The sequence below is a fragment of the Nothobranchius furzeri genome, chromosome 11 (assembly GCF_043380555.1).
Source record: "Nothobranchius furzeri strain GRZ-AD chromosome 11, NfurGRZ-RIMD1, whole genome shotgun sequence".
Classification (NCBI taxonomy): domain Eukaryota; kingdom Metazoa; phylum Chordata; class Actinopteri; order Cyprinodontiformes; family Nothobranchiidae; genus Nothobranchius; species Nothobranchius furzeri.
Genome location: NC_091751.1, coordinates 38,673,872 through 38,818,050, shown reverse-complemented (window position 1 = coordinate 38,818,050; position 144,179 = coordinate 38,673,872). Strand labels below are relative to the sequence as shown.

The following is a 144,179-nucleotide window of genomic DNA, read 5'->3' as shown; positions in this document are numbered from 1 at the left end:
ATAACAAACTAAGTCAAACATTTCATTTGGTGTTATTTCTGACACCCTTCAACTGTGGCATAAATATCTGACTCTAAAGCTGCTCAGAAACATTAAACACTCATATATGAACCCATTATGGATTTAATTATTACATTATGTGTCCTGTAGGGTTTCAGTACTTTTTCAGATTTTGAGTTTTTGCAAAGCGTGTTTATTTTATATGTGTACTTATTTCAGTCTATTTGTGTTTCTTATGCAGAAAAAAAAACCAAGCAACGATGGACGTCACCTTATCGTGGTGGAGGAGTTTGAGTGCCCTAATGATCCTAGGAGCTATGTTATCTGGGGCACTTAGTGCCCCTGGTAGGGTCTCCCATGACAAATTGGTCTTAGGTGAAGGGTGAGACAAAGAACGGTTCGAAGGATCTTTCATGGCGGTTAAAACGAAGAGTCGGAGTACCCGGCCCGGAGGGTTACCGGGGTCCCACCCTGGAGCCAGGCCTGGGGTTGGGGCCCGTGAGCGAGCGCCTGGTGGCCGGGCTTTTGCCCATGGGGCCCGGCCGGGCCCAGCCCGAACCGGATACATGGGCTCGTCCAACTGTGGACCCACCACCCGCAGGAGGAACATGAAGGGTCCGGTGCAATGCGAATCGGGTGGCAGACCAAGGCGGGAGCCTTGGCGGTCCAATCCCCGGACAAGAAAACTAGTTTTTGGGACATGGAACGTCACCTCGCTGGCGGGGAAGGAGCCAGAGCTTGTGGCAGAGGTTGAGCGGTACCGGCTAGATATAGTCGGACTCACCTCGACACATTGCATTGGCTCTGGAACCCGAGACCTGGAGAGGGGTTGGACACTCTACTTTGCTGGAGTTGCTCCGGGTGAGAGGCGGAGGGCTGGGGTTGGCTTTTTGTTAGCCCCGAGACTCTCTGCCTGTGTGTTGGAGTTTACCCCGGGGGACAAGAGGGTAGCTTCCCTGCGCCTTCGGGTCGGGGAACGGGTCCTGACTGTTGTTTGTGCTTATGGGCCAAATAGCAGTTCAGAGTACCCACCCTTTTTGGAGTCCCTGGGACGAGTGCTAGATAGTGCTCCATCAGGGGACTCCATTGTCCTGCTGGGGGACTTCAATGCTCACGTGGGCAATGACAGCTTGACCTGGAGGGGTGTGATTGGGAGGAACGGCCCACCTAATCTGAACTCGAGCGGTGTTTTGTTATTGGACTTCTGTGCAAGCCGCAGTTTGGCCATAACGAACACCATGTTCGAACATAAGGATGCCCACCGGTACACTTGGTACCAGGGCAGCCTAGGTCACAGGTCGATGATAGATTTTGTAGTCGTATCATCTGACCTGCGGCCGTATGTTTTGGACACCCGAGTGAAGAGAGGGGCGGAGCTGTCAACTGATCACCACCTGGTGGTGAGTTGGATCAGATGGCAAGGGAACATGCCGCGTAGACCTGGCAGACCCAAACGCATAGTGAGGGTCTGCTGGGAACGCCTGGCAGAAGAACCTGTCAAGACGGTCTTCAACTCCCACCTCCGGCAGAGCTTTGACCACGTCCCGAGAGCAGTGGGGGACATTGAGTCCGAGTGGGCCTTGTTCCACTCTGCGATTGTCGAGGCGGCTGTTGCTAGCTGTGGTCGTAAGGTGGCCGGTGCCAGTCGTGGTGGCAACCCCCGTACCCGCTGGTGGACACCAGAGGTTCGGGGAGCTGTCAGGCTGAAGGAGGAGGCCTACAGGGCGTGGCTGGTCTGTGGGTCTCCGGAGGCAGCAGACAGGTACCGGATAGCCAAGCGGGGTGCAGCAGTGGCAGTTGCCAAGGCAAAATCTCGGGCGTGGGAGGAGTTTGGTGAGGCCATGGAGAAAGACTATCGATCGGCTCCAAAGAGGTTCTGGCAAACTGTCCAGCGCCTCAGGAGAGGAAGGCAGCAACTCGCTCACACTGTTTACAGTGGGGATGGGGAGCTGCTGACGTCAACTGAGGCTATAGTCGGACGGTGGAAGGAATACTTTGAGGAGCTCCTCAATCCCACCAATGCGCATTCCGAGGAGGAACCAGAGCTGGGAGACCTGGGGATGGACTGTCCGATCTCGGGGGCAGAAGTTGCTGAGGTAGTCAAACAACTACACAGCGGCGGAGCCCCGGGGGCGGATGAGGTTCGTCCTGGGTATCTCAAGGCTATGGATGTTGTAGGGCTGTCATGGTTGACACGTCTCTACAACATTGCGTGGTCATCGGGGGCAGTTCCTAGGGAGTGGCAGACCGGGGTGGTGGTCCCCATCTTTAAGAAGGGTGACCTGAGGGTGTGTTCCAACTATAGGGGGATCACACTCCTCAGCCTCCCTGGTAGGGCTGTAGCGAAGCCTCGACGAAGTCGACGGCTCGATTCTAAAAAATTTTCGACGTCAGATCCGGAAGTCGACGCACCGCGCCCACTTGTTGCATCCCCAGGAGTTTGTAAATAGAGGAGGAATCTGCCTGTTTTTCCTGTAGTTCGTCCTCTTCTCCGCCTTCACTAACCTCTCCGCCAAATACAGAAGACCCGGAACAACGTCCGTCCACTACTAGAATATTTTCCTGTTTTGCCCCTTCGTCTCCCGGCAACGGACAACAACTTCCGGGGTCAGATGCGCTGCTTCGTGTCTATCGCAGATGTAGAAAATCACCGGGAGCGCTTCTCCCTTAATAAAGGAGCTTCTTTCAGACATTAGGAGAGCTGTTTTGGTGGTAGCAGTCTCTCCTCCGTGCTGGTCTGTTTGCTGCTGGGTGTTTTTGGTTTATTTAAACTTGGTAACTTGAACTTAATGTTGGTAAAGCTACTGTTAGCATCTTCGCTAACAGCTTCTTGCGTTGGGATAAGCTGTTACGTTTTGGTTTAGAGTTCATCTTTTTTGTGGTGTAGATCTCCCTTTTATTACATTTAGAGTGTTGTGGGTTTTCGGTTTAGTGTAAAATATCACCTGAGTTTGGTTTAACCCGTAAGACCACTCGCCTCACGCACATAAGTGACCAAAACAAAGCAGCATGGAGACACTCCATCTTCTACCACCTCTCAGGCAGCAGCCTGCACTCCCAAGTTCTACACGTCATCAGAACATAACCAACCAACACAATAAACGCAATGTTATACAAAATGGAAGGCCTGTAGTGTTTATTCTCTTACAGTAAGAATTTATCAATTTTTTTCTGAGGAATTTATTTGAGATTTTCTGGTTTTTGTTAATTGTGCAATAGAAAAATAATCATTAGATTAATTTTCTAAATAGTCATTAGAATAGTCGACTATTCGATAAAATAATCGTCAGAATAATCGTTTTAAAAATAATCGTTTACCCCCAGCCCTATCTGTACACTTGTGAACTTCAGTGGCAGGGGTGAGGAGTGAGCACCGCTTCACCCCTGCCACATGGACCTCAAGGGATAAACCATCAATACTGCTCAATGGTCAACTTTCCTCGTGAGGTCACCCATAAAGACGATGGGTACCTGACAACAACAACTGGGTTCATATTAGGGCTGGGCGATATGACGATTTTAGACCGTTTTACGATCTACACATCTGACGGTCTGTCATTTTTGAGAGACCGTTTTATCACGATTCACAGCTCTGCTGTTGAATTTCTGCCTCTGAATGAAAATGGAACTTACCTCAGGCGAATGACACGCCTTTGTTTGACCCTTAACCAATCAGAGTGAGTCATAGTAATATATTAGTGCCCCGCTTGTTTTCACCTGTGAGTGAACAAACATGGCTTCGGCCGCGGCTGAGCGACAACGAGGTTTTCGTTCCGAAGAGGAACGCAGGGTTTCCTTAGCGCGCGGTGCTAACAACTTAGCGACATGACATGTCTCGGAGAAAGCGTAAAAACACATTGGACGCTTCTTCTGAAGCAGGAAAATAACACCGCTTCTTAAGCAGAGCACGACGTCGCCTCGGCTCGTTCACCCTCTGCCGAGCCGGTGTCGGTACCGGACTGAGCTCGGTCGCTGGAGCTGCCCCGTGACTGCCTGATGGAAAACCAGCGGGTTTCATCAGACTCGTAGTTTCTTGTTTTTTCTGGGACCCCCTGTATTTTAGCGCTCCCTCCTGCAGTCTTCCGCTATTAAAATTTAAAATGATTCTGTAAACTCCGTGTATCAATAGAAACAATCTCTGCCTCTGCCAGCTGCAGTAAATGTAGTCTCCAAATAATAACAGGTGCATTCATCTGTGTATCTCCTTTGATCCGCATTAGTGATATTTTCAGCACCAGAACAGTGAAGCAAAGAAAGATTCCTGAGTTTGTTAGTAATTTTATTTATTAGGTGCATCTAACCTGTTCTATTTTTCTCTGAAATGAGATCAAATCAGTGCTTCTATGGGTTGTCTCCAATCTGCACTGGAAAATTTAACTTTATTTAGAGACTTGTTGCAGAAAATATTCAGAATGCGCAGTTTTTTGCTACCACAAGCGATCTCTGGTCCAGCCGCACATCAGAGCCTTATTTGAGCTTAACTATCCACTACATGAGCAACTGGGAGCTACATAGTATTTTGAACAAGTTAATGTTTGCACAATACGTTTGCAATTGACATGTTTGCACTTTAAATATGTTTACGATTTTAATTTATGTTAAGTTACTTGAAAAACGAGAAACTGATTTTTGTAATTGTTTCTCTCAGGGCTTTTATCATCTCTGGTGTGAGTTTAAAATATAAGTGTGTTAGCACTGTGCTGATTATCCCTAATAGGGTTGTCACGGTAACCGGTATAGCGGTAAACCCCGGTAAAAAAGTTGACAATAAAAATAACCGTCCAGTTTTTAAAAAACTATATTATCTCGGTGGGTTTACCGTGGCCGCGGTTTCGGCGCGGTGACCCTTACCAGCCACCGTCGCTTCAGCTGAAGTTCCCGCGGTGCGCACATGCACTTTTTAATTTGCAACGGCACCAAAACTTTGAAGCTGAAATAATGGCCGAAGGAGGAGACGGCAGCGCCCAGGACATCCAACAGCCCTCAAAGAAGACTAAATCGGAAGTATGGGCATATTTTGGATTTCTGAAAAATGCTGAGGGACAGTTAATAGAAGACTGCTATCCCGTTTGCAGAACGTGCAGGAAACAAGTGTCTGCAAAAGGCAGCAACACTTCGAATCGAATGGCACATCTGCGTGACCATCACCCACGTCTCTAGAGCCAGTGCAAGGTAAGTTAACATTAGCATTTTAGCTTAAATGCATGACGCGAGGACTTTTGGTTGAGGGAGAATGCAACGAGTCACTATATACTGCAGCCGCAGCGTCCTCTGCCAGCATTTAAACCGTGTCACGGACACCCTGTTGCTGGATGAAGCATCTTATTTGTTGATGATGAAGAGAAATATACAATTAGTTCCTTGTCATTGATTTGTTTACTTATTCAATGCCATTTATACTTGAACATTTGGATTTGATTACATAGTGTAGTAGTTATTTTAGTAATTTGTTTAAAGTGGCTATTTGTTTTAAATACATATTTTTTAAGGTTGACTTGTACAGTGCTCAAGTCAAGTGTGGACTGGAGTTTTAGATTTTCATTTTGATAATGAAGAAAACAAGTATATGAGAAAACAAGTGGTGTTTCTTTGATTTGTTTACATATTGTTTATGTTTTGAATGTTTGGATTTGTATAATTTAAACCTGCACTGACTACTGTAACATGTTCCAGAAAAATAAGCTATTTGTTCCTTTACTTGTGAAAAGTTGCACTTTTGCTAAGGCTTTGTGTTATTTTAGATTTAATAAACACTGTTAAACCTTTTCAGAACTATTTCAGTTTGTGTAGAACAGGACTATCAATGCTTTCTGAACATATGCAACACCGTTTAAAAAATACCGCGATAATACCGAAAACCGTGATAATTTTGGTCACAATAACCGTGAGGTTAAATTTTCATACCGTGACAACCCTAATCCCTAATATGTATAAATGTTTATTTATTCAATGTTTCTCTTCTTTAATACGCAATTGAAGTTATGCTATTCATGGAAAAAAAATCGTGATAAAATCGAAATCGTGATAAAATATTGGAAAAATCGTGAATTCTATTTTTGCCATATCGCCCAGCCCTAGTTCATATCAAACTGCTGTACTATTTTTCCTTAATCATCTAAATCAGGGCTACTCAATCTCCCATTATCTGAAGGACTGAGTTTACTTTTCTTCTCCACTCATTGGCATTTCTTTAAAAGAGACAGGAAAAAAATCTGGTTCTGAATAGATGCAACACATTTGATGTTCAAAATAAACGCCATGCTAACTGACAGGTTGTAGTTATAACTACATAAAATCCCATTTAAAACCACAGGACTAACAAACCACAACCTGTGAGAGGATTACAATCAATACCTAGCCTCCTTTAACTTTAATAACCTGTTAATGCAAAATACATTTTATGCAGCGTGGTTCTGTGGTCGGTTTAGACAACATTCCCAGTGGTGTTTCCCCAAGGAGTGTGCAGAAAAGAGCCCACTCACATAGATGTTAACAAATCTGCAGCATATGTTGTGATGACGTCTGTGCTGTTGTGCACCTTCCCCAAATCACCCACTCACATAATGAAAACCAAAACCATCAGCTTTCTGGGGGCATCCAAAACATCAAATATTCATGGAGCTGTAGAGCCTCAAGCAAAAACGCATCAGCTGTCAAACAAAATCAAACAATATGTGTTCATCTGATGTAAACACGCTCAGGATGGTTGTTGACCTCAAGACATTCTGGTTTTCTCACTAAAACACACAAACGTACAGAAATAGAAACATTTATTTTAAAATCGCCCAAATCAATCACTGCCAAGACTGCTGAGCAAACCTCCCCTGCTCCCGAGTCTCCCCTTTAACAGCAACTGTAAATGCTGCTCAGATAAGAGACAGCTGCATAGGCAAGACTGGAGGGTGCACAGCCACTGCACAAAAGCAATTTAATGCACTGCGTGGGCAAAGGGACAATAATTTACCCCGAGTGGAAGGATCACTCAGTTTTGGCAGCAGGTAGGGCTGCTCGATTATGGCAAAAATAATAATCACGATTAGGGCTGCACGATATTAGGAAAACCTGCGATATTCGATAACAGTGCTTAATATTGCAATATCGATATTACTTGCGATAAATGAACAAATACTTAATTATGCAGTGTTGATGTCGTCTGGCGTGTGACGTCTGCTCTGGGTTCAAAGCAAACAAAAACGAATGCATGAATTCCATTACAACATAACATTTTTATTGCAAAAATATGCAGCTGCACCTGCTATTTTATTAGCAGCAAAACAACAAACTGCATGCATGCAGTTTCTCAGTGACTTTAAAGTATCAACTCCACCATAAAACTTTTTCTGATGCTCCAAATACAGAAAAACATCCCTTACCAGGGTTTTTGAAGAAAAAAAAAATCTGAAAATAAGTTTAAATGTTAAATAATAGTTAACATCACTTAAATGCAACAGCACATTCTCTCATTGCTACTGAACATTTTCTCCACTTATGTGGTTATGACAGGGGTGGACATTAACTTCAAAACCAACCGGCCAGCCGGGCCGGTAACTCTGAATATTTACCGGCCCCGCCAAGAATCTACCGGCCCCGCTGGTCAGCTGCCAAAACGAGTCAAAATAACAACTGAACCGTTTTAAATGTAATAAACCTTTATTTTGTACACATTCACAAACATAATAACGTATTCAAGTTTGAATTTGTTTGTTCCCTCAACAAAACACAATTTTGTCGTCGCATACTTCCGGCATACAACGCAGTACATCACCAACGCCGCTTTGCTGTACTCGAGCCATTGGCTGTGTTCGAGATGAGCCAGTTCTGCGCAGATTAGACCAGCGGTGATCGGCGAGCAGTGCATGCCGGTTAGATTTGTGTCCAAATTGACGCCGACTTGCTCTGACGTCATGCATACGTAGGCAACGATAACCTCGTGAGATCAAGGCGGCCGCAGATTTTGGAGCAAGGCGCTGCAGTTGCTCTCCCTCAGCTGCAAAACATAGAGGATGATGGGAAACGCCTGGCTCTCACCTGATCTAAGATCTGATTGGTTCACATTTTGATCCAAACATCCGGTGGTAGAAAATGAAATGTTAGTTGGTCACATGTATTCTGTAAATCATGTTATGTTGATGATGACAACTATATAGGCCATAAGGAGAAATGTGTTTTGTGTTCTTTTGTCACGTTTCCTATGAGCACACTGAAGCTACAGCTGCTAACCTTTACTTATTATTACAGTCATGTTATCATATACAATATATGATATCCACAAGCACGTGAGGATGTGTTTCAGCTGCTAACAGGCACCAGAATTAAAATTGAAAATTGAACAAGTGTGAATGCTTACGCGATATCTTCATCCATCATGCAGGGAAAAACTAGTTCTCTCTCTCTCTCTCTCTCTCTCTCTCTCTCTCTCTCTCTCTCTCTCTCTCTCTCTCTCTCTCTCTCTCTCTCTCTCTCTCTCTCTCTCTCTCTCTCTCTCTCTCTCTCTCTCTCTCTCTCTCTCTCTCTCTCTCTCTCTCTCTCTCTCTCTCTCTCTCTCTCTCTCTCTCTCTCTCTCTCTCTCTCTCTCTCTCTCTCTCTCTCTCTCTCTCTCTCTCTCTCTCTCTCTCTCTCTCTCTCGTAGAGGAAGAGAGCTGAGGAAATAGAGGACACCAAGTAATTAAAAGAAAAAGCTGAGCCGAGGCGCGCCTCGAATGGGGAGCGTCTGATCTGAACTGAGGAGTGGCGAGCAGCGGCCGGACTTCGTGAGCCATTCGCTTCTCGGCGCTTCCGCGGCCGGTGTGTCCCCGGCGTTAAACGCCGGCTTTCAGCCACTCCCCCTGCTGCTTCCGTCTGTTTTCCAGGCGAGCCGCTACTCAACTCAAATACGGCCATTCTCCGCACCTCCCGTCTTCTTTAAACCTCCAAGAATCATTCCACCTACGCACACGCTTCTCTGCTTCATACCGTTTCGAACTGTCTCGCTTCTCCTCACCAGTTTTAAAGCGTTTTGCCGGAGATTTCATCAAGAAATCCAATCCCTGTGGTGGCGCGATCTTCCTGCGTGCTTGTGTGTTTCTAGCGTGGTTCCACTTCGTCTTTAATAGTGAACTTATAGTTCACGTGAACTAGAATCGTGCGGTACGTGGCTAGAGGCGCGCAGGTTCACGCGCGCGAAACGAAAACGGCAGCTTCCGACAGGGCGGGGCCATGATGTAGGTGAAAGCCGGTGTGTAAATGACAAATAATGCTTGGGCGCCACCCGGGCGGTAAGTCGTCAAGTATTTACCGCCCGGCGAGAAAATTTAGCGCCATTGGCGCTCGGGCGCTTTAAAGGTCCACCCCTGTTATGATATAAGGCTGTTGCTGCAATTGGGAAGTGATCTGTGCTGGGCCAAACTAGGAGAATATTAAGATTTTTTGAGGGAAAGAGAAAAACAATTGTCTACCTTTCAGAAGAGGAACTGGCAAAAAACTACATGGAAAATATGTGAAAACGTTTGTTTTTAACCCCAAATTGAACAAGTTTACCTAGATCTTAAAAAGCAGCTCAGATGATGAAACTGCAACTATGATTCTGATAACAAGCTAACAAATTGAACTAGCTCCTCTTAAGATAACCGGCTAGCAGAGCTTCTGACTGACGATTTGCTGCTGCACATAAACTAACTATCCTGATTAAGAAGGTTATAAAAGCTCATAAATGAAAAATCACTTTGTGTGGGGGAACTTTTCCAGGCCCTCTTTAGCAGGGTGGGACTGGGAGGAGAGTGCTGTAGCCTTTTAGCTGGAAGCTAACCGGAGCCTGGGGCTAACATCACCACCCGGTGGAACACTAGCGACATGGAGGTAGGTGGGTTCACCGGCACGTGTCGGAGTCAGCCCGGTAAAAATGATTAACGACACAGAGCGGACTCGCATTCACATTTGAAAGCAGCGCTGAATCCAGAAACCTCAGCACAAAGTGTGTTCGTTGCTCTGAGCCAGCATGAAGAACAAGGGAACGGCGCCGCTAACTTTCCATCCTAAGGGTCTACGTAGGGGGCAGGCGTATTACGTGAACCGACCCATCTGATTGGCCGCATATCAGAAGGGCTACATTTGATTGGCCAAATAATACTTCCGCGTAAATAACAGAGCTGGTTTACAAAAAGTTGATGTATGACACAGATGGAAATGTTGAACCAAACATTTATCGCCGTTTGACGTGCTTTGCGATGGGCCTATCGCACGTCCTGTTATCGCAATGACGATAGTTTTTTGATATATTGTGCAGCCCTAATTAAGACGATTTTTCAATTTATGTTGATTTTGTTTTCTCAGGGCTAGGGTTGTCACGGTAACCGGTATAGCGGTAAACACCGGTAAAAAAGTTGACAATAAAAATAACCGTCCAGTTTTTAAAAAACTATATTATCTCGGTGGGTTTACCGTGGCCGCGGTTTCGGCGCGATGACCCTTACCAGCCACCGTCGCTTCAGCTGAAGTTCCCGCGGCGCGCACACGCACTTTTTAGTTTGCAACGGCACCAAAACTTTGAAGCTGAAATAATGGCCGAAGGAGGAGACGGCAGCGCCCAGGACATCCATCCGCCCTCAAAGAAGACTAAATCGGAAGCATGGGCATATTTGGGATTTCTGAAAAATGCTGAGGGACAGCTAATAGAAGACTGCTATCCCGTTTGCAGAACGTGCAGGAAACAAGTGTCTGCAAAAGGTAACACTTCGAATCTAATGGCACATCTGCGTGACGATCACCCACGTCTCTACAGCCAGTGCAAGGTAAGTTAACATTAGCATTTTAGCTTAAATGCATGACGTGAGGACTTTTGGTTGAGGGAGAATGCAACGAGTCACTATATACTGCAGCCGCAGCGTCCTCTGCCAGCATTTAAACCGTGTCACGGACACCCTGTTGCTGGATGAAGCATCTTATTTGTTGATGATGAAGAGAAATATACAATTAGTTCCTTGTCATTGATTTGTTTACTTATTCAATGCCATTTATACTTGAACATTTGGATTTGATTACATAGTGTAGTAGTTATTTTAGTAATTTGTTTAAAGTGGCTATTTGTTTTAAATACATATTTTTTAAGGTTGACTTGTACAGTGCTCAAGTCAAGTGTGGACTGGAGTTTTAGATTTTCATTTTGATAATGAAGAAAACAAGTATATGAGAAAACAAGTGGTGTTTCTTTGATTTGTTTACATATTGTTTATGTTTTGAATGTTTGGATTTGTATAATTTAAACCTGCACTGACTACTGTAACATGTTCCAGAAAAATAAGCTATTTGTTCCTTTACTTGTGAAAAGTTGCACTTTTGCTAAGGCTTTGTGTTATTTTAGGTTTAATAAACACTGTTAAACATTTTCAAAACTATTTCAGTTTGTGTAGAACAGGACTATCAATGCTTTCTGAACATATGCAACACCGTTTAAAAAATACCGCGATAATACCGAAAACCGTGATAATTTTGGTCACAATAACCGTGAGGTTAAATTTTCATACCGTGACAACCCTACTCAGGGCACAATCAAGACAAAAATAAATAAACAAGATGATCACTAAAATAACTCCTGATTCCCAGTATAAAAAGACCAATATACTTATAGCTCATAGTTATGACCCAAGGGCTATAGACCTTGGTTTAACTCATTTAAGTCTAACCAGTACAGACCCAAATACCAATATCTTGCAAACACTGACAGCAAGAATTATACAGTGGCATTTATAACAAATAAATTAATGTTCACAAAATGTTGCATAACATTTATTTAGTCATGTCAAAATGCTGTAGGAGCGTGCACTAGCACCGTGTCCTCAGAGATTAGTTATTATTTATTAGCGTGAGGAACTTATTTCTACCTTATTTATAAACTATTTATTTACAAGTCCATCAGTTAATGTAATAACTGTCCCAACCACAGCGACACCCCCCACCCAGTCTCACAGCAATCAGTGGCAAGCTGCACGTGTGTTTAGCACGCCGCACGCGCACATTTAGCCGTTTTTTAGCAGCTCAGGAGTCCGCAGGTGCGGTGTGTGTGTCACTCACTCTGGTTAATCCAACAGGGAGCCGGCTCTGAGAGCCGTTTCTTTAGCGACTGACACATCACTACATCATTCCCTTTCCTAATGTCCTAAAGAACGGCCGGGAGCGCAGGCGGAGTGTTTAGCTAACCTGCAGGAAATGTTGACGACAGTTATCCAGAAAGTAGCTAAGGGTTACCAGAGATGTTTCTGAGGTGTTCGCTAGGTACTTTTAAGATTTAAAAAGTCAAGAAGGGGGCCTGAAAAGCTGTTAGAAATGGCGTCAAAGTCGCTAAGCTGGCAACACTGTGGGAGGAGCGCTTCATTTGCAACTCAGGGCAGCGCAAGTGGGAGGAGCAAATAATCGGCTTGTTTTGTTTTAATAATCGTTTAAAATTCAGATTATTGGGATTGAAATTCCATTAAATGAGCAGCCCTAGCAGCAGGGGGAAGAATCTAATTATGAAGTTTGTAGAGCAGAACTACAGAACATTGGGCAACATGCAGAAGTTCAAATCTGTGGTTAAACAAAAAGTATGAAGTTCAAAACCAGAACAAATCTCTCTAAATCATTTATTATTTCAGTTGCTGCTCCATTTTGCCTACCACTGAGAAGTTCCCACACTAAACCTATACCTAAAAATAAAACTGTCAACACTGGAAGTCCAAAGAGCAAAATACTTTTAAATGGCCCAGCAGGAAGCCGGCATAGACTTTGAGCAGGTGACACGCTCCACATTCCCACCCAGCAAGGTCACACAGTGAGAAACTGGACGTTAGCCAGTATGTTTATGCGCGTGAGAGAGTGAGTGAATGTAAGAACTGTGTCTGGCAACGAGGCAAAGACAACAGATGCCTGTGAGTTCCCATCAGGGCTGCAGACACTGACCTCGCTTTCAACCAAACAAATACAAAGTCTCTGACCCAAAACAAACAAGCTGCACGTGCTGCAGGAATTTCAGTGATCCCAGTCACGCTACACATGGCCTGTCTGAAACTTACAAAGCCACATGTTCAGGCTGATAGCAGAACTTCAGCCTCATTCAGACTCCACGGTTCAACAAGCAGCACTTCAGACAGAGCACAAAACCAGCTGAAAACCACAAGTATCAGAGCAGCTGACTGATAACAGCTTTCTATTAAACCACCAGGAAGTGTGGGGACACCACATTCAGCCTGCAGACCACTTAACACCAATGGATGTCAATGTGGTTGAGCTGCATCAGGACCAGAAGGGTTTTATTGCCATTTGTGCGAGAAATCACAACATTAGGAGACTGCTGCGGTACAAAGAGAGAAATGAGATGAGCCAATATAGGGAATAATATAATTGCAAAAAAATATGAAGTTGCAATAATTCGAGCTACTGCTACTATTTTCAAGACAGTGTGGAAGCCTTCCTCTGGACAATATTAATACTGTAAAAATGCTTCTATGTTGGGTGCATCTCTTCAAGCCTTATCACATAATTTGGACTTCGAAAATAAATCAAAGCGAATATTTTGACTATTATGAGAGGAGTGAAACAAACCTCGGGCCTGGGATTTATTTACCAGACAAATCTGCCGAGTGTTTTGGCAGAATCTTTAAAAACTTATCTAACCTGAAAATGATAGAATCTGTGCAGAAACATTCAAATTAGGGATGCAACGATACCACTTTTTTCCAAACTGATACGATACTGATACTTGGATCAGAGTACTCGTTGGCACAGATTACCAATACTGATACTTCTACCACACAAAAAAATGCAACGATTTGGAATACAGATTTTATTTTCTGCTCTGCTTTCAACAGGAAAAGACAGTGAGGCAGATAAGAAAAATATATGAATGGAAATAAAAACTAAAATATTAGGTGAACAGAAATGACAAGTTACAGTGAAGCCATTTTCAAGCAACTGCATTATTATCGGTTCCTGATATCGGTTAACTTTTACCGATGCCAGTTTCGTATTGGTGCATCCCTAATTAAAATGTCTTAATGGGAAGATCTGAAGCAGCCCTCAATGCAGTTTATGATAAATAATCAATGTGAGGACCGGCGGTCAATAAGGTGCCCTGCATGTGTAGCACTAGATCTAAATGTGAAATAACTCAGAGCTTTTCTAAACACAACCTGACACAGAAACGGCTCCACACACCAAACGTGTGGCTCACAGCCGGTCTCACAATAAATTGGTTACATAATTGGGCACTCAGGCTGAGCAGAGCCTGGACTTTGAAGTGACAGCACCCCCTCCTCTAGAGGGCCACGTGCTCTGGTCTGCCAGCCTGCTGTTCCATCTGACACACTGAACCTGTGACATAGAGCCTCTGCAGGACTGCCTGGGACAATGACAGAAGTACAACACAGGAGTGTAGCGTAGTGACATGTCCTAGCGCACGTGCCCTCATAGGTAAAGGTAAACGAACACTTAACTCAGCATTGAAACAACAATCACAAGAAAGGGAAAACACTGATTCTGACACACACATCTACAGTCATTTCCCCCACTTGCCTTAGGTACAAACCCTTCATGTTACTATGATGAAGCAGAGAGGCAGCGCGGGAGTAAAAAAGCTTCATCTCAAACGAGGATGCTAAACCAGCCAAACAGCTTAAAATCGGTCCTGTAAAACCACCTCAGTAACCCGCACACAGAAAACCATTCTGGTTAAAGATGTAAAAATGACATCAACATAAGTCTGGTGATAACACCTGAGTATTTACGGTTTAAACAACACATTTGCCTGTATATGAAAAAAAACTGTTTACATTAATCACAAATTCCAAACATATCAAACACAAGACACCTGAAGTTATTTAACTGTAGAAGCGTACATGAGAAAACAGCTCCGAGTATAAACACGTGAACTAAACGCTCATTTGCTCTAACGTGTCCTCTTCCTCCACGCAATGCTCCACTGTTGACATTTCTAATGGCACAGATGCCACCTGAACTGAGATCACCAGCGCCACCCTGTGCCTTGTCCTCTGCAACTACGCCAACACAGGCCCCATCCTGACAAGACTATACAAAATGTCGGAGTCGCTCATGTCACGTGACTCCTTTGTACTCTGAAAACCTTTTTACACACAAACAACCCGGAAAAACCTGGAAATTTCATCCAAAATAGATTAAGTGAGACCTGCTTTTCCAAAAAGATGGTTAAAGTCCAACATATTAACAGTTTGCAACGGAAATCTGTCGTGTTTCTCCCGAGAAAATAGGCCGCCATTTTGTGAAAGCTTGCGCAGGAAAAAAAGAGGCGCCACAGAGCTTATAAAAATAAAACGAAGCTTAAAATGTCAAAAATTGAAACTATAAAAGCATACCGATTCTTCTTCTTTCTCCATCCCCGTAGGCATCTGCGGCACTGCCCGGTTAATTGATGCATATTCGTGTAAGTCGGGTAAATCCTCACAACGGAAGACGGGTAGTGGCTTGGAAGCGTCCAGCGCCCGTGCCCGAAACGACAATTTACTCATTTTTTTCACAATTCGAGATGAAATATAAACCTATCCGATCTCCTAATATTCACAACGGTACCGACTGGAGCTTTCATGGATGGTTTCTGTGCGGGTAGTCTCTAACGTTCGAATGGTTGTAGCTCGTATTTAGGGCGTCGCCAGCGGAGCCGGGGGAAGGCCCGGATCTTGGTCGCTCGCTCTCGGACTGTTTTTTTCAAACGCTCCGCTCCCTATCGGTGGTTCAGTGCGCCATGGACAACATGGCGGACATTTAAAACTCTTTTGCTGTGTTTCGCTCGGAGCTGTCCAACCCCCAGTCCGTGGTCCAACCATTCCCACTCGGTCCCGAGCGCTTGCGCGGTGCCGGGGATGGGGGAAGGGGGCATTTGTAGCAAACTAACTCCTCTCCACACATAAATTATTGAAATAAACGCCGGGAACGGCCAAAACTACCGGAATGGATAAAAAAATAAAATAAAATTCCAGATCCGACCAAAATTTCAACTAAAATAAAAGAGACGTAATCACAAAATATTTAAAAAATAAAAATAAAATAAAAATCCAAAAGGAACATTTACGATATTAAAGCAAAAACCGAAACATAAGAAAAAAATGCATACAATGTTTTTAAATTTACTAAATATAGAATATAAAAATAGAAATAGAATTGTTAAAATAACAAACATAATATAAAACGATTTATTTTAAGATACTTAAATTCTGTAAAATTTAAACAAATGCTTGAAAATCACATTAAACTTAGAAACTATATCAACTCTTTTCAGATAAATTTATGACATTTTACACATTTAAATAAAACGTAATAGTTTAATGAATAAATGTATTTAAAATCCCATAATTTACTCATTTGAACTAAAGTAGATTTCTCTGCATCTAATCTATGAACCTTTATTTAAAAGTTCAGCTATGCACACATCATACTAAATATATTCTAGTTAGAATGTTCAGCTAGATTTTAGTGCTTTAATGAAAATCTGAAAGAACAAATAAGTAGAAATCTACATGTTAAAACCCAGAGAGGTAAAACTGTTCCTGCCCATTGAACCATAACTGACCAGTAAATAATAAAGATGCTGAAACCAGGTAAAAGGTGTACAATGCTGCCTCCTTCTGGATCTACATACAAATGAACCAAAGTGTTTGCATGAATGTCAAACATCCAACACACTCAATCACACTTAAACCAGCTCTGAAGGATTTCAGTGCACTCTGGGATCATGTTATCTTAGAGACACAAATATCTAAATGCTTAATCAGAGTTTCCTTTGAATTTGACATTAAAAATCACCATACCCATTTCTGCTGAGGCTACTGAGGTCATCCAGGGTCCAAGCAGATGCAATATTTTTTTCTTTCCATTGTTAAATCCACAAAATGTGCAGTTACCTGTAAAAAAAAAGAGGGGACAAAGAAACAATTTAAAATATATATATGATGCATTTACACAAATAAAAATACTAGGGCTTTTCAGGACATAAAACTAATGAGGTATGGAGGAGTAAGCTTGAGTGGAGAAACAAAACTACTGTACGCCACCTGGGCTAACTGGAAAAAGAGAAACAACAAAAACCACAGCTGTTGATGGGTAGTAAAGCAACATGTTCGGTTACAAAAACAAATATCCAGGGTAAATTCTCTACAAACAATTAGACTGTACATCACCTGCTCCATCGGATAGGGGAGTTTTAGTTAGTTGACAGAAACTGGGTCCCACTCTGGCTAGCTGTTAGCTTGACTTCTAAATGTGAAATCCTCCAAATTAGGATCACTGACAGTCTACTTTATTACTTTTCATTCTGAAAGGAATATTTAACAGATGCTTGGGGCTGCATGGCGACTCAGATGATAATACCGCTAACCTCAGTAAAAAGGTCACAGGTTCAAATCCCAGCAGTGGCCTTTCTGCATTTCTAGCATGTTCTCCTCATGCAGTTTCCTCCCACAGACAAAAGCATGCATGCTGGGGACAATCCAAGCAACCCAAGCTGTTTTTACAGGATCATAGCGTTTGCAAAACGGGATTTGCCGCGGCTCCCTGGGGAGGAGTTTGGCATTTATATTAGCAAAGCTGAAGCTAGAATAAACTGCCATCAGGCACCTCTCAAACCAAGACGGGATAAAGGGAGGTCGCTAGGCGGCCCCCCCGCATGTGACGTACAGGGTCGTGCATTCAGCGTCAGACAGAAGACACGTCAGACTGGTTACATTTCTTTTTCAGGACCTTTAGCGTTGATGTGACCCGCTTTTTGTCCCGCTTGACGCCCCGCTCAGTCAGTGTTTTCACCACTCTGTTGAACAGCTGGCTGTCTCTCACAGTCCCCGTAAAATGGTGACTAATCTCTTCGTCCGCTCGCACAGCTGACACGTGTTTAGCCGTCAAAGATGATGGGCTCATGCGGCAATATTACTACGAAGCTAAGCGCATCAGAATCACGTTTTATCACCTTTCACCTTTGCTCCTTGCCACATTTACGAGACCCACAAATTCGGATTCATTACTCTGTAATGACGCAATGGTCTATCTTATAAAAGAGGCTCTAGAAGTGAGCATGAATGATTGTCTCTGAAGGACCTTCAGGGTGTCCCTAGCCTCCTTCCCAGTGACTGTATAGATATAGTTGTCCATACTGTGTGTCACACAGGCCTCCAGGTCAATTTATATTTTAGCTGAGTAGTTGTGTTTGTTGGCGTCTAGTATCCATCAAATCACTTTCTACACCAAACACTTGATTTCACCTGGAAGTTTCTCATGACGACGATTGCCAGAAGTGAAACTTGACTTTAAAATGTGTCACTTAAAGGATTTTTAAGACTTATTTTTAGGTAATACAGTTGTATATGCACGCTGAAGGGGAAAACGGTCTTTAACCCTCATTGCTTGCATTTGCCACAAAAAGAAAATAGACAAGGAAATGCTCTGGTTTAGAGCTGAAACAACTAATCGATTTAATCGATTATAATCGATTATTAAAATAGTTAACAACTTTTTTAGTCATCGATTAGTTGTTTAATAATCATATTTTACCGCATGAAGTCTATTTTTACCACAATCTGACATCGGTTACAAGCTGTTAAATTTGCCGCCAGTGTGTGGCAGTAATGAGCCACTGATCTACCAGTGGAGCCGTAGAAGAAGAAATGAGCCAATGAGTGCCCTCGGTTTTCATGACGTATCACGTTACTGACGCTCATCTTGCTGTGAGAGATGGCGGAACAAGAGGAAATACGGAAGAAAAATAGAAGTGACAAAACTGAAGAGAAACCCCGGACAAAAACCTCACGAGTATGGGAGCACTTCACTCTAGATGCCTTGAAAAGACGGGTGACCTGCAAAATATACAAAAACCATCTAGCATGGCACGGAAGCACGACGTCCCTAAGTGAACATTTGAGACGAAAACATGTGGGGGCTGATGCAGCAGAGGAAGAGCACCGCGGTCAAGTGAGCCATCATTTGGAAGAGCCAGCCCGGTAAGTAACAGAAAATAAACAAGGTGGACTTAGTGTTTTAGCTTAGTTTGTTATAGTGGATGTTAAACATGTTTTTTGCCGCGTCAGTCTACGATGTTCTACTTCTGATTGACTAGATGCCATCGTGAATCTCCTCCGTGTTGTGTATCATGCGCTTGCCAAATTCAGCACGTCTGTTTATAAGAATGTTCTCGTTAAGAGAAAAACGGCACAAACCCATAACTATGTTCCTCATTCAAAAAAGGACAACTCCGCGGAGAAAAATATACAGACGAGCTGTGTCCAGGTGAATATAACGCGGCATAGTTGTACGCTTTCAATTTTTAAATATAGGAGAAATTCAGAAAGTCATTTTTTACTATTAAAAGGCTGTTTTACTATCTAACGCTGTAAAACGCCTCACAACACATTTTTATCATGTTTCTTAAACAGTATTACACAAAATAAACATTTTTCACATTTTTCTAGCTAATTTAAACACTCCCGACTCAAAGTAAAAACCTCATGAGCTTCTTACTTAGAGCTTTTTAATAGTAAAAAAATTAGACTTTTCTGAATATCTCCTGTTGCGGGCTATTTTGTAGAACGTAACCCTCAAAATAAATGATCACTGTATATTGTTGATTAATTCAAATAATATATCGATTTAGTGTTGTAGTGTGTGTGCTGCTTTATTTTATATGTGTACTTATTTCAGTCTATTTGTGTTTCTTATGCAGAAAAAAAAAACAAGCAACGATGGACAACTACATGGGGAACAAGACACTCACCCCCCAGCAATTCATACCACTTACAAACTCTATTCTAAACATGCTGGTAAAAGACATGAGGCCACTATCCATGGTGGAAGGAGCAGGCTTCCAGCTAATGCTAAAAAATTATTCTGGACTGATATTTTGCACTGTTTAGCTCATTTTATACTGCTGACTGTGTTCATGTGCAATAAAATAGATTGCAGTCAACTGCACAATTCTCTTATGTTTTTTTTTCTTAACTGAAATGCATCCATCACTTGTATAGGTTAAATAGCTAAACAATAACAAACCGATTAATCGATTAATGAAAAATAATCGACAGATTAATCGATTATGAAAATAATCGTTAGTTGCAGCCCTACTCTGGTTGGAAAAAGCCAGTCACTTTTGTCATTTTCCGCCCCATTGAGAGGAGAGCTCTGTCCGTGGGAGACGTAGGAGAGTAAAGATAGATTTATGGTCCTCCGTCTGCTTGAGGGCAGAGTAATGCACACGCATTGACCAACATGCTTTCCTTTCAGACTTTTCTGTCACCCGGGGAGCTTTGCAAAGCCAGGACAACAGAGGGCGTAGTGCTTTTCTGGGGGTATCCTGCTACCATTGCAGTCACATCTCTGGTCCAAGATGGTGCATATACTATTGGATGTTGTGTTAATCCTGCACCCACACACTGCAATGAAGGGTTGTACACAGCCAAGCCAATGGGACAGAATGGCTCAACATATGTGACGTGGTGACCAATCACAGGCATACGGTCTCCATCGCTTTGACAGACATTTAAAAAATTGGGCACGTCTCCAGCCAATTCCCAACACTCACACTTCCACCTTTCAATTGCATGTTCCAGTCAAGGGGTGCAAGTGCATAGGTGCCCCCATCCTCAAATGCAGAAGTTGACCATGCCCCTTTTGCACTCTTGATACACACTGCACCCAAGTTTTTTTTTAAGTATCACAAACAGTGCATGCTTTGTAGTTGATGACGCAATGCTGTGGGATTGGGCCACCAATACTCACACTGCACCCTAAGGTTCTCTGTTAAGTGCACTTGGAGTAAGTGCACAGTAAGGCTTTGAGTGTGTAGTACACAAGGGTGCAAATAATTGTCAAATTGGCACAGCGATCGTTGAGTCATTGACCACAATTCATGCTGGGAAGCTGGTCACTCACTGTGCTACTTAAGATAAAATAAAAAAAACTAACAAATTTTCAAACAAACAACCAATTATTTGAAATAAATGTACATTTACTGCTGCTTTGTCTACAACAGTCAGAGGATCAATTAACCATCCTAAAATGAACTACTTTCATTAGAAAATATAAATTCAGAAAAGGCACTTAAGCCTTTTCTCCCACAGCAATGGATTGTGGGTAATGCACTTTGCCCAAGTCCACATCAACACAGACTTGGATGAAGTGCGAATCAAGGGTGCAAAAGGGGCATGATCAACTTCCGCACGTGAGAATTGGGACACCCTACACAGTCACACCCCTGGTCTGGATCATGCAATTGAAGGGAACAAGTGTGAAAATGTGAGTAATGGGACTCGGCCTCTGTCACCCTTTGCGGGCCTGCCGCAGATCCCTAGCATTCATCCATCATGGCATTGCGTCCCTCCATACCCACGCAAATGGAGAAGAATATCAGGCTTAAGGGGCTCGACACAATGGAGGCGACAAACAATGGCGATCAGCGAAATTCGTCGCTGTCACTTTTATTACCTGACACACGGGAGGCGACCCACGGCAACAGCCAGCGACAAAGCCGTCTATACGTTCTGTTCCATGGCGAAATTGAAACTTCCGTTGTTGTTTGGCTGTGTCAGGTTGGAGGGAATTAAGGTTATTTAAGCGGTTCAGAGTTAAAATAGTGGTAGATAAGATGTTTCACAAGGTGCTGCTAGAGTTATGTGAAATCTTACTTCTGATTTTACTATATAAAACATAATAATAATCAACTTCTCCATATTTGCTCGGAGATGTACGGAGCATCTTGCCCGCTCATTGGTCAGTGAATGAAACCTCTATTGATTGGTTCTCGTTTGAGCGACAGCGATGAAAAGTTGAAAATACCGTATTTTCACGACCATAGGGTGCACAGTGTTATAGGGCGCAGCTTCAGTTACGGGTGTCTTTTTGGTATTTAACACATACAAAAGGCGCACCGGGTTATAGGGCACGGTAAAACGTACCGGTAAAACATCTGTGCGGGCTCGGGACTCGGAACATATCAGTGCAAACCAGACATTGTGAAAATTATAAACAGCCAAAAGTATGCTTCACTTTACTGGTCTAGTCCTGGTTCAGACCTGGTTTAGAGTGCACGTGCACTTCCTCATTGCGTGCGCTGACGGCTCGTGCTCTTCTAATGGGCTCGACACACGGGAGGCAACTTCGCCTCTCCTCCATTCATTTTCAATGAGACATGCGCGACAAAGCGATAATCGCGGGTCTCCCTCCTACTAAAGCCGGTGTCGGTACAGTATCTGCTCGGGTGCAAGATCGGCTCGGGGTCCTTCGACTGCCGATGACGTCAAAGTACGGCAAACCCACTCGGACAAAATACACTACACATCTATACTGTTGGAAAGAATTTAGCAGTTTCGTTATTAAAATAATGTTTCTTAAGACGTAAGTTTGTGTTTATAATAGTATTTGTAAAATAAAACACTATATTTGATTCATGTTGAACTCCTCTTTGAGCACATCCCTTGAAGGACCATAGGTATTAGCAACACCTGTGAAATTGTATTTGCAGGAAAGAAGTGTGTCCCGTTTATTGAAGTATTTGTGTTTAGAGTTTTTGACGTCTTGTCCATGCGTAGTTCAGTTACGCTCATAGCTGCTAGCCAAAGCTATGGAGTTAAAAGTTTTCTGGCTTTACTAAAATACCTGTCTGTACTTATTTGATTGATGGTAGTTTTACTTTCTATTAGACTCCAAATGTAATCATTTGGCACGTTTCTAATTCATAATTTGTAATAATGTAATCGGCGATATTAGCATTAGCATTCCTATGGGTTTTTCCATGTATATTAGCATTGCGCTAACCACTCGCTGCCAAATTGCAGCCTTTGCCATTAGAAAATCTCCTTTTGTCACATCGCAATTTAATTGCACATGCAGTTAATCGTTCAGCCCTAATATACTTGCAGCTCTATGCTAAAAGTGTATTTTCAAAGAGGTAATGATGGATTTCTTTGTAAAAGTTGTCCATCTTTCCAATAGAAAAAAATTTGCCTGGACCAACGTCACGTGATAACAACGTTACGTGATTACGTAATTCCGTAAGGTTCATATTCAGCCAATCAACTACTCAGACGTCATCGGCAGTCGACGGACCCGAGCCAATTTTGCACCCGAGCAGATCTTGTACAGACACCGGGCGTACACCGGGAGTGCTGCAGGAGGACACACAGGGATTTATGGGGGTTGGATGAGGAAAACGAAATAAAGAAAGTAAATCTGTGTTTTGTGATCAGTTTAATTTGACATGAACATGACAAGCACACTTTCTTGACAATCTTTGTGAGTAAAAAAACGTGTAGAAAAAAATGAACAGCATGGCGAGCAGTGCTGATGCATGATTGCGCATGCACCCTGAGCGGTTCTGGTACTTTTTGGGTCGCAGCTGCTCGCAGCGCCGAGTTGAAGTTCAGAATGTGTTTACCGGTAGTTGGTGGATTTAACCACATAAACTTTCAACATGAACAAAATCTTACGTGTGTTATCAATAGGCATAAGAAAATAGTGTGATTTGAATTGTGTTTTATTAACCCTCTGGGGTCCATGGACGCGTATACGCGTCTTTTGAACAGGTCTGATTTGGGACGCTGTAGCAGCAAGACTCCGCCTCCCTGAGTTTCGGTTTCAATTCAGCTTTAAAAAGGAGATTACAAATTACACCTCAGTTTTTAAATTTTGTTAATAGGCAACGTAAAAGCGGAGTTGTGGGCTCGACACACGGGAGGCGACAAATGACCGCGATCAGCAAAATTTGTCGCTGTCGCTTTTATTACCTGACACACGGCAGCGCGCATGTCTCATTGAAAATGAATGGAGGAGAGGCGATTTCGCCTCCCGTGCGTCGAGCCCATTATGCTAAACTAAAAAAAATGACCTATTTTTAGACAATCTTGTCAAAGCAGCAGTTTAGTAATCCGTGAGAGGGAATGTGCTTGTGAACATAAAAAACCCACAAAAACATGAGATCCTTTTGCTGTTGGTGGAAGTCTCACATATTCAATTGATGAAAAGTATCATTATGTAGCTGAGAGAGAGAGGAAGGCTGCACGAGTAACGAGATGTGCGTAAAAAGTAGCCGCTTCGCGTGGAAAGGAGTGGCGCGAACGGAGTAACAACAAACAATTAGACAGATATGGACGGTAAACTTCATATTTTGGAGCGATCCGGACAGATATATTGTCTCTGCAGTTTAGTAGGCTTTTATTAGTCTTTAATAAAGGATGATGAGAAGGATAAATGTCCACCAGGCAGTTCAGATAGTACGGCTGTTTTTTGAACTGGAAGCAGAGGAAGTGGACGGAGACTCACAGCCGGAGGATGATGATGACGATGTGGCAAATCCACAGGTCTGTCTTCGCTCATGTTCGCACTTTCACGCCACGCCCCTTGTCTTCTACTACGTTCGCGTCTCACAACAACACAATAGGCGCACCGCACCACAGGGTGCAGCGTACATTTTGGAGAAAATTTAAGACTTTTAGGTGCGCCTTATGGTCGTGAAAATATGGTATTTCAACTTTTTGGGATTGCGTCGCTGGGTCGCCTGTGCACGACCCGTGCACGAGCGCAGAATTTCACACGCACGTTTTTCGCGTTTCGTTTAGTAGGAGGGAGACCCGTGATTATCGCTCTTCTTTTATTATTCATTATTGCTTTTATTACGCATGTCTCATTGAAAATGAATGGAGGAGAGGCGATATCGCCTCCCGTGTGTCAAGCCCATAAGGCTGGTAACACCTAGACCCCCCAGTCCACCCCTGACCTGGTGGGTATTGTATTGTGTAAAGTATTACTATTGGGGCTGTCAGTCGATTAAAAAAATAAAACTAATAATCGCACAACTTTCTGTAATCAATCGCAATTTATCTGATCATTAGCATGGCTGCTCTTACTTTTTTCCAACTTTATATTTCTCAATGAAAAAAAAAGTTGTTACACACTCCATGGAAACTTTCAGAGAATCCACAAATAGTGGCTTTCAAATGGTTTTATTACTTTTTGCAAGTTTAGAAAAGAAGTAGATGAGACAGCATGTCTGATTAGTTTTTCATCTGATAATATTAGAACATGTCAGATATGTCTGAGGGGCTTTTACAAACACTGTATAACTAATACTCCTGGACAGGGTTTGGATTACACAGAGGCTTCTGGGGAGCCCAGTTATAGGGGTGGGGGGTGTTCCGTTTAGCCTTGGCCCCCAGAATGCCTTGAAACAGCCCAGTGTGTGACTGAGTTTTGAAGGTTAACTGAATTGTATCAGATGTATAAATATTACATGTGTATACCTTATCGTTTTATACAGGTAAAAATGTGTAGTGGAGATAAATCTACCTACATTTAACTTTTCCAACACTGTTTTGTTTTCTTGTTTTTATTTAACCATTTCCTGTCCTGTCTGTCTCTCATCTTCCTGCATCTCCTCTAAACTCTCCAGAAAAACTGCTGCCTGGATTCTTACTTTTTCACCTCATCAGTTACTTCTGAGCAGATCAAAGGGATCTCCTGACCGCAAAGCGAGAGCGCGTTTCAATGCTGCGTCAGTGAGGTGAAATCACGGCAGCACAGGTGATGAGCTCTGCAGTAGCAGAGCGCTTCAGGCACAAATAAGACAGAAAGTAGAGAACATGTGTGGACATGAACGATCGTGTTAATAGTTTTTGGTTGTGCCACTTTGAGAATGGACCGTGCACTGGACGCGCAGAACCGGACATTTTCATCAATACGTGCCCCCCACCCCCAAAGAGAGTGAAAAGTGAATATGTCCGAGGAAAAGAGGACGTATGGTCACCCTAGTTTACATTATCTGAGGACAAAGAAGCACGTTTTTTTTAACGATGTGACCTGAGAGTGAGAATATTCTCTCACAAGGCACTGTGGTTGCAGCCGGGGTTGACAGGTACTTGCATGCAACAGGTGCCAGTCTGAATGTGCTTCTTCTCTCTTCAACCACCATGCTAATGGACAGTCTCCAAAATCCATTTTGGGCTCTGCTTTGTACCAATCTAGACAGCGCTCCATGGACAGCATTGTCCATGCTAGCAAGATAGCATGCTAGCAGGCTTTTCCTCTCCTCCCTTTCTGCTGCGGTTGCTTCTAATCATTTCCAGCAGGTCAGACACCAGCATAGCGCAATGCTGACCCCTCCTTCAGAGACGCTCACGAGTTTGAGGTGTCGGATTACGTAAAATTTAAAAAACTGCATTAATCACGTTTTTTAATGCATTAAACATTTCACATTAACTAAATTAACACTTTATTTTTCACAGCACTAATTACTATAAACAGATAAATAAGAATTCAATAAAAATAAACATTTAAAGTCTAAAGGAACATTTGTTCTCAATTTTCTTGTATGATAGCCATTTTTTTACATGCAAGTGCTGTCAGAGATGTTTCTAGTGGAGCGTATTCGACAAAAGACCCAACACCTCTGAAATCAATGTTAATGTCCAATAAAGCTTCAAATTTTGTGATTTGACATTTAAGATTGAAGAAAACTGTCAATAATTTAGGCACAAAAAAAGTTTTCTTTTGGATCACATTTCCCATGTCAAACATAAAGAAAGGTCGTGTAGGCGAGGTAAAAAGTTGCATACCTCATGGTTTTCAGCCAACATACAAGAGTTTGTTTGTCAGTCCAGATAATCACAGGAAAGACCTGGAAGCCTCAGCCACAGCTCACCTGGACGGACATCACGGTTTTTAATATTAGAAGCTGTGATGATGCTAAACCGGATCGGATCCGGCCAGATTCACAAACCGTTTTAGGAAGTGATCTAGTTCTGGCTTAGATAATAATGTGATACATGCAGGGTCTGATCCAGAACAGGCCGAGCAGTTCCAGGACAGACCACAGGGACAGCCTGGCACTGTTCAGTCACACACCCAAAGCCAATCAAACACCAAATTCTTAACATTTCCAACGAACATGCTGAAAACTCGTCCAAAGGATTCCGGTCTAAACAACTTCAAGCTTACAGCGGGCTCCGCCTCTGCCTTCTGCTGATGTTTCCCACCGAAAATTAACCAGATCAGATTTCCGACATTTTATTTATTTTTTAAACCTGACAACTTGACATTTAAATCCCTCTTTTACGGCCTGATAAATCGTTTTACGGGATAACATCCGTCTTATCGGGGCGTCGAACACCAAGTAAGTGTGGGAGAACTTGTGGTTTTAGTGCTGAATTGCATCCAGCTGACCAGCCAGGAATTTGATTGCGTGTATGAAATCATCTGATGCCAGAAAACACTAATCACGATGGGCCTTTTTTACTCAGGGGCAGCGATTCAAGTTGAAAACATGACAGGAAGATACTCACCGGCTGAATGTGTCCGAATATGTCGAGGCTTTTGGGACAAACGGGCAACGTTTTCTGCAAGTCAGAAGTTTAAAAAAAAGAAGAAACACGACGACGCAGCGCGAGCCACAGAAAAGGAGCCAACTAGAACATTAACGGTGGCCACGGCTAGTTATTCCAGTTAGTTTCATAATGAAACACGATGGATGACAAAAACCGGTGTCTGGTTGGTGTCCAGCCCGTCAAACGGCGCTTCCAGTCGGTAAAAACTCTGTATTTTTCTGTCGTTGTCCTGAAACTAGAGGTGGAAACCAAAGTGCTACTGTTGGGGGTTAACAACTTTGCTGTGAAAGACGCGATCTGATTGGTCAGCCACGGCCACCAATCACCTGTGGCGAGTCCTGGGATCGTGACGTCGCGTGCCACAAGGGATGGGACGAGACGTGATTGGTTGACACTGTTAGCAAGGTTAGCTTTAGCTGACAGCTAATTTTACATATTAGTTTAACTACCTCGATTTGTAACACGAGTTGTTTGTTTCACAGCGCTGTAGTTGAACCTGCCAGCACCTCTGGCCAGTTTCGTTTCAGTTCCTCATATTTATGCATTTTAAACTAGTTTAATCTTCAAAAAATGTCAGCTATATCGATTTACTTTGCATTTCTTCGCTTATTTTTCAAAATAAACAAATTGTTACACATTTGAGATTAGCCACATGAAAAGGAGCAAAATGTACTTTGTTTAAATCAGATTTCACAGCGAGGAAAAAGGGAATACAAGGGAATGTCACCTCTGTAAGCAGGAATAAACAAAGACCAATAAAACCAACTTCTGTGTTGTTAAAAAAATTGAAACTTGACCTGCTTACATTAACTGTTTAATATCATTTTAACGTTGAATACAAAACTTTAACATAAACATTTACTACATGTGAGCAAAAACTACAAATTCTAACAATTTTATTCCTTTAAATTTAGTTTCTTGAGCTTCATTGGTTTAATGATTAAATAGTTGCCTGACTAATAATCTGAAAATCCCAAAGTATTTGTTTACCTCTCAGGAACAAAGTCCCAAATTCATCAGTAAATTAAGACACATATACAAAAGAATAACAGCACCACCACCTCATAATGGGGTCAAATGTTTTGAAGGTTTATTCAATAAATAATTACAGAAAAGATTGCCTGAACATGTGGCAAAAATGAACAAAAGGCACTTTGAAACAGTTTTTTTCTTTTAAACTATGACAAAAAAATTAGGATGCAGGCATTTTTCTCTTTATCACTAATCATGATTGTTTAGTATAAAACGTTTGATCGAGAAAACATAAAAAGACAGATGGTGGAATTACTGACAGAGAGAGGAAAGTTGATGCTCTTCCAGTTTGTAATCCACAGGTAAAACAAAAATCTAGCTACAGAAAAAGGAATATTTGGTACGGCTGATTAGAAATGAAGAACCTGAGTTTGTTTTTAAATTAAGGAAATAAAACCTGGAACTGAAGCAGTAATTCTCCTGTAAATGGGTGTCCTTTCACTTTAAAAGGCAGTTCTGGAAACCTAAGTCACTCAGGAGAAACTAAAGACCTACCACCACCAATTCCTCCTGTCTGGCTAATTCATGTATGGCTTTATAGAAAACCTTGAACAACCTGAACACATTTCACAGCTGCCAGCTTAGCAACAACACACTACGCTCCAAAAGAGGCGTTTAAAAAGAGCGATCACTAATCCTCCCATGTGAGAAAAACACAGCGAGATCTTTGGTCAGAAGGCAGATCAATAGGAAGGACTTTGATCGCCCGTTTCCTTTTTTCTTCCCCAAATGTCGACTGACTGCCTCTAACTGAACCGAGAAAACCATAAACTCCTCATTAACGTCTGATTCAGCCCTCCACACAACACTGTTAGCTTTTATGTAAAACAATAAAAAGGCACAGCTGGGTTCTCATGATCAGGCAGGGTCAAATTACAAAAGCACATTCTTTCACTTTCCACTCAAAACTTTACACAGATGATGCATAGGAGATCAGAACACATTAGTAAAACAAACAGTGGCAAAATGCATCGGCGACTAAAACATCAACGTGAGCATAAAAAAATACACCACCCTCCAATCCCATTTTCTTCTCCATACAGTGTTGTCACAGCAAGAGCAAAGCTCCGTCATTTGCCCTCGTACTTTGGGTTGACGACAGTCGTTACGGCGCTTTTGTAGATCGGATTCTCGCCCTGAAACACACAGAAGAGCAGCGACAGTGAGTTAATCAGACAAAAAAAGCAGGAGGAGCCTCCAGGAGCCAGTGGCCTTCAGCTGGAGGAGAAACACGGGTCTAACACGTTTGACGGGCTGGACCTCCGCTCTGAAAGCTTCAGTGCTTTGTCCTCTGGAGATCGTTGATTCCAAAGGACAGAAAAACTGGTGTTAAAGTTCAAATCCTTGGAAATAAACCTCCTCTGTGCAGCACTGTGTGCGTGTGGGCAGGTCCTGCTGAACAGCTTCTTCTGAGAGAACGTGTATAAAATCTACTCTTTAGTTTTAGAGATATTATTCACTTTTGTTGGATTTTAAAACAAACGTAGACTTTCAGTCGTTTGTAGATCACTGCTTTGGTTTTAATGTTTACGGTCAAAGGGCATAGTGTCATCAGAGCCAGGAGCTGTCTGCGATGGCTGGTATGGCTGTGTAGTAGTTGTGTAGTTTTAACATGTGGACAGCGAGCGGCAGCATAACAGCTGGGGGACTGGCCACTCCCACAATCAAACGGAGAATAAAGAAAGCCACACTAGGCTCCTTTCTGCTCAAACCGCTTCGTCCTCCGGACGAACTACATGTTAGAGCTACACACGGTCAGAATCATTTAAACAGACAAGATGGGTCAAACTTAGCTGTTTAGACCAGCAGCTTTGGGTTATACACCATCAACAATAAGTGAAGGAGAAAGCACGACACTCGCTCACATTAAACTTTAAAAACCATGTTTAGCTTCTCTGGTAGCTTGTACCTGAGCTGTGAAGCTCGTTTCATTTGTAGAAACATCATTTCATCCAGATATCAGGACTTAGGGGCTTTTTTACTTCTGGAGTTGAAATGTTTGTAGCATACGTAGCTCAGTTAAAAGTTATTGTTGATTAAAAGCTACATTTCCAACATTTTTGAGACACATTTTTGGTGTGTTTGTATCAAAAAACGTTGATCTAGAAGCAGACAAAGAGGTATTTTGGACTCTAATCTGAGCTTTCATCCAGATTTCTGGCTGTAGGGTTTTCCAGGTTTTGTTTACACCTGGAGATTCCAGGCATCAGCTGGCCGGGTCTAAACTACAGCTTTACTCACCGTGTCCCAGATGGCGTTCATCTTCTCCTTCTCAAACTTGGCGAATTCTCTGCGGTCGTGGATGATCATGAGCAGCTTCCAGATGAGCAGCAGGGCGAGTCCGATCATCACAATTCCCGCTACGACTCCGGCCACGATGGGGATGATGTCAGGTCCCGCCGGGCACTCTGGGACACACAAACATCCATTACAACCATTTCCTTAACCCCTCGGAAACAACCAGTCCTCTTCTCGTGTTTCATGAAGAATTTTGTTTGTAAAGAAGTTGAAGAAACATTTGAAATCTTCCTCAGACTCTAACCATTTATAAAAACTGGACCGATCAGTTAACCGTACCCGGCTTCTCCAGCACATGGACCTGCTTCGTATCATCCTCCTGGACTGCCAGGGTGAAATAGAACCAGCAGTCGTTTTCGTCTCGCTCCTTGCAGATGGCTCGAGGGATGGGCTCATCGGTGGGCTGGGGCAGGCGTTCCCGTTCAGTCACTTTTTCCAGCTTGTACTTTGTGCATTCTTGCTGACACGTGTCCTTCTTCTCACCGGTCTTGAAGGCTAAACACTGAACACAATCCCTGAGGAGAAGAGTGTGAAGGCTCAGTTCAGACTGGACAATATATAGAGTTTTTAAAAATGATCGATATGTTTCCAAACAAGACACAGGAAGACCCAGTAAAGTTAACCGATATAAACCTGTAGTGACATTTGTAAAGGACGCGTCGTCTCTAGACGTAGACAGCTTCACATTTGTGCTGGGTGCTTCTGGTACACGAGCAAATCCATAAACAGCAACCATTTAATCCCCGACCGGAACTAACTAAAGTTAAAATTGTGTTTACTTCCTGCACACTCTTCTTCTGCTGCTGTTTATGTGATTGTTATTTTCTCTGTGGTGACACCTGCTGTTCGTTTCAGGTACTGCAGGATCAATCAAGCGTTAACATTAACATGGTTCCAATAGCAGAAAAAGAAAACTGCCATTAATGACCTCATTTTTATACACAAACTCCAAAACTACATGCATGTTACTGCTTTTATTACACACAACTGCTGTGATAGAGACAGCAGGGCAAATTTCAAGGCTGTCGTCCAAAAGTGCTGCTGGCAGAATAAAACCCCTTTGGAGTCCAGCTGAAGTTAAACCATTAACCCTCTCAGGCTCAAAATAAGTTTTGATAAAAGGACGAACAACTAAGTCCTTCAGGGTACTTCTGAGTTAAAAAATGCTCATGAAATACGTATGTGGAGTAACCAGTCGGTCGGTTTTAACGTTGCATCTGCAACGCCTGCCTCCAGAGGGTTATAGTGGTTTAATTTGCTGTTTAAGTCCTTTTGTTTCCTGATGTAAGACATATTAACACAACTGCTGCATCTTTAATTAAATGTTAACATATATTAGAAATGGCCTGAATCACATGCAGACTCACTTGTGCTCAGTGCAAACACCTGGACAGGTGGGGCAGAGTTCGCAGGTCGGCCCTTGAAACTTTGAGTCTGAGCATTTGCAGACTCCACACTCACATTTTCCCCGGCCGTTACATTCCTGCCCGTTCTTAGCGAGGCAGGTGGAGCTGTCCATGGAGCACTCACAAGCGTTGCCCGTGTAGTTGGCATCACAGATGCACTTCCTGCACTCGCAGCGACCATGTCCTGATAAAACCGACAAAGATGGGATTATTATTTAGTTCAGAGCCGTTTAGCGGTGGGGGTGTCCGTCTTCGTGCCTCACCTCCACAGAGCTTGTTGTTGGAGCGGTCACAGTTGAAGTTGTCACAATCACAGTACTTTCCGCTGTAAACCTCTGCAGGGTTTTCACGCTTCTTGCAGATGCAGGTACCACAGACGCATTCCCCGTTGTTGCTGCAGATGTCTGTGCCGTTGTCTTTTCGACAGTTTGCGTCCATGTCGTTGGTCTGTACTTCATCTTGGCTGCATTCACAGAACTGACCGATTTGTCCCTCGTTGCACCTGAAGCAGAAGGTAAAGAAGGTTGGCCAGTTTCGTCACCGGCTTCTTTAAATCCAACATTCTTCCCTTTTCCAAACAGGAAGCCCACAGACGGTCCTGATTTAATGTCTCGGGATGAAAACTCACTTGCAGGCTCCACACTCCAAGGTCCCGCTGCCCTTGTTGCATTCAGGACTGTTGGGCACTCCCGTCGCCGCACAGTCACAGTCGCAGATAAAATTCAGAACCACCTCCACAAACTCACTGAATCCCGGAAGTTTTATGTTGATGGTTTCAGGTTTCCCGTTTGATGGACACTTCTGGGATGTAACGGAAATTTCAAACTCGACCTGAATACCCAGAGAGTTCACAAGATCAGTTACAAGTTTTGAGACGCCAAACGAGCCGAGTGACACAATTAATGAAGAAATCCTTGTTACCTCGTCTCCGATGGAGATGTTGGAGCACTTCCTGCCGTTGTCGCCCGTTCCCACCACATTGTTCTTACAGAAGGATTTATAGGACAGAAAAACTCCTTCTGGCAGCTTGGTGTTCTCCAGAATGACCTCCGACGACAGAGACTACCCAAACACAAACCACAGGTTAGCCTTGTTCCTTAAAGGGTAGAAATCTCACCCTTCTCAGCTTTTAAAAACACAAGTTACAATAAAGTATGTGTGAATATAGATTACAGCAAAAAATAAGGTGTCATCCTAATTTAGGCAGATTTTTCTTCTTCCTATATTTTATTTTGGGGGATTATAGATCTCTAGTTTAGATTAACAACCATGTCATATTTAGAAATAATAGAACAAAACTGCAGTTAGTTGATATAATTATAACTTTTGCATCATCATTGTTTGTGTCACCATCAGGTTTTTCTTTACAGTAAAAGGCTAAATTAAATCATCTATAACTTTCTAAACAATCCATCCATCCATTTTCAGCTGCTTATCCGCAGTTTGGTCGCGGGGGCAGCAGCCTAAGCGGGGAGGCCCAGACGTCCCTCTCTCCAGCCACTTGGACCAGCTCGTCCGGGGGAATCCCAAGGCGTACCTGACCATCCGAGAGACATAGTCCCTCCACCGTGTCCTGGATCTCCCTTGGGTCTCCTCCTGGTTGGACGCACCCAGAAAACCTCACCAGGGAGGCGACCAGGAGGCATCCTGACCAGATGCCCGAGCCACCTCACCTGGCTCCTCTAGACGTGGAGGAGCAGCGAATCTACTCCGATCCCCTCCCGGATGACTGAACTTCTCACCCTATCTCTAAGTGACAGCCCAGCCACCCTGCGGAGAAAACTCATTTCGGCCGCTTGTATCTGTGATCTCGTTCTTTCGGTCACTACCCAAAGCTCATGACCATAAGTGAGGGTAGGAACGTAGATCGACCGGTAAATCGAGAGCTTCGCCTTCTGACTCAGCTCTCTCTTCACCATGACAGACCGGTACAACGCACGCATCACTGCAGATGCAGCACCAATCCACCTATCGATCTCACGCTCCAGTTTTCCCTCACTTGTGAACAAGACCCCGAGATACTTAAACTCCTCCACTTGGGGCAGGACCTCATCCCTGACTCAGAGAAGGCTTAAAATGGTAAAACCAACTTAAACCAGTGATTTTCTGTCTGCAAGACGAGGTTTTTTGTTTTTTAGTACAGTAGCTCTGAACAAATCAATAAAACTTTTTTACCGTCCCATAGCGGAGAAATTCAGGGGCACCAGCAGTATGTTAGACTAACGTAATAATAATAAAATCTAGAAAGCCCCTGATGAATTTAGCTACTTTCAGAATTATTTCTCCCAGTCTTATCCAATCAGAGAGCTGGATTTTCCAGCCTTGCGTTGACGGCAGCTGAATCTGAAGTAGATATTAGCAGAGATACGAACGTCTTGACAACAGATGAAAACGTGAGGTAAATGTGAAAACGGTCATACTCGGTGATAAGATTGTGCAGCTCTATTAGATTAATAAAGATCGGTCCTGATTAACTGTACAGATGAAATACGAAGATGTTTTCTTACATTGTAGGCATCAATAATCAGTTTGATCACGTTGCTGGAGTTGGACGACAAAGTGCCAACAGCTGACTTGGGAATAAGATTCTTGAGCTCCTGAAACAGCAGAAGGAGAACTGAACACATCTGATCCATTCATTGTTACACAAAGTAGCCTGAGCAGAGTGGTTTACCTTGTAAACGGGCTGGAACTCCTCGGTCACAGCAAAGATGGTCTGGATGTTGTGATCGCCCAGTTTCTGAACCAGATGAGCGATGGAAGGATAATCCTAAAGAACAATTCGACTCATAAGAACACGAGTGTGGGAGGAGACCAGTCAACTGAACCTTTACAAATAGTCTGCGTTTTCAGTTTTAGCTCCAAACAACCATAAAAACAAAGATTAATCCAATTATTTTATAAACACGCTTTTATTTTGCTTTCTGAGTAACGTGCACTTCCACAGGAGAACACACGTTTATAACACCCATACACTCTGCAGTGCACGTTCCAGACCGTTTTATCCTTCTGAAGCTTCTGAAAAACACATTATTGTGACTTCCTGTTTGAACATCTGGGCTTCCTGGTCACATGACCCTGTGTTATGTTTGTACCTGAACTGAACTGATCTGCTCTGCTCTGGTTACTACCTACACCAACTTGTATATAGCAGCCGTTTCTCTATGTATTGCTACTTTATATTATCATGTTATCATGATTATTTTCTTACTTCCTATTTTTTCTTATCTCTTTCTTTTATCTTCCTTTTTGCACCAAGTACTGCAGCCATTTCCAAATTCAATACAAGTTTATAAATAAAGCGCCAAATCACGACAAGTCATCTCAAGGCACTTCACATAGTGAACAGGTCAGTTCATTAAGCCAATCAGTAAAAAGTTTCCTACACAAGGAACCCAGCAGGTTGCATCGCGTCACTGACTAGTGTTAAGAGTCTTTACAGCAATCCTCATACTAAGCAAGCATTTAACACACACACACACACACACACACACACACACACACACACACACACACACACACACACACACACACACACACACACACACACACACACACACACACACACACACACACACACACACACACACACACACACACACACGATTCCGTAGCAGCTTTTCTCTGCTTTCACAGCAGCACAGCTGATTCATGGTTTATTTACATGATTAATTAAGAGGAACTAGTTGGAGTGTGAACATGTCTCTGTTGATTCCGATGTGATAAAAGTCATGTTGGTCTCTTAACGTTTTCTCGGATTAGTTTCGATCACCTTCAGCAGCACAACTCTGCTGTGTGCCGGGGGAAATGGGTCTGCCGTCTCTTTAACATGTCAACTTTGTATTGTGCTTCCCAATCTTCGGGTTTTGACTAAAATAATCTTCTTGATTGTGTTTTTTTTCTTCGTCATTGATAAGAAATAAGTTTCAATAGATAAGAAAAGGACTCACATAATAGTGGCTCATGGTGTAAAAGTTGTTCTCCAGATGGCACTTCCCATCGTTGGGCAGCACGATGCCTCCCAGTTTGCCGTCCCCAGCAAAGTGGAAACCAGCATCAGTGGAAAACACGAGCAGACGAGTCACGTTCCTCCAGCCGATTTGTTCCTGTGATTAAAATTCTCGTTTAGAGAGAAACAGGACCGCACTGGTGGGACACTGGAGGACATGACTCACCTCGCACACCGCCACCTGCATGATGGCGTCGAACCCCCCCTCTGGAGAATCCAGATTCCCGGAGATCTGCTGCTGGCTGACCAGATTGTTGAACTTGTCTCCGTCGTCTGTCAGGTTCAGGACGTTCTTGTAGCTGAAGGGGCTAGTGCAGTTCTGGTTCCCCGAGCAGGGGTTGAGCAGCTTGGCTGGCGTGGTGCTGATGTAAGGCATCACCGTCTTCTCGACAAAGGAGCCGAAACCTCAAGGGACCAAAAGAGAGGACGTGATGTCAGGATGACAGGTGTATTCCATCCACGGAACATTTTAGGTTATCAGGTCAAGTTTTTCCTCACCGATTCGGAAGTCTGACGTGATTTTCTTCATTTCCTTCATCAGGTCAGTGCCAAGGTTCTTGACGTTTTCCAAATCATCTTTCATGGAGAAGGAGAGGTCCATCAGGTAGTAAAGATCGATGGGATAGTCCTCCGCTCGCTTAAATTTCAGCTTAAAGGTCTGCGGCTCACCTGAGACAGAAGTGACAACCCATTTAAAGTGTTGTCTGTAAAAGGTTAAGTTTGGAAGTTGAAGTGAAAAATTCTCTAAAAACAAAAGAAAAAACATATTTTTAATAAGAAATGTTTTAAAATGAATAATAATAAACGAGTATTTAAAAGTAATTAATTAAATAAATGAACCCATGACTGATTTATGATCAAAATACCTGAAATAAAACAACAACCAGTAAACTAAAACGACTTCACTAGCCGTAGAGAGCAGCTCGAAGCAGATTTAGTGGATCAGAAAACAAAATGCTCACCAGATCGGAGCTTCAGGGAGAGTTTCTGAGGTTGGATCTGAGTGATCTCATTGAGCTTGGGTTTGACGTTGCCCACGCGAACGGTAACCGGTTTGTTCTTGAGGATTGTGACCTCACCACGGGGGTTCTCAATCTTCACCTCGTCACATTTCCTTTCCTTCAGGCTCTTCAAATCATCGCAGCGAGCAGACTTGGACTCGCCCACTTGGAGGAACTTCTGGATGAGAAAGAAAACAAGAGGCTGTGAGAAAGCAGGATTATAATCTAATCCATATTCGTAACATTTCAAGGATTTTAGAACAAATCAAACAAAGATTTGTTTCTCTTTAGCCTCCGGAGATAAATAGCTTGTGATTTTATGCATTTGGTTTATTTAATATTTTACTTTCATCACTCCTTAAAGCCACAGGTCTTTCTACACAAGAGCATGGTTGCTTTTTAATTAATTTAAAATAAATAAGAGGTGATGTCACAGCATTTTTTTCTTAATTAACTTTAAGATGGGCGTCTGTCAGCAGGACGTGTCCAGACTCCGGGGCTTAGTGCAGCATGGAGACACGCCGAAACCCATCATCTAAAAGGGTTTTATTTACTACGCACGTCACGACGGGTTCAGATGTCTTCCTGCTTAAAAAATGTTTTAATGGGAAAAAATAAACACATTTATGCTGAAAACATCTGCAGAAAATCACATTTGTATATTTTTTAATCAGCAGGAAAGAAAAAAAATGAAGAAACCACCAGACAAACGGAGCTTCTGTAAATTGGAGGCACATGAAACCCAACAAGACGCAGCAGAGGGAGAACTGTAGACAAAGAGCTCAGTCAGAACTAAAACGTCAGTTTGACTCAAATCTTTTATAAATCACGTTTCTCCTTGTTCCTCTCAAACCAGGTGAAAGCAGACGAACCCGGCCGAGCTGGTGGAGGGCTCAGAGAAAACAGAATCAAAGCCAACATCATTCCTTCAGAGAAAGGAGTCGGGTGCTGTTCGGTTGTTTCAACATATCAGAGAAAAACAACCAAAAAAGGAAGAAGGAATCAAACAGCAGCTGTGATTGGATGGTGGTTTCAGCGGGTTGGGAGCGTTCATCTTTCACATTCAGGCAGGATCCAACAGGAACGGAAAATATAAATGAGAATATATTTCGTGTGACGAGCTGCAGGGGAAAACTAACCAATCAGAGCCCAGGTATCCGTCCTGTTTGTTGCCACTGATTTACTAAAAACCAGTAACAGTTTAAACTCAGTCCTCTGAATACCTCCTATGAAAAACAGTCAACTGAAACAATAAGAGCATGATGTTTTAGGTGAAAACAGGATAGTTACGTGAGGGTTTTCCAGACCCCTAAGGTGAGGTTTTACTATATAAACAATCGTTTCACGTCCTTGTCCAGCAAAAGTAAAACATGTTACAGCTTCAAGCATTTTCCTTATTTTGTGAACCAACTAAACATTTTCAAGAATTTCACACAGGAAATAAATACTAGGATGACTCATAAAATCTAATAATTTGCCTCCTTTTTAGAATAAATTGATGAAGATGACACTTTATTGACACTGTTATCCGTTTTAAATCAACCTGACTTCTGTATGCCGCTTCAGGGACATCTTATTTTGAGGCACAGCCCAGCAGAGATATAAGATGATGCTTACTTCATCGGAACACCATCCACACGTCTCTGAGACTTGGATACACTCCCCACATGACTGCGCGTTGGCCGCGGTGCAAATGCTCACATCTGAAAACAGAAGAGTTCTTCTGAGCCAAAAACCAACAGCAGAGTTTTCCATTTGCTCACTAATTCAAACCAGCTTCAGTAAGAAAAGAGTGAGTCATGCTGGGAAAAGCTCCAGGCAGATGACCAAGTGATGACTGGAAATAACCCCAACATGGTCACAAAGCAGTAACTACTCCACCACTAACATGTTATAAAGTCGTTTCTACCACGTAATAGACTTTAAACTAGGTGTGTGTGTGTTTCTTACCGTGCTGAGCCCGGCTGACACACAGGACCGCTGATAGAGCCGCTATAAAAACAAGCTGTAGATTCATCTGTGAAGATAAAAAAAAATCACTTATTAGAAAAATGGTCTCGCTTTAAGACGATTCATCCTCTAACATCTGGATTCAGTTCATAAACACAGCAGCTGCAAATCAAAGCAACTTCAGACCATAATAAAACATTTATAAAAAAGGACTTCAGCCACATCATCTTCTCCACTTCAGCAGCATCTCAGCGGTCCGCAAATGTTGACGTCAAAGTTATGAGAGAAGACGCTCGCTTAGACCTGGAATTTAACCAAATCCGTATGCATGAGGCTCTTGAGACGGGTTTGGTTTACGGACGACTCCTCGAGACGCCTAGGATGCAACTGCAACTATTTCCTTTTGCTGCAATTTAGCCACAAAGTTTTTTCATCTGTTCACATTTTATTCCTATTTTCTTCAAAGTTTGTTCACTGACCCAGTCTTACTCATTAATATTCATGATATGCAAACATCTCGCCTCTGATTGGCTAACAGCAATGGGACTCTTCTGCTGCCTTTGTTCACTCTTCCTTCATGGGTAAAAATATATCCACGTTAGCATGTTCTGCCATGTTGTGCAGTTGCTATTGCTAACGGTTAGCCTCTAGCTGAAACACACTCAGTTGTTTCCTTCCCATGGGCGGTCCCAAGTCCTGCTGGGCGGGACCATGAATATTAATTTCCTTGTACTGCAGACGAGACTGGCTTTTTCTGACCTGATCGTTTTCTTGTCCATCTCCTTTCTGCAGCTAATTCCGGTGATGGGGGTGGGGTGGGGGGGCATTTTTTACGTTCCGCATACGCAGCTCTCTCAGATCATAATTTTAAAAAGTCAAGACAGGTCTGAGAAGACTTTGACACGTGCAACGACTAACAAATTGTTTTGAAAGGGAGAAAGTAGGTAAAATATTATTTATATAATATTTATTTATTTTACATAGGTAAAAAAAACAAGATGGAACATTGATGAGAAAATGATCACAGTAGGAGATAAATGTGTGACATTATAAAAATAAAGCTAAAGGTTTAACACACACTTGAAACACAGAAGGCCTGGTTGAACAAAGAGGATTTCAGCTGTTTATCTGAAAACATCTGCAGAGTCAGAGACAGAGTTTGGGAGGGCAGACTGTTCCACATCTGGGAGCTCCTTGGTTCTCAGTCTAGTATGTGGAACAGCACAGTAGTGAAGCGTAAAAGTGAAGCCCTGTGCCCCTCCGTCACCATCAGTCCCAGCTCAGAGATTTGTGGACTTTAGAGGTTAAAAATATCTTTTTTTGTGTTCGTCGAGCTCTTAGTTGAGGTAAAAATGATCAGCAAGATTCAACCGAGAGAGGAGGACAGTTGCTGTGGAAAAATGTAAATAAATAAATATATAAATGGCTTGACTAACTGAAAATGAATCCAACAGCAGGCGTGTAATGACTCAAACAGATGAGCTACAGCAGCTTTAAATCAAGATGGCTGACAGGACAAAAAGAAGGGAGGAAAGAACTGCGGTTCTTTACGAAGTCTTGTGATTCCTGTCTACCAGAATCAGCCCAACATTTCCCAACAGCAGCAACAAAAGAACTGAAGGAAGCACAGAACCTGGATCTGGTCTGCTTTGGTCACCAGGTGGGACCTTTCTGTTTCCTGGCGGCCATATTTGGTCTGATAGTAATATCTGCTTCTACCCACAATCCCACTGACACATTTCCTTGACTGGCTGTAAAACCCGTGCCCCAGTTGGAGTCATGCAGGAAATATTCTGCTGATAACAGCTGAGCTGAGTCAGCATGCACGTCCCTGAATAACTGAATATTTCAGTGTTTATATTTTAGGGTTCTGGTCCAGTAAGAAAGAAAATAAACTAACAGGCTTTGCTGCGGAGGGCTTTCATCAAACACTTCCTGTAAAAAGTGGCCTTGCAACAAAATGAAGCTGAACGCTTCCTTTAAGCGCTGAAATCATTGCATAGGTGTAAAAAGCGACCATGATGGAGGGAAAATGCAAAAACAGGAGACAGATGTGAAGCCGTTCTGGTTACTAAATCCCACTAAATAACCCTCAGAACTCAAATGAAATAGTTACAGAATGAAATCTGACATCAGAAGAAGCGGTGACAGAGAAACAGGCAACAAGCCAACAGAAAGCATAATTAAATTCAGACCGACCCCGGCCCTCGAGCATTTCTGCACCATCAACCCCCCCAAACATTCCTGAACGCCAGCTTTGTTTACAGCTCGTGGGTTTGCCCTCGACTGGCTGGAAGGAAGTCAGAGCCTCCATTAGTCTGAGAAAAAAGCCTCTGTGGCCCTAATCTCTGATCATAAATACAGACATTCTGAACAATTCACTAAAAGCACTTTAGATACAGAGATGATGGAAACAAAGCAGCACTCGGGTCGCGTTGGTTTGTCTTTTTTAAATCACGACTAAAAAAGAATCTCAAATGTAATCACAAGCTGAGAGCCAACGCCATCAGCACCAGTAGAGCTGTAAATGTACCTGGCTGGTCAGAAACGTCTGATAAGGTCTGAGCAAGAAGCTTAATGTGAGACCAGGTGAGCAGGTGTGTTGCACCAGGACACACTAGTACGTTATGCATCTTTATAATGGAAGATTTGATCCAGATCACCATTGGACACCGTCTTTACGCAGTTACCTACAAATTATTTCCCCATGGATTAACTGGTTTTCAGATTACATGTAATTATTAACCTGAGTTGTTTTAGTAAATCTTTTTGGGACCAAACAGAAACTTTAGTCTGATCATCAGCGACGGAGATCAGAACCGAGTGTTTATAGGAACAAGAAGAAACCGGGTCTGATTGTGACTTTGTATGGTCAGGACTCAAGAGGCCAGATGACAACCTTTCATGATAAATCACTTCTGTTTATAGCAGCCAGAGTTGCTCTGATCCTCTACGTATGACCTCCCTGGTCCAACGACCAGACAGAACCAGGACCACACTCACAACCCCAAAATGAGTCACTTCTACCCTGATAAAGACAAATAACACGGCTATTCCCGATAAAATATGACAAAGGTGAGGCTGATGCTAGCTCAACTAACATTCTCCCAGAATTAACACAACTTCACTTCAAATAACTAACCCTAACCCTAACTCGGCGTTCACTCTGCAGGTCTTGATGCTCAATTCAAACATTTTCATTAACTAAATCAATTTCTTCCCTGTGGTCATTCACATTAGAGGTGAAACAGCAAACACACTCCAGTGTGAACGGTTCACGGCGCTAAAGCGGCCCATGTGCCCAGAAGAAGACGAGATATCAGACACAACGGGTGGTGTTTACGCAGGTTAAGATGGAGGCTACAGATGTTAGGGTTTGGCATTTCCAGCAGAGACAAAAGTTTAACAGATTGAAATACATTTTGCTCTGTGGCTCTTGACTCTCCTCAGATACTGTAGCCACGTTTGTATCTGCTCTAGAAATGCACTTGAACGCAGCCCAGTTATGATATAATCCTTCAAGTTTGGCCTGAACAGAATTATCACCCCAAATATTATCACCCCAGATGATCAAGTCCAAAACCGCTGACTGGCTCCGTCTCTAGCATCCGCCATGCTTGGTTAAGCGTTTGCCTCCTCGGGGGGAGAAAAGACCATTTTAACCCGAAGTGTCCGTTCAGCCTACTTATGAGATTACCTGGGTGAGATTGGGTTAAAAGTTTGATTTGATGAACAGCTTTATATTATCAACACATCTCAAAAGTTCAGAAGATTCCACAGCGTGACAAACATCTACCTGTAGGTTGCATCATGTAATAAACGCTACTGCAGATGTTTTATGCAGACGAGGTGACATGAGAGCAGACTTGCATAACACCTGTTGACTTCCCAGAGCTGCTGTGTGGGTTTGACTCGACGTAAACAAGAGAGCTGCTGAATTAGTGAATCATAACTTCCTCTGATCAAACTGATCATTAAAAATAAGAAAGCTCAGAGTCCGGTGCAGACTCAAGATAAAATCCTGAGTTTAGCACCACCAGGACTAAAGTCTGGTGAACAAGAGGGTTTATTGTCTCACCTTTCTGAACCTTGTTGCTTCAGACACAAAGTGTTAATAAAACACACCTGAGTGTTCAGCATTCATGACAAAGTCCAGTGTTTCCCCTAGGAATTTTTCCAGCTGTGGCGGTGGGGCCAGCGGGGGGGGGGGGGGGATTATGACACGTCTCTAAACAAAGTAAAATGTTCTAGTGCAGAGAGCAGACAACCCATAGAAGCACTGATTTGATCTAATTTCAGAGAAAAATAGAACAGGTTAGATGCACCTAATAAATAAAATTACTAACATAAACTCAGGAATCTGTTTCTTTGCTTCATTGTTCTGGTGCTGAGAATATCACTAATGCGGATCAAAGGAGATACACAGATAAATGCACCTCTTATTTATTATTTGGAGACTACATTTACTGCAGCTGGCAAAGGCAGAGATCGTTTCTATTGATACACGGAGTTTACAGAATCATTTTAAATGTTAATAGGAGAAGACTGCAGGAGGGAGCGCTAAAATACAGGGGTTCCCCAGCAAAAACAAGAAACTTTAAGAGTCTGACGAAACCCGCTGGTTTTCCATCAGACAGTCACGGGGCAGCTCCAACGACCCAGTGGCTGTGCTGGGTCAATGTTATCGAGCTCAGTCCGGCTCGGCCGTGAACGAGTCGAGGCGGCGTCGTGCTCTGCTTAAGAAGAGGTGTTATTTTCCCGCTTCAGAAGAAGCGTCCAATGTGTTTTTACGCTTTCTTCGAGACATGTCACGTCGCTAAGTTGTTAGCGCCGCGCGCTAACACGTCAATAGTGCAACGTAGCCTTCTGGAGGTTTTAAGGGTTCAGATGAAAACACCCGACCTCTCAGGCTGCTCACACATCGATCTTAAGTTGTCGCTGTTGCGCTCACGCCGTAATACAGTATTAGATGCGGTTAAAGTCAGACATGAAAAAATAAATAAATTTTACATGAATAAGTGATGCTTAGCCTGGTGGGAGGAGAACCTGGCCTAATAAGCACGGGAGGAAACCCTGTCAAGATCGTCAACACTCGTTTATCTTAATGCTATTGAAACATGTAAACCAAAAAGCATTATATTCACTGCTACCTTTCTAATTTTAAACTCAGTAACTTATGCTGTAACTTCACCTTGCCCTGCCTCCTCCTCCTTGCTGCCGCCGGCTGTGATCACAAGCGACAACATAGTAGTTCCCGCTGCTTCTTCGGGAAACAGCGCCAACAAAAACAAAAAAACTTGGGATCTTGTAGGCGTGGCGGTGGGATTTCAGCCGTGGCGGGCCGCCACGGCTACGCCTATGTAAGGGAAACCCTGAAGTCCAGGTTCAGAAAGTCCTCAGGTGTGAAAACGGTTCCTGCTGCTGTTAAACATTATTCTAGATGGAGGTGTGACCTCGTTGACTAAATGAATAAGATGGAGTAACAACTTTAATATTATAAATATGAAACCATAAAAGTCGTTGCAGAGAAGTAAATGCACAAGAACAAAGCGCCAGAAACCAGAGAGACTCTTGCTGGTTTCCGTTTTTCCAGCAGTGGCTATATTCATACTTTAATAGGTTAACCACACATCACCACCAACTGGGTGGTGGGTCACAGTTTTCTTCTACTGAAAGCAGAAGTGCGCTCTGTTCTCACACCAACAGTCTTATCTTGTGATGCTGTGACCCACGGCATCCACTGCAAATAAATCATCTTACAGCTTATCAGAGCCATTACCAACATCATTCTGTAATAAATGTTTATAAAACTCAAACATGTGAGACAGATCAAGTATAAAATCACCAACATTGTATTATTTAAACACCACAGCATGACTCTTCCTGCCATTCTGCCACTAACACGCCCAGATGGTGACGCTCACCCTAGCAGGCTGCTGATGGATCGGGAAACCACGCTCACTTCTGGACGCAAACACAGGAAGACTGAAGGAGACCCAGCAGACACATGAAATACCTCCAACCTCAAGCCTAAACCTGTAAAAATGAACCACCAGCCTAAAAATCTCCAGAACAACAGCCCTACCCTGCTGTCATTTGTTCTCGGATGCTACCTTAAAGAGCAAGTCACCCCCAAATCAACTTTTTTTCCTGATAAACTATATAAATGTGTGTCTAATCGTGCTGCAGACACATGTAGTCAATAGTTTTGCACTTTAGTGCATTTATGTTAAAATTTTAATTTTCTGCCTAAAACTATCAGTGTTGTGCCGTTAACAGGTAAAAACTTTGGACTGCATTTGAATTTAAATCTGCCATCGGTATTGGCTAAGAGATACCCTAGAACGGTAGCTGGTACATTATGATGTCACAATGTTGTTGTGAGCCTGTGTGTGTGTGTGTGTGTGTGTGTGTGTGTGTGTGTGTGTGTGTGTGTGTGTGTGTGTGTGTGCGTGCGTGCGTGCGTGAGAGCGGTTCTGCCCTCTTGGTCTGCTAGGTAATAGCATTTGTTGCATTTTTCAAACAGTAAGTGGGAGTGGAGTAATACTCTGGTAGGGGGTGACTTGCTCTTTAAGGATCATAATCAACAAACTAAAGCTGCTGCTTGGCAATGTTTTCATGGACCACAAGACCCGTTTGAAGACCCGTTTGTTGGTGCATCTTTAGGTCTGAAGATTTTAGTGGCAAAGCAATTATAAACAAGTGCTGGTCAAAGTGTTTAAAGTTACACAGGTTAAAACAAACGTTTGTGTAAAGATCCATAAAAACCAGTAGGCACAACTCACAAATAAACTGTACAAAAAAAGAGAATCAATCCTGTTTTTATAAATGAAACTAGTTTCAAAACTTAAGATAAAATGTCAGAACATTAAATCAGACCGCCAAGAAAAGGCTTTTTTGATTGTAGAAGGAAATGTAGGACTTGTTTTTGGTGTCCAAGAGAAAAACCCAATCAAACCCTCAAAAAGATGAAACAATGGATTCCTGCTCACGTTTTAATGTGAACTTTGACTTCACAGCGACAGCAATCCTTTTAATTTGTGTGAAAATAAACTCTTATTACAACAGAAATATGATTCAGTCATTTGTTTGGAAAGTTACTCTTAACACTTCCCTAAACATCAAAAACTTATGACAATGTTGGATTAGTGGGATTAACATCTTCTCTTTTCTTTTCTTAGATTTACACAAGCCCCCACAATGCGGCTCAAAAATTGACTCCAACCCGGAAGTACCATAAATTGCAGTTCCACCCTCATCCTCTGGGGGCTGGTGTCAGAAGCGAGCAAATCCTCATCGACTCCCATGTTAAAAATACCAATTTCACAGCAGAAATAGACATGTTTACAGACTGGTAACAAAACATGTTTTTGGTTAAAATGATCTAGTTTACACTCATGACAACTCTGAGGGGGGTGAATTTTTTTCTCACTCTTCTGTTTAAGTGTATTAAAAGCCTAAAATTCTGTATAATTAATGAGCATCAGACCCACGTGACCGCAGAGCTAGCTCCGTGGAAAGGTCTCAATAGAGCCTCGGTCTGGCTTGGAAACTGCTCAGGGATTTTGAGTCTCTGTGTTTGTGTATTCTTTTTTGGATATTATTTGTGCAATTGTTGGACAAAATGACTTGCTGTGGCATTAATTGCACTAATAGAGCGTCCAAGGAGTCTCCAATTCATTTTTTGGTAAGTAAAATTATATTTATGTATTTTAGGTCACTGCCGAGCTGAGCTTAGATTTTAACATGTACTGTTTAACCATGAAATTTAAATGTAATAGGGTAAAACCCAGTGCATTTAACATAATGCTGCACTTTAGAAAATGGGTTGAAATATAACATGTTGGTGGAGCTGGGTTCCGACTATCGGCTTGTGGAGCTCTCAGGAGACCGATGTTTTCCACCCGTTTCTCCCCTCCCCGCATCTCTGTCTGCTGCGCGGGCTGCCGGCTTGTGGAGCTCTGGGATGGAAACCTTTCCACCCGGTTCTCCACAGCGGCAGCTCTGCGCATCTCAGATCGCAGCGGTGCTTGTCTGCTGTGCGGCTGCCGGCTTGTGGAGCTCTCCAAGACCTCTGTGTTCCACCCGGTTTTACCCAGCGGTCAGCCCGGCGTATCTCTGACTCAGAAGCTCTGGTGTTGTGCACAGTTAACTCCGGTTGTAGCTAGGTTGCTACCTCCATTAGCTTAGCTCCCACCTCCGCGTTAGCTTTGGGTTAGCTTCAGGTTAGCTTGTAGCTAGTTCGACCGGGTGTCGTCAGTTGATCCCAGCCTTACAGCCCCACCCTCAGCTCCACCTCTCTTCCCTTTTGTGGAATTGTCTGGGCTTGACGGAACCTGTGACACGGTCAAAATGGCGGTGGTGGCCACCTCCCATTTTAGTACAAAAACGTATTATTGGAGCCTATGGAAATGAATTGTCCAGTATATATGTCAATGGATTTACATAACTCAGATTAAGTGTGAAACAAAGGGGTCGGAAAAACACCAGAAATGTTCTCTACTGGCCCAAAACAAGCAGCTAGATGCCTAAGAAAATTCAAACCGGTTAAACGATGTGGTTCTCCCAACAGCGACACAGTTTCAGGTCTGAACCCAAAACTCAGCGCTCCCAGAAGTCTCTGATTCACAAACAGTCAGTGTTGTGTAGCGTAGCCCAGGTCTCTGGACTGGACAGGAAGCTTCACCCCAGCCAAACACTCCCTGCCCTAAGCAGCATAATAAAGTAACTAAGGGAAGTGACTCAGTGGGTTACAGTCTGCAGATGAGTCCTCTCCTCATGTCTGTAATTACCCAGCCTGGGTAGCATTATCTGGACCAAATCAGAGACATCTGTGTCCTTTTACGTCTCAATACAACGCCACAGCTTGTCATTATGATGCTGCAACTCCTGAAACAAGAACTTCACATGCTCAAGTTTAACTCTAGTTTATTTAAACCCACTAAAGAGAAAAAACAATACCCTCAGGCTACAATTCTTCTGCAGGAGCTCACTGAGGCAGACAAGACCCATCCTGCTCAGGATTTCTGAATCACAGTTGCAGGCAAGGCTCAACAAGAGGTTTTCTGGTTAGCCCAAGTGGTCATGCTTTAGGATCTCCTGGCCTTGCTGAGTTCCTGACCACAGTTTACACATGTAGGCTGACCACAGCAGTCCAGCTCAGGGCAGCTTTTGGGAGATTTAAAAGTTACAGGTGGGTTTTTAAAGGCATTGATCAAGTGAAATACAACTCTTGGCTTATTAACTCCTAAGATGTTCTAAATGTGATCATAACCTGGTAATTAAGAGACTTTAGCTAACATTTAAGATCATGAAGGGAAATTGTAGACATCAAATCAACTGGGAGCCCTCTCAGAAGCACTAGTTATTAAAAGTTCTTAGACATGCTTATTAAAATAGCACTGAAAATATAAAGGTGTCTATTATTTTATCCCAAACTGGAACAAAACGCAACAAAAGTGCTGAGAGGCGATTTTAACGCAGTAAGAATGCAAATAAACGTGACGTTAAAGAACATCAAAAACATTAAAACCAACCAAATGAGCTTGTTTGGCTCTGGTTAGTTTACACAGAGCTAACGTTAACCAGTCCTGGGTTCTCTGAGGGGCTACTTTGGCCTACTTTAGTCCTAAACCCAAACTCACCAGCTAACAGCTTATTTGGGATTAAAGACGTAACATGTCGTACTCGATACTTGCTTTAAACTCCCACTTACTAACTACCGAGGGTAAACTTAAGTGACTTTCGAGCGCAAGTTAGTTGTCGTTAATCCACACCCAAAGTTTGCGCCTCAAGTCAGGCATTCTTTTTCTCGTTCACGATCGTTTGAGTCGCTCTGTTGATGTGAAACTGCTTAAATGTGGGTTGAAACCACACGGCTTACCTTAAGCTGATGCTTTAAATGCGTTTCTGAAGCTTTAGAGCAACATCAGGAACAAAAAGTGTCCTTTCTAACGGTTAAAAACGAGCTAAAACTGTTGCCGCTTTGTCTGACCAGTGAAACCGCACCGCTTAAATTTCTTATCCGATTAAACCACGGGTGGAGCTGGCATGTCTTATTCCAGCTCTGTCACGGATCAGATACAAATCCGGGAACCGAGATGGGTCAGAACACGTTACAGCTCGACTTCAATGCGTGATGGGTCGTTTTTGTGCCCCACTTCAGCAAACCTCTCATTCTTATTCAAACCCCGCCCACACATGGAGAACTGCGGCAAGCAAAGGCACTGAGAACAAACACACCAGAGAGTGATGAACCCGTTTTCACCTCGGATGTGGCAAAAAAAATTCATGTTAACAAATGCGCATGCGCACTTTACGCTTTAGAACTCAATATTTCGTTTTTCGTGTTACCTGCAGTCATTTGCATAATTTGGTATCTATTGAGCATTTGTGAAACAAAATCATGAATGCAAAGTTAATTTGAGATAAGAATCGTTTAATGTTTGTAAATAATTTTTATTTGAGAAGAATCTTTGTCTGTTTATACCAAACCTAACATCACAGTAAAGGACTTTACTTAAAGAGCAAGTCACCCCCAAATCAACTTTTTTCCCCAATAAACTGTATAAATGTGTGTCTAATCGTGCTGCAGACATGTGTAGTCAATAGTTTTACACTTTTGTGCATTTTAGTTAAAAATATTATTTTCTGCCTAAAACTGTCAGTTTTGTGCCGTTAACAGGTAAAAACTCTGCACTGCATTTGAATTTAAATCTGCCATAGCTATTGGCTAAGAGGTATCCTAGAACGGTAGCTGGTACCATATGATGTCACAATGTTTTCGTGAGCCTGTGTGTGTGTGTGTGTGTGTGTGTGTGTGCGCGCGCGCGCGCGTGCGTGCGTGCGTGCGTGTTTGTTAGCGGCTCCGCCCTCTCGGTCTGCTAGGCAACAGCATTAGTTGCATTTTTCAAACAGGAAGTGGGAGTTGAGTAATACTCTGGTAGGGGGTGACATGCTCTTTAAAAAGTTTAACAATATCTTTACATGGTTAAAACTTACCTCAAGACCAAGTTCATAGATAGCATTTTATCATAACACCTAAATGTTAAACATCAATAAAAAATAAGCTTGGCTGCAGGTAAAGTACAAGAAACTAAATAAATGTGCACAAAACTGTCAGATTAAAACAGAACAAGTTGAAATGGAAGGGTAAAAGATTAATCAGGTCAAGATTTAGTGATTAAACGTAAACTGAATGAACACATGAATGAAGAGTTAACATTGTGGTTTTAATTGTCTTGGTTGATTTAATCTGTTTTAATTTGTAACTGTGCAGCACTTTGGTGGCATGCCTCATGCCTGTAAGGTGCTATTTAAAATATATGATAATCTTAAAAACCTGGATCATTTTAGATTTTACTCAAGAAGACTAGCTGGCCCTTTTTTCACCCGACGTGCTTTAGCTTGGTTAAACTCTAATAATTGGTTTGGAAAAAATCTAAAGCCTGAAACATTAAAAAGTCTTTTTGTTGTTAATTCTACAGGAGTCCACTCCTCTAATCCAGCTGCACAACCAGTAGAGCTGAACTGGTGGGGACGCTGGTTATGCAGACATAGGAGATGAAGCAGCTGATCTCTCCAGCTGTTATTTATCTTCACACCACCCAGTTATCCTGTTGCATTCCTGTTCTAATCCTGCAGAGACAGACATCTAAAAGCCTTTAGGTATCAAATTCAAGAATTTCCTTTTGGTCTTACTGCAAGGGAAAAAAAACTCCCAGCAGCCTCTGTTTTCTGAGGCATTTAAACTGTCTGAGGGATTAAACGACTTGTTTTGTCTTCAGGTATACTCCCATACAGGGGCAGAGGGGAAATACCTGAATGTTCACTCAAAGGGGAGGTGTCTTTTACAAGGAAACACTGCCACCTTGTGGACGAAACACGACACAGCAAGAAGGGGACCCAGCTGTGTGTGTGTGTGTGTGTGTGTGAGAGAGAGAGAGAGAGAGAGAGAGAGAGAGAGAGAGAGAGAGAGAGAGAGAGGAGAGAGAGAGAGAGAGAGAGAGAGAGAGAGAGAGAGAGAGAGAACTAAATAAAATGTAACCCTAATCAGCCCACAGAGGTTTCAGATGACTGTGGTGACGCTGTACCTTGTAGATTTATTAAGTTTTACTTTAATTTTCACCCAAATGAATCAAAAGAATTTCACCTTTTCTTACTGCATCATCTAAAGTAGGAAGCTGATTTATACCTGGGGATTCGGAGATCTGTTAAGAGGGCTTTATTTTTAGCAGAGGTGGCCTCTGGACTGTGAAACCGGAGTGATTAGCTCCACTCGGGAGATAAATTAGGATTATTTAGGGTCTGGTTGAGGCATTTGGATCCAATCTGCAGCTTAATGTCCAGAACAATCCTGATGAAACAGAATCTAACAGTTTGACATTAACGCCAACACCTGATCCCCACCGTGGGCTTTTTTCCTTTAAATTTCACTTTACATTTAAAAACCTTGTTTTTGTTTTAAATCAGCAGAAATCCACCCAGTGGACTTGCTCAGATTAGCTGTTAGCTTTACTTCTGGAGGACACATTTAATTTAGTTTCCCACCAAACTCCATACTTATTTGTGCACTTTAATAATGGTTTTCAGCGTTTTCTTACCTGGAGGTGGGTTTAGCATGACAAAGTCCCGATAGGAGCTCAACTTTCCTTCCCTGCAAAACCGAATCTACAACATTTATCCCCATTTTTCACAAAAAGTGTCTCCATTCTTGTTGTTAGTTAAACATTTTATGGAAGAGAAGCTACAAAACAACATGAATCAAGTCAAATACAGCTTATGATATAAGACGAATAAAAGAGTTTATAAAAGAGTTTAAAAGTCTTGTTGCGATTTCTTAAAGCAGAAACACAAAAGCAAATTTATTTTTTAATTTAAAACATTTATTTGATCCAACTCTTTGGAATGTGATAGTCAGTGATGAGTCGACAACAGACTGATGAGTTCTGGTTCTAACCAGAAAGTCAAAGTACAAACAATACTTTAGTCACATAAGGCCTCACTGCTTCCCTCTTTTTTTCACTTCCTTATTTCCTCTTTAGTTTTTTTGTTGTTGTTGTTGTTTTTTAGTTTTTGAGACAACAAAATTACAGAAACGGTACGGAAAATAAAACATTTCATCTGGTCATCGGAAGAAAATTCCTAAAACAATGGCACGTACATCAGTGACGGTACAAGAACACAAGGTGATATTATACCAAGTAAATAAAACCATTACGTTTCAATAGACAAGATTTTTCGAGAATGAAAAACATCTCTGTAAATTTTACATTTCAGAGTCTAACGCGGCGGATTTAAACCGCGTTAAAAAGAAGCAACGCCGTCCTCCATAAACCAACATCATAAACACATAAACTCTTTAAATATATCAGTGCAACATTTGTTTTCAGGACAAGCGCTGCAGCATCCTTCTGATTTATAAACCCAGGGAGGAGTTTGGCTTTATAAACAACTCAGATTTAATTAAACAGTAAACAAAGGTTAATTTTCTTCATAACGAAGAGAGAAAATGTGTTTTAATAATGAGAAATGTCAGCTTCATAATTTGGTTCACTCTCAAATAAAATACTGGCTTAACGGAGCAGAAAAAGGACATTTTTAGGCCAGTTTGTTATAAAAAGATAAAATCTTAGCCATCCTTTCTTTTGTTGAACAATTATCTGATGAATGGTTGGATTTTTAGTTTTTGTTACCATCAATTTTAAGGCAAGTTTTCATTAAATATTTGCAGAAATAGAATAAAAATGTAAAATCTTTGTAAACAAAGAAAAACGAGCCTGTTCACTGAATAATTTTCAGTTTTAAAGTAAAAAAACATCAAATAACTTTGTTTTTCTGAAATGTTAAAAGAAAATCTCTGTTCTGATAAACTCGGCCGGTTTCTGTTTGCTTTTACTTCTGCTGGTCAACACTGAAGAAACCATCACATTAACTCTAAAACATAAAAACTCTGCCTGGAGCGCCGGATCTACATCTTTTTATGCTTTGCAGCTGCTGAGGTTGTCCGTTTTACCCTGTTTACAAATAAAATCACTTCTCCATAGGCGTTTCTGAGAGCTTTGAGCCACTTTCAGAGATTCTCACACAGGAAGGATACTGCAGCACTGGCGTCTGAGTCCTTAGAAAAAGAGCGCTCAAATATATTAAACCTATGTACAAAACGTTGGATGTGTCATGTGCCGTGGAGTTGATGCATTCAGGATCCTACACACATTTCCAGTGGGAATATCATAGTTTACCTTCAGCTCTGTGTAGTAAAGCGAATTTTCAGCGAGGCGAGGGGGATCTGCAGTAATCAGATTACAGAAACACAAATAATACAGTTTTATGATCACAGTTTGGAAAATGTCCCCGCAGGTTTGTGTAGGAACCCTGGGCCGGAACGTCAGCCGGCGGGAAAATGAGGCAACGGAAAAACGGGAAAAAAGGCACTGTTGGAGCAGGTCAGGAGGCCTGCAGCGAGAACACACACACACACACACTCGAGTCTTACACATGTTAGATGCAGGTGTATGAGTGACACACACACACACACACACACACACACACACACACACACACACACACACACACACACACACACACACACACACACACACACACACACACATTCAATTTTACATAATTTCTGTAGAACAGCATCAAAACCAAAACAACAAATAAATGGTTAAAGTAACGATACTTTCCCTCTGAATTGGTCTCAACACCAGCATGTGATCACATAAAATCAACAAAACACGCCAAAGAACCTCCAAAAACAAAGAATCTGTAGTTTTCTTCTTCTTCTATTTTTTCTGTACAGATGCTTTTTACACAGCGCCCCCTGCAGGTCAGTCCCTTCATAGCCGCTCCTGAGGAATTAAAGTATCATCGGCTCACTGTCAGCCCACCCTGCAGTCCCATTGGTGGTCTCAGCCCTGTGATAGTCTCTCCTGACTGGCTGCATTTTTTGTGTTGCGGTTGCGGGGAGCTTTAGCTCCGCCCCCTCCTCTCCCACTCATGCCTCAGAGTAGTTGTGAGTCTGTCCGTTCAGCTTGTCCTTCTTTAGTTTGACGCCGTCCACTAGCTCAAAGTTATAGTTCTCCAGGGCGGATAAGTTCCTGTCTGTCATGCTGCCCTGAGAGCAGGCGCAGTACAGCACCACGCCACAGATGGCGCCCAGAAAGACGCCCAGAGCCGACATGGCGATGATGGTGATGAGGATGGGGTCCAAGGTCTTCAGCATGTTCCCAGGTCCGCCGAGTTCCCCCGTCTCCTGGGACAGGGAGTCCACGGCTACGAGAGACAGACAGAAACCCAAATGAGATGTCTGAGAGTTTTTATTTAACTAAACTGTAACACAAACGGTGCTCACGCAGCATGAAGATGTCCGTGGGTGGAGACGTCGGAGCTTCTGGATCTGAGGTCAAACATCAGAACGATCAGGAAGTGAATGTTTGTTTGCAAACCCGATTAGATCCCATCAGAACTCACCTCTACAGTCCAGAAGGTTCAGACCATCGATGATCTTGATGTTGTCCACTGCCATGTGACCCGGGTTGCGTCGGTCGGCAACTCCTTCAACCACAACCTGGAAACATCACATCAACACTGCAATCAGAACCAGAATAAAAAAAAAAAAAAAAAAACAGAACCGGTGTCTAGCTGAGGTCCTGCTGGGATGGATCGGACCTACCTGGTAGGTGAGGCTGGATCGAGGCAGTAGAACCCGCCCCTCCCTCCACTGGTTGCCCTGACAACGGCTCATGGTCCACAGGACCTGGCCGTCGTCGTCCTCCTGCCTGTACTTGATGAGCAGAATGCCGGCGCAGTCGCCGCTCAGCTGGTACCAGAAGGACATGCACAGGTTGGAGTCTGGCGTGGTGATGGGGAGGCTGCTCAGCCGGGCCACCCTCATGGCCTCGTCCCGGTCCTCCCCGGGTTTGCTGGGTGTGTTTGTGTCCGTCACATGCATGTAGATGAAGTTCCCCGCTCCTCCTGCAGGGGGCAGTAAGACACAAGCGCTGACAGATGAATACATGCAGACATTCAGCCACTCAAGTAATTTCTTCTTTACACTCTGGTAGAAAAGGTCTTCGGCGTGACTCAGAGGAAGCTTTATTGTGAAAATAAAGTCCTGCTAAACTCTCGAGGGTGTTCCGAGCACAAAGAGTCCTTTCAGGTATGAAATATCAGCCTCCAACACCCTGAAGAAGTGAAGGACTCCACAAAGGCACCGAGTATCAGCGCGCTTCAGCAGATCGGCCGACCTGTCGTCACAAAGAGCTCGTTTTTTACTTCTGATCCAGTTAAGTCAAGAAATCAAGGAGAAATCATTCATCTGAGAGCTGCTGTCGTCTCCACGGAAACATCCGTCAGCGCCGTCAGGGGCTGAATGGAGGGAAGGCCAGAGGAGGTGACGCCGCTGATGGATTTCCTTTGTTGGGTTTCTTTTAAAACGCCAAGATGTTCAAGGCTGTTTTCATCTTTAACAGAAAGCTTTAAAACGTTACAAGTTCATCCCGGGTGTGGTTATGAGAGCAGGGCTCTTCTCAGGGACAAAAAACATGATCACTCTGATTCTCTCCTCCTTGAACCGTCACCTTATCGTGGTGGAGGAGTTTGAGTGCCCTAATGATCCTAGGAGCTATGTTGTCTGGGGCACTTAGTGCCCCTGGTAGGGTCTCCCATGACAAATTGGTCTTAGGTGAAGGGTGAGACAAAGAACGGTTCGAAGGATCTTTCATGGCGGTGAAAACGAAGAGTCGGAGTACCCGGCCCGGAGGGTTACCGGGGTCCCACCCTGGAGCCAGGCCTGGGGTTGGGGCCCGTGAGCGAGCGCCTGGTGGCCGGGCTTTCGCCCATGGGGCCCGGCCGGGCCCAGCCCGAACCGGATACATGGGCTCGTCCAACTGTGGACCCACCACCCGCAGGAGGAACATGAAGGGTCCGGTGCAATGTGAATCGGGTGGCAGACCAAGGCGGGAGCCTTGGCGGTCCAATCCCCAGACAAGGAAACTAGTTTTTGGGACATGGAACGTCACCTCGCTGGCGGGGAAGGAGCCGGAGCTTGTGGCAGAGGTTGAGCGGTACCGGCTAGATATAGTCGGACTCACCTCGACACATTGCATTGGCTCTGGAACCCGAGACCTGGAGAGGGGTTGGACACTCTACTTTGCTGGAGTTGCTCCGGGTGAGAGGCGGAGGGCTGGGGTTGGCTTTTTGTTAGCCCCGAGACTCTCTGCCTGTGTGTTGGGGTTTACCCCGGGGGACAAGAGGGTAGCTTCCTTGCGCCTTCGGGTCGGGGAACGGGTCCTGACTGTTGTTTGTGCTTATGGGCCAAATATCAGTTCAGAGTACCCACCCTTTTTGGAGTCCCTGGGACGAGTGCTAGATAGTGCTCCATCAGGGGACTCCATTGTCCTGCTGGGGGACTTCAATGCTCACGTGGGCAATGACAGCTTGACCTGGAGGGGTGTGATTGGGAGGAACGGCCCACCTGATCAGAACTCGAGCGGTGTTTTGTTATTGGACTTCTGTGCAAGCCGCAGTTTGGCCATAACGAACACCATGTTCGAACATAAGGATGCCCACCGGTACACTTGGTACCAGGGCAGCCTAGGTCACAGGTCGATGATAGATTTTGTAGTCGTATCATCTGACCTGCGACCGTATGTTTTGGACACCCGAGTGAAGAGAGGGGCGGAGCTGTCAACTGATCACCACCTGGTGGTGAGTTGGATCAGATGGCAAGGGAACATGCCGCGTAGACCTGGCAGACCCAAACGCATAGTGAGGGTCTGCTGGGAACGCCTGGCAGAAGAACCTGTCAAGACGGTCTTCAACTCCCACCTCCGGCAGAGCTTTGACCACGTCCCGAGAGCAGTGGGGGACATTGAGTCCGAGTGGGCCTTGTTCCACTCTGCGATTGTCGAGGCGGCTGTTGCTAGCTGTGGCCGTAAGGTGGCCGGTGCCAGTCGTGGTGGCAACCCCCGTACCCGCTGGTGGACACCAGAGGTTCGGGGAGCCGTCAGGCTGAAGAAGGAGGCCTACAGGGCGTGGCTGGTCTGTGGGTCTCCGGAGGCAGCAGACAGGTACCGGATAGCCAAGCGGGGTGCAGCAGTGGCAGTTGCCGAGGCAAAATCTCGGGCGTGGGAGGAGTTTGGTGAGGCCATGGAGAAAGACTATCGATCGGCTCCAAAGAGGTTCTGGCAAACTGTCCGGCGCCTCAGGAGAGGAAGGCAGCAACTCGCTCACACTGTTTACAGTGGGGATGGGGAGCTGCTGACGTCAACTGAGGCTATAGTCGGACGGTGGAAGGAATACTTTGAGGAGCTCCTCAATCCCACCAATGCGCATTCCGAGGAGGAACCAGAGCTGGGAGGCCTGGGGATGGACTGTCCGATCTCGGGGGCAGAAGTTGCTGAGGTAGTCAAACAACTACACAGCGGCGGAGCCCCGGGGGCGGATGAGGTTCGTCCTGGGTATCTCAAGGCTATGGATGTTGTAGGACTGTCATGGTTGACACGTCTCTACAACATTGCGTGGTCATCGGGGGCAGTTCCTAGGGAGTGGCAGACCGGGGTGGTGGTCCCCATCTTTAAGAAGGGTGACCTGAGGGTGTGTTCCAACTATAGGGGGATCACACTCCTCAGCCTCCCTGGAAAGGTCTACTCCAAGGTACTGGAGAAGAGGGTCCGATCGATAGTTGAATCTCAGATAGAGGAGGAGCAATGTGGTTTTCGTCCTGGCCGTGGAACTGTGGACCAGCTCTATACCCTTGCAAGGGTGATGGAGGGGGCATGGGAGTTTGCCCAACCAATCCACATGTGCTTTGTGGATTTGGAGAAGGCTTATGACCGTGTCCCCAGGGGCACCCTGTGGGGGACGCTCCAGGAGTATGGGGTGGGTGGCTTTCTGTTAAGGGCCATTCAGTCCCTTTACCAGAGGAGCGTGAGTTTGGTCCGCATAGCCGGTAGTAAGTCGGACCTGTTCCCAGTGAGGGTTGGACTCCGCCAGGGCTGCCCTTTGTCACCGGTTCTGTTCATCACTTTTATGGACAGAATTTCTAGACGCAGCCGTGGTGTGGAGTGTGTCGAGTTTGGTGGCAGGAGAATCTCGTCTCTGCTTTTTGCGGATGATGTGGTCCTCCTAGCTTCATCCAGCTCTGACCTTCAGCTCTTGCTGGGTAGGTTCGCGGCCGAATGTGAAGCGGCTGGGATGAGGATCAGCACCTCCAAATCTGAGACCATGGTTCTCGACCGGAAAAGGGTGGCTTGCCACCTCCGGGTCGGGGGAGAGGTCCTACCTCAAGTGGAGGAGTTTAAGTATCTCGGGGTCTTGTTCACGAGTGAGGGTAGGAGGGATCGGGAGATCGACAGGCGGATTGGTTCGGCGTCTGCAGTGATGCGGACGCTGAGCCGATCTGTCGTGGGGAAGAGGGAGCTGAGCCAGAAAGCCAGGCTCTCGATTTACCGGTCGATCTACGTCCCAATCCTCACCTATGGTCATGAGCTTTGGGTAATGACCGAAAGAACGAGATCGCGGATACAAGCGGCCGAAATGAGTTTCCTCCGTAGGGTGGCCGGGCTCAGCCTTAGAGATAGGGTGAGGAGCTCGGACATTCGGGAGGGACTCGGAGTAGAACCGCTGCTCCTCCGGATCGAAAGGAGCCAGTTGAGGTGGTTTGGGCATCTGGTCAGGATGCCTCCTGGACGCCTCCCTGGGGAGGTGTTTCGGGCATGTCCTGCCGGCAGAAGGCCCCCGGGTCGACCCAGGACACGTTGGAGAAGTTACATCTCCAATCTGGTCCGGGAACGCCTTGGGGTCCTGCCGGAGGAGCTGGTGGACAAGGCCGGGGAGAGGACGGCCTGGAGCTCCCTAGTTGGGATGCTGCCCCCGCGACCCGGACCCGGATAAGCGGAGGAAGACGAGACGAGACGAGACACTCTGATTCTGATCAGTGATAAACCTCTTTCCTGTAAACATAAAGCTGTGCTGCTACACAGATGAGGCGGGACGTCCTACCTGTGTGGTCCAGAGTCGGTCCTCTGTGGACAGAAGGAGCCTCGCTGGTCTGGATGAACCACTCGGCTCCAGAACCCGTCTCCTTGGTCCAGCCGCAGAATGACGAGAAGTCAAAGTCACAGGCGAACCACAGATACGCTGCAGGGAAGAGAGAACGTTTAGAAACCGTCGCACCAAGTCTCCCCTGTCTGGGGAGCCTGACATCATCACCAAGTCAACTTCATTAGAGGGCCTCTTAAAGACACCTTAAGGAGTTAATTGTCCTGCAGCTGGATCTCAAGTATTTTATTAGCTAATGAGGAACCTTCACACACACACATAAAACCCTCCAGGGGGCCACCTCAGGTGTCACAGAAGTTGATCTGGTGACCTCATAAAGCAGCAGATGGGTCTCGTGTTGCATTCATGGACTGATCTGGTAGAAAAGCAACATGTTGTGCTTTTACTGCATCTGAAGCAGCCGGCCGATGAAGAGTGATGAAGAGTAAAGGCAAGAAAACACCCGAACGGTCCAAACTCAGATTTGGGTTTAATATGATGTGAGTTTAAAACTGTGATTCTATTTGATTCTGTCAGAAGCGAAAGTCCAAACAGAGCCTGGAGCGACACCGACAACTCTAAAGTCTCACTAGGAGGAAAATATCAACTAATTAGTTGTGGTTTAAAGCTTTAAACACCAAAGTTACTCTACTAAAGGACTAACAGCCTCCATAAAAAGCTCCTGAGATGGACTCAGAGTTGAGTAGAACCACCATCCAGCTGGGAGCAGGAGGACATGTGGTGTTTTAGAGGCTAATAGGATGCAGACGACTTCAGAGCTTCAACCCCAAACTGTCTCCACGTGATGCTGCAGCTCAGCTAATTGAGACCCAGGAGGCTTTTTATTCTTCCTGTGCAGCTCCTCCCTCCGTCCTCCTCTACCTCATTTTCTTTACTTCTCCACCCTGCTGCTCCGTCAGGTTGTTGTTTACATCAGACGGGTAAAATCTGCTTAATTCACACATCATTAAAGGCTCTAGAACGTTCCTTCGGTTCTGGATCAAAGAAAAAATGTTCCCATTGCATTTATGAAGAGTCGTGTTGTTGGAGCTGCTTTCTCGCTCTCCTGAGTTATTTAAGAACATTCAACAACAAACTCCTCGGGTTACTCGACCTCCAAACTCACAGAAGCTTCTAGGACACAAAAGAATCCTCTAAAACGGTTCTAATTCTTTAAAACTTGATTTTAGTTTTGTTTTAAGACTTTAAAACAAGTTAGATCATTTTTAGAAATGTAATGAACTCCTGCCCTTTATTTAGGTATAGAAACGTGACTCTACAACTGACTGTCGATGTTTTATCTCCACTAATAACACAAGCCTGGAGGAGGTTCTACCTCGTCAGAACGTCACATAAACCACATTTCGTTGATAGTAGCAGGTATAACGGATTTATGATCGATTAGGATGTTTATCTCACCAAGGTAACGGGAGAAAACTACGACATATGTTGGCCTCAGATACAGGTTTTAGTTTTTAAACGGGATGAAAGGAAAACCTTGATGTTGTCCTGATCTGATAAAGAGTCAGTTTCAGCTTCTGACCGCTTAGAAATAAAAGACAAATCATGTTTTTTCCTGTTTCTGGATCAGTAAATATGTTTATTTCCCACAAACATGTAAATACGAAGGTTCTTAAAGGTGTAGGAAACCTGTTTAACTAATACATTAGCAGAGGTCTCTGATTGAATGCCTTACTAGCCGTACTCGGGGCAAAAAAAGCCCAGAACTGCTTGGATCAGCACGGTCAATTCTGCTGCCACACAGAGTGGAGGAGTTCTGCGGTGTGGTGGAGTTGCTAATGCTAACAGTTAGCTTCTACTAGCCGAGACGTTCTCTGCTGTTTCCTGGACGCTAAACCAACAACAGTCTTCCCCGTCGTGAGTCCATGAATGTTAAGTGACAGTGTGACGTAGATCTGTCAGGATTTTCTAATCCTAGAGTTTCACTGTCTGTTTTCTATCAGAAGCTAATGCAGGAGATAGGTGTAGGAGACTATTTTCATGTTCAGCCTGCATGAAAAATCCAGAGTGACCCATTATAATCAGAAATAATCATTAAAATGGTTTTTCAGTGAAGGAAGTCTTTAATGCCCCCAACCCCTGATGTTCTTGACTGTTTCTTTTGCTACAATAGGAGAAAAAAATATATAATGATATAATATATAATGATATAATATATAATAAACACACAACTAGCTTGTTTATATAATTACAAACCTTAAAGTTAAAAGATTTGATTGAATTTAGGACTGCATTATTTATGTACAAAGTAAATAAAAAATACTTCCTGAAAATATTCAAAAACTGTTTGCAGAACGACAAGGTGGATATAAGTTGAGAAGGGAATGACATTTGAAGCAGTATTATGCTCGAACAAAATTGAAAAGTATGTGTATTTCAATTAGTGGAGTTCTTTTATGGAATAGTCTTGAGGACATGGACGTAATTTTGGGGGAGGGGACATGTCCCCCACACTTTTTCCAAAGTCAAGTTTTGACCCCTGCACTTTTTACCATCCGAAAACAACATTACGCTATATTAAATTGACACTGGTTGAGCTCTAGGACCAAGCGGAAAACAACAGTTTGTGTTGAAGCCTGTTTCCCATTAGAGCATACTGTACCCCCCCCCCACCCCCCCACCCCCCCCACCCCCCGTGTCCCCCCACTTCTGAAGTGAAAATTACGTCCATGCTTGAGGAAAGAATCAAAGAAAGTTTAAACAAAGTGCAATTTAAAAATTATATAAAGAATTAATTTTTCAAGATATGGACAAGAGGATCCCTAGTTTGGATGTGTACTGTAGTGATAATATATATTAACGTTATTGTAATTGATGTTGATACTTTTGAGTTGTTTTATTGTGATGTTGTGTTCGGACATTGTTGTATTCTGATTTTTAAAATATTTTTTAAGTATGAGTCAATTGATTTAGGGATAGGTGAAATGAGCTGTGCTTCTTCCTATTCCTTTTCGAACAAGTATGGTTGTGATAAGTTATCTAGGTTGGAAATTACTATGTGTATTGTTTTATTTGTTTGAAATAAAAAGAAAATAAAAACAGAAAAAAAAGCTGCAGATTTGTCTAACCTCTGCTCCACTGAGCCACTGTAAACACGTGTAACGGGAATAATCAAAGCTGGTAAAGTTTTATTTCTACATTAAGGTTTTAAAAGCAGTTTCTAATTTCACATGAATGGAAACGATCCTTTCTAGTGTAACTGGAGCTTAGAGCAGCAGCCTGTGTGTTTTCATCCTGATGATATTTAATAAGAAAGAATAAAATCCACATTATACCAAACTCAATGTTAAAGCGGTTTACGGTTTCCTCTCATGGATCATAGCTTTCCTGTTAATCTGTGGGAGGTGTTAACGTTCCCACCTTCCGGAATACAACAAAGACTATTGACTCTAGATTTAAAGTTAAAAGAGATTAGATGAGGTGGGCGGAGCCTAACTAGAACACTAGAGCACGCTGAAGGGAATGGGCGGAGCCTAACAGAACAGGTGTCCAGCTGGCCACAGGACAGCTAAGGCTACATCGTAGCTCATCCCCACGGCGTGTGAATGACTGACTGTGTTGTGAAGCGCCTTGGGGGGTTGTAGAACCCTAAGAATATTTTTATGACCAGATTAAGCTTTTCATCCTTTTCTGCCTGAACAGACACAATCTCTCCATCTTAAATCTATTTGGTTTTTTTACATGACAAACTAAGAAATTATTATGAAGACTTTAAAATTCTTCTAGATTAAACAGATGATTCAATCTGTGGATCTGATGTAACCCTGTAATTTTACCTGCCCGCTGCTCTCGTTCACTATTAGACTTAACCCCACTGACGGCATAACAGATGAAGAACACTGATAAACGTTCTGCTGCATTTATCTCATCAGCGTTTCCCTCATTTGGGAACTGAAGCCATGAAGAATCCACGTAGGCTAATGGATCCTTCGTTTATGTTTGTATTTGTTTGTCGGGACTCGTTTTGACTGTTTTTTGGGATTTCTAGAATATTCTGTTGGTGAAAAACAGCCGTTGTGTTAAGCCTGACCTCAGAACTGACAGAATTCCTCACCTGGAATGTCCTCACTGGGGTTGGAGCTCATCGTCTCTCCTGTTACAGACAGACGAGACAGTCAGGGTTAGGTCAAAGGTCAAACCCTGCCACCAAACAGATGTCAACACCAACAATTAGTTTTGGTTGTTTACCCGGATCCTCGTACTCGTTGGGCGCCTCTGTCTCATCGACGCAGCGCTCCCGTCCGTCCTCGCAGTCAGCGGACAGCGTGGTGCTGGGGATAGTGGTCGGAGCGGCGGTGGTGGCGCCAAACGTGGTCATGGGCAACGTTGATGCTAGCGGTGTGATGGGAGGAGCCGTGGTGGTGATCTCTGGAGAGGCAGGTGGATGAAAGAAGAAACCAGTTGAACATGGAAGCAATGTTTAGTTCTACAACTGGTTCAAGCCCATCCAAGATGGCCGCCGCAGCAACACTAGCAAAGAGAAAACCGACTGAAAGTCACTGACGTTTTCTGATTTTTATCCCTTTTTGATTTTATCCTGGTAAAAAGTGTTGCTGTTTCTCTGCAGGGACGAACAAACACCAACGCTGTTAAATCCTGGTACAAAGTCTGTGTGTTTATGCAAATAAGACCTGAACAAACACGCGCCGCTACAAATCCCAGCTAGTTTGCATGTAATTAAAGTGTTTGTGACATTCTGAGTGGGACGCAGGTTCGTTCTCACAGCCGAGATACGATGTCACAACTAAGTGGCTGATTTAACTCGACCAGGAAAACATCAGCTGAAGGCCAATCGTAAAACTTTCTCCAGCTGCAGCAAACAAACCGGGCTCGTTTCATTCTGGAGCTTAAAAAGACTTTTATTTTGAAGGTATTGTGTTTTGCACTAAATGAGATTTCTGCAACCTTGTGACGTGACGAACCTGAGGTGTGTTCACGTTTGTATGACAACAGGAAAGAGAAGTCTGGCTGGTTTTCTGCCACAAATGAACAAATTTTCTGCAGTAACAGAAACCAGATCCAGGTCTAAATAAAAACAGAACAACTTTTCACCAATAACTTGCTTAAAATGCTGCGATTAGTTATCCTGTTGACCTTATTTATCTTCCTCCTGACTCTAAATCCACAGATCACAGAGCAAATTCGTCTGGTAGGAGAAACTCAACTCATTTGACCTAAATGCAAGAGTTTATTCTCATTTACCTACAAACAAACAAACAAACAAACAAAGGTTTCCTGCTAAACATACAGGTTTCGTTGATCTAAACTGCTGCTATTTCGGCTCTAAAGGTTCCTGAACTGAAGCAGACATGAAGGTTCTCTAGGAAACGTTACACTCCCTAAGAGAACCGTTACGCCCTGGAAAAATCTATCTGGTTTTAAGTAACATTTGAGTTTAAATATTAAAATGAGTGATTCAAACAAAAAAAAAGGTTTTATGTACTGAAGCAGGTTTGAGTCTAACAGGAAGTGTGTCACTTTTCTATTTTTCTAAAGCAAAAACCATCCAAAGGTGCTGCTGCTGTTGCCATGGCATCAGCTGCAGAGTAAATAAGGCGTCTGTCATTTTCTCTGAGCTGCGTCTCACCTGCCAACCCGCACAAAAACATCACAAAACCTGGGAGACTTTTATGGTTTCTGAGCAAATTCAGATGCGACTCCATCTTTCATGTCCTCTCTGGCTGATTCTTATCTCTGTCCCTGGAGGGGAACCAGATACTCCACCAGAGAGCCCACTTCCCCCTCAGCCTCCTGTGAGGGGGTCACGCCCCTCCTCGCCCTAGTCGGACTGCTGCTGCAGCGCAGAAACAAACCCTCAGACTCTGATCTGCTCACTGCCTCTTCAGACCAGCAGTAAGCAGACAAACGCTGCAGGAAAACACCCAGAATGCATGTGGAACGTCAAGAATCTTACAGCAGCTTTCCTGACGACTTTCTAAATGCTCCAGTGGAGAAATGGATGCTTTAAATTAAAGTGAAGAAATTAGGAGTGGGCGAAATAAAACAGCATCACCGCAAAGAGATGAAAGAATCATCTCTAACAGGAGAACAGAGAACATGTTTCCGCTCGGACCGTTTCAAATGCGACACACGCTGAACTGATGTGATGATTTTTGGCAAAGGTCAAGGATAAAACCTGGAATCTGATTCAGAGGTGTGGAAATAAAAAATCTGTTTCATACTCTTAATCTGCTGAAATATGATGGATAATAAGAACACACACACACACACACACACACACACACACACACACACACACACACACACACACACACACACACACACACACACACACACACACACACACAAACACACAAACACACACACACACACACACACACACACACACACACACACACACACACAAACACACACACGCACACACACGCGCACAAACACGCGCACACACACACACGCACAAACTCACTCACCGTCCAGTTCACAGCCCAGCAGCTCCAGTCGGAGCCCCACCCCCTCGATGGTCGCCCTCTCAGGGTAAATCCGGACGAATCGGGTCAGAAGCGACCCGACTGATCTGAGTTCTGGAGTTTCGTGGTTCTGATTTCCCACAAAGACCTACAAGAAACATAAAGGAGTGTAAACGTGTCTGAGTTGATGCTAAACTGCGGTTTTGTGACATCTTTTCATATTCATAACTGGAAGCACCCGAGAACATGATGTTTATGTTTCTACATCTAAACCACAACATACAACTTTAATTTGTACTAATCGGTCAGTGGAGTGTTGGTGCTGCAGGCGGTGCCAGGCCCGGTACCAGTCCGGTCCGAGCCTCCCTGGTTCTACTTCTGAGTAACAGAACAGGAAACAGAGTAAATGTGAGGAAGGAGGCGTGTGGAGATCTCCATCTACAGTAAACCAGCAGGAGTCTGATGGCTGGACCCGCTCCATATGGAATACATAAAGGAGGACGTGGCACCAAACTGGGCCAGAATAGAACAGGAAACAGGGTCTAAGCAGGGACTTCCTGTTGTGGATCAGAACCAGAGGTCTGTTGGGTTTGATTCACCTTGGGTCTGGTGGTGTTTTCCTCCTTCACCATGGTCCAGGTCTCTCCGTCCAGGCTGTGGGCCACCTTGAACCTCTTCATGAAGACGTTGCGGTCCCGGTGTTTCCCTCCCTGGATCACCAGGCCGCTCATCATCTTGTCCTGGCCCAGGTCCACCTACCCGGGAGCAAACGTCACAGAGACAGAAAAATGGTTCCCTGATCAAAGAACAACTCTAAAACTACAGAAGATGTCTGCTACGTCTGTTAGCATCTATTAGCATCTATTCTCACCTGTAAGCTTGGACAGGTAAAACGTGCACGCACCTGCAGCCACTCGTTCCTGAAAGGCTGTTTGGTCTGCTGGCCAGTCCAGCCCGACCTCCCCGTTAACAACCGGACGTTCTCGGCCACCCAGCCACGGTCGGCGAAGGACGAGGCGCTGATCTGAGCGTCAGAGACCAGACCTGACACCATCCCCAGCATCACAGAGCAGGGGTAGTCTATGGGAGAGATGGGAGGGGGTCTGGATCAGAAGCAGGACTACCTCTACAACCTCTGCTGTGGAGGACAGCTAGCTAAATGTGTTGGTTGGCTCTGTATCTCCTGAATCTACTGCCTGTTCTCCAGCGAGCTACATCTCTCCTCCTGAGACTTGGTTGCAGCTCAGTGGAGAGCCAGAACCGTGTTAGAGGATGATTAATGAGCCTGGAAGGTTCTGCTCTGCTTTACCGTAACGAATAATCGTGTCCTTCTGCGGGAGTTTACGCTCTCTTTGGAGGCAACAATTATTTCAAATCAACAGAGAACGGCGGGAGATTCTCAACCTGCCTAGATGTTGGTTTGATTCATGATGAGCAAAAAGAAAAACACTTTGAGGGAATGTGTGTGAAGCATCTGTAGAAGTAGCTGCAGCTACCTGAAATCCTGCAGCCGTAGAGCTCAAAGCGCATGCAGATGCCTTGCTCCCAGGTCATAGGGCGGATCCGGATGTAGCGAGTCAGAGTGGGTTTGGGGAGGATGGCGCGGACTTCGTCTGTCGGGTTGTGGTTACCCTGAAAGATCTGAGAAGAAAAAAAAACGTTCTGATGTTTATGTTCCTGCAGGAGGAACCCTGAGCTTCACTGTGACCTCACTGTGGGGTACTTTTACTGTGATCAAACAAAAACAACTAAAGTTATAAATGAAAATAAATGGTTAAACATTCTGTTTATTTGGACTTTTAACCCAAATAATCAGGAATAATAATTTAATGCTGTTTCCTTAAATTTCATCTGATTTTGAAACTTCAGATGCTGATTCAGCACTTTAACTTTCCTAATTAGTCGTCACTATTAAATAAATAAAAACAAATAAATAAGTGAGTCACTCGTGGTTACCTTCTGCTTGGAGTCCTCCTTCACCGTGACCCAGTCCTCTCCGTTGGAGCTCAGGTCCACCTTGTAGGAGCGGACGTAGTAATGTTTCTTGGTCTCTTTGGAAATGGCACCCTGAGTCCCGATCGCTGAGACGAATCTGAGAAAGCCAAGGTCCACCTGGAGACACCAAGAGTTACACGAACAGGTAAATAGTGTCCAAGTGAATCGGAATCAGACTGGAAATGTTTTGTTCTTGGTTAGCGAACCGTTAAGGGTCATTGCTGAAATACAATAAAATGCTGAGGTTAGAAGAATTAAAATATAAAATAAATAAATAGTTAAAAACACAAAGATGTTATAATCTAGTTAATTATTTCAGCTGCTAGCAAAAACCAGCTAAACATCTCAAAGTTAGCTAAAGGTAGACAGCGACCTGAGGTTTAACCAATCACACAGTTAGATAACATTTACGTCTGTAGTATAAATATCTGAAGCTTTTATTTTGAAGGCCACATGAGTTTAGACACAGGGTCATGTCACTTTAGCATGCTTGCTTTATACTCAAGAAAGTGTTTCTTACCTAGTCTTTAAACAGAAGTTTTTATACATTTTTATTACATTTAAGCTTTTTTACATATTAGTTAAATAGATTTAGAGCTGTAAACGACCTGGTTTCACCTGGGTGAATGGAAACAGAGCATTAAACGGATTAGAGAGAGAAGGGTTGCAGCGGCATGCTGGAGGGATGAGCACGGTCTACAGAAACATTAGGACTAAATAATGACAAGCGTAATTATTCTATGAAGAAGGGAAGAGTGAGATGGAGCCCTCGCTGTCGAGCACCTGCGCCTTGTTCGATTTAGTAATCATTATTCTGTTTGATCCTGGTTTGAGTGGACACCGACCTAAGAAACCGGTCCGTGTTAAACGGATTGGGAAGTCTCTAGAATGTTTGTGGGAATGTGGGAGCAGCTTGGATTCTTAGCAGCTGCTGCCGGACCTGTCCCGAGTTTGTTTGCGAGTCCAAACGTTATTTTAAACTCGATAAACTCAACGTGTTTAAGTTCAATTATCACAACGGAGGATGAAACCAGTTTAACTGAGTTTAACGTCTCACCACTCTCTAAACATTTCCAAAATTCCAAAAGAAATCCAATTGCAAGTGATTTGATTTAGCTTTTGGTCGAAGATGAATGAAGTCAAACTCAATTATTGTTCTCTTTGCAATGATCAAAGGGGATCATTCTATTTTTAATCAAGCACTTCACTTTTCTAAGAAGTTCTTTATCCCCCTGTGCAGTTCCAGTGACCGAATCCCACTTCTTGAAAACACTTTTTGACTTTTTTAAAATGAAATTATGATCTTAGAGCTAAAAACCAGATAAGGAATCCCTGTTCCGAGGCTGAAATTTCATCTGGCTGCTAATCTATGTACGTGTTTTTAAAGAAAGATGAATAAATTGATGGTTATCATCAAACCGAGCAGCAGCGATAACAGTTTACACTCTTAGCAAAGACCAGAGCTTATCAGGTTGTTCTGGAACTCCACATATAAATTATCACTTTCATTTTCTCTGTATTAGAGCGGAAAATCAGCATGGAACAGAAGTGGCGGCGCTCCAGCTGAAGAGAATCATGTGCTTGTTGAGTTTGGAGCCAGATCTTGTTGTCGATGGTGTGTAATTACAAGAGCGTGGAGATGCTGCTGTAGACGGCGGCAGTCCACGTCTCCTACTGTTGCTTTTTCAGGAAGAAAGAGCAGGGAACGGCACCCTGCAGGTCTCTGCTGACTCCGGGACTGACAAGGAGAGCCCTGGGAAATCAGGTTGCAAGGGATCGCTCGCAGACGCACTCAGGTCTGTTGTCCACTAATTTCCCACGAGACACATCGCTTGTTTACACTAAACATACATCAAAAGGTTGTGTGTGGTAAATGTTGTTGTAGGGACAATCCAGAGCCTACAACCAGCCCAACATGCATTTTGTTAGTCTGTGCTGGGGGAACATGCTAACGGCGCGGCTAACTGCTGGAATGAGCTGTGATGAGAACTGCCAACCACGTGAATCAACAGAATTTCCTTCATGGGAGTACTTAAAACATTTCAATGAAACATTTACATTTATTTAATTACACGGAGGGGGCGGGGCTTAAAACCTGGAACCAGCCACCAGGGTGAGCTGATATTTTACATCTGTATGAAAACAGAGGAAATTCAGATTTTGAACAGAAGCAAATGAATGAATGAATGAATAAATAAAAAACTAAAAACATGTTTACACAAAAACAGCACTCATTGTTAAATGAACAAGGAAAAACTGGCAGCAGAAGTTGATGTATTTCATACGAAGAAAAACTTTTAACTACACTGGGTCATAAATGCACCCATCCTATTCAAGAAAAGAGTTTTAGGGAGTGTGTTTTATTCCTTTGGTAGTTTAAAAACCGTATGAGAGGCGGTAACAATGCTGCCGAAGCGAGAAAGTAGGTTTCCTCACACAGACCACAAACATGCGCACTAGGTTAAGCAAGTCTCCCCGATCAGTTTTACTCCACTCTCATTTCCTGTTTGAAAAATGCACCACAAGGAGGCGTTGCCTGGCAGACAGATCAGGCGGAGCTGTTCACACACACACACACACACACACACACACACACACACACACACACACACACACACACACACACAGGCATTGTGACATCATATGGTACCAGTTAACATCACAGGGTACCTCTTAGCCAATAGAGATGCCAGGTTTAAATTAAAATGCAGTTCAGTGTTTTTACCTGAAGGGGGCACAACACTGACAGTTTTAGGCAGAAATTTTAAATTTTAAATAAGATGCACTAAACTGCCAAACTATTACTTGTGTCTACAGCAGGATAACACACATTTATATAGTTGATCAGCAAAAAAAAGTTGACAGAGGTAGGGTTGGGCATCGTTTGATTTTGAATGACTGATTCCGATTCCAATTCCTCATTTCGATTCCGGTTCCTATCGATTCCCGATTCAGATTCTTTCAAGACATGACATGTTTTAAATGAGCCAGCTAACCACAGGACCTACTTGATGAAATAATCTTAACTTCAACATGAATTTTAATTCTATGAACAATAACATCATCTTCATTTAGACAAAAACATGTTTTGGAGAAAAAAAGAAAAAGACTTGCAGCACAACCAGTGTGTTTGTCTCTGACCACAACCAAAGTCTGGAAGAAGCCTCTGGGATGAGAGGCTAAATGTCTCCAACATATCCAGAAACGTCCAGCTGTTTTCCTCCAGCTGTTTTCCTACAGGCTGCAGCAGCCGTTCAGTCAGAACAGAAAGTGAAACTTAAACATAGCAGCTGTCAATAACAATCTAACAGATTTTAAACATTAAAACTCAACAGAAATAGTTAAAGGAAATAAAAAATGTTATTTATTATTATTATTGTTATTATTATTATTTATTGTGGCAGAAGCTGGTGTGGTCCACCACAGAGAAGCTGCTCTAGCATGATGACTTGAATTATTCTACAGGTTATTGTTCAGCCTTCTGACACACACACACACACACACACACACACACACACACACACAGACAGACACACACACACACACACACACACACACACACACACACACACACACACACACACACACACACACACACACACACACACACACACACACACACACACACACACACGAGTGTTGGTGAGCGTCTGCGTCTGACTGCTGACGCTCCGTGTGTGTTTTTATTCTGCAGTGAGACAAACTTACCTCACACAGTCCAGAGTTTGTTCTCTAAAGCTTCTATTAAAGCCACCGTGTTTGTCACGAATAGAACTAGGAAGACCCATGAAGACGCCAAACACAATGAGAGTAAAATAAAAAGTCTTTATTAGGATGCAGAGTTACCAGAGTTGGGTGAGGCTGGAGACAGAGTCGGAGAGGAGGCGAGGGTCAAAATCCAGATCGGACATGCAGATACGGGGAACAGGCAAGAGGTGAGGTTGAGGACAGGCGAAGGTCATGGAGGCAGGCAGAGTTCAAGGCAGGGGTCAGGAGAAAAACGAGGTCCGGAGGCAGAGATCAGGCAGGGTGGATGGCTGGAGAATTTACTGGCACAAAGTTTTCAATAATCTGGCAGAGACTGTGTAGCAGGATGGTTCATTTATAGCAGGGGAAGCAGGTATGTGAGATGAGCTGAGGAGTCAGGAGCAGGTGAAGTGGATGAAGCTGATTACAGGAACAGGTGAGATGAATGGAGTTGATGGTGGTTGCCAGGGAAACAGGGCTTGTCAGGAGCTTGGTGAGGGGACCAGGTGAGCTGAATGAAGGCTGAAAAATGAGAGTCATGACAGTGTTGACGTATTTTAACACGTTTACGCTGCAGGAGTTAAAGTTTACATTACGGAGAAAAAGTTTGGCAGACGCGTTGGTTTATATCTGGCCGCTGCGCGCCAGGTGGGGGGAGGGAGGGACTCGGTGCTGCACACAAGACAGCTGGTGTGATCAGCTCTGAAAAGTGTTGATCACAATTTGCAGATCACGTTTATTTTTCATGGAGTTCGGCCGCAGATTCCTCTTCTGTTGGCATTCTAGGAATCGAAACTAGGAATCGAAAAAAAAAAACTTGGAACGATTCCGGGAAAAACTAACAGTTGGAACCGGTTCCTATCGATGCTCGATGCCCAACCCTACTTAGAGGTGACTTGTTCTTTTGGTGTGAGTGAGTGTGAGACTGGTTTTTGTATGTCCCTGAGATGGACGGGGACATGGCCAGGGTGTCCCCTGCATTTTGCCTAATGACTGCTTGAGTTAGACAAAGCAACCTTATTGAAGATGAAGAGATTCAGATGATGTGTGAGAACCTCTCATCTACTAATCTGAAATAACTTTCATAAGTCCCTACACCCCCAGCAGGTCCATGAGGTCCAGTGATCAAAGACTACTGGTTGTGCAGCACCAGGCTAAAGGTCAAAGGTGACAGATCATCTGCTGCTGTGGCCCCCAGACTCTAGAACTCTCTCCCCCTGAGCCTGAGATCAGTGGACTCAGTGGTCTCCTTTAAAAAGCAGCTGAAGACTCACATGTTCAAGCTGGCTTTTGTATGACCTTCTTCACCACTCTCTCTTTACTCTGCTCTCCCCACCTATTCCACCTTCCTCAGGATCCACTGATTTCCCTCTTTCCTGTTCACTCTCTCACTTTCTTAACATTTTTTAATCACAATTGTCTATTTTAGCTCATTTTAAATATATCTGTAATAATTTTCTAAATTCTTTTTTATATTTTACATTTTTTGTTTTTGTGAAGCGCCTCGTGATTTTATCTTGAGAGGCGCTATAGAAATGATCTTTTCTTCTTCTTCTCATTAAACCAGCCAAACCTAAGATATTACTGGGGATTTCCTTGCGGACGACTGCTGGAAGATCTTGTGTTTGACTTTTAACTGATAACTGAAGCTTTTATCACCACATTCGTCACAGGAATCCTCTAAAGGACGCGCTGACATTTAGAGAAGAAGGAACATTTTGCTGAAATTAGATTTAGGAGAGTCAAATTTTGATTTTTTTCATGGCTGAGATTCCTGCTGGTCAGTGGTTTATTTTAGGATAACCTTCCTGACCTCCTATCTCCCTGAGAGCCCAAACGTCTTCTCCAGATGTACCAAGTGGAGCTCTTCCTGGTGGCGTCAGAGGCTCAGAAGACAAACAGCAGGGAGTCTATAAATACCCGAATGAAGGAAGCCTTTCCTGCTCTCAATAACAGGATTGGACCATTTTATTCCCAGAAGACGTTGAAATCCAGAGTCTTTAATTCTAACTTTCTTCTTATTGTCCTTTTTACTTTAATCCTACTGGTGCAGTATTTAAGCTACATCCATAAAAATATGGTTTAAGGGGTTAATTTCATCAGCGTACTCATGACGTGAGTCACTACTGCGAGAAAAATGATTTGCAGATTTACAAGGAAGCAGCACAATGAGCTCACTGTCTGCCGCCATGCAGGCCGCCGCGGGGCAACATCCCCCCAACAACATCATAAATAATGTCCCTAAAATAGTGTCAATAAAATATAAATGCCTTTAAATGAATAATGGAGGTGCTCGCTGTTTGAGAGGACAGGCATGTAAGACGTAACCGAGTGTGACAAGATGAATGGAACGCCGTACGGAAGAGGGTTGGGACGGGATCAGAGCGACAGTCTGAGAGTGGCTTCAGTTGGTTTTAAATGCACAACCTCACATGCTAATCCAAGCTAAAGATTCAGACTGCAGATAAAAATGTCTGCTAGTGTAAATCTTCCGTCACCTCCCTGTGGTTTCCCACATTCACTCAGTCCTGATGGGAAAAACGGGATAATCTCACATTTTCCTTGTCATGGGATGGTTGTCTAATTAGTGCTTCATTAAATCACAGAACAGAATAAGTCAAAGAATCCAGCTGGATTTGATTAAAAACTAAAACAGGAAGTCTGAGTGTCTGATGAGAAACGTTACCCAGATCCCAGCGCCTACACCGACACTAGAGACGATCTTTGGTTTAACCGTCTCAGGCTCAAAACAAGTTTTGATAAAAGGACGAACAACTAAGTCCTTCAGGGGTACTTCTGAGTTAAAAAATGCTCATGAAATCCATTTGTGGAGTAACCAGGTAGGTGGGTTTTAACGTTGCAAACGCCTGCCTCCAGAGGGTTAAATAAATATTCTTTAAGAATCAAATCAAACAAACAAAAAAAAAACCCAATGAAATACACGAAACTTTATGCAAATCTTCAGAAATTACAGATGGTCCCATAAATTTAAATCCATCCATTTTCATCCGCTTATCCGGAGTCAGGTCGCGGGGGCAGTAGCCTAAGGCGAGAGGCCCAGACTTCCCTCTCCCCAGCCACTTGGGCCAGCTCCTCCGGGGGAATACCAATGTGTTCCCTGACCAGGTGAGAGACATAGTCCCTCCACCGTGTCCTGGGTCTACCTTTAGGCCTCCTCCCGGTTGGACGTGCCTGGAAAACCTCACCAGGGAGGCATCCAGGAGGCATCCTGACCAGATGCCCGAGCCAACTCAACTGGCTCCTCTCGATGTGGAGGAGCAGCGGGTCTACTCCGAGCCCCTCCCGAATGATCGAGCTTCTCACCCTATCTCTAAGAGTGAGCCCAGCCACTATTCGGAGAAAACTCATTTCGGCCGCTTGTATCCGCGATCTCGTTCTTTTGGTCACTACCCAAAGCTCATGACCATAGGTGAGGGTAGGAACGTAGATCGACCGGTAAATCGAGAGCTTCGCCTTCTGACTCAGCTCTCTCTTCACCATGACAGACCGGTACAACGCACGCATCACTGCAGATGCAGCACCAATCCGCCTATCGATCTCACGCTCCAGTTTTCCGTCACTTGTGAACAAGACCCCGAGATACTTAAACTCCTCCACTTGGGGCAGGACCTCATCCCTGACCCAGAGAAGACATTCTACCCTTTTCTGAATCAAGACCATGGTCTCAGATTTAGAGGAGCTGATTCTCATCCCAGCTGCTTCACACTCGGCTGTGAACCGCTCCAGCGAAAGCTGAAGATCACGTTCTGATGAAGCCAACAGGACCACATCATCTGCAAAAAGTAGAGACCTGATCCTCAGGCCACCAAAACAGATGCCCTCCACACCTTGGCTGTGCCTAGAAATCCTGTCCATAAAGGTTATGAACAGAATTGGTGTCAAAGGGCAGCCTTGGCGGAGTACAACTCCCACTGGGAACGAGCCCGACTTACTGCTGGCAATGCGGACCAAGCTCTGACACCGGTCATACAGGGACCTAACAGCCCGTATCAGAGGGCCTGGTACCCCATACTCCCGGAGTACCCCCCACAGGGCCCCCCGAGGGACGCGGTCAAACGCCTTCTCCAAATCCACAAAACACATGTAGACTGGTTGGGCAAATTCCCACGCACCCTCCAAGATCCCCCTAAGGGTATAGAGCTGGTCTAGTGTTCCACGGCCAGGACGAAAACCACATTGCTCCTCCTGAATCTGAGGTTCAACAATCCGACGGACCCTCCTCTCCAGAACCTGAATAGACCTTACCAGGAAGGCTCAGGAGTGTGATCCCCCTGTAGTTGGAACACACCCTGCGGTCCCCCTTTTTAAATAAGGGGAGCACCACCCCGGTCTGCCAGTCCAGTGGGACTGCCCCCAATGTCCACGCGTTATTGCAGAGCCGTGTCAGCCAACACAGCCCCACAACATCCAGAGCCTTAAGGAACTCCGGGCGGGTCTCATCCACCCCTGGAGCTTTGCCACAGAGACACACACACGCACACACACACACACACACACACACACACACACACACACACACACACACACGTTGAGGTATCATGATTAACTACCGTGAAGGTGCTGTAGTGCACTAATTCTCCAGCAGAAGGATGAACATGTTTGAGTAAAAGACCGGTGATGTTCTCCGTTTATTTAATTCTGGTTCATGTGAGCATTGTACCAGTCTTAGCTCCACCCTGAATAATCTCATTGGTTAAGATGAGGGATGGCAGTCATCCCAACCAATAGGGATGAAGATCCACGCCCTGCTGAGACTCAGGGCTCCTCTGTGAGTTCAGAGCCAGAAAACATCATACATTTAAAACAAAAATGATTAAAAAAAAGTGTTAAATGATTTGTTAGATTAGATGAAAACAAGTCCTTATTTTCCCAGCCCTATTCATTATAGATTAATTATTCTGATAAGTTCAGGTGTAATGAGTTTGAGACCTGTAAAAAGGTAAGTAGGCCTGACTTTTAGCTCCACATCTCAGCTAGCATAAAGGTGTCGCTCAGCGTTGGTGCCCAAAGGAGTTTGAAGCACAACCTTTGAATAAAAGTACGCATAAAAATAAAGGATACGAATGTAAAAGGATAACTCTGCGTTAACTCCACCACCTATGTCTTTTGTTCACCATCAAACAATAAAGATCTGGAGCACAGCGGCATGTTGGCTGCATGTTTACTGATCCAAAACTCGTTATTATTTACTGTGACACAGTGAGACGTACTTTCTGAGCTCATTAATGGTGGTCATAAAGGTTGATGAGGATTCAGAATGGGTCATTTGTGGCCGAATTTAACAGGGTGCAGAGTAAAAAAGCATGAAGTACCACAGAGCAGGCCCGGTGTTTATAAGCATCACATACGACTTAAATCATATAACTAATTTGTTAAATTCTGTTATTAAAAACTATGATTTTTACTCAGTATCAGCTCCATTCTTGACTTTAGTCCACTGAGTTTTTTCAAGAAAACACAAATTAAAAAATATTTTGTCTTCTGAGACTTAAATCCAACTCTCAAAGTTAATAACCCAACTGACCTCAACGAGCTCCCAGAGACACCCGCTGACAGCCGGGAGCTAAAAGACGTCCCCAGACAGACAATAGAAAGCTTTGATTACTAATCCGGTGCTCAGGCCATCTTCCTGTCTACTTCCTGTTTGAACCCCCGCAGGAGGGAAGTGAGGGTCTGCTCCTGTAACACGGGACTCTGTGGGTCTTCCTCTATGAATTCCTGTCCTGGACAATGGCACAGTCCTGAACTCCAGCCGCACTTCTACGCTGTTTGAAGGAATCTTACCAGACCGGCTCCCACTGAGAGAATCAGAGTTTGTTTCATTGGTCCAACCCTCGTATGAAAAACAAGCTGCAAGGTTAGGCTTTAAAATGTAATTAGAAGAAAATCAGGGCAAATAAAGCTGAAGCTAAACGGGACCGACTCTCTTCAGGGTTCAAATCTGGATCAACCAGAACCAAATGATTGAATTTTGATCTGTGAACTGAGCGAAAACTTTATTAACAAAAACTTTAAAACTCCTCAATGTGTTATCCCGGTTTCTACCCAACGGAGAAACAAACAAAAACACAACCAAAGTAATCTGATTTGCTGTCCTTTCTGCTGTTGAACTAACAAACTACATGAAGGTCTAAACTTCCTTTAATGGTGTAAAATCTCACCCGTGTGAAACCAGAGGACGTCGGTTCCACACGTGTACTCTGACTTAACTCACCTGAATCCACTCCCTGATGTTGTCATCTGAGGGCGTCCAGCCGTTCTCCTGGTAGTTGAGGCGGGAGCGTTCCGGGGACCAGTTGGAGTTGTACTTGGAGGAGGCAGAGATCTGGTCCGAGGAGATCTCCCCCGTCTCCATACCCAGAGGTTCCATGCAGGCAAAATCTGACAGAGATCCACAGAAGCTCAGATTGTAAAGCAGAAATAAATCAGATAAACAGGAAGTCTGGATTGCGCGTGTACTATCTGTAAACAGAAGGAGGCTCTTTAGTTGGACTTCTTTAATACAGGCAAAGTTGTATTAAAATAGCAGAGGAATAAGAGAAAGGGCAGCAGACCACTGGAGACTCGGGGGTGTCGGCTTTGGGAAGGAGAAGAGAGGAAGGCATGGAAGGAAATGTGTGTGAGATGTTTAGAGACGTGAGGTCCACCAGACCAACACAGACAGACGGCATCTTCACAGATAAATAAATAAAAGGGATGTTCTGAAAAAGCTGCATGGATTTAACGTGTTCCATCAGCTCTGAAACTCCTCCATGTCTCCTCTACATCACTCCTCCTCCCCCGTGTCACCCAGCGGCTCACCTTGGTCGTCGTGCCCAGGTGGGAGGCTCCTCTCACGGATGGTGTAGTTGGCTGAGAATCCCTCCTTGGCAATGGCGTTGTCGGTGGTGATGGTCATGGACAGGACGCCTGTGTAGGAGATGACTCGCCCCGGAGACGTTCTGCCGCAGTATCTGCCGATGTGAGGGCCCACTGTGGGACCAGAGGGTCTATCACACGCCTGTTTTATTTTATTTATACAGAACCGGGTTTAGGAAAGGCTCACTTTAAATGAAAAGGCTAAAAACGTCCTCCTCCTCCATCCTGTCAGTTTCAATCTCTCACCTCTACTGGGTGATAAGGTGAGATGACAGAAGCAGAAACACTCATTTCCACCGCACATTGTTCTGACACCCACCACCCTGACACCATATATGTACGGTAGGATCAGATCAGTGGAGAACAGACTCTGGTACACGAATCCTGTGAGCGATCGCACACCGACATGTCTGAATTATTTAGATAAAAGCAAAAACGTGCAAGATGTATTTTAAAAATGCAGACTGGTTGGTTCCATAATGCAACCATTAAGTAAAGCTAAATGCAGACTTTTATTTGCTTTAAATCATCCAACGATGAGCAGAACATGCAAATATTAGCAACCGACTTCATGGCCACTTGTTCTCATACTTTAAATGACTGATTTCTGCATTTATTTGTACAGATGAATCACGTAGACACCTCGGACTGAACGTAACTCTGTGTTAAAGGTACAAACTGGATGTAGTTCTGCAGAAACGTGAAGAAATCCTTCATCTTTGTCTTTGCTGCTCTGCAGACTTCTGGGAAAATGTTTCTGCTCTCAGAGCAAAAAAAAAGTCAAAAACTATAAATAAATACTTTAATTGCAAAAGTCTTTTCATAAAAATGATTCTGACTGAACCTCTGAATTAATTTCCATAATCTAATTATTTTCTGTCCTAGCTGAACAAATAACTTTCCGTTTCATTTAGTTTTTAGGGGAAAAATAACAATTAAGAAGGAAAACATTAATTATAAGACTAGAAGCATTCAAATGAACTGAGTTAACATCATTGTTTGTTATATCTCAACTTTTGGGCTGATTTTCATTTAAATTTCAAATCTAAATGCAAATGGAGGTTTTGATATTTTCAGCAGGTTTTCTGTGCCGCGGCTAACGGAGCCGTGGTTATTAATGACTGCTAATGAACCAGAGGCCGATTCTACGTTTCACAAACAACAGAAAGATATTTCTAACTATTTCTTTCAGCTTCAGAGTCAAAACGACAGAAACAGAACCGGTGGACCGCCGGCCTCCGTAATCTGATGGATTATGTTTATCAGCTACAGTTTGAAGCTAGAGTCGGTGGTTACGTTGGGAGCTGTTTCAGCCTTATCACGCTCCTTAATAAGGAAAAAGGTCCTGTGGGCGCCCAGGCGTCACATGGATAGAAGGAGGAGGTTGTGTGAGGAGGAAAAAGCGTAGAAAGATAAATTCACACAAAGATAAAGAGTTTTGCTCTTTTAAATCAATCCAAACAACCAAATAAACACATTAAATGAGGCAGAAAGACCAAAATGTTTGAACTATTTCCTTTTGTTGTAGGAAAAAAAGAAACAAAGATGTTATAAATCTGATTAAACTGCAGTGAGCTGTTGGATTTCTGTCTGAACAATTAATGATGAGAACCAGATGTTTGTTTGATTACGTTTAATCAGAAAAGCCGTGTCTCCTTTAGAAATTTCCTTTAGAAGATCCAATCTGAGAAAACGAGCTCCAGGATGGGAACATTTCATGCCCGTGTTTTCACCGCGGGAGAGGTTTATGGGCTGAGGAACAAAATCCTGGTCTGAACTCTTATCTGCTCTGACACACACACACACACACACACACACACACACACACACACACACACACACACACACACACACACACACACACACACACACACACGCCCTCTGACAGGTTGTGTCCGTTGGCTCGGCTCTGGAGTGTGTCTCACCGTCTGTGTACCTGTGCCAGCCCTCATGTTTCTGGCATTCCCGTGCTAGTCTCCTCCCTGGCAATAATCAGGGAACAGCTTTGGACACGGCGGTGAGTATTGTGAGCGTCCTGGCTCTGACGGTTATCTGTGCGCAGCCACGGTTAATTAGGCAGCGGAGGAGGAGTGTGAACAGAGGGTAGAGCAGGTTGCAGCTCCTTCGCTCGTGTTCTGATTTTCCCAGAAGTGGTGGGTACAGAAACAATGAGCAAGCTGCGTAGGAGTGTCTCCTCCAGCTCGGGAAAACCAGAACGATGATGCCTACCTGCTGCTCGATTCTGTTTGTTACTCACAATCTCACTTTACACCATTCCTCTGAATAAACTAACCAAGCTGAAGCTGAAGCATCTTGGAGTTAGAATTAGGAATGGAGGGATGAAGCAACGGATCAGGAATTCTTCTTCATTATGAAGGAATGCTGCTCTGGTTTGTTGTAGAGGAGAGGGAGGTCCACACATGGTCTATCTGGTCTGAATCACCACCCAAAAGAAGCAGAGTTTAGGAGTTCCATCATCCAGGAGGAGGTTCACACATTTGATTAGGAAGCCTCCTGGCTGTGCTCCTCAGGGTTTTCTGGCCACCGAGAGGAGATCCCAGGACTCACCGGAGGGGATTATATATCCTCCCTGGAATGAGAACACTTTGGATTTCCCCAGGAGGAGCTGGAGAGGATGAGGCATGCCGGACCGGATATCTCTGTAACCAGACCTTGGATAAGAGGTGGAAAATAGATGTAAGGATGGAGGCGTGTTTTATTTTATAGTAAAAGGTTCACCTCCATCCATGAATCCAGGCTGGTCCGACCTGCAGGGAAGACTCACATCTTTGGGTTTTCACACCGTTTCTTGTCTTCTGCCCCCCCCCCCCCCCCCCCCCACACACACACACACACACTCAGAGATCCTACCTTCCAACTACAGAGCAGCTCTTCAATTATTAAGAGTCTTTCTCCTTCACACCTCCTGATCTTTTCTCCTCTTCACTGATATTCTTCTCTAAGCTTCAGGTTTTACCTCACAGATGAAAACACCAGAAACGCTCTTGTGCTTTTAAATGTCAGTTTGTAGACAGAACAACACAAAAGTTTTACTTTTATGTTCTGATCTTTTCATTCTATTTGTACTGACTCAATCCAGGCTGTGAAACAGGCCTAAATGTACGTTTGGCATTGTGATAAATCATCATATTCGGTGTTTTACATCCTCTTTTTGACATTAAACCAACAACTAAATAAAGCTATAACCTCCTCTTTGTGTATACTCTTTTCCATATCCTTCAGGTAAATTCCTGCTTTCTAATCCCAACCGTCTGCTCACCTGCTGGGAATCCGTCCCAGATCTCCAGCCAGTCGTATCGACAGATGGCGCCCGGCGGCGGCGTGGAATCGGGCTCCATGCTGAAGCTGTCGAACTCCACCACGATCTCCGACATCCTGGGGGCAAAGATCATGAAGGTGCAGTCCAGGTTGTTGGGGTACTTCTCTGGGAATCCCGGCGTCTCAATGACGCCCCTGGGAGCGGTGAAATTCCTGGAGCACTCCGGACCTGCGAGGACAAATGATGGGGATGAGATTTAAAAACGCTTGGATGGAGCGGCGCGTTCTAACGCAGACAGAGACGAGGTCAGATTTCACACGACTGTCATTCCAAAACCCCCAAATGTGAATTTTTTGATTTTGCAGCTTTAACTTTCGATCTTTCTGTTAAACATTCCCATAAAAACAAATCTTCAGACTTAAATGGAGTTATATAATCTCTAAGAATCACTTCCAGACGCCTGTAGATGTTCCAGAAACAACATCTTTGTCCCCTCCCCGTCGGAGCCATCTGGGTCTGTGTTGTGACTCGGTTTGAGAGTCTGACTGATTTTTCGACGCTCACAGACACCGAGAGTCCAACAGCCAACACACACACACATAAACGCACAAACAGACCGACCAAACCACACTGAACTCATTAAAAACATCCCAACACTCATAAAACTGATGGGAATGTATTTGATTTTCTTCACAACAGCAATAAACTCATTTCTGCAGCATTTAAAAGGAAACATGAAGGGTTTCGATCATACTTCCTGTTAGTAGAGAATCCTCCCAAAAGACTCACCTTTATGTTTGCAGTTAAACTCAGAAAAGAAATGAATCTATTTTAGTGAATAGCTCATTCCTAGAAACCCACCAAACCACTGGAAGTGGCTGATACAAAACTCAAAAATCAGATTTTTCCCCCTCCCAGCCCATGAATTCACCAGTGCCAAGCAACCTTTTCCTGGTCGGTGAATTCGTTCTCACTGGGCTGTCTCCACTACCAGAACTTCTGGTTAAATTTATCAAAGATTTACAGCATGTCTCTATTTAACTGGGCCTGCCTGAAAAGACCCTTTTCCAGGCCATCTCACAGTAAAGCTTCATTCTGGAGTATTTCTCTTATCCCATGGTGCCATCTAGTGGCTGACAAGCATATCACACAAAAGTCTGTTGCTTTGTTTTTTTAAGATGGCGACTTCACGTTTCTGTTTATAAATGTGCTTCTGTAGCTGACAGAGTTAAAACACGCTGTTGTACGAGTATCATTCTCATTTCATGCTGTGTTCTCATATATTTATATTTTAGAGACTTACTTGTCCGTGAAAAGGTCATCAACTCTGCATCAGCCGAGGTATTCCTTAAATTTGAAGCAAATAAGAGGAAGTCTAACGTTATTGGTTAGTTCTGGTTGGCGCTCAGTTTCCTTTTGCACAGAGCTCTGCGGGGCAGGGGCGTGCTTAGCAAAAAAAATAAATAAATAGACGTATCGCTTACATCATATCACAGTTTATGATAAGATAATCACTTTTACGGATTTCTGACAAATCATACATAATTTCTGAATGGGGAAAACTCCGGAAAGCAGCTGTAAGAGCCAACGGAGTGCCCGAGCTCAGGTACGTATTCGGGAATGACCTGGTAGAGTTTCTGGGCGGGACTTGTAGTTAACTCAAGCTGATTGGTCGTAACTCAGTAGGATATTTTTGCAGAGATGACAAAACAATGGGCCATTGTAAAAATGGAAGAGTTGCTGGTCACCACGTTTAAAGTCCCAAAGGCTTTTCGGTTACACTTTAGTTTAGGGAACACAAATTAACCATTAATTAGCTGCCAATTAATATGCTTATTGGTGGACTAATAAGTCTGAATTAGTCATTATTAAGCACTTATTAAGAGCTTATTACTAATGCTGTAATTCTAATATTAACAGGCCATAAATTAAGAGTTTTATCAAAATAAACCATTTATAATGGTTTGTTAACTGAAAGTAAATGATTTGTTGCTGATTGACACACATACTAATTTGCTCAAATCAATATGTGGCTTTTAAAGAAGTAATTCAAGGGGAATAGTTATTCGGCATTAATAACCAAAAATATTATGTTCTAGTATTATTTACATAAACACCAAACTCCACATGTTAACAGCACCTAAACAACAATCAATTAATCACTTTTAAGCAAAAATATGTTCTAAAGTAAGATTTTGTTCATACCTAATTACCTTTAGTTTAGTATTAATTAACCACTTAAAGGCGAGAATATGTTCCCTTTGAATTACTTCTTTAAAAGCCACATATTGATTTGAGCTAATCAGTTTGTGCGTTAATCAGCAACAAACCATTTACTTTCAGTTAACAAACTATCATGAATGGCTTATTTTGATTAAACTCAAGTTCAGACTCAGCAGTTCACTAATATGCATATTAATTGGCAACTAATTAATGGTTAATTTGTGTGTGTGTGTGTGTCCCCCCCCCCCCCATTCATGGTTCTTAGTGGTCTTACAGAGCGCTGTAAAAAAGACGCTCCTTCTGGTTATTTAAAGCTGCTTTCTACGTGACACAACCGCTGTCCTCCTCCCTGTAATGAATTTTAACGTTATTAATGTCCATAGACACCTTTTGCTGCTGATGAGAGACATCCCTTACTGCTGATATGCTGACTTCTTAAAGTTGTGAAAGGGACGATTTCAGCACAAAGCCTGAGAGGACTGAGACTTCACATTCTCCTGCAGAAATTTCCCACAACTACAGTGGAAACATGACTACTATGTGCCAGTTCCTGTCAGCAATAACAGATTTTTACCTTCCAGAATTATATTTCTCATGTTTAATCAAACGACTTTATTAGGAAACATTTCTGATCATATAGTTCTGAAGATAAATCAGTATCAGCCCTCAAAAAGCAGAATTGATGCTTCTAAATATTTAGCTGAGCACACATCAACATCTTCACTAAAACACAGGTTTGATATTCTGCTTTAAATGTGAATATTCCTATTTATTCCTCACATTAATTTTATTCTGAGTTTATTCAGGCTCAATCTGAGTCATAATATGTTTTAGATTTAGTTTCCCTGCTGGAAAAACCAGCATAGGTTGTGTTTTTGTGCTGGTTTAGCTGGTGGACCAACATGGTATACTGGTGATTGGATGCTAGACCAGCATCCCATGTTGGACCAGTGTGGTGCTGGTCCACCAGCTAAACCAGCACCTAAACACATCATATGCTGGTTGGTGCAGCAGGGTTATGAGACAGATCTTCCAAATCAGAGTCGTAAAAGATCCAAAACGATTTTGTTTCTCCCAGAAATAGAGAAAATAGACTTGATTCCAGTTTAGCAGTAGAACAGCACAGAGCATCACATGCTGCTCCGAAGCTTCAGATTTCAAAATAAAAGCTTTTCACAAAAAAACTCTACAACGAATGAACAAGGTTAGTCTGTGATGGAGCTTGACCTTGTCTGATGGTGAAAAGGCCTGAAGGAACACCTGAGTATTACTGAAACAGTCGATTCTTACTGATGACTAAAACATCAGAGACTTGTTTTTTAACACAACCAGTTTTGATGATGCTTGATGGGAAAAGCCTTTGTGTCGACTGGGATCACTCGACCTGGGCCGACAGCTCGCACCTCACTCGACGAGAAGCGATGTGAGTGATGCTACGAGACAGAGACGGATGTTTGCAGACGGGAAATGCGAAGGAAGGTGGAGGATTCCTCCGAGGCGAGGGCAAGATGGACCAGCTGTGACCTGGGAGAGCACGCAATCCCAAATCCACAAAATCTAATCGCCAAGAGCCACGCGGAGGACTGCTCGCTGCTGACACAGGTGGCGTCATTAGAAAGGACCACACGATAAATGATGAAGAGAGACAATGAAGGCTGGTGTGTGTGTGTGTGTGTGTGTGTGTGTGTGTGTGTGTGTGTGTGTGTGTGTGTGTGTGTGTGTGTGTGTGTGCAGAAAATGGGCGAATCCCACCTTAACTCCTCCAGTGTTCAGTCTAAAGGTCAAACTGTAATTTTGTTTAATCCAAAACAAATTTAAGATGATTTTTATTTGATTTTGTAACTTAAGTGAATTATTTAAGCTTCAAAGGCTCCAAACATGAGAAAAGTAAAGCAGAAATCAGCATTTTTAATATATTATCCATGTTATTACAGAGAACATTCCTGAACTTCTCCCAGCATTCATCTTTTTTTAAATCAACGACCCTTCAATCAGCTGCGGCTTTAAAGTCATTTCAGGGGCAAAGAATAAATACAAACATGTGTTTGTGGTTAAAAACCTGCAATAAAGAGAGAAAGTTGGAATAAAATTAGCTCCACAGAGAGGAGGAGGAGGACCTGCTCTGCGTTTCTCGTGTGTAGATAAAACGCTGCTTGTGGTGACCTAAAGGGTGGAGCCACGCTCCCGAGCGCTACGGCTAAACGCTCGTTAGCTCCCGTCATCCGGAGCGGCGTGATCAGGGCTGGTCCTGTAATGACAGGCAGGGGAGGAGATGAGGGATGAAGCCACAGATACAGAGACGTGGGCGGGGCCATGACGACCGCCATGTTTCTGCTGGTTGTGGTTCTCTGAACCAAAGTCCCTCAATCAGAGGTTTGTTTTTATTTTATAGCAGAGCAACAAAATGCTTTTACACAGCAGCACGGCCACGACTTCCACGTGAAAGGACATCAAATTCTTTCTTTAAACAAATTCTGCTGCTTTTCTAAAAACCCCACAGCAGCATTATGGTTTCCTGAATGCCTGTAAAGCAAAAACAAAACCACAAATTAAAACAAAACAAAAATAGAATCCCCACATTTTTGGGCTAAACTGGATTTTTCCACAACTTAACACAAAACAGCACTTTATGATGTCCCAGTTCATCACTGACGCCCGACAGGAAACGGACACTCGCAGGAATGAGATTTATTATGTCGACGTTTCGTTTGTCGCACCGAGAAAACGCAGATAATCAAATATTTGTGTGAATGCTGGGTGGAGGCATTTCTGATTAAAAGACCGACTTTTTATTTAAAACCTCAACATTTGTCTTGTTTTGTAAAAGCTGGTTGGAAGAAACGTCCAAGCAGTGAAGAAAACAAAAATTACTTTCACAACTTTTAAAATATGAAATTATTGTTTATTTAAAAAGATCTAGATATTGAAAATCTTCATTAAACACTTTTTTCAAATTTGGTCGCCAAATTTCATTCAGAAGTTTGTATTGTCGTCAGGTAAACAAACTGAATAGAAGGGAAGATGAAGTGTCTCTTTAAATATAGAATAATCGATTCAATTGCGGTCCAGATTGGAAATGACTTGGGCTGAATGCAGATTTATTAGATACTCTGGTCAACCAAATCATAATTATACTGAACTGAAGTTAAATAATCAGAATCAGAAGTTTTGAAACTGGATTTTAATCTTTGTCTTAAGTAACTGAACTGAAACGCAGTCAGATTCAACTGGACTAAGATGAAATGGAAAAGAGTTAATTGGATGGTTTGAACTGGACTCTGAACTAAATGGTGTAGCACATTATATTAGGGAACTGGATTTTACACAAATAAATATGATTTAAATGGGACAGTATTAGACCACATTTAGTTCAGATTAAATTGGATTTTGAACTAAATCTGAATGTTTCTGTATTGATGCAATTTTTAACTGAACTAAACTGGACTGAAATTGAACGATTTGGACTAAATGTAATTAGAACAAAACTGAATGGTAATTTGGTTAAACTTAAATGAACTGAACTAAACTGGAACACATTATCGGATGGAACGGAACTGGACATGATGCTAAATCCATTAAATAAAACATTCTTTAGAAGAAAAGCTGTAAATATTCTAAGAATCTCTCCTTGGAAAGCTGCTATCAAATGGCACAAAAAAGCAAAATCCAAACATTTTGGCTTTTAATTTGTTAAATTACAACGGATTCACAAAAATGTCCAATTGAATGACAGATTATTGACATAAACCCTTTAAATGAGTCTTTTGGACCGACTTATGGATGGTCATGCCGGCGTTTCTAAGTGTTGTAGACTAAATCTCTCTGAGATGAAAATGCATAAACAAAGAAAATCGTCATGGAGACAACGCTGGATGTTTGAGTGGAGTTTAAATCCCGTTTGTCGCAGAGCGGCGGCGAGTTCCAGTCTGCTGCTCCGACTGTAATGGATTTTAACTGTGACACGAAGAAAAGGCAGCAGCATGGCGGGGGATTACCCGAGTGAGTACAAGAGCTGTTTTTACCCTGTTAGGAAGTGGAGGACTCATTTTTAGGCCAACACAAACACACACACACACACGCACACGCACACGCACACACACACACACACACACACACACACACACACACACACACACACACACACACACACACACACACACACACACACACACACACACACACATTTCTGTCCCAGTTTCAGAGCTGCTCTTCTATGCCAGAGCATCCATCTCATCTGCAGGTCACCCCGTTGCCTCCAAGGACAAACAGCCCATTAGCTAAATAAGCCTGAGGTCTCACACACCTGTCTGTTACACATAGGAACACACATGCTGCAACACAAAAACACAAAACGACATACACACACACACACACACACACACACACACATATTAAGTAATGGGCTGCTGCACACAGGCGTGCTCAAAAGCAACATCAGGAAAAACGTTTTTCCTGATCCAAAGAGGCTAAAGATTGTAGTAACAGAAAAAAGACCTCCTTTAACGGATAACATATCCCACTATCACACTTTTTTCCAGATAAAAATGATGGAAAGTTGTTGCTGTTTCCTAATGAAATAGTAAAGTAATTCCCAAATGCTCAGAGAATTCCAATAACCGGAGACGGATCCTTTTGAAAGCTTCATCTTTAAATAACGTGACTGATGTTCCTGATGACCTACTTCCACCGCCTGATATCCCGACACCCATCAGTCACGTCGCAGCCGTGAGGTAAAATCGATGCCAGCAGAAATGTAAAGTTTTCATATGAGAAGTGACAAACTAATTTAAAGTTTAGGGAAAAGCGACGAGCCGCGTCTGGAGTCAGTAATGAAAGCTCGAGTTTATCACAGTTCAACACGGAGCTTTCGAACGCGCGTCCACCTGGGGATCGTTATTCCTAGATCCTGGGGACGGTTATTGCTCTCTGGGGTGGGAATGAAAAAAAAAACGAGGAGGAATCTCATGCGTGCTCTGCTTTCATCTGATTTATGTCCAGCACCCGCGGTGGCGGATGCTCAAGTGGAGCCAGGAGGGAAGAGTGAACACAAATGTGGAACAAAGAGATCGGGGTTCCTCCCAAAGCTGGAGTGTTTATGTAGGTCTGTCCTGCTCCACCCGGGACTCCGATGACTTGGGAGTGTTTTGCTTGAAGCCCAGTGGTCAGTGCACCAGGGGCTCGGCTCCGGCTAAAAATAAACGAGGACCTCAGACTGAAAGATATTTATAGCTCCCATTTTCTCAGAGAGGTGAAAACGGGATGAAAAACTCCAGACTGAACTACAAACAACAGTTTTATCCACTAAATAAACACTGAGTGATGTTTTGTTCCTTATCTCCTGCTACAGTCTAAGAAAAACTCCCGAGCAGATGAACATAAGTGGCTCAACTGGGAATGCTGCGCTATGAATGTAATCGTAGCGGAAACAGGACAAAATTCCCCCAAAACTCCTTTCCTCCTTGGAGCTCTGGAGCTCAGACTACCTTGATACCAGAGACATAACTCAGATCACAGAATGTTGGACTTTATGTGTTTAAACGGCCTTTTTGATCATTTATAAAACTTCAGTTAAATTTTTTATGATTTTTGGACATTTTACCAAATCGTATGTTGAGTTGTCTAAACCTTCCCGGAATAATTGGAAGCAAACTCTTGTTACTGCCAAAGCCTTATCCTACAAACACAAATCGTACATGAAAACGTGGACAAGGCTAGGTTATTCCACCTGGTGTGTCACTTTTTAGTGAACGACTTGCAGTTTTCACTCAGATCCCTCCCGAGTGCAGTCAGAGCACACCGGAGAACCCAGAGAGTCCCTTCACATCAAAACACACTGATGTCTATCTAAAACTGGAAGTGATGGCTCTTTTTAACTTGTTTCTCCAACGGAAAACCGAGAAGATGCAGGAGATGCCGTGTAACTCTATGGTTACCATAGCAACCTACTCTGATGAGCTACTGGCAGCAGCTTTAACATTTTCTATTCCTCTTGGTTTTCCTTACACTTTTGACACGGATTAAACACGAAAACAGACATTTTGTCATATAGAGTCTTGCAAAAGAACCAAATTATTATGGGATGTGTAGAATGAATGTTTTGTGCTGCGGTTAGATATTTTCTAGATATGTTATGGATGAACAATCCAGCTTTGTCGCCTCATTGTGAAACATTTTCACCAGGAGATTTTTGTGCTTTTATTTTTATCGTTTATAAAAGTTGAGCAGCAGCTTTTGCAGCACAACCACACACCTGTTTTGAAGACCTCGTATCGGACGGAGAACCCCGCCCCGTGAGTTTCGTAGTCGGAGACGAACTTGATGAGGAGCTGCCCGCCGCTGGAGATGATTGGAGAAGGTGCAATTTTCCCACAAAACTTCCCCAGCATGGGCGACATCTCGTCGCCCCCGTTGTAAACTTCCACATAGTCGTACCTGCAGGAGAGGAAACACATGATCCGTTTTTGTGTTTGGAATTGGAGATAAATCGAGTTACTTTGGCTTCTGCTGACAGAAACACCAGAGAATGAAACCACATTTCTCATCTGCACGGTCCTAACTTCAAACCCAGACTGTGGACATTAAACCGCTCTTTGTGATCATCATTAACGCCTGAACTTTCCTGTAATTTCTATAAAATGTTTTTGCCTTCTTGTCCTCACATGGTGCTACTTTGGGACTAAATCCTGACAGCAGCTGCTTCTTCTGAATGATTGAAGATCTCCCTGCGAGGAAAAATCTCAGGTTGAAATATTCATCTGCTTGTCCAACTTGGTTTGCATGTTAAAAAAAGACGATGATCTAAAGCGGGTAAAAGCAGATGAAGACAAAGTGAATCAGCCTCAACTCTACAGAGCTTTGAAGTCCCAGAAAACTCCAGCTCACGTCAGAGTGAATCGCACCACACGCAGGACTTGGTTTTGCATTGGCATCACTTGTGCTCTTCCTCAGAGGATAAAGAACAATAATAAAACTGCAACGTGAACAAGGCTGGGTTTAGAAAAGCGGGAGAGAGGCGGTGACAACAGAAATCTGAAGCTGCAGGAGGTTCAGAGACTCCCTCAGAGAGTCTCCATCAGTCTGCTGTCTGTGTGGACCTCCCACCACCGCTGCAGGAGCTCATCCTTCACCCAGCAACACCCTTCTGTCCACCCACCGTGCCTCAGATCCACATGGGGGGATATGAGGAAGAGCCTGATTCTGTCAGCGTCCAGCTTCACTGTAAATGTTCTTCACATGTGTCGTTACAGCAGCAAACACCTTTTTCTTTGTCTATTTATAACTTAAACGTAACTTCCTGCTACTGTGTTGGAGTCCCACGAGGCCCCGCAGCATCTCTAAGTGGCTGCTGGTAACTGGGACCAGTACTGAAATGAACCTGTGAGGTTTACATTTAAACTGAACAAATGAAATCAGGTTTAAGAGGTTTTCTCATCTAAACCCTTATTAATAAGAACTTATGTGCAATCGTTTTGATATCAGAATTAGCTAAATGTGTTTAAAATGATGCATAAACTGGTTTCCTCGGTGTAGAACTACATGATTCCATCTTTTCTTTGTGTTTATTGTTGGGAGAAAACGTAATGATTCAATATCTGATCAATCAGCTGCTTAAATAAAAAGGAGCAAATAAAGTCTGGAATGAAATAAGAAGCTTTATTTTCTAACATCGGTGAAAACGTTTTCAGGAAGAATCAGCTCAATAATCCGGAATCTCAGCTGATCTGCGTCAGCGTTCCCAACTGGTCGGGTCGGATACACGAGAACAAAAATCCGCAGCAGCTTTTGAACGTCTGGCTTAAAAACACAGCTTGACCTTTGACCTCTCAAATAAAAGGAACTGGGTAGAATATCAAAACATTTCCTACGTCTGAGGGTCAGAAGCTCTCAGCTCTCAGGTGTAGAATCACAGGAATGTCTGACTAATGAGCCTCGTCTGTTCAAACGTCTGCTTCCATTTATTTGCGACACTTCTGGAGCTCCTTCAGTCTCAGACTGAAGATCCAAGCAGGAGGTTATGAGCTGTGCAGAACTTTTACACCACTGATTTCTTTATATTCTACTCTTAATGAACCCGGCCATGCTTCTGAAAACAAAACAACTCAATAAGCAGCCGAACACGTTTGAACTTTTAATGAAACACAACGTAATTCCCGTTTATCAGGTTCTGCGGGTGAATCCTGCTGCTTCTGCAGACATCTTTCATCACGAGGAACGAGTTAAAAAGCTCAGCTTTAAAGTCAGACGTTCCGGTGTTACAGTTTGATCCACGGCCCTCCTCTTCCTCTTCCCGCTCCTCTTCCTGAGGAGGTGTGTGTGGCTGCAGGCGGACGCTGTCCGCTCAGACGGCCCGTTTAATGAAGCAGCTCCGTCTCTTCACAGTTAGCCTCCTCTCCATTAACCACAGAGGCTGTTCATGCCCTGCAAACACAGATGTCCCGGCCAAATGCCTTGCTCAAGGGCTGAGCAGTTGCCTTTCCATCTGGAGATCCGATAGCAGACGCCTAATTTAACTTTTTATGTTTCTAAGTGAAGTTCTACGCTTTACAAATGACTCAGCTCAGAGTTGATTTAATCCTGAGTCACACAACTTAGATTTAGTCTTAGCTCGTTTTATCATCATAGATAACAGAAGGACCGCCCCCCGGTGGCCGGCTGCGGTACATGGTTTAAGCCCCGCCCCCTCCAGCTACAAGATTATAACACTTTGTTTAAAAATAATAAAAATACCGCTGAGAGGATTTCCGCAGTTGTAAAATCCTGCTGCTTTTGTACGTGTGTATTTATGTAAGTGTTTAGTTGTAATTAGTTATTTGATGCTTAAACACCACAGTTATGTAACAGGAAGCAGGCTTTAAGCCCTACATGCTGAGTCAGGAGTCACCATGGTGGCTGCAGCAAACTGGATCTTTGTGGCTTCATGAACACGGAGAAACACCAGACAGGGTCGCCATCGTCTTCTAATTTCACAGATTTTTAAAATTCTTGCAGGTGTGAATATCAGTAGTGTAGCACTTCCTGTTAAGCAGGAGTTTCTGCAGAAATCAGTGGTTATCAGTGGTCTTTAAGTCTGACACAGGTGATGCAAAGCAAGCAGACCTCTCAGTGGTACGATGCAGACCTGGACTCGAGCGTTCCTCTCTTTCTTCAGAGTCCTCGGCTGTAAGCGAACACCCTCATCCTACTCTGCCCTTATATTACGGCTCATAAACGTCCTGTGCTGTGTTGTGTTGTGATTCCCCAGCGGCCGACTCCTTACAGCACATCTGGAAGGCATCACAGAAGAATTTACAGGCTCGAGTTGGGAGCCGTTGGAAGTTTGAGTCGTTCGCCTCCTGCAAAGCTGGAATCAGCAGTGACTCAGTGTTTCTGCAGAGCGACGGCGTCACACCTCCTCATCTTTATTTATTCCATCCACCCCGCTTTGTCTGAATCTGTCTGTGCAAACACTCGCCTCCTTTATTCCCTCCAGAACAGATTTCTGATGCTGGAGTTGTATCAGCGTTCAGGCGGTGAGATAGTGTCAACAACACAAACATGTTGTGTTGTTTATAAAAGAAGATCTCGTGCACTTGTAGTCAACTTCAGCAGCCGGGTGGTGTTGCGTCACTGTGTGTGATGGTGGTGGTGGTGTGTGTGTGTGTGTGTGTGGTGGGGGGGATGAAAATCTGCAGAAAATCCAACAAAAAGCATCAAATCTTGTTTGTTGTTGGTGTTTTTAGCAGCCAGTTCAGAGGGAGACATTAATGCACTACATCGCTATGACAAAGTGCTGCAGGACAGAAACGGCAAAGTTTTTTCTCAGAAACAAACCTGTGCATGCGTTTACGGATCACACAGAAATCATCTTCATAAACTTAGTAAAGGTTCAACTTAACTTAACATGACTAGTTCCTCTGTGGTTGAGCCATGTCTCCTACGGTTCTTCTACCTTAAAATAATCCAACAGCATCAGTTTGAGAGTCGCGTAGGTAAATCTGGTGTATCATATGACGCTCTCATACGGGTTTCATGTCCAGTTCAGGACCCAGTAGAAGTTTTGGTACCACCAGTATCAGCGGTGAATGGCTGAGTTTCTGTGAGATCTGAGCCAATAAAGTCTGAGGAGGGATAAAGTTAAGTAGAGTAAAAGTAAAGTTAAATCAGAGGCATTTTATTTATTATGCATCTGAATTCTTTATCTTGATTTAATTATTTGTTGATTTTAGCTGTTTGCTGTTTGAGTAGGCAACGTGGAAGATTCTGGTAGCAAAGAAACACGATGAGGTCATGAGTCTGTTAAGCAGATAAGATGCTATAATTCTGTCTGGAGCTGAAACTAAATAAGGAAAACTGCATAGAAACCAAATAAAAGCATCATAAAAGTACATTTATGATTAACACACAGGTGAAATCTGAGCTCCAATAACTCATTTCCAAACATGAGTATAGAATAATAATCTAAAGTCATCAAAGTCCTTTATTGGATCTAGATCTCGACCATCAGATACTAAAGTAAATCTGAAAAAAGCCTGAGAAATTTAGTGGTTTGTTTCATGTGTTCTACCTCTGCAGCTTTGGGTTGTACTCCGGCTCCTTAAATTAGCGACGTGATCAAAAGTTAGGATGAACCAGAGACAGGATCTAAAGCTGGTTCTCAGAGCAAACAGCCACAGTCCTTTTATCTCCACAGAACGCCGATTCCTCGGAGACTCAGCAGAACCTAAACCACTAAAACCCAGTCCACAGCGTTTATCTCAAACAGTGAGCTCAGCGTCCACAATGTGACTGAGCAGCAGCTTTTTGTCCCTGCAGCGTCACACACACACACACACACACACACACACACACACACACACACACACACACACACACACGCACGCACGCACGCACGCACGCACGCACACACACACACACACACACACACACACACACGCACACACACACACACACACACACACACACACACACACACAGAGGAGACTGGAGGGCACCAAGTTTAGATTCTGTAAAACATGAGGCAGTTTCTGTTTCTGACTGCAGATAAACTCGGATCAGCCTGAGCTCTGCCGGGAGGCTGCAGATGGTACGAGTGTGTGTGTGTTTGTGTGTGTGTGAGTTTCTTAGCTGAAAACACTCTGAACAAACCAGTCCAACCTTTCCTTTTCTCACTTCCTCCATGTTCACCCCCAAGTGATCTCCTGCTCACCGCTGCTGCTGAGTAATTTGTAAACAATCCTCAGTTCTGTTGAGTTTCTGCAGAAAATCACTCAAATAGGAAGTTGTTCCTAAAAATCTGCTCCTTAAACCCAATCAAAGCTACATCTGACACACAATAAATGTTAAAAGGTCATGAGTTTGGTCACGTTGCAAAAATTTTGATAATTTTTATGGAATTTAATTTCCTCAACAAAGAAATACTTTAACTGCATTAAATTTGACGGAGCATACTTTATTTTGAAAGTCTTACTTTAAAACCAATAACATACATTTTATCCAAACCAAACAAACCATTTTTGATGATCCACTAATACTAAACTCTCAAACTGATCAATAAAGTCATCTATGGTCTGTCAAAAAAGTCTCACATTAACTCATTCACTGCCACTGACGACTAAAGTCGTCATTTTAGATTTAGACTGCTTTAACATTTAGCAGTGCTATAAATACTCACTGCTTTTCCTCCTTGGGAGCCTTTTTTCCTCAAAAATCAAAACGGTTAAATTATTACAGCTGGAAAGAAATATTAATCTTTGCCAAAAATTCTTACTGGAGGGATTTGTTTAAAATGTGTTGCACTTTTAGATCTTAATTCGTTCACTGCCATTGACAACTAAAGTCGTCATTTACATTTTTTTTTTACTGTTTGGGCATCGGGACGAGCCCCCGAGCCGAGAGAACAAACATCTCAGCTCTAAAGCCAATCTTCATCTGCATATGTCACACGTCACATGATCAGGAAGCAGAAAATCCATGTGTTAGATCGTTTTGGGCCGTTCCTGTAAAAGAAAAGTGAGGCGCGAACCAGAAAAGCTTCTGCCGATCCCAGTTCGACAACGGATTATGAAAGAACAGATAACGCTCGAAACACGCGGATTCTTCCTGATGTAAGAGGTGAGTCTACTCTTTGTTTTGGTTGTTTTGGCGTCGACATCATCCTAACGTGCAACGTTCTGTGACTCTTAAAAAACAGTAAAAACTGTGAGAAATGCTGGCAGCGAATGAGTTAATATTTCGTTGGACCGCCTTTAGCTTTGACTACGACACACGTTTAGATAAGCTTCTGCAACTTCACCAGATTTATTTCCATCCATGTTGCATTAACCCTCTGATGCATGAATTATGAAATCTTCAACCATGATTTTTTAAACAATTTTTTCATTAATCTTTAGGTGTGAATGAAACAAATTTCAACAAATATTTTTTGTTAAATTTTATGATTTACAAATAATTTATCACATGTCCACCTTGGTGGACAGCGTGCATTCTGAGCATGAAATATGTTGGCTTGGCTTACTGAAGTCCAAATGGAGGGGCTCAAATGCAATAAAGTCTTCAACAGCTGTGCTTAATATTAAAAACAAATAAATAACAATTTTGAGTACCTGTCCACTGTAGTGACCATTATGCATCAAAGCGTTAATGTGTCACCAACATCTTGCATTGATGATGGTAGAGTCTGACTACTGCAGCACATCCCAAAGATTCTCAGTGGGGTTAAGGTGTGAAAATGATCTCATGCTCCCTGAACCACTCTTTCACTATCTGAGCCCGATGAATCCTGACATTGTCATCTTGGAATAAGGCCGTGCCATCAGGGAAGATGGAATAACCTGGTCCTTCTGGATATTCAGGTAGTCAGCTGACCTCATTCCTGGAGCCCATCCTGTTGCTGAACCTAGACCTGACCACCTGCAGCAAGCCCAGATCATAGCCCTGCCTCCACAGGCGTGTACAGTAGGCACTAGGCAGGATGGGTGCATCACTTCATCTTCCTCTCTTCTTACCCTGATGCACCATCACTCTGGAACAGGGTCCATCTGGACTCATCAGACCAGTTTTTAATAAAGCGTTGAGACAGTTCTGAACCCAGTTTTAGTCGTTTCTGCATCTCCTTAGATGTTTTCTCTGCTTGATGCCAAAGATCTGACCCTTCTCACACAGACTAACATCTTTTCCACGACCACCAGATGTGTCATGGTTGTTTAAGACATGAGAAGCAGCTCATTTCACCAGTTGGGTTAAATAACTTGTTGCAGCTGAAAGATAAACACCCTGCAGTAATTATCCAGAAAGAGGCTCCTACCTGTCTGTTTAGTTAAATCCAGGTGCTGAGGTTTTTTTTGGGCCAGGCAGTGTGTGTGTGTGTGTGTACACACACACACAATAAATTTCCACTTTTACTGAAGGTATTTCTGGGTTTGAGCAACAAAACATTCTTCAAAAAATAAATTAACTAGAACCTCTTGATTGTTTTTTGTAAGTGAAATTTATACAACAACAAAACCTGCTAGGTTAAATAAATAAATAAATACAAACAATGCTGGTAAATATATAACTGCAGTGAAGGTCTGGGTAGCATTAACCACCTTTAACAAAGATCCTTTGTCAGAAATATAACGATATTTGTGTAACATTTTCTGTTATTTGATGTAAATAAAACAAAAACACAGGCGGGAACATTTACTGTATCTGCAGGAAAAGTAAAGCTGCTTATTAGATAAAAGTTTCTAAATGTCAAATCTGTGTTTAAAGATACATTTTTTTAAGAACTTCGTCTCCGGAATAAAATGGTTAAACAAAAAGCTTTAGAGGGAACATATTGAAGCAAATCCCGTTAAAGTCAGAAGGATCAGCGGCTAAAAACAGTCTGCCCAAAAAATAAATTGGGCCAAAAAGAGCAAGACTGCTGGTCTCCCTTCACCTCGGCCGCACAGACACAAAAAACCACTAGTCAGCTGGGAAATTAAAAGTCAGACGTAAAACACGAGGAGTTTGCTCTCATTTAGGGAGCCTTAATCCGACAGACGAGGAAATGAGAACGTTGGTTTCCTCCCAGAATGTTCAGGGAGGTTACGGAATTAGATTTGGTGTTTAATGTGGAGATCCTGAAAAGAGGAAGAGCTGTTTAGGAAAATTCATCTGTCTTAAGCAGACAATATTGTTTTTGCACATCTGTATTTTTGCAGTGAGCCAAATTCAAGATGGCTGCTGGTCAAAATTAGCTAATTAGCTTTAGCTCTGACATTTCTAGGAAGCTAAACTTTCCTTTGGTAGCTACTGAGAATCATTCACAACATTTTGAGTTACAGCTGCTGAATTTTAGGGAAACTTGGTTTTAGCAGACGTGTTACGTCCTTTCCTGGATGCGGGTGATCTAGGACTGTGAGAAGTTGATCCAATCAGATTGATCAAAATGATCGATAAGAAACTATGGTAGCGTATGATTTACTGCAGAACATGTAGTTGGTAGATATTAAATTTTATTATATGTTTATAGGTTCATTAGCCATTAGCACGTCCAGCTGCTAATGCGCTGTGTGGCGCTGTTCATCTGCTCTTTATATTGAAGGTTTCTATCTGCTTTCATCGGTACACTGCTATTGCTTTATTGCCAAGCTCTAGATATTGATGTGATGTATATCAATATATCCTGGTACACAATAACACCAATGCAATACTCAGTATGTGTTCAAAACCTGTGCAACACCAGATTTACATAGTATGTCTGTGTCCCTTCCAGTGTGCTGCGTAGTTCGAGAACCCAAGTTCTTCATTTTTATTTGTGGTTTTTAGTGGTCGAAGGTTCCAGTACTAGATTACTGCCTATGTGTGTATACATGCACCACTTTTATCGTTTGTTCTGCTTTAACAACTGAATAAAGTCTATTCTATTCGACACATCATGCTAGATCTTAGTTGACATAACTCCAGATTTCACCAAAACTGCAACAAATCCATAATTTCTCAACATAAACTGACTTCAGTTATAAATGTTTACAAAAATGACCCAAAACTCCACGTTTTTCTTTCTTCATGCAGAAACAAATTCAGGCTATAATACTGAATCACCGTCACAAAAGTCCCGACCCAATCTGGGTAACGTTACACTCATAAAACACCGACCTGAATCCTGAGTAGGAGGAAGTGAAATGTCTCCATTTGTACCTGAGAGATTTGGGGGAAAACGGTGCTTTGTCAACAGACACTCAATCCACACCTCTCCTAAGTGAGCTCAGGCCAAAGCAATAAACACCGTGTCACTTCCAATGCACTCCGACACGGCGGAACACGTCCATTTACATCCCTGCCTGCTTCACGCTCGTCCCTTCTGTCCCCCAGAAACATGTGACATTAATTATCCGACTGTTTTCAGGAGCAAACTTTCCAACTCCAGCAGGGAATGTTTGAGTTCGGCAGCAGGGAGAATAAATGACAGACACACGGTGGGGGGGCGCAGGAGAAACATGTTATTGAGCAGAAGTGCCCGCCGGTGTTGGGGCTTAATGACCAACATATGAAAAATAAAACCCAGTTATATGGAAATGAGCCCATTTGAGAAATTAGCTTCTCAATCATAAAGACATAAACACCCAAATTATTCTTGTTTTCTTTGAGGATTGCTGCTTCTGGAGCTCCAAGCTAACGATTTAGCAGGATAATTGACACGCTGGGAACAGGAATGATGTGTGATTGATTCAAGTTGTGGAACTGATATCCTCATGAGGAGCAGATGAAACAGAGGAAATCCCTGTAATGCTGAAATATGTTTGCCCTGACACTCCATTCCTCACAATAAAGACTCCTACTTTCAGGGGTTTGTTAACGAAAACCCTCACATGTCCTCCTGAGAGAAAAAACTCCAATACTCCTCCCTGTTATCGGTCATCCTGGTGAGATGGCAGGACGGCTGAACAAAAGTCGCTCTGCTCTTGGCTTTTACAGACTAATGTATTCATTTCCTTGAAGCCTGCTGAGTTGAGTTAATTTGGCCGTCTGATTCATAATTACGTGCAGCTCATGACAGAGTTGCCCCTGTTTTCACCAACGTACTGGAGAGTTACAATAATAGAATAAAACATGAATAAAAGCCCCGTGTTCTGGTGCAGCTTTATTTTTGTGAGTTTGTCCCTCCCACATGTGTTTATCTGTTTATCATCTCCCCTGAACATTTGTGAACGTATGAATCGTCTCCAGCTGGAGGTCAGCTCTGAGCGTTCTTCCCAGACACACACAAGACGTTCCTTCACAGGAAAGAAGAGAGACTTGATTGTCCGTGAGCCGAAGCGCCGCTTCAGCTCCACAGCAGGCGGGTTTTCCTGTCACACACTTTTAAAAAGGACAAAGACTCCCAGGCTGCTCATCCTCCCTGGAGGATGTCAGGGCACAGTTTGACCTCTGACCCCTGCATCCTGACACTGACCTCTTCTCAGAGGAGATGAGAAGAAAACCAGAAGTTCAGACGGGATGTTTTAGGGCAGCCAGACAGAGGCAGACGGATCAGGTTCGATTTACTGGATGACAAATAAAAACGGTTTTTACACATTTGGCCTTTAAAATAATATATTTACACCAAACACTTTAATTTTAAATGAACAAATAGTATTTACTAACAAAACATGTTTACAGTCTGAGTTAGAGCCAAAGTCACTATCAGTGATGTCATCATTAGTGGACGATGATGTTTTCATCATTATGAATGTAAAAAACAGGCAAAATAACAGCAATCATGTATATATCAGTGATACTCTGATATATAAAACATCACTACCAGAATCAGCCATTAAAAACTCTCCTCTGTCAGTGCTGACCCCAAGCGCTTAGGTTACAGACTATTTTCTGTATTTTTCATGTGTCTGAAGATTAAACATAGATTTATGAATCGAACACAAACAAATCAGCTTAAAACATTTCAAATTCAGCCATAAATGTCCATGATGTGTAAAAATCTGCACCAGAACCAAACTAAACTAAGCACGTATGGTGAAGATGTTTTTTCTGACAAATAAATGTAGAGATCTTTGTTATTATATTTATATTGTTTATATTTTTCAGCAGCAAACATTGTGAAAACTATTGTTTATGAGTCCAAACACACTGGTTTCAGAAGTTGGTCACAGATCACCATCAACCATCAAAACCCTCCAATCAGCTGATTCCAGGCCTGCTGTTTGTCATTAAGCCAATTTCGAGACACTTTATTGTTGATAGAAGCTAAATTTTCACACCAGTTGTGTTTTTTTTTTCTGGAGAGAAGACTGTTACTAACTTTAGCACCAGATTGGTGCAAAACAAGCTTTATCGTTGTAAAGTCCAGCTGTTTATGCTCAATGGAAATCCATTTGTCATGCATGGGGGTGGAGATGAAAACATCTGGAGTGTATCAGCGAGAGCATCCTGTAAATCCTGGGACCGCAGCTGTGTGTGTGTGTGTGTGTGTGTGTGTGTGTGTGTGTGTGTGTGTGTGTGTGTGTGTGTGTGTGTGTGTGTGTGTGTGTGTGTGTGTGAGAGATGTTTCTGAATGGCTTCCCACTCTCTCCTCCTACAAAACAACCTCTCTCTCCTCGTTAATCTGCTCGTTGAGGATCTTATCTGACATTTTGTGTAGGAACAGCTCTTAGCAAGTAGTGTTATTGTGTGTGTATGTGTTTGATGCTTAGTTGTGTGTATGTGTGGGCTTTGTTTTGTTTTGCTTCTGTGCTGTAAGCATGAATCAGAGTTTCTCTACGTGTGAGCCTATTCACACAGTTTGTGGTCGTAATTGTTTAGAAAAGCAAATCTAAACAAAATTCACTTACATAAGAGAAACAAAGGCATGATTTAAAGTTCAGCTGTTTTCTCACTGGACAAATATCTGCTGCTGAATGATGGAGTCAGCTGGTAAACTGTATCGATATATTCTGAGGGTGAAGATTCGGGCCAATAAACGTCCTAAAAGTTACTCATGATTTAGATTTAATGGAGAGAGTTAAATATTCTAGATTTCTGCATGCTGGGTCCTCACAGTCCTATTAGGGAGGGTTTATACACGCATGAGCAGAGTTACCCATCCATTATTGTTCTACAACAAATGTCAAATGTTAAGGCCTTTCACTTATTATAAGAAGTCTGTATATGTGAAGACTCAAGTTTAAATGGGTAACATCTCAAGTCACGACCATCTGCTTCCATCTACTTGTGGCAGCTATAAGCAAACAGTTTACTCAACTGGCCATTCCTGAACATTCGCTACCACGAACTCCTTCTAGCCCTACCATCTCAAGCCCTACTGCTTCATTTTCCTCTTTTCCCCCTCTCACTGAGAACTGTGTGTCCAAGCTTCTCACGTGCAGCCGCCCTACTACATGCCCACTCAACCCCATTCCGACTAAGCTGCTCCAAGCTGTTGCTCCTACAGTAGCCGCAGCAGTCACACATGTGATCAACGCTTCACTGACATCCGGTACATTTCCCATCTCTCTCAAGCATGCTCAGGTTAAACCGCTGCTAAAGAAACATCTCTTCCTCCAAATCATGTGGAGAATTACCGACCTATCTCTCTCCTCCCTTTTCTGTCCAAAATCATTGAAAGGGTGGCTTTCAAGCAGATCACAGAATACCTCTTACAAAACTGTCTGCTTGACCAATCTGGGTTCAAAAAGGGCCACTCCACTGAAACTGCTCTGTTAGCAGTGACGGAATCCTTAAAAGAAGCTAGAGCAACTGCCAGATCCTCAGTGCTTATCCTGCTCGACTTATCGGCTGCATTTGACACTGTCAACCATGGCTTCCTTTTGTCCACACTCTCTAGCATGGGCATCACAGAGAAAACACACGCCTGGTTTGAATCATACCTCACAGGACGATCATTCAGTGTATCTTGGCTTGGACAATCCTCTACCATGCACCATCTTGCCACAGGAGTCCCCCAGGGCTCTGTACTAGGACCTCTTCTCTTTGCCATATACACCACCTTACTGGGTGAAATCATTCGATCACATGGTTTCTTCTACCACTGCTATGCAGACGACACCCAGCTCTATCTGTCATTTCCACCGGACGACCACACTGTCTCTGCACGAATATCAAACTGTCTCTCTGACATATCAAAATGGATGAAATCCCACCATCTCCAACTCAACCTCTCTAAAACTGAACTACTTGTTGCTTTGGACAAAAGCGTCTGCTAAATACATAAACACCATCCATACAGTACAATATCTCAATCCAAAATGACTTCCTATCTCTGGCTCCTTCAAAGGCAGTTCAAAATCTGGGTGTTGTGATCGATGAACACCTGACCTTTAAAGACCATGTTGCCTCTGTTGCTCGTTCATGCCGCTTTGCGCTGTATAACATATGAAAGATCAGACCATACCTAACACAACATGCCACCCAGCTCCTGGTGCAGTCTACTGTCATCTCCCGCCTCGATTACTGCAATGCTCTTCTAACTGGTCTTCCAGCCTGTACTGTGAGACCTCTTCAATTGGTCCAGAACGCAGCGGCGCATCTGGTCTTCAGTCAGCCAAAAAGAGCACACGTCACCCCTCTGTACATTAAGCTCCACTGGCTACCGCTAGCTGCACGCATCAAATTCAAATTGCTAACACTAGTATACAAAGTCGGAGATGATACGGCTCCCATCTACCTGAATCCTCTTGCAAAGGCTGACGTCTCAGCCCGGCCGCTCCGGTCATCACAGGATCGTCGGCTAGCAGTGCCTACACCACGCTCAGGACAATCCAGACTCTTCTCATGCATCGTTCCACAAATGTGGAATGACCTACCAAACACTACAAGAACAGGGGATTCCTTTTCAACTTTCAAGAAACTCCTGAAGACCCTGCTCTTCAGAGAGCATCTTCTTAAGCCGGGCGTACACTGTGCGACTTTTTCACTTTTTTGAGCCGATTTTCCAGTCGTGCGAGAAGCCACGACATCGGGGCGAGTTTTGCGCCGAGCGGTCGTGTAGTGTACAGGGGGTTACGAGAGGCGATTAACACCACGTGACCAGCCGCCGATCAGCAGTCGTGAGGTCGCAGGGACTTCTGGTGTGTTTAATATTTCGCTCGTCCCTCGTGAGGGTATCGCACTGTTGAAGCGGCGCTGCGAGCAGCTACGATCCAAAAAGTATCAGAACCGCTCACGGCGCATGCGCGCGCAATCCTGCATCAACGCCGGCCGGTCGCTCGCTATTTCCCTAATAACACACGCTGTGCGTTTTTGTTTCTACACGTTTTTTTTACTCACAAAGATTGTCAAGAAAGCGTGTTTGTCGTGTTCATGTCAAATTAAACTGATCACAAAACACAGATTTACTTTCTTTATTTCGTTTCCTCATCCAACCCCATAAATCCCTGTGTGTCCTCCTGCAGCACTCCCGAAGGACAACAGGCAAGACAAAAAAGTCTGACGTGTTGAGTAAAAACTGCTATTTTTAGCACATTTTTAGGGCCGACGTGTTGCTACCAGACGTACAGTGTGAGCAGTCAGGTCGCATGCGAGAACTGGGTCGTGCAGTGTGAGCACATGACTCGTGAGATCTGCTCTGCGAGGAAGTCGTACAGTTTGAGCTGAAGCTGAACGCTGCGAGTGAAAAAGTCGCACAGTGTACGCCCGGCTTTAACTAGCACCCTCCCTGCACCCATCCCCCTCTCTACTGTTCACTCCTTGTTCCCTCCTCTCCGTAGCCCTTTTCAGATTGACATTCTGGAATATGTGTGGACAATTCAGTCTAGTTTTTAACCAGAACTGTGTTTTCAGACACTCCACTTTTGTACCTGAACTTGTCCTTTCGGTTGCAATCACACAGCAGGGAAAAGTTCCAGATGTCTGGGGGGGAGGGGGTTGGAAGGCTGTACCCAGATATTGCGTAAACATAGTGCGGCGGGCGTACATGCGTCATTTACCCAAACAAAGCCATTCAGTCAAACACAGCTGACGAAGAGATATAATTCCTCTCACTGATCAGACTTATGTTAAGAATAATTCTGCGCACACGAAGACGCATAAGAGACCTGGATGATGAAGCTCAATGGTTAAAGGAATCACGGAAGCGGTGTGAAGCGCTCCGTCGCACGTCTAGGAGACGGTGCCGTAGGAGGTGAGCTGCCATAGTTCGCCGCATGCTACAGGAGCGAGCTATCTAGGTGCGCACAGCCACCCTGTCCGTGACAAGTCCGGTCCTGTTACCAGGAGCTTCGTCCGGTTTAATTACGGAAAAGGTTATCTGGATGTTTGTATTCAGACACAAAGGTCTTAAGGACAGAGACCCGAACATTTCCGTTTTTCATGGCCTGACTGAAGGGGGCTCATGATTCATCATGCTGCCTCACTGCCACCTATGGCTGACTGGAAATTGGTTGTCGTTGTTGTTGTTATTGTTGTTGTTAGCCTCAAGGGCAACATGCCGATTTTCACTTGTAAGTCGCTTTGGACAAAAGCGTCTGCTAAATACATAAACATAAACATAAACATAAACATACTTCTGGACCATGGGTCCCCGGAAGAACAAAAAAATTAATGCAAGTCAATTGGGCTAAAAACCCTAACCCTAAATCTAAAGCGCGGGACTCGAAACATGCTTCATTACTTTTCATTTAAATTTAAGGACAACAAATAGCCGCGACATAAGCCCCGTTGACTTGTATTATTTTTTTGTTCTTCCGGGGGCCCATGAGCCGACCGAAAAGAGGGGAGACGGCTCCCAATGGAGGGAACTGGTGAAGAACTGGCTAACTTTTAATACATTCAACACTTTTCACCCAAAATAATGTTTAAATTCTGACTTTTCTTCATTTAGCGATGCAGAAGATTTAGTCTGTGTGTGTGTGTGAGAGAGAGAGCGAGCGAGCGAGAGAGAAAGAGAGAGCGATGTATCAGTTAGCGATGAGTTACTTAGAAGCTATCAGAAGCTAACAGCTTAGCTAATGACAGATATCTGATCAGAAAAGAGTTAAATGCTAACGTGGTTGGCGTAAAGTTCACTGTCGTTTGTGAGATTGAAAGAAAAGGGAGCGGGAGAGCATATGGTGAACAGAGGAGAGCGGGATGAGAACATGACAAGTGCACGTGGAGTTCAGAGAAGAAGAAAAGTGACAGAAAAGCCCGAGGCTGCAGGAGGAGGAGAGGAAACCATGAGAGGGCTGCCACAGAGGTCAGAATCAGACAGACCATAATAAACCTGAGAGACAGAAGAACTAAAGTCCTCTTTCTTTCTTCTCATCCCTTTTGCCCTTTATTTCTCCAATTTCTTTCTTAATCTGGACAATTTCTCCTCTTTTTCCACTTTTCTGTCTTTAAACAGGACTAAATAAATGTGTTCAAGCATTTTAGCTACGAGATGACAGAAAACCTCTAATATTTCATAAAGTTCTGAGACATTAGACCAGTCCAACAAACCACTGTGCCTCAATGGCAAAAGTGAGTCTAAATTCTCTGTTTAAAACCAGTAAACAGTAAAACTTAATAAGTTTTGTTTTTCTCTGAAATGGATTAAAATTTTTTATTACAGAATGCAGAAAAAATGACTTTGTGGAAACTGCAGAACAAATCAAAGACATTGTTTTTGTTTGAAACCCATTCCTCAAACTCTGCAAGAAACATGCTACAGGCACTTTATTGCAGTGGGAGCAGCACATTTTGACTTCCTGTTTTCGTGGTCGGTGTTGAGTTGAAAAATGAAACCATTTAAAGAGTTGTTTTGTTCTGAAAATGACCGGCCGAGCTGAAGGGAACAGCTGGAACAAGACAAAATACATCTACAGAAATAGTTTTCTTATACCTGCAGGTGAACACAACGTGACACCATCAGTTTGTTCCCTTCTGTTCATCCATCCATCCATTCATCCACTCACATCCATCATTACAAATCAATTAACTCCTCTGTCAGGTTTTGGTTCCATCCCTAAAAAAATCAATCTGTTATTAAACTGATTCTTTGTGCTACCGTTACCCAGCAGCCCTCAGCCATCCATCACTCATTCATCTGTAAGCTCATCATTTCTGTTACATTCATGGGTCTGAATAACTCCATCATTTCCCCCATTAATTCATCCATTCTTCCACTTTCGTCCCTCCATCCTGTCAGTTAGAAACAATGAGGTCAGCCAGAACAAAACCAGTTAAACTAGTTCAAACTTAGATTGTTTTACTCTTCCTTCAGTCATCACTTCATAACTTCATTCATCCATCCATCCATCCATCTAGTCATCATCCATTCATCATCCATCCATCTATTCATCATCCATCCATCCACTCATCTATTCATCATCCATCCATCCATTCATCATCCATCCATCTATTAATCATCCATTCATCATCCATCCATCCATCCATCTAGTCATAATCCATTCATCATCCATCCAACCACTCATCTATTCATCATCCATCCATCCATCCATCATCCATCCATCTATTAATCATCCATTCATCATCCATCCATCTATTAATCATCCATTCATCATCCATCCATCCATCTAGTCATAATCCATTCATCATCCATCCATCCATCCATCCATCCATCTATTCATCATCCATCCATCCATTCATCTATTCATCATCCATCCATCCATTCATCATCCATCCATCTATTAATCATCCATCCATCCATTCATCATCCATCCATCTATTAATCATCCATTCATAATTCATCCATCCATCCATTCATCATCATCATCATCATCATCATCATCATCATCATCATCATCCACTCATCCATGTCAGTTTGAACCTTGTTTCCTTGTTGATCCATTTGGAATAAATGTAATCATACCTTCATTTGTTCATCCTTTCATTTGGACCATACCCATGTTGTTTGTTTATCTGTCTCGAGATCAAAGGAAATCCCACAAATCAGATGTTTTCTTCCTTCAACTCAGTTTATTCCCACCCTTAAATGTTTTTAGACGTGCTTCCATTCTGACACCTAACCCCCTCATCCTGAAATGTGTCGGTTTGGCAGCCCACTTAGCCATCCATCTGTCACTCCTTTAATCTTTTTCTGCTATCCATCCATCCCATTTGACTCATTAATCTGTCCCAGTAGTTGTTTACTTAACACAAAGTAAATCTGATGCTCGTTAATCTGTTATAAAAACCCATCAGTTCAACAACAGTTCCTCCGATCATGTTTTTGATAAATCCATCCATCCATCCATCCATCCATCCATCCACCCACCCTCCTAACAAAAACATCCAAACCTGAAACTGTTTATGAGAGCCGATATTTACACAACAACTCCTGATTCTTCACAGCCTTACAGAGTGGATCTAGGCCAGGCTAAAGGGAACCAACCAGCACAAATATCCACACAAATGCCACCAAAGAGCCCATTTCTGTTCATGTGATGCTTCCTGGCTGTGGGATCTTGGTCTTGTGACTTTTCTCAGCCCAAGAAAACATTTTCTGTTTAATGAAGCCCAGGCGATAAAGGTCTACCATCAATCCTCGTGTTTTTCCTCTTTAGGGTGAAAAATCTGACGTTTTGTGCCTGGAAACCTAAAATGCTAAAGATGTGATATTTGGATGAAAAGAAGAGCTTAGAAGAGAAAAATGTCAAACAGGAAATCAGTTCTAACCTTTTCAAAATAAAATCAGATATGTCTCCCTTTGAAAATGTTAAATCAGTGTGACACAAGAATTATGACAGATCACTCAGTTTCAAAATTAAAGTTTTTTTAAATGGCTTATTTAAAATAATGATCAGGTACTAAAACAAAACAACTTTAAAAGTTTAATCTTTGTGAAACTAAAACTGATGGTTCAGGTCCTAACCACTGGATGTTCATCTACGTTAACTTTTGGAGTTGACCTGATTCAAGATGACCACCACTGCTAATCACCATTAGCAACAACAAAATTGGCTCCAACAGATGAGTGATTCCACCATTGAGATTATGTGAGCTAAATGGTTTTAAATACATCCATCGTTTTAAATCTCTCGTTGTAAAATGGTTGAAATAAAAACATTTCCTTTAGGTTTTATTCTTTTACATTAAAGCGAGTTTTCATCACACTGCTTCTGTTGCAGACTCCTCTGATGTCCTTTTGCTTTGATGTTACGGAGATTTTTGATGCTTTCCCTACAGGTGGAGCAGCCTTGGCTCCTATTGGTGGACCCTCTCTATAAAACATGATGTATTTGTAAATCAGTCAGGCATCAGCCATGCCTGCTCTTTGATTTCTTATTTTTTGGGACTTTTCTGTCCCTCCTAAACTTGTCCTAGGAGAAGATCTTAACTGATAATAACATTTTACTTTCTTTGACATTGAATGTGCTACTACTAGTTTACCCGTTTAATTATAGATTCACTAGGATAAATACAATGAAGTTTATCTCTCACCAAATAGAATATTTACTAAGAAATCACAATGTGCCCATAGAAACATTACTTGGTATATATGTTGTGTGTGTGTGTGTGTGTGTGTGTGTGTGTGTGTGTGTGTGTGTGTGTGTGTGTGTGTGTGTGTGTGTGTGTGTGTGTGTGTGTGTGTGTCTGCTCTGTCTTCTCGATCCCCAGTGATTCGTGGAGGATGGCTGCTTATACTGAGCCAGGATTCTCTGGAGGTTTCTTCCTGTTAAAAGGGAGTTTTCCTCTCCACCGTCGCTAAATGCTTGCTTAGTATGAGGATTGCTGTAAAGACTCTGACACTAGTCAGTGACTTGATGCAATTTGCTGGGTTCCTTATATGGAAACTTTTTTCTGATTGGCTTAATGAACTGACCTGTATTGGAATGTTTATTATGTGAATCTCTGACACGAAAGACGATGAGAGAAATGCCTTCCATTAATAATTATATTGGGTTATTTATTTTCAGATCATTTGAAGGCTCTAATAGGTGCTTTATTCTCAACTCCAGCTTTACAAACTACTTGTCTAATCTAAATTAACCTAACCGAGACACATTTATGAATCTCAACACATTTCTTTGAAATCTCCGATTTGTGATTCCTATTCAGGTTTCAATTTCCTTTAATCTGTTTAATCCCCTTCTGTTTGATCATTTCATTTGAGGGAATGAGATTTTTATCCCATTTTCTGATTCATCCACAACAAAGAGAACGATTGTACGGAACATTAAAATGAATTTTAGAGGCGAGGAGCTGGAAGGAGCTGATTTTACCTTTGAAGTTACCTTTTAGCGCATCAGAGTGAATCTGTGCTGCTGGAGAATCTGCTCGTAAGCATACTGTAAGTGACAGAAAGTTTAGGCTGCCTGTACGTATGAGAGAGAGAGAGGGAGAGTGTGTGTGTGTGTGTGTGTGTGTGTGTGTGTGTGTGTGTGTGTGTGTGTGTGTGTGTGTGTGTGTGTGTGTGTGTGTGTGTGTGTGTGTGTTGCAGACAGTGCCAGTACAGACTCGTGTAGGAGGAAACAGTTCAGCCAACTCCTAAAGAGATGTCTCAAATTATCCGTCCGCCGACGCGTGTTCCTTATTCGTTCCTCGGCTGTATTTCTCAGCGCTTGGTGGGGATTCACGTTCTCGACTATTTCCGACGTGAAACGAGACTTGTTCTGGTGTCCTTCCAAATTTGAGGCAGAGACGACAGATCCTAATGCACAAGGTGAAAAGTGCTGCCGGCTCTCGTTTGCTGTTGTTTATGTTTGAAAGGCTGTTGAAGTCATTTATGTAATTTTTCACCCTTGAATGGCGACTCCGACGGTGCTACGGAGGGACTTGTTGAAATGGGAAAAGTTCTTTTTTTTTTTTTTGATAAATGTTGATTTTTAAGCATCGAAGCCTCTGAGTGGTCTAATTTAGTTCACAGCTCCGCCCAAAGTTTGCCTTCATCAGTCACCGTTTAAACAAACATCTCTGGGCTGTATTTATTTTATTAGTGTAATTAGTGAGTATAAATACAAACCCCTTGGCATTAAGCCACGTGGTAAATGAATCATGTTAATAAATGTTCTTATGTCCGCCATCTTTTCTTTGTAGGTGTTTGTTCTAAAGTTTATCAGTCTGGCTCATTAAAGCTGGGGTCAGAGGCGAATGCTGCTTAAGTAAAGTCAAGGTGGACTGGTCTCTGGGGAAGCTCTGGGCTCAAAGTACAAAGTTTTAATGCTGAAAATTTCTCCAGAGTTGGTTTGAAGGCTGGATTATTGCTTTTGTTATGACAATAATAATGTTTATGTATTTGACAGATGGTTGTATCCAAACCGAGAACAAACATGAAGGGAAGTGCGTGCGGTAGCATACGAGGAAGGAAGTAAAGGGTAGGTGCTAGGTAAGGAGATGACCTCTGAAGAGTTGGGACTTTAAAGACTGTGTTTGAAGAGAGACAGGGTGGCCCCAGTTCTGGTAGCTCAGTCGCTAATTCCACCATCACGGAACAACACAGGAAAAGAGTCATTAGCATGGTGTCGGCGCTGCTAGCCAGCAATCATTAGATGACTGGAGACGTAAACCTCTGCGAGAAGATTCAAATAGATGGGAGTCGTTTCCTTCAGGGTTTTGTGAACTAGCATCAGTGACTTGATTCTGAAGCAGGCAGATGAGGTAGCCGATGAACTGAGAGGGGTGGCACAGGCTGTTTTGGGCTGACCAGACGCTTCGCCACATTCTGGACTATACAGGGGTATCACAGCTCAGACTGTGAGACAGGTTAGGAGAGTGTTACACTATGGAGATAACCATAGACTGAAGCTGGGGGCGTGTTGGGTTAGGTACCACCTGGTCTTTCTTACATGCCATATTCACCACCTGCTGTCCAAAGTCTGCCTAACATGGCCACTACAGTTAATCAACATTACCAAAAGAAAAATGTCTGAAACTCGGCGTCGTGAGTCATCACCAACTTTAACCACCGACAGATACAAAAATCACTGATAGGTTTGACAAAAAAACTCATTTTCTAAATTTAAGGGAACACGGGAGAACTTTGTTGCGAGGGCTAAAGAAAAGGTTCGTATGAACTAAAACATAAAGAAACCCAAACCAAAGAAATGTGAGTGTCCTCTGATTGTTCACTGAATTGATTTTGCATTTTAGACAGTAACATTGATTTAGCCTGAAATAAAATCGGTATCTTTGTTGACTTTGATTTGTAACATTTTTGAGAACAGAGATGTGGAAACAAGTCTTTGGTAAAGTTAAAATAAAAAAACATGAAATCATAATAAATATTTTGAAAGAATCTAAAAGTGGAAGGGGACCTAAAATCTAAACCTAAAACCATAATCAACTTCCTCTTTCCTAAGAGTAGCTTATGGGTCAGCATTGTAACCAATAAGGATTCAGCATCTTGTTTAAATCTGCAAAGTCTTTGATTTCATCTTAGGAAGGTCTGAAGTTGGGCTGCGCTCTCATCAAAAGACTTGAGGCTTCTCTAGACGGGAACATTTCCAACATTTGACTCTCTCCCAAAAACAACATGGATCCTGCCAAGTCTGAGAGCTACGAGCTACACCCCGTCATCACCCAACACAAACTCACACAACAAATAATGAAACCAATCGAGCAGAGCCCCCCCCCTCAAATGACTTCTTGAGGTGGCTGCAGGCTGGTCACAGCTTTGACTCCTGCAGCAGCTTCCACCTGTCTGTCCTTCCACCAGGTGAGATGCTCACCTCCTCAGATGATGCTGGAATATCAGATCTGTCTAAAGCACCAGATGAACCTCTGGAGAAGCCCTTCCAGCATCAGAGTCCAGGATTTATGACACTTCATTAAACATGTAGCCAGCGATGTGACACAACAGTATAAATCTGCTCCAGAAGCAGCTCTTGAGGAAGCTCACTGCCTGTTTTTTTCCCCTGAATAATCCACTAAAAGACACATGATATCCACTATCTGTCCTGAGCACTAATGGTTTATTAGTCCCTTGGTGGTGAAACATGATCCAATAGTATTGGATGCCCCCTCCTCCCATCTGTGAGGCTGAGAGGTGATTTACACATGAGCAGTTTATGGAGCTTTTAAAAGGACAACGGAGCAGCCATAAAAAACACATGTTGTGAGGATTTGCACAATCCAGAGTGTGTTCCTGAGACAGTGGGATGTGTGTGTGCATGCATGCAGAAGAATCTGAAACATGCAGAGATGGTTTCAGCTACAGGATGTAACAAATATCCTGTTTAGATTAAAAAATTTCACCCAGAATGACCCGAAACAAACCACAAGAGAGTCCAGTTCATTAAAAAAAAACACTTTGGGTTCATTACTTTAGTGCTCCAGATATACTCAGCGGTTGCAGGGGGACGCAAAAGTTCTGGTTCAGGCACAGGAGGCCCGACCCACCTCAGCTGACTCCTTTAAATGAGGAGGAGCAGCAGCGATGGAGCTCTGGAGCTCCTCGCCTCATATCCGAGTCTGAGCCCTACGGAGGAAGCTCAGACCATCATGACTCTATTTCTTTTCAGATTTGAGTTGCGTCATATTTTATTTATGTTCATCTTTTAGCTCTTTACAGCACGACGAGATTCAGGAAAAATGGAAACCAAAGTCAGTATTTGTTTATAAACTCTTTGAATTGTGTCATGGCTTTTGTTTCAGGTGGGATTATCAGAGATTCCCACCCCCTAAAATATGAACCTAACAATATTTTATTAATGGAAAATATGACAATCAAGCAGCAAAAACCACATCATCAATATCTGCTCAAACCAGAACAGCTCTTCCAAAGCAATTCAATCCAGTTCTCAGTTTAACAGATTTAAACGGAATAAAAACAGAAAAATAAAGATCAAAATCTCCATCAATCAAGCTGCTAAAGAGGCAGGTTTTAGTCCTAAAACTCATCAACCATGCAGAGACAAAAGCCACCAAAGCCTCTGATCCATAAACAGACATTAAACTCATTCACCAATAGGTGGCAGAGTTGGCCGCTGTTTCCAGGCAGGATTCACGGAGGAGAGAGATGAGAAAGTCAGCAGAGGAGGAGAGAGGGAGTGGACACTTACTTGCAGTCTCTGTCCTCCAGATCAAAATGCGGGTTGAAGTTGATGAGGATTTTCTGCCCGGGTTCCGGGGCGGTTATCACCCACATGCAGAGCTGGGAAGGCGGGTAGGCACCCGGGTAACCCGGGGAGGTCAGGTAATCCGCGGTGTGGATCACTATGCTCCCCCCGCATTTATCTGGCCCGCAAGACACAAAAACAAACAGTTAGTGACAGAGTTGGAGCTGCACTGACTGATGCAAAACACATCGACTTAATTTTGCGCCAGAAATCTAAAAGCGCAGTGGAAGTGCACATTTTACGCAGGAAAAAACGGTGCTTAACTTCAAACTGGAGGTATTTTAGAAAAGGTGCGACGTGAAGTCAGGCTGATCACGTGCTGACCCCAGAGAACAGGCTGGAGGATTAAATTTAATTTTCTCTGTGAATGATTTATGAAATTGCATGTTGCCTGGAGATCATGCTTCAGCTGCAACATGTGCGAAAAAACACCAAACGCCGTTTCTGGATGGATGGAAACGGGTAAAAACCACGAAAACGTTCAAGTCTACGGGAGAAAAATCACGTTTCCTTTGTCATTTGGTGATTTTGCGGATATTTTAGGGACGTTTCCTGTTGTTTTAAAGTGAAAACTGAATTTCTGACGCGAAACCATTTGATCCCGCACACGCGTTCCTGAACAGGTGAGAGACAACATAACGCAACAGAGATGAATGTTCACACACACACACACACACACACACACACACACACACACACACACACACACACACACACACACACACACACACACACACACACACACACACACACACACACACGTACCGGTCTGAGTCAACGAAGACACCAAGATGACTTGGGTGTAAAGGAACAATAGAAATCCACTTCGCATCCTGACAAAACGGAACAAATCTGTTAAAATAAAAAAGGAAACAGAAAAAAGCCCAAAGGAGGGAGTGGAGTTTAGGTCCGGAGAGGAGAAATAGCCCGAGATGATCTCAAAGTGAGAGTCGTGGTGGTTGCAGAGTCCCCAGCATCCTGCGAGCCGCGGCACCAGAACCCAGCTGCGCCTCCAGGAGGAACGGAAATAATCCAGATTCCAACAAGAATCTACCAGAGAAAACCCATAAGTGTCAGCAGCTCTGGGTTCTTCCTCACACCTTCTACTTCTGACCAGCAGCAGCCGCTGACATACTTCCAAGTGAGGAATTAAGACCGAAGATAGAACGGATGTGTGGTGAGTGAAGCGCCGAGTCCGGAGCTCTCCTGATCTTTGCTCCGCAGCTCTTCTGTCTCCAGACGAGCCGCGAGAGTAAATAGCGGAATTTCCACTCCCCAAATTCCTGCTCCGAGTCACTGCTGCTGCGAAGGAGGGCTGGCGCAAACTGACACCGGTGCGCCCTCTGTGCGCTCCCGACGCGTGCGTGCGCGCCCGGAGGAGGAGGAACAAGCGCGCAGCCTCGCGCAGGCATGTGGCTCTGACACAAAGATGTGGACAGAAAACCCACATCTGGTCATCTAAGCATCACGCTGATAGAAGCAGAGGAAACCTAAATTTATCAGATATTCTTGGTTCTAAAAATGATAAATCTGCTGATTATGTATGCAAAATATTTACAGAAAACTGATTAAACACACATTTTAGAATAAGAAACGTTTAAAATACCTTCTAGAACCGTTTCAGGTCGTTTGACAGATCATTTTAATATGAGCTGACTTAAGTGCAGCTCTTGCCAACATTTCCCATAATTCCAGCTTCTGCCATCAACTTGTTGCAAACCCAAAACTAACAGCTCTTGCATCCTCCTGGAGTTAAAGGATGTCCATCAATGATAGAATGGAGCTCCATCCAGAGACGTGGGCCAGAAGACCAGGTTGTCATGTCTCCAACCCTCACAGGTGTTCTTTAGAACTGGATTATGACCAAAAGAACAAGATCCTAGACAGGTGTGGAGACGAGGTGGTAGAGCCGCTGCTCCCTCAGAGGGACGTGAGTAAGATACTGATTACCTGGAGGTGTTTTGGACGCTTTAGGGAGAAGACCCTGGACCAGACCTAAAACTTTCTGGAGGGTTTCTCCTCCCTGGTTTGGAATCCCCCTCCCAACAGAACTCTCACCTCTCCCATTGGCCATCGTCCTTAAGCCACACCCTCTGATATGGGAGTGCATTGCTGGAGGAAACGAGATAGCGCTAAACACCAGTAGCATATCCAAACATTTTTTTTTTCCTGTGACTTCAAATGGTGTTCTGTTTTTCTAGACTCTGGACAGCAGTAGCTCAGGAGGTAGAGCGGGTTGTCCAGTAATCGGAAGGTTGCAGGTACGATCCTGGCTCCCATCAGAGAATGCTGCTGTTGTGTCCTTGGGCAAGACACTTATCCTGCCTTACCTGCTGGTGGTGGTCAGAGGAACCGGTGGCGCCTGTGTACGGCAGGCCTCACCTATGTCAGTGTGCCCCAGAGCAGCTGTGGCTACATCGTAGCTCATTCCCACCAGAGTGTGAGTGAATGTGTGTGTGAATGTGGGAATGAATGATTGTTTTGTGTTGTAGAAGCCTAAGAAGGCGCTATCCAAATACAGGTCATTTACCATAGATTGTCCGAAAGATGAAGTGGTAGCAGCCGGCTATTTCTCCTTCTCTGATATTATTGAGCGAAGAACCTCTCACACCAGTGGAGTTCTGCTGCTAAATACATGAGTGTGTGAAGAGTGGAGGACCCAGGGAAGTACGGCGGTTCAGTGAGACAGACAAATGGATGGTCCAATCGCTGGTTTGGGACCAAGCCATGTTGTTGGCAAAGGGTTTTAGACAAATGTGAGAAAGCAACTTCAGTTTTTTAAAATATGCATTGCATAAATATTTATACCTATGTTAGAACGTTAAACTAGCTTTAACTGTTGAACCGAGGTCCTTTTGACCAGTTATATTCTTGCTGAGTGTTTCTAAAAAACGACTTGGTCGGGTTAGGGTTACTATCCAGTTTAAAATGACTAAACCTTTCTCATGTCTATTTTGTTTCACAAACCTTGTGAAAAAGTCACTTCCAAAAAGACAAAGCCATGGTTCTGATAAAATCTTAATATCCTATTTGTGTGAGGAGACGCTTGAATTATAAGTTCAGTTTCTCCAAGTTTAAAATAAAAAACCTACAAGGTTGAGCAGCTACTGGTGTTACGTATGAGGATCTCCATGCAAATGGTCAGATTTCTAAAAATGCACCGTAAGAGGTCCAGTGTGGTCTGCAGCAGCTGTGATCTGAGTCCCGCTGAAACCAAAGTGAAAATGTTGGAAACAATGACCCAAAAAGAAGGATTTGTTTGTTGGAGTTTATTAAACGCGCACGGCGCTGCTGGTTCACGCGTGATCGGTTGTCATGAGATTACTGAAAAGCACAACAAGACAGCAAGAGGCTTAAAGGCTGTCCCAAAACAGCGTCAATGTTTTAGCTGGAAAACTTCTCCCATCTGGACCGAGCCTCGTCTTCGCGAGGACGCCGCAGACGCACCTGTTGTTGTTTCTTCCTCTTGAGGGTTGAAAGTGGAGTTTAGCTGAAGGATGTGACACTCATGCCTCTGAGAGTTTATTTTTTTTAATTACAACAAATACAGGATAAATATGGAATGGAAGTCAACATTAAAGATGAGGCAATGGCTGGATTTGGAATTGGTGACCTTGGTGTGTTTCTGTGCTCCTCTGGGTGATAAACATGCAGCCGTCTAATTAAAGAACCTCCTGGTTCAGCACTTTTCTTCTCTGCTAAATAAAGATGAAAATGTGATTATCAAACACTTATAGGAGCTGCTAATTGTTCAGCACTCAGAACTAATCCAACTAGATTCATTAAGGCTGGACCCCTCAACCAAACTCTGTTTTTATAAATAAAAATATGTTCCTCCCAACGAGCTGCAGCCATATCTCTCCAAACAGTGCCTCAGATTAAGGGCAGCTTCTCAGGAGAGGATTTAAAATTAAATCTGTATTTTTAAATTAGATCGTTTCATAAACAGGAGGTCCGACAGGACCGGGTACTCACTTATTAGGTTGACAGAAAAAATATGTCAACAGTAGCAGAAACCTGATGTTTATGCAAAAACAACAAGAGTTTAATTAGAAGCCAGAAGGTTGTTCACTTAGTTAATCTCATAAATAATAACAGATTAATTAACTATGAGACTAAAGACAAAAGGATGCTGAAGTCTATTTTTTTTAATGTTTTACACAAATACATCAGTTTTCAATGAGTACGCCCCATAAAAATAAAATATACATCTGTCCATTTTCATCCGCTTATCTGGAGTCAGGTCACGGGGGCAGTAGCCTAAAGCTTGGTTTATGCTTGACGCATTCACTTTCCACTTGGTGATGCGGCTCGCGGATGGAACGCGCTTCACAACTCGCAGCGTTTATGGTTCATGCGGCTTGTCTCTGCGGTGAGCCAATATTCTCCCAAACTGAATGGGGCAGAGAGAGGTGAGAGGCCCAGACTTCCCTCTCCCCAGCTACTTGGGCCAGCTCCTCCAGGGGAATCCCAAGGCGTTCCCTGGCCAGGTGAGAGTCCCTCCACCGTGTCCTGGGTCTACCTTTAGGTCTCCTCCTGGTTGAACGGGCCTGGAAAACCTCACCAGGGAGGCGTTCAGGAGGCATCCTGACCAGATGCCCGAGCCACCTCAACTGGCTCCTCTCGATGTGGAGGAGCAGCGGGTCTACTCCGAACCCCTCCCGAATGACCGAGCTTCTCACCCTATCTCTAAGGGAGAGCCCAGCCACTATTCGGAGAAAACTCATTTCGGCCGCTTGTATCCACGATCTCGTTCTTACGGTCACTACCCAAAGCTCATGACCATAGGTGAGGGTAGGAACGTAGATCGACCGGTAAATGGAGAACTTCACCTCCTGACTCAGCTCTCTCTTCATCACGACAGACCGGTACAACGCCCGCATCACTGCAGAAGCAGCACCAATCCGCCTATCAATCTCATGCACCAGTTTTCCCTCACTCGTGAACAAGACCCCGAGATACTTAAACTCCTCCACTTGGGGCAGGACCTCATCCCTGACCCGGAGAAGGCATTCTACCCTTTTCTGAATCAAGACCGTGGTCTCAGATTTAGAGGAGCTGATTCTCATCCCAGCTGCTTCACACTCGGCTGCGAACCGCTCCAGCGAAAGCTGAAGATCACGTTCTGATGAAGCCAACAGGACCACATCATCTGCAAAAAGTAGAGACCTGATCCTCAGTCCACCAAAACAGATGTCCTCCACACCTTGGCTGCGCCTAGAAGTCCTGTCCATAAAGGTTATGAACAGAATCGGTGATAAAGGGCAGCCTTGGCGGAGTCCAACTCTCACTGGGAACGAGCCCGACTTACTGCTGGCAATGCGGACCAAGCTCTGACACCGGTCATACAGGGACCTAACAGCCCGTATCAGAGGGCCTGGTACCCCATACTCCCGGAGTACCCCCCACAGGGCCCCCAGAGGGACACCGCCAAACGTCTTCTCCAAATCCACAAAACACATGTAGACTGGTTGGGCAAATTCCCACGCACCCTCCAGGATCCCCCTATGGGTATAGAGCTGGTCCAGTGTTCCACGGCCAGGACGAAAACCACATTGCTCCTCCTGAATCTGAGGTTCAACAATCTGATGAACCCTCCTTTCCAGAACCCCTGAATTGACCTTACTAGGAAGGCTCAGGAGTGTGATCGGGGGATAAAGGGACCACCACCCCGGTCTGCAAGTCCAGTGGGACTGCCCCCGATTTCCACACGATATTGCAGAGCCGCGTCGGCCAACACAGCCCCACAACATCCAGAGCCTTAAGAAAATAAAATATTTTAAATAAATTAAAAAAAAGACATCCGTTAAAGCTGAAAGGATCATTTTTTATTTTATGCTTTACACAGTAATGCATGAGCTTTACATAGTACTACAAATACACAAGTAGCTTACAGAAAGCAAGTGTATGGCAGAAGCTGAAATGCCTGTGTTAAAGTATTATCAACAAATGTTCTTTTTCAGGGTGCATTCAGTAGGGTTGGGTAAATGGGATGAATTATTCCAACATCGGCAATGGGCGGAGCCACTACGGTTGTTTTTTACAGGTGCCGATTTGTTTATTTATTTATTTGTCTGCCCATGAGTTTGTTTGTTAATGACAAATATTTTACACGTTACACACAGAGAACATCTTAACAATAAAGAAAGATCTCCATCAGCGCATGACAGCGTGTGCGCAAGCTTGGAGATGACATTGTTCACGACAGCGTGGTGTTGAGTGGAAAGTGGATCTTTCAGAGGGTCTGGAAGACTTCTGGTTATTTCATTTGGAGAAATATTTCCTGATTTAAAACGGTGGCTTAAGTAGCGCTCGTTATTCAGCACCTGCTTCGAGTGTGTCAGCAGAGCGTGGATTCATCCAGATCAACATGTAAACATGAAGGAGGCTGAGGGAAAGTCCAGAACCTCTTAATCTCTTCAGCAAGCACTCTAGAGACATTTGATTATGCACAAGCTGTGGGTGACCAGCTCAGGTTTACGGAGAGCAGAAGGAAAGGGTGTTCGGGTCACAGCAGATGTATTTAGTTCAATTCAATTTCAATTCAAGTTTATTCATAAAGCACCAAATCATGACAAGAGTCATCTCAAGGTACTTCACACAGTAAACATTCCAATACAGTTCAGTTCATTAAGCCAATCAGTAAAGAGTTTCCTGTATGAGGAACTCAGCAGGTTGCATCAAGTCACTGACTGTTAGAGTCTTTACAGCAATCCTCATACTAAGCAAGCATGCAGCGACAGTGGAGAGAAAAACTCCCTTTTAACAGGAGGAAACCTCCAGAGGATCCTGGCTAAGAATAAGCAGCCATCCGCCACGACTCACTGGGGATGGAGAAGACAGAGCAGACACACACACGTGCGCATGCACGCACGTGCGCACGCACGCACACACACACACAACATACATACCAAGTAGTGTTTCTATGGTTACATTGTGATTTCTTAGTAAATATTCTATTTGTGAGAGATAAACTTTATTGTATTCATCCTAGTGAATCTATACTTAAACGAGTAAACTAGTAGTAGCACATTCAACGTCAAAGAAAGTTAAATGTTATCAGGAGAGGGAGAATGTTTAACTAGTTAGCAACAGTGTGTTAGCCAATGGCCCCCGCCATGAGGCTAGCACAGCTCAGCAGAACACAATTGTGGCATCTTCTTGGGAGAAAAACACTTAGAGAAATGAAGTTAACAGCTGAAATAGCAGGAAATAATACAGTTAAATAGTAAATTGTAGAAGAAAGTAGTAGAGTGTGGAAAGTGGTCAGTATGTCCTCCAGTAATCTAAGCCTATAGCACAGGGGTGGGGAACCCTGGTCCATCGAGGGGCACTATCCAGCATATTTTAGTTTCAACCCTGCATCATCACACCTGATTTCAATCAGCAGGTGATTAACAAGCTTCTGCAGAACTTGATGAGCTGCAGAACAGGTGAATCAACCACTGAATCAGAAGTGTTGGAGCAAAGACAAGCAGGACACCGGCCCTCGAGGACCAGGGTTCCCCACTCCTGCTGTAGCAGCATAACTACAGAGATAACTCTGGATAACCTAGCCTTTTAGATGGAGGCATGTTGGAGGCAGGGCAAGGGAGAGCCGTCTTTACCGACTGTACACTCCACCTCCCTCTACTCCCCCACTTGTCCAGATCTGGGATAACATCAGATTTTAACCATAGGCCCTATCAAATTAAAATGTTTTAAGCATAGCCTTAAAAGTAGACAAGGTGTCTGCCTCACGGACTAAAGCTGGGAGCTGGTTCCACAAGAGAGGAGCCTGATAGCTAAAAGATCTGCGTCCCATTCTTTTTTAGATATTCTGTGAAAAAGGGAACTAAGAACGTCTAATTGATTAGATAGCAAAAAATATTTTTGTTTCTGAGAAGACTTGTGTAACGTTATTAGACCTGTATAGCGTTATTAGACCTGTATAGTGTTATTAGATCTGTACAACATCAATAGACCTGTATGAAGTTATTAGACGTGTACAGCGTTATTAGACCTGGATAGCGTCATTAGACCTGTATAGCGTCATTAGACCTGTGTAGCGTTATTAGATCTGTATAGCATCATTAGACCTGTATGACATTATTAGACCTGCATGGCGTTATTAGACCTGCATAGCGTCATTAGACCTGTATGACGTTATTAGACCTGTATAGAGCTCCGGACGTCAAATGACTCTCAGACAGTAGACGCCATGTTGGCAGGCAACAAAGGTAAACAAAATGAATGGGATCGGCTTGGATTTTCCTCCGTCAGAGTTTATTTCACACTTTAAAACCGAAGAAATCATTTTATATAGTCAGAAATTAAATAGATTAAACATCTCAGACTCTTTCCATGCTCCTGGGATACTTTTTAAAAATGCCAGAAGCTGTTGGAGCGGACCTGGCCAGGGAGCGCCTTGGGATTTCCCCGGAGGAGCTGGCCCAAGTGGTTGGGGAGAGGGAAGTCCCTCTCAACTTAGGCTACTGCCCCACGACCCAACTCTGGATAAGTGGATGAAAATGGATGGATGGATGGACAAATACATGTAAGAAGTTTAAATAGAGTGCTGTGCTGTTTGAATGTATAAACTGAACGCCAAGAGAAATCACTAGTCTGATTTTTTTTCCGTGAATAAAATAAATATGTCAGGCAGGAGTGTCTCAGGATCTGTCTATGATCTGTCTCGGTGAGACAGATAATAGCAATCCAAAGTGCTTTTTATGTGTGATCTGACAATTGATCAACTATTGCTTAAAAATTAAATACAGCTTAGCTCGGGGGTCGGCAACCCGTGGCTCTGGAGCCGCATGAGGCTCTTCCATCCATCTGATGCGGCTCTCTGTGCTTGTAAAATAATGAATGGATATTTAAATAAAATGCTTTATATTTTACTGCATTAATTTTACACCTGTATGCCAATTCTAAATGTAAAGATTGTCTGCGTAAACCTGAACAGGTCCAACCCGGTCTTACTGTGAGACCGGGTTGAGGGGTCACGCTTGAGCATAATCATAGAGGCGCTTTCTGAGCTGAAGACGATGTGAGATTCTGGGATTCTCCTCAGACAGGCTCCTGGATGTGTCGCCACATTGGAGACAGGAACAAGCACTATTCAGCCAAAGTTTCATAATCAGGGAACATTTTCTAAGTGACAAGTCTCGCTTCAGTGGGAGGAGTCTTCCCGCATGCGCTCTGGTTCTGCGACGTGCTCCAAGCCCCTCTCCACATCTTCAGCTTGCTGTGCACCGTACGTACGCGCTGACAGTGAGCTGCGCTGAGCAGTGTCCAGCTCAGATGTTCAGATGGGAATATTTTCTTGAGTGATTTAGCTACATCTGCGATGTGCGAAACAAATAAAATGCCAGTTCGTCTGCATGCGTTGGGGTAATTCTTTCTATTCTTTCTCCGTCAAAATAAATGGTCAAATACGGGAACTATCCGGTCAACACAAGCCCTGCTTTTAACTGTTCTGTTTTCTTGTGCAAATTGTTGGAAAGAGATATAATTTAACTTGATTACCACCAGAACCAGGCGCACCGCGCCGTTATCTCCGTCACTGTAAACGAGGGAAAAACAAATTGATCGGATCCTTTTCTGACCTTCCCCACCTACAAAGTTTAATTACAACAATCAAACATGACAGAGCCTGGATTTGTATTCTGAACAGTATAAACATGTTTTAAAAAGAAACGTATGACTAAAGTGGCACCTGCTCAGTAAAACCACCAACAGGGTGAAAAACATCAAAATATTGTAGGCAGAGACGGGCTACAACTTCTGGATACACTTTATATAAATCGTTTTATTGATTATTGTCTTATGAAAGATAACTTTGACGTACACGAGCGACCGGTACTGGCTGCTGTCACCTGTTGTGATTGGTTAAAGCAGCTCTCTGCTGTCTGAGGTTAGGCCCCGCCCACAACGCCGCGGGCTCCCAGTGTTTTCTTAACTGTGGGAAACAGGTAATAATGGCTCTTTGATGGGAACAGGTTGCCGACCCCTGGCTTAGCTGGTTAATTGCTGTGATCATAAGACACGTAAACGGCAGCACACAGAAATCACGAGGCAACGTTTTACATGATGTTTACTTGTTGCTATGAGTAATAAGACAGAAAAAGCCACGCCAAAATAAGTTTAGGAACCTCACTAAGAATCGTAATTAAAGCATTTAAAATAAATACCACACACAGTTGAGGATACATTGGTTTAAGTACCTGATATGAAGTGGTCGCTGCATAAGTGAAAACCTTTACTCGGGATCCCACAGCTTCATTTTAGCCTGGAAGCTAGCGCGTTTCATTGCGATGATCCAACATTTGTGGCGTTCCGGATCATGGGGAATCCTGTAGTTGGCTCATCCCTTATGTCGTCCGCTTCAGTTCTGGCATCCTGGGGCACAACAGGAATCTACCATATTTCCCGTTTGATTGAGTTTTCTGACAATAACAAATATCCCAGCTGCGTGCTTCTGTCTGCCAAGATGGCACAGTTTCGATTTGAAAGTTGCATGCCGGGAGAAGTGATGTCAACTCCTGGAGCTCTACAGCGACATTAGACATGAATAACATTATTAGACCTGTATGGCGTCATTAGACCTGTATAACGTTATAAGACCTGTATAACGTTATTAGAGCTGTATAGTGTCATTAGACCTGTATAATGTCATTAGACCTGTATGACGTTATTAGACCTGTATAGTGTCATTAGAACTGTATAATATTATTAGACCTGTATAGTGTCATTAGACCTGTATAATGTTATTAGACCTGTATAGCGTCATTAGACCTGTATAACGTTATTAGACCTGTATAGTGTCATTACACCTTTATAATGTTACTAGACCTGTATGATGTTATAGACATGTATAGCATTATTAGACCTGTAGACCTGTATAACGTTATTAGACCTGTATAATGTTATTAGACCTGTATTGTGTTATTAGACCTATGTTATTAGACCTGTATAGCATTATTAGACTTGTATAATGTTATTAGACCTGTATAGTGGCATTAGACTTGTATAATGTTATTAAACCTGTATAATGTTGTTAGACCCGTATGACGTTATTAGACCTGTATAATGTTATTAGACCTGTATGACGTTATTAGACCTGTATATTGTTATTAGACCTGTATAGTATCATTAGACCTGTATAATGTTATTAGACCTTTATAATGTTATTAGACCTGTATTGTGTTATTAGACCTTTACAGTGTCATTAGACCTGTATAATGTTATTAAACCTGTATAGCGTTATTAGACCTGTATGGTGTCATTAGACCTGTAAAATGTTATTAGACCTGTATAATGTTATTAGACCTGTATAATGTTATTAGACCTGTATAGCGTTATTAGACCTGTATAGTGTCATTAGACCTGTAAAATGTTATTAGACCTGTATAATGTTATTAGACCTGTATAGCGTTATTAGACCTGTATAGTGTCATTAGACCTGTCAAATGTTATTAGACCTGTATGATGTTGTAGAGGGGTAAATGTTGTTGCTTTTAAGCTTAATATATTACCTTTACTTATGACCAATAAGCTGTGACATTCTATATAAATATAGAATATCAACCTGCTTGGTCTTTGGATGTTTAATCAGAAGATTCTAGGATTCTTTGCTTTTTCAGGGATCAAACTCACTTCAGCTCATTTCATACAGGGTCAGGTTTATAAAGGCAAAAAATGTATTTTCTAAACAATTAAAAACATGACAAGTTAACCAAGGCTACTGTGATGGATGAATCCAAGTGGATGGGATGTGATGTATAGTGATTGAATGGTGTGTGTTTATCAGAACCTTGTATCTAGAAGAACTGAGTTCTGGGTGTGGAAAAATAATTTGGTTTGCATTAAACTATGAAGTTGGTTCTTATCAAAACGGCATCAGACGCAATCATGTGTGTCTACCTCACCCTTTCTTTGGAGACCCTCTTTGCGGATCCGGAGGTCAGGGAGGTCGGATGACCTCTGGGTACCGAGGTTCGGTAAATTAACCACAGCACAGACGCTCTAGTCCAGAGATGTCACCAGGCACACAGGTTGGAACTAGTTTGCGTCTAGAGCAGCTGTTTCTGAATAGCTGAAGGAACTGTTTAGCTGTGTCAGCTGTAGGCAGCTTTTAGCTTGTCGAAAGCTTGTCAAAAGATGTGGTGGCTAGAGAGTTTTCCTCCGATGGCCAGTCAAGAGTTAGCTCAACTAATAGAATGCTGAATCTCACAGAATGCTAGAATGCTGCAATACTGAATCACTCCCCAGTGATTCTGTTTTAATATTCTTATATTATGACTTACTTGGCCAGTCAGGACGTGCCATGTTAAGGGGTGTTAACAACAAACCGTCAGAACATCACGCCTTCTTTCAGATACAGGATGCTCTGATTTGTGGCTAAGAAAATATCTATGTGCAGAAATTACTTTAACTTTAATTTATCTGTAATGAACATTGTGTCTGAGTGTAGATAACGATTCACTTGTTAAATCAAACATTACTGATCGTAACACCAAATTGTTTCATGGTAATAATAAAATTGATTTCAACCACAGTAATTTAAGCACAAATTAATCAAAAAATTTCATTAGTATTCATATAACATTTGTTCATTCATTTCATGATTAATTAACTCATATGAGCTGAAAACGCTCACTTTTTCAGAGGCATGAAGAATCTTGTAGAAGCGATAAGGGAAGCTTAGGCCTTAAAATGGGAACAGTTTGTTGACAATATGTTATCATGTGTTCAGAACTGCAGAACCTTCTGGGCTTGTTCGAAAGTAGAATGTAAAATCCAAATTAGAGAATGGATTTTATGTCTGTAGACTGGTGGCATGTAGGTCGATCTGTAGGTGAAAACGGACCATTCCTGGACGCTACAACATTATTAGACGTGCAAAATGTCAGACCTGTATAGCGTTATTACACCTGTATAATGTTGTTAGACCTGTATCGTGTCATTGGACCTGTATAATGTTTTTAGACCTGTATAATGTTATTAGACCTGTATGACGTTATTAGACGTGTATAGCATTATTAGACCTGTAAAACGTTTTAGACCTGTATAATGTTATTAGACCTGTATAGCGTTATTAGACCTGTATAATGTTATTAGACCTGTATAGTGTCATTAGACCTGTATAATGTTATTAGACCTGTATAATATTATTAGACCTGTAGAGCATTATTAGACCTGTATATTGTTATTAGACCTGCATAACGTTATTAGACCTGTATAATGTTATTAGACCTGTATAGTGTCATTAGACCTGTATAATGTTATTAGACCTGTAGAGCATTATTAGACCTGTATATTGTTATTAGACCTGTATAACATTATTAGACGTGTATAGCGTTATTAGACCTGTATAATGTTATTAGACCTATATAACGTTATTAGATGTGTATAGCGTCATTAGACCTGTATAATGTTGTAGCAGAATATAGTTGGTATATTCTTACACCTTATTAAGGTCCAGAGATTAATCTTTGGACTGGGCACATAGAATCAGAAGAGGTTGTTTTTACCAAAGGGAATTTTATTCAAACACCTTGTATTGAGTTAGAGACAAGAAAAGAGAGATGGGATGTTTAAGAATATTTATTTTATAATTATTCGAAACAATCACCAGGACTAACTTTCTAATGATGGATGCAGATGAATGTGAGCTGAAGTGTTGGTGTGTATGTGTCAGTTCAGAATCTCCATCTGACCGAGGTGAGTCTGAGGGCAAGATGCTGTTTTGTTTAACTAATAACGATGGATTTCAGGAGGAAGACATGAGACGCCATCTATGCCGAGTCTACGTACCCTTTCGGAGACCCCCGTGTAAGATCCGGATGCCAGGTCCTTGGACCCTCCTTTGGTGCTGGAACCGGTGAAACAGTGTCGCAGCACGATAAACCAGTCTAAGGAACGTCTCCCGGTACAACGGCAGGTTTCAGCGTCACGTAGAGAGTTCAGCTTTTATTCTGAAGGAACCGTCGTCTTGTTCGTAAAACGACAGGATTTTCCAGCTTGACAGTTCTCAGCTTAAAAGTAGAAAATACAGCTGGCCAGTCTGTACTTCTCTTAGCGATGATGGATTTGAGAGCTGGTCGAGTACTTGGTTGGAACTACGTTGAACCAAGTTGAACTACGTTGAATGCTTTGTTGGAACTCGATGGAACTGACTCAAAATGGCGTTGTTCTGTTTCATTAAACCTAGTTGTTTACAATTCTTAGCGAATCGGAGTGGACAGATTAACTAACCACCACAGAACTCTGCCCCGCAACAGAACGGAAGTTCTGATTGGATGAGTGAACAATGTGTCATGTGGTTACCTTATGTGGATCAGGATGTCTAGCTCAGTTAGCCCAAGTCCTGTTATTATTAAAACACATGAATCATAACATTGTGATTTCACAGATCAGTCACCTGATCATTATTGACCAACAGTTGTTTTGATTAGGTTTATTAGAAATAAAGTTCTTTGATTAACTAATGAAAAGCGTTCTTCGTCCTTCTTCTGTCTTCTTTGCTGGAACGCAAACACCAGAAGCAAGGGCACGACCCAGGCAATTTATGCACACTGTCACTGTGTCAAAGGGCAGCTGTTAAGGGCAGAAATGGCATGTTCATAACGCTACAATGTTATTAGACCTGTATGATGTTATTAGACGTGTATAGCATTATTAGACCTGTATAACGTCATTAGACGTGTATAATGTTATTAGACCTGTATAATGTTATTAGACCTGTATAGCGTCATTAGACCTGTATAACGTTATTAGACCTGTATAATGTTATTAGACCTGTAGAACATTATTAGACCTGTATAATTTTATTAGACCTGTATAACATTATTAGATGTGTATAGTGTTATTAGACCTGTATAGTGTTATTAGACCTGTATAAAGTTATTTGACCTGTATAACGTTATTAGACGTGTATAACGTTATTAGACCTGTATTAGGTTATTTGACCTGTATAGTGTCATTAGTAAGTAAGTAAGTAAATTTTATTTAAGTAGCACTTATCACAGATATAGAATCACAAAGTGTTTCACATAGATCAAAACAAAATAAAACAAAGTCATAAAATCATAAACAGATTAACATAACAGATGAAAGATTAAAAATGTGAGTTAAAATAAGTAAATTAGAGGTTTAGTTAAAAGCAGCTTTAAATAAAACTGTCTTTAGCTGATTTTTAAAAGTGTCCAGACTGTTAATGCTGCGTAAGGATAAAGGAAGATCATTCCAGAGTCATTAGACCTGTATAATGTTATTAGACCTGTATAATGTTATTAGACCGGTATAACATTATTAGACGTGCATAGCGTTATTAGACCCATATGACATTATTAGATCCGTATAGCATTATTAGACCTGTATAATGTTATTAGACCTGTATGACGTTATTAGACATGTATAGCATTATTAGACCTGTATAATGTTATTAGACCTGTATGACGTTATTAGACATGTATAGCATTATTAGACTTGTATAATGTTATAAGACCTGAATAGCATCATTAGACCTGTATAACGTTATTAGACCTGTATAACGTTATTAGACGTGTATAATGTTATTTGTCCTGTATAGTGTTATTAGTAAGTAAGTAAGTAAGTAAATTTTATTTAAATAGCACTTATCACAGACATAGAATCACAAAGTGCTTCACATAGATCAAAACAAAATAAAACAAAGTCATAAAATCATAAACAGATTAACATAACAGATGAAAGATTAAAAATTTGAGTTAAAAATAAGTAAATAAAAGGTTTAGTTAAAAGCAGCTTTAAATAAAACTGTCTTTAGCTGTTTTTTTTAAAAGTGTCCAGACTGTTAATGCTGCGTAAGGATAAAGGAAGATCATTCCAGAATCATTAGACCTGTATAATGTTATTAGACCTGTATAACGTTCTTAGACGTGTATAGCATTATTAGACTTGTATAGCGTTATTAGACCCATATGACATTATTAGATATGTATAGCATTATTAGACCTGTATAATGTTATTAGACCTGTATGACGTTATTAGACATGTATAATGTTATTAGACCTGTATAATGTTATTAGACCTGTATAATGTTATTAGACGTGTATAACGTTATTAGACGTGTATAATGTTATTTGTCCTGTATAGTGCCATTAGTAAGTAAGTAAGTAAGTAAATTTTATTTAAATAGCACTTATCACAGACATAGAATCACAAAGTGCTTCACATAGATCAAAACAAAATAAAACAAAGTCATAAAATCATAAACAGATTAACATAACAGATGAAAGATTAAAAATTTGAGTTAAAAATAAGTAAATAAAAGGTTTAGTTAAAGCAGCTTTAAATAAAACTGTCTTTAGCTGTTTTTTTAAAAGTGTCCAGACTGTTAATGCTGCGTAAGGATAAAGGAAGATCATTCCGGGGTCATTAGACCTGTATAATGTTATTAGACCTGTATAACGTTCTTAGACGTGTATAGCGTTATTAGACCCATATGACATTATTAGATATGTATAGCATTATTAGACCTGTATAATGTTATTAGACCTGTATGACGTTATTAGACGTGTATAGCTTTATTAGACCTGTATAATGTTATTAGACCTGTATGACGTTATTAGACGTGTATAGCATTATTAGACCTGTATAACATTATTAGACCTGTATGACGTTATTAGACGTGTATAGCATTATTAGACCTGTATAATGTTATTAGACCTGTATAATGTTATTTGACCTGTATAGTGCCATTAGTAAGTAAGTAAGTAAATTTTGTTTAAATAGCACTTATCACAGACATAGAATCACAAAGTGCTTCACATAGATCAAAACAAAATAAAACAAAGTCACAAACTCATAAACAGATTAATATAACAGATGAAAGATAAAAAATTTGAGTTAAAAAAAAGAAAATAAAAGGTATAGTTAAAAGCAGCTTTAAATAAAATGGTCTTTAGCTGTTTTTTAAAAGTATCCAGACTGTTAATGCTGCGTAAGGATAAAGGAAGATCATTCCAGAGTCATTAGACCTGTATAATGTTATTAGACCTGTATAATGTTATTAGACCGGTATAACATTATTAGACGTGCATAGCGTTATTAGACCCATATGACATTATTAGATCCGTATAGCATTATTAGACCTGTATAATGTTATTAGACCTGTATGACGTTATTAGACATGTATAGCATTATTAGACCTGTATAATGTTATTAGACCTGTATGACGTTATTAGACATGTATAGCATTATTAGACTTGTATAATGTTATAAGACCTGAATAGCATCATTAGACCTGTATAACGTTATTAGACCTGTATAATGTTATTAGACCTGTATAATGTTATTAGACGTGTATAACGTTATTAGACGTGTATAATGTTATTTGTCCTGTATAGTGCCATTAGTAAGTAAGTAAGTAAGTAAATTTTATTTAAATAGCACTTATCACAGACATAGAATCACAAAGTGCTTCACATAGATCAAAACAAAATAAAACAAAGTCATAAAATCATAAACAGATTAACATAACAGATGAAAGATTAAAAATTTGAGTTAAAAATAAGTAAATAAAAGGTTTAGTTAAAGCAGCTTTAAATAAAACTGTCTTTAGCTGTTTTTTTAAAAGTGTCCAGACTGTTAATGCTGCGTAAGGATAAAGGAAGATCATTCCGGGGTCATTAGACCTGTATAATGTTATTAGACCTGTATAACGTTCTTAGACGTGTATAGCGTTATTAGACCCATATGACATTATTAGATATGTATAGCATTATTAGACCTGTATAATGTTATTAGACCTGTATGACGTTATTAGACGTGTATAGCTTTATTAGACCTGTATAATGTTATTAGACCTGTATGACGTTATTAGACGTGTATAGCATTATTAGACCTGTATAACATTATTAGACCTGTATGACGTTATTAGACGTGTATAGCATTATTAGACCTGTATAATGTTATTAGACCTGTATAATGTTATTTGACCTGTATAGTGCCATTAGTAAGTAAGTAAGTAAATTTTGTTTAAATAGCACTTATCACAGACATAGAATCACAAAGTGCTTCACATAGATCAAAACAAAATAAAACAAAGTCACAAACTCATAAACAGATTAATATAACAGATGAAAGATAAAAAATTTGAGTTAAAAAAAAGAAAATAAAAGGTATAGTTAAAAGCAGCTTTAAATAAAATGGTCTTTAGCTGTTTTTTAAAAGTATCCAGACTGTCAATGCTGCGTAAGGATAAAGGAAGATCCTTCCAGAGTCATTAGACCTGTATGACGTTATTAGACCTGTATGATGTTATTAGACGTGTATAGCGTCATTAGACCTGTATAATGTTAGTAGACCTGCACAACGTTATAAGCCCTGTATCTTTGTATAATGTTATATCGGAGATGTTCTGAGATGGTAGCCCAGGGGTCTCCAATCTGTGGCCCTGGAGCCACATGTGATCTCCAACAAGCCAACACTGAACTGAAGCTGAGTGACGTTTAGATTTACTCAGACATCAAGAAAGGACTGTGGATTATAATTAATTGGTTGTCAGACTTTACTTTTCCTCACAAATGCAGAAACTATTTTTACTGAATGACATCCAGAGCAGTTACTGTTAAATATCTACCAAAAACATTATAAGTAATGGTTCCTGAGTCAGATGTAGACTCCTGGACTAGCTGTTTCACCTGCCTTTACACAGACCCTCTGAACTGGATCAGAACCAGCTTTTAGTTTGGTTGTAAACGAAACTGATTTAATTTGGACTGAACTGGTCACAGGGACAATACGAGTGTAAAGAAAGAGGATTACAGAGAGAATGAGCAGAAAGAGACCGATCCTTGGAAAAAAATAAACTGAACGAGATCAACAAGCGAGCAGCTGAGTGGTTCTGGCAGAGACAAACCATTTGGATTATGAACCAAAAGATTCCCAACAGACTTTAATGTTTCCAGTCAAATGTGATGATGATTCTTGTATTGGTCTACAGATTATTTTCCACAGTGGAGACAATATAAAAAACGGCTGGCAGCACAACAAAGTCCCAGCGCTGCCAAACAGGACAGGCAAAGCGTCCGTGTTGGTTCTGTTAATCCAGAACAGAACTTCAGCTCCGAAAGACGAATGGCAACAGTTTCCTTCCTGCTCACGGATCATGTCTGATGTTGGCAGGGTGACATTTTCATGTAAACACCTTAAGAGTCAATAACACCATCCCGATTAATCATGTAGGACTTTGTTTTAGCATGCAGGTGTGTGTGATGAAACTGCACATTTTTACTGGATTTCATACATTTAAGTGAAAGCTTCCATTTGGAATAAATGGATACTCTTTAAGAATGTGATAATCTGGTGACCTGTCCAGGTGTAGCTTCACCTCTCACCAGCTCCCCATGGCACTGATTCAGATGGTCCAGGAAGACATGACAGCAGTAAACAGCACCAAAATGTTTTAGTCTCATAAATAAGATTTTGTTTTGTAAACATTTTGATGGAGAGCCTGTTATTATATGTTGTAACCATGGTAACACAGGATGCAGCCATGACATGCCTCAGAAGTCAGCTACAGGATAAATGCATTAACCCTTTGATGCATGAATTATGAAATCTTCAACCATGATTTTTTAAACAATTTTTTTCATTCATCTTTAGGTGTGAATGAAACAAATTTCAACAAATATTTTTTGTAACCTTTTTCGTAATTAACAAATAATTTATTACATGTCCAGCTCAGTGGGCAGCGTGCATTCTGAGCATGAAATATGTTGGCTTGACTTGCTGAAGCCCAAATGGAGGGGCTCACATGCAATAAAGTCTTCAACAGCTGTGCTTAATAGCAAAAATAAATAAATATCAATTTTGAGTACCTGTCCACTGTAGTGACCATTATGCATCAAAGGGTTAAGATGGAGTCCAGCTATGTTATGAGAGCAGGATAATTAAACGAGCAAAGTTCCAGAGATTCCGTCTGCATGTCTTTACGGATCGATACGCTGCCTCAACGCTGCATAAATGGACTCAGATCCTCTGGTAGCCTAAGAAAGTTTTTTAAGAAAATATGTTTTATGATTTCTGCTGAATTCATCCAGTAAACTATTCATCAGGGTCAGAACCAGACTCACCTGCCCCATCCAACTTCACGTCATTACTCCGACGTGGCGTTGAACAACTACCTACTTTTGCACTAAAACACCTTCAGCACTTAATCTTCTGATGTAGAAAAAAAATCAATGAGAAAGTCAGCAGAAGCTGCAGGAACAGACTCAGTTAGGAGTTTATTGTGATGCTGCAGCAGAAGCATGCACACACACACACATGCAGTAATGTGTGTGTGTGTGTGTGTGTGTGTGTGTGTGTGTGTGGAATGATGGAGGAGAGACGGTGCCTCTATAATGACACAGTCATATCTCAGTGATTACAGGACACACTGACAGTGATCAGTTAGCCTGCTGTGGTGGGCTTCCAGCAGCATCAGCGACCAAACCAGTGAACTCCTGATGCACAGAAACGCCGCTGCCGCCAACGTGTAGAAAAAATTCTGTGATAATTTCCTTAAATAGGAGCTGAGATGGAATTCATTTATAAGTCCAATTCATAAAATATACATGTGTAGAAAAAAATGCATAAAGATTAATAAGTGCGTACAATGGTAAATAGCCTGTATTTGATAAAGCCTCTTCTAGTCCTAGAACCCCCCAAGGTGCTTTACAACACAATCAGTTATTCACCCATGTACACACACATTCACACAATGGCGGGGAAGAGCTACTTTGAAGCCACAGCTGCCCTGGGGCGCACTGACAGACGCCTGGCAGCTGAACACAGACACCACCAGTCCCTCTGACCACCACCAGCAGCCAAGGAGGGTGAAGTGCCTTGCCCAATGACACAACTGTGATAAAGAGGGCTTGAACCTGCAACCCTCTGGTTACAGGGTGGGCACTTAACTCCTGTGCCAAAGTAAAAATATAAATTTTGAAATCCAGGAGGAAACATCGGACAACCTCCTTACAGGGAATCCCGAGGCGTTCCCAGACCAGAGAGGATATGTAATCCCTCCAGTGTTCCATGTCTGTTCTGGGAATTACCTACGTCTCCCAATAACATCCAGAGGCAGGTGACCAGGAGAAATCCTAACACTCCCATGAAACTACACAGCTTTCCTCTAAGGCGGAGTCGGGGCGGAGTTAGGATCTGGCATCGTGTTCTTCAGGTCTTGATCTAAACTTCATGACCATAGTTCTCACTCCTGCAGACCTGGTCCATCATCTCATCTCTTGTTCCTCTGAATAAATCACAACCAAACTTTTTTTTAAATGAAAACACAGAAATATGCACTCCTCTGCATCAATATAGTTATAAATCATCATGAATCATGCGCTAATGCTCAGAAACAACATATGTGCATCACACTTGCACACACACACACACACACACACACACACACACACACACACACACACACACACACACACACACACACACCCCTCACCATATTTAAAACATCACCTCTCAACTACTTTAAAAGCTCCCCCTGATAACAAAATCCAGCAGACCCAAAACACTCAAAGCTTTAAAGCACATCTGTCACCCCACTACTGCCCCCCCACCACACACACACACACACACACACACACACACACACACACACAGAATACACACAATCCTAAGTGAAGTCATGGTGCTGGTGATGAGATCTCAGCACCTGGCACCGAATCAAAAGGCAGTGGTTCACACAAGTGTCTGAACTCTTTATCTCTCTCTCTCTCTCTCTCTCTCACACACACACACACACACACACACACACACACACACGCACACACGCACACACGCACACATTCTCACAAGTGTGTGCGTACACGATTTAAGCAGCTAAACAAACTCTTATTTGAAGACTCAGATTGTGATAATTACTGTATGATTTGAAGAAATCAGGCCGTCCAGCTACAAAAGGAAAAGTGAACCGACCTTCATTTTTTTTATCGGAAGCTTTATTTTTCATGTTTCTGAAAATAACACAAGATCATGAATATTCTGGGGAAACAGCAAGTTTCCAAATACACCAGAGAGCTGCTTTCTGTTAGAATTTAGTTAGCCTGAAAACAAAAAGCTTTTTCTGGACAGATAGTTCCTTCGCAGGGATGACTCATCCAGATGGAGCTTTTCTTCTCTAAATGACTTTTGAGCTTCTGAGACCGAGCATCTTGTTCTGTAAGGTCTCTCAGAGCATTGACAACAGCCTTAAGTGCAACTTTTACCACATCAGCACATCATTAATGCTCTGTTATTGTCATATGTGAAGATTAGGAGGAAGAGTTTTCAGATGCAAATAAACGGTAAATGGTCTGCATTTGAGATAGCACCTTCTAGAGTCCTGGAACCCCCCAAGGTGCTTTACAACACAATCAATCATTCACCCATTCACACTCTGGTGGTGATGAGCTACATTGTAACCACAGCTGCACTGGTGGCTCACTGACAGAGGCGCGTCTGCCGTACACAGGCGACACCGGTCCCTCCGACCACTACCAGCAGGCAGGGGGGGTTAAGTGTCTTGCCCAAGGACACAACAGCAGCGACAGATTGAGCGGGGCTCAAACTTGCAACCTTCCAATTATGGTGCAAGCACCTAACTCCTGTGCGAACGTCACACCGCATAGTGTTTTAAAGGCTGTATGTAAGACATGTGATGTAAGTGGATTACTGTGGCTTAAGTCATGCTTTAATAAGTTGCTTGAACCGACACTTTTATCTGTTTATATTTTTTGGACAAATGTAACCAATAATTTATTTTAGATTTTAAAAAACAATCATTAAGGATGTTAAAATAAAACCATTTAAACAGAAAAATAAGGAGTCTCAGAATTCAACCATGAGGAACTCCTCATCTGAAAACAGTTTTATTTACATCAAAATGACAAACAGGGTAATACTTTAACTGATTAGTTTTTTAATTAAACCTCCAGCCCGTTCTAAGAAAATACAATTCTATAATCTAATTTCACCACATGCTTCCTTGAGTATGTCTCACAACACAGTCTTCCTCAGTACCGTACAGGTAAGCCACTCCCACAACAGATCCAGCAGGAAATCAATGCTGATGCTATACAAAAAATGTAGATTGGGAGTGTTTCTTTGTGAAATGGATAGATTGTTCTATAGAAAGCAGAAATTTCAAAGATATCCTAAACTTCTGAAAACAACACTTTAAGCTCAAAACATCCCTAAACTTAAATGATATCAGGAGCACAAACAGAGATGCTATAAAAATAAACGTTTAAGGTAGAAATTTACAACTAAGACTTGAGGAGGTCAACCTCTGAAATGCCACTAAAGCTCCCAACCAGAGTGAGCTAATAAAACGCGCTCGGTGGTTTACTGGGAAGCCGTTTGCCTCGGGACCACAGCTGCCTGCGGTGACACATGGTAATTATTACCGTGATTTGTACACACGACTTTGACCCCTTCGCTCAGTTGAAAACCTGATTTTTATGACGCTCTAACGCTGTAACTTTACCTTTCCTCTCATCACCACAAAATTCTCACAAATTCAGAGTTGCAGAGCTGCAATAAACCTGAACTTGTGAGTCAGAAACAGATGAAAGTTCTTCAGCTGAGAGTTGGAGTGGAGATTCATTACTCAGTAATCCTAAAAACCCATCATCATCATCATCCTCGGTGAGTCAGAATTTCCCACACGAGTCAAGGATGTACCGTACTGTGCAAAAGTCTTGTCATCATTTAGAGTCTCTGTTTTTAGACTTTCCAGTGCTTTTCTTTTCACTCCGGCTGCTTTTTGTAACATTTTTATGCAGTTTGTACATTAAACATCTAGAAGCTGAACTGTCAAACCCTAAAAACTCTAAATGTTACAACATTTTAGCATCGCCCAGGTTGAAAATGTACAATCACACCAATAATCCATCAGTTTTATATGAATGGGACAACAACAAAATAAGAAATCATCTTGGTGTAAAATCTGTTTATTTGTAAATTGGGCCATAAAACAGTCTCAGAATGTGATTGTTTGAAACAGAAATCCTTTGATGATTGTTTCTTCTTTCAGTTTGATGCGAACTCGATGTCGTTTTGTCTCACAGCTCCTCACACGCCTGCTTTTCTATTTTTGGGGGACAACTGTTCGACGTTTTCACTTCCATGCTCTCTGTCTTGGCTCGCCGTCAGTGGTTCAGACTCGTTTGGCGCAGAAGAATCACCGTGGGGGGGCTTTTCTCTGGAGTGCCAGAATCCAATAGCTTGTCAAGTGACACAAAGAGCAGCTCGTCGAACAAAAACTAGACTAAAACACTCACGTCTGTGTGTGTGTGTGTGTGTGTGTGTGTGTGTGTGTGTGTGTGTGTGTGTGTGTGTGCATGGGTAATCTGAATAATGTGACAACACACCTTTGGCTTTACGGCTTCATGATCATTTTAATTTATCATCTTATCTTTACATGATCTGTTTTAACAAGTCTTAAGATTGTTTATGCATATTTTCTTGTTCCACAAATTTTGATACAGATACATTTTCTGATCCTGTTTAAATAAGTACAACCTTTTATTTAAATAAAGTTATCAGACATTTTTTTTATTAATAACTTAACTTTGCAAAAAGATTTGACTGGATATTTTTCAAATGTAATACAAGGAGAAAGTTTTGAGTTAAAATATTATTCAAGAAAAAAAATACCTTGAAGGTAGTATATTTATTCTGTTTCTTCTTATGAAAACATATTATTATTATTATTATTATTATTATTATTATTATTATTATTATAACTGGTGGTTCTGGTTGTGTTCATACTGACTAAACTAGTTAATGAGACATTACATGGATACAAGGTGCTATCAGCGTCCACAGAGGAAGTCAAATCGTCTTTTAATCTTCCAAAATAAAAGTCTCAATCATACATCAGATCATCTTAATCTTTTAAAAAAGGTTTATAAATATTGTTGTCGGATAAATGCCATAACAGGGAACTGGATTAAGAAGATATTTTTAGGTGTTTGAGTTCCAGATTCTTTAATTCTGTCACCACATGTTACAAAAATCATCTTTTTCATTTTCTTGTGACATATTTGACATTTTCAACTTTTTGGGTTTATTTTTCAGTGAAGTCAAAAGTTGACTGATGTTCTATTAAAGCATTTAATTTCATTTAGCATTTTGTTGTTACCATTTCATTGTGTTTACTTCTTAATTCTAATTTTTGCTGCTCATTTATTTCTTCTTGCACCAAGTACTGCAGCACTTCCTAATGTTGTGATTCTTGGACATATGGCAACAAAACCCTTCTGATTTTCTTTGTTTCTTCTTTAAATTATTTCTAATGTTTTCTTTAGAAGAAGTTTTTTTAAGCAGTTTTATTTTTAGTTTCTTTCTTCATTATTTTATGAGAAAACCAAAAATATATTGAATACATTTGATTTTATTTTCTACATTAGTGAAATGACACTTAATTAATGAGCCAAAATAAAATAAAACTACACTGCATTATTCAACTAAAACTTCAAAATAAAAGCAGATTCTAAAAGATTAAGAATCTAAATAAACCTTTGAGCTTATTGTTAAACTGGTACCAGAGTGACGGGGCGCTTCCAACACGGCAAACAGAAAAGTTGAAAAAGGTCAGAGTGTGTGTGTGTTCATTGATCCTTCAGGGACAGGAGTGTGTTTGTATTGGGTTATCGCTCATGTTGCGTTTAAATTTGAACTTCAGTTTGAGCGTTACTAAGAGTTCAACTGAGGAGTTAAGAAAACCTTTCAGGGTAATTAAAGTCTTATGAAGTGATGGAAACACGACGGGTTTCACCTCTGATAACAGACGAAGTGAGACGCTACGGATCGTGTTCTCGCACCACCAGCAGGAATGTTGGCTGTTTGAGAGGAGGTACGTGGGATTGGAACCAGAAACTTCCATTAGAAAGTGTTTGTGTTAGATAAGATGTTATCAGCACCCCTTAAGGACTCGCTCTGATCGGTCTGAGACATTTACAGCACAGCAACGCCAGGAGGTCAAAGGGCACAGAGGCCCCTATGGCTGAAGATCTGAGCAGCTAATTACTGAAGGGGAGAAAATCAGCATGACTTTAATTAGACTGAAGGTCGTAAAACCGTTAGTTAATGTTCAGACAACAGAATTAAACACGAGAGGGTTGTGGGCTTAACAACTTTTCTAAGAAACGTCTTTAAACTAAAAAAGTTAATTTATTTCTAAAACTGGTTTCAACACTGGAAAAATGTGACACTTGATTTGAACCGACTACGGAACAGATCGGCCTAGACCCCATACGGCCTCCTCAAAGACCAAAAATCATTTTGTCCATTCAGAGAATCCACACTGGCTTTAGAGTGGATCTGGAACGCCATTAAATTTCTGCACGAAGTCTATTTTACTGAAACCAGACCGCATCCGTGCTGTACTCAGTGTGAATCTGGTGCAAAACCCATATTTAAATTTTCTAAAAATGACCTAACTCATTCATTAACTTTTAAAGGTGTGGAGCACTTGGTTTAATCAATATGTGGTCTCTAGAAGGAATGACTGCCTTATAAGTCATATTCTGGGGCACCAGTTTCAAGAACTAGCAAATTGTCGGTTGAGCTTCATACGGCATTATTTGGGGTCTTATTTCCTGATGTTTGGACATCTCTCTTCTGACTGGCTAACAGCAACACAACTCTACCCCTGACTCTGTTTACTCTGCAATGTTGATATTTTATCTCAACAAATAACACAAGCCTGGAGGAGTTCTGCTGTGTGGTGGACTTGCTAATGCTAACAGTTAGCGTCTGCTAGCGGAGACATTCCCTGCTGTTTCCTGGACGCTAAACCAACAACAGCCTTCCCCATCATGAGTCCATGAATGTTAATCGACAGTGTGACGTAGATCTGGCAGGCTTTTCTAATCCTAGAGTTTCACCATTTATTGTCTATCAGAAGTTGATGCAGGAGATAGGTGTAGGAGACTATTTTCATATTCAGCCTGCATGAAAAACTCAGTGAGCAATCATAATCAGAAATAATCCTTAAAAATGGTTTTTCAGTGTTTCATACCTTTGATTATGGCATAATGGTTTAGATCTGCCCTCCCATGTTCAGCATCCTTCCGCTCATCTCCTAACAGGCACAAGAAAACGGGAAATAAAAACAGTTTCTGTTTGTATAAACTCTGATTAAAGGCCTGATGGTTTTTCTTGTTTGTTTGATGACTTCTGGGTGAGAAACAATCTTGAGCTAGCCTGGCAAGCCAGACTAAATAAATATATTATTTAGTCTGGCAACGCTCCATTGACGGGCCGGCTCTCTGTTGTGGGGCGGGTTCTACCAAATGATCTCCGCATGCTACTGGACAATGAACGTGACATACTCACTGCAACAGCTATTGGTAAATGAGGCGGTGCGCAGTTGAAGAAGGAGAAAACACGTCATTTTTTCTTTAAAAAAAAAAGCACTTAAATACATCTATCTGCTCCTGATTCTAATGAAGCCCAAGTTCTAATAGTCCAAAACTGATGTAAAAGCCGTTTCAAACGAGCTGTCGCCATCTTGTTTCATTCTGTTGCATCATCCCACCCACCAGGCATATTGAGTGCCCTGATTGGCCCACAAAGTAGATAAAGCTCTGTGATTTGTTCACTAAGCAGATAGAGCACTATGATTGGCCCACCATTATGGACCAATCACAGCTCTTTATGTGTTTGAAACCTCTCTAGAGAGCTGTGATTGGCCAGCCAGAATGCTGTTAGGGGCTGCAGAGGTTCCAGTGGAGCATTCCTAGACCAAACTTTGCAAAGCAAGAATTTGGTCTAGTTCACTAGGCTAGTCTTGAGCAGCAGTGATAGGATGTGTTTACTGACTGTGATTCTTTGTGTTCTCTGACCCATTCAGCAAATTCCACAACACAATAATGTCAGAAGTCAGAGGAGTCAAAAAGATAAGAGCCTTTCTGATCTACTGCTGGCCTCAACGGCAGGTCGAAGCAGAGGTTAGATTTGTGCTGATTAATGAGAGAATACAAACGCAGGTCCATCGTGTTGGCAACAACATGAGAGCAGCATGTGAACATCCAGCCCTCTTCTTGGGATTTCTTCTATCTGATAACAAGGATCAAAGATTGCATCTAAGCTAAGCTGCTTACATGTCTGCTGTTGTATTAACATAATCTGCTTTTTCATTTCTGGTGGGACAAGAGTGGGAAAAAAAAACAACAGAAGATGAAGAGGAAAATATGTGTCAGATTTTTACTCACAGGGCTTTTATTCTGAAGGGCCAGATAAGTCAAACAAATGTTTCTGTTTGGGTAGCAATAACCATCAGTTTAACTGAAGCCATCCACCATGATGGCAGGTTCAAACAGCATTACCGCATCTACATGGTCATAATCTACAGCCTGTATGGCAGAAGCACATCCCACCATAACGCTTCCATTACCAGTAACCCCGGCTCCCCACACGACCCACCCACCTTCACCGTATTTTCATTAGCTAAAACAAATGACCCTCATCTGGAGCAGCTTCCACTTCCTAAATCACTGACAACAGCCTCTGCAGCCTGACAACATGTTCAATTTTCCAGCTGCCTCACCTCATTTTTATTCTACAGGTAATGTCCAGAGTCATGGAGCGGCGGTTTGGAGCCAGAGCAGGAAAAAGGGAGGGAGGGTGAGGAGAGCTGAGGCCGGAGATGGTTTAAAGCACCATGCATCTTTTCTATCTGACGGAGTCCGCTGGTTTACCGAGTCGATGGTTCACTGGGCCAGGAAGGAGCCAATTTGTTCTCCTGCCGGAGACGGGCTCCGGGCTAGGCTAGCCGGAGAAAAGAATCAATCCTAACAAGTCGTTTCATACACTTAGATTTTCCTTCGGAATATCTGTGTGCTGATTTATTTAAAGGCGATTCTTCAGAATAAAACAGGAAGAGTTCAGGAGTTGTTTGACTTTACCCCAAACGCCTGTACGAACTCAGTCAGCTCCACAACTCAGAAATGTTCAGTTTTATTTTAAAACCTCATTTATTTGCTGTGAAACGTGATAAAATACAGTACATATCAGGATTCAACAGGGAATGTTTTGGTTTGGTGCTACACTCAGATTTATGATGAGCAAAAGGTCAGAAAGGTCAAAGCTGACAGACAGGACCTTAAATCCCTGAACAGCAGAAACGGATGAGATAAGATAAGATAAGATAAGATAAGATGACCTTTATTAGTCCCACAAGTGGGAAATTTGTTTCATTTACAGCCAAGCAAAGTAAAAGTTAAAGTTATGCTGCAGAGGGAGAAAAACATTAAAATACAATAAGACCGACCGCAATGAGATAAAATAAACTCAATACAATAGACAGTTTATACCTTAAGAATGGGTTAAAAAATAATAAATAATAACCATACTAGATACAGCTAGAATACAGAGTACACTTCATCCAACAGCTTTGTTGTAGAGTCTGACAGCAGTGGGGAGGAAAGACCTACGGAATCTCTCTGTCCCACACCTTGGGTGCCGCAGTCTCAAACTAAAGGAGCTGCTTATAGCTGTCAAAGTCACCTGCATGGGATGGGAGATATTGTCCAACATGGATGACAGTTTAGCTGTCATTCTCCTGTCACTCACCACCTCCACAGGGTCCAGGGGGCATCCCAGAACAGAACTGGCCCTGCGGATCAGTCTGTTCAGTCTCTTCCTATCCCCCGCAGAGATGCTGCTGCCCCAGCAGACCACACCATAAAAGATGGGTGAGGAAGGAATGCGTGAAGATTCTAAAAAGGTTAAAATAAGTCTAAAAAAAGGTTTAGAGATAAAAAAAAACTTCAGGGTTGACAAAAGAGGGATTAAAAGTGTAGCATATAAAAATTAAAAGTACGTATTTTTATAATAAATACATAAAATCCGTTAAAAGAAAAGCCAGCTCATCCTCGTTCACGGTATCTGGGGCACGTTTAAAACCACACGTGAATCTAACTCAGACTCTGACCTGATTTAGCCTTTCCCACCATGACTTGGCACAAAATCAGCACTTCAGCCATTTCTATCCGTCTGAAGACATTGCTGATGTGGAAACGAGAACACAGCTTCATGCTCGACGGTCCAAAAAGTCAGAAAACGACTCGTTCCAACAGCAGGGACCGGGCCACTCCATCACATCAATTATCGGGTCAAACCAGCCCGGTTTACAGGTCGATCAATAAGTAGAGCCAAATTTCATTCAAGCTAATGAATGAAAGTAGCGGCTCTTCATTTCACAGAGTGAGTTTGGGAAGTGAAACTCCGTGTGAACATCATCTGAAGGTCAACAGATTCACTAAAAGGTAGAAACTTCTTTCCCACTGCTCATCTTAGTTATGAAATATCTACTGAGGATTATGAATCCGAATAGTTTTTCATTCCCAGAAATGAAATGAAAACTTTATTGAGACAACATTTATGGGCGTTGCAGACGCTGCTGTACTTTTGTCTGATTTAGTGTTTATTTACACATCTGTTTAACAGGTGTTCTTGCTGCTTGCACAGTGAAGATGCAGGAAAAGAGGTAAACGGAGGTTTACCTTTGAGAAAAAGTTTGAAAAAGTGGCTGGTGACTGCGGCTAAGATGAGCGCTGGTGGAAGAAAACCCATCTCTACGTCCATCTGCTGCA

The 144,179-nt window shown here is 42.6% G+C and overlaps 3 protein-coding genes and 1 long non-coding RNA gene across 6 annotated transcripts in view; 1 reads left to right on the top strand and 3 right to left on the bottom strand.

Moving 5' to 3' along the window:
* The window catches only part of LOC107383440 (enhancer of polycomb homolog 1), a 72,751-nt gene extending 44,516 nt beyond the window's left edge, over nucleotides 1–28,235 (bottom strand). Inside the window, exons 1-3 of one of the 3 annotated variants that reach the window (XM_054743350.2) lie at nucleotides 27,288–28,235; nucleotides 26,562–26,647; nucleotides 16,788–16,880 (exon numbers count right to left, since the gene is read on the bottom strand). Coding sequence is in view for 1 of the 3 variants with exons in the window: in XM_015956049.3 (XP_015811535.1) it covers nucleotides 15,339–15,491 (153 nt within the window). In the remaining 2 variants the exon portion in view is untranslated. The other 2 variants (XM_015956050.3, XM_015956049.3) reach the window with 2 other exon arrangements.
* On the top strand, nucleotides 16,844–19,938 carry LOC139061706 (uncharacterized). Its single transcript, XR_011515463.1, has 2 exons — nucleotides 16,844–18,965; nucleotides 19,685–19,938. It is a non-coding gene; the product is annotated as an uncharacterized lncRNA (long non-coding RNA).
* A 162-nt stretch (nucleotides 28,236–28,397) lies between the features above and the next one.
* Nucleotides 28,398–49,238, bottom strand: LOC107383442 (integrin beta-1). Its single transcript, XM_015956051.3, has 16 exons — nucleotides 48,909–49,238; nucleotides 39,026–39,092; nucleotides 38,693–38,778; nucleotides 37,037–37,253; nucleotides 36,573–36,743; nucleotides 36,241–36,479; nucleotides 36,016–36,171; nucleotides 34,740–34,835; nucleotides 34,573–34,662; nucleotides 32,987–33,127; nucleotides 32,694–32,896; nucleotides 32,329–32,567; nucleotides 32,027–32,249; nucleotides 30,939–31,174; nucleotides 30,603–30,769; nucleotides 28,398–29,497 (listed from the first exon to the last, which is right to left on the bottom strand). Exons 2-16 carry the CDS (start codon nucleotides 39,090–39,092, stop codon nucleotides 29,432–29,434), a joined length of 2,397 nt encoding a protein of 798 aa, XP_015811537.1. The 5' UTR covers nucleotides 48,909–49,238; the 3' UTR covers nucleotides 28,398–29,431.
* Nucleotides 49,239–53,810: 4,572 nt separating this feature from the next.
* On the bottom strand, nucleotides 53,811–114,613 carry LOC107383439 (neuropilin-1a). Its single transcript, XM_054743386.2, has 18 exons — nucleotides 114,328–114,613; nucleotides 113,506–113,680; nucleotides 89,895–90,076; nucleotides 81,422–81,649; nucleotides 78,085–78,255; nucleotides 77,498–77,664; nucleotides 67,477–67,632; nucleotides 67,017–67,161; nucleotides 66,425–66,600; nucleotides 66,120–66,275; nucleotides 65,524–65,668; nucleotides 63,281–63,460; nucleotides 63,147–63,185; nucleotides 59,033–59,170; nucleotides 54,702–55,003; nucleotides 54,500–54,596; nucleotides 54,381–54,425; nucleotides 53,811–54,301 (listed from the first exon to the last, which is right to left on the bottom strand). The coding sequence occupies exons 1-18, from the start codon at nucleotides 114,392–114,394 to the stop codon at nucleotides 54,024–54,026; spliced, it is 2,847 nt and encodes a 948-aa protein (XP_054599361.2). The 5' UTR covers nucleotides 114,395–114,613; the 3' UTR covers nucleotides 53,811–54,023.
* Between the last annotated feature and the right edge of the window lie 29,566 nt (nucleotides 114,614–144,179).

Excerpts from the sequence above, each read along its gene's own strand:
- LOC107383439 (XM_054743386.2), bottom strand. The coding sequence starts at position 114,394 with ATGCGAAGTGGATTTCTATTGTTCCTTTACACCCAAGTCATCTTGGTG. Across the intron at positions 81,650-89,894 it reads ATACGAGGTCTTCAAAACAG|GTCCGGAGTGCTCCAGGAAT; the intron begins GTGTGTGGTTGT and ends TTGTCCTCGCAG. Across the intron at positions 66,276-66,424 it reads TCAGGAACGAGTGGCTGCAG|GTGGACCTGGGCCAGGACAA; the intron begins GTGCGTGCACGT and ends GCTCCCGGGTAG.
- LOC107383442 (XM_015956051.3), bottom strand. The coding sequence starts at position 39,092 with ATGAATCTACAGCTTGTTTTTATAGCGGCTCTATCAGCGGTCCTGTGT. Across the intron at positions 37,254-38,692 it reads GTGGATGGTGTTCCGATGAA|AAGTTCCTCCAAGTGGGCGA; the intron begins GTAAGCATCATC and ends TTTCTCATCCAG. Across the intron at positions 36,172-36,240 it reads TGCAGGTGGCGGTGTGCGAG|GAACAAATCGGCTGGAGGAA; the intron begins GTGAGTCATGTC and ends TTTTAATCACAG.